The following is a 141559-nucleotide window of genomic DNA, read 5'->3' as shown; positions in this document are numbered from 1 at the left end:
CTAACAAATGAAAACAGATACTGTGGTGGCTATATATTATATATATATATATATATATATATATATATATATATATATAGTTCCACGTAGAGTATGACTAAGCTATACTTTTTCTAGTGAAAAATTATTTCTTCTGATTAGCAGTAGCTACTATTAATAGAAAATCTACCATAAGCCAGGCACTTTAAGTACATTATCCATTTTAGCCCTTAAAATAACACTTTAAAGTCGATATCAGATCCCTTCATTACAGGTGAAGAAACAAAAACCCAGAAAGGTTAAACATCTTGTATAAGGCTCAAAACAACTTTACAGAGGAGCTGGAATTTAAACCCCACCTTCACTCCAAAACCCAGGCTTTTTCTACAGCAACCACACTACTTTTCCTGAATATGTACTTCCTACTGCTGGCCTTTATTTCCCAGTGCAAAAGCCAAGAACTAAAACAGGTGACCAGGGAATTCCATCCACCATTGTGAGGGACCTGAGGGAAGAGGTAGGTAACTCAGACACACACTTCTTGTTCAGGCACAGTCTTTGAGTAAGGAATAAAGAGTCTCTGGCTTTGATTCCCAAGGTCCTCCCCAGGAACCCAATATGTCCCATTTGGTGTGTGTTGGGAAGGAGACTGGGAGATGTGGGGTCAGACAGCTTAGAATAAAATCAGTCCAGCTCTGCTAACTAGAAAAGTTAAGCTTTGGGTAAGGGAAAATGAAAAATTTTAAGAGAATTTTGCAAAAATTATTTTTAGTCTGGAGAAAACAAGCATTAAGGAAGACCCAAGTTGCTCTGACACATCCATGAGGAAGAATCATCAGGTTTGCTTTTGACATTCTGGAGGACATAACTGGGACCAGTGGAAATATGGTATAGAGAGGCAGATTTTGGCTCTGACAATAAGAGCTGCCTATTCCAAGATAGATGGAACTGCCAGGAAAGTGCTAAGTTCCCTATCATTGGAGATGCTCAAACAGAAGCAGGGATGTTGGTGGTAGAGGCCAAGCATCAGAGAAAGCTTGGATGGCCTTTCAGGCCATGTCAGGCCTGAGATACCTGAAAGAACCACTAAAGAAAATGGCTAGGGTAAGGTTTCACAGATTAAGGCCTAAATGAATTATAAATATTATGTAATGGGAAGATTGGCATGTTCCTTCATTCACAATTTGGCATGAAGTTCATTCATTCATTCAGTCAGTCACCCACTCAGGGAGTACTTTCAGAGGTTTTACTGTGGATAAATACCCATATTCAGTTGTTTGGAGGGTTAAAATATATGCTCCTTGAACTTGTGATGCATACAGTCTACTTGGAAAGAAATCCAATTTTCACGCATCATCCAGACAACAAAGCCCTAAAAGTTAGAACAGAGAACAGGGTAATATAGAAAGCAAATGCCAGTGAGGTAAATGTTATCAAATTCTACTCATCCTTTACTGTTCAAAAGGTCCCTCTTCCTGAAGGTGCCTCTTATTGGGCAATAGGTTTTAGAAGTAAGTTTCCCAATCTGGTAGGTGAGGACTGCAATTAACATCTAGCACAGAGCAGTACTCATTGAGGGCCCAAGTGTCCTTTCTTGTCCTGACCTTTGTTTCATTCACTGTGGGTCCTGAATGACCTTCAAAGCCAAGTTTATTTTGGGAACTCCAGACCCTGTTCATCTTCTGAAGGAATGAGGAAGGAGAGGGTGGAGCTGGAAAATAACACAGCCAGATTAACTACTGGTGATGTGTGTGGAATCATGGAAAGAAGGGTGGCCCTCAGCCTATTGACAAATAGCATCTACCCCTTATCCTGTCCCTCCCAAAATGGGGTTGAACAATACCCCATTCTTCCAATTCTTATCTCTGAGGGGAGGGTTATCAATGAGAATATTTGTAGGTACTGAAAGCTGCAAGGTATGATTGGAAAAAATGCCGAACTAGGAGCCCTAGTGTCAGATAACTCTACCTCTAATTAGCTTCCCTCTGTCCTCAGTTTCCTCATCTGTCAAATGAAGGGGTTGAAGTGTTCAATACACAAAGCCTGTAGCTCCCTATAAATCAGAAACTAAAGGTTCCTGTGATTATATGTTGGAATTATTCCCCAGTCGTGAGTCATCTGTCAATCTCTGACCTTGCAAATACAAATTCTTCCCCAGTGATAGAAGTTAAAACACTTAATTCTTTTACGGGAAGGTTGTTCACATTGAATGTTTGTGTGCAGAACTGTCTGGGAAGTCGAGGCAAAGGAAATGGCTCCTAAATTTCTCCTGGGATTGAAATGGAAAACAAGATAGACTATGACATCAGCTCCCATTTCTTCTGTGATCAGACTAAATAATACAAATATCAATATTAAATTATGCATGCATACTTTTTATTTTTGCCTTTCATGAGAAGTCACAGGGAATCCTTTGCTTTTAGTCTTTAGTGCAAAGTTACAGAGAACTGGAAAGATGAACACATACTTTCAGCATTTTAGAGCTGCAATTGATTTTAAAGATTAGACCCAACCCCTCTTCGTCCCAATAAGGAAAAAAGTAAGGGGTCCAAGATATGAAACAGCTCACTTCAGTGTTAACTTCCTGAAGTATGTTCTCTCAATTTGCCTCACTTAAATCAATGGTAATTGGACAATACCACAACCGATATGAAAAAAAAAAAAGACAAAGAAAGGAGCCTAACTTCTTTTAATGAGTTTCCTCTATTACAATTGTTGGAGCCATGCAAGCGTTCATCAGGATAAACATTTCTGAGATGGAAACAGTTCACTTTCCTAGACTATACCCAGAATCAAGTCCTCACTCAAGACACAGCTGCTCTATATTTCCATCCACTATCTTCCTGTCTCTCCACTGGTACTCAGGCAAGCACCAGAACTTTCTATGAGAACAATGTTGCCCTTTAATAGGCCAGCCATTTGCCACCACATCACCTATCAACTAAACAGGTGCTGCTTAGGATTGAATAACATTCAAATGCTAAAAACCTGTCCTTTTCACCAAGAAACATGATTTTTTTGCTAATTTCTCCCCTCTTTCATTCTCAGTGAATCCGAGGAAGTTACTCAAAAGCATCTTAGTAAAGAAAAAAAAAATGGTAGTTCTATATGAGAATTATTTATCTAAACTTGGTCAGGTTTAGGGATCTAAGTTACTGGAATCACATAAGAACTCATTCCTTGCCAATCCATTTTGCCTCACTGTTCAGCTGGATGTTACATTCTTCCTACCATGGAAAACACACACACTGGCTGTTTTGATAACTGACCACATTTGATAATATTTTGATTATCTGTACGCCAGACCAGAATGTCCTAGAATTCAAAATGCATACATGGTTAGAACTGAAAGGGACTTTTAAGAGCATTTAATCACATCTCCCTCCTTTACAACGAAAGAAACAAAGTTGCAGTGAAACAGACTTGTCCCTCTTCACGTGGCTAGATAGTGGCAGTGCCGGATCTAGAGGCCATGTCTCCAGGCTTCCTGTCCCGGTTCTTTCCAGGGCCCCTGATGCTTTCCAGCATTGGTGCAGGCTTTCTAAACACTCCGAAGGGCTGGGTGGAGGCTCTTCCTTGGTAGCCAGCCCCTCCCACTCCAGAGCTGCCTCTGCTATTCCACTGCATGAATTATAGATGCAAGAGGTTACTAAAGCTTGAATAGGCAGATGTGTTCCCTTTCTTGCCCCAATGTCTTACATTCTGTCAATGAGGAAGGTGGGTGGTAATTCTTAGAGTTATCAGTTGCTCCCATAGTAAATTACCATTCTAATTTTTCCGAAATCCATTGTTGCTATGCAATGTGCAGTCAAGAAGGAACATTCTATTCTGGTTTTGAATTATGTGAGCAATTCAGTCGTCTGGTTCATGTCTAAGAATTACACATGGCTAGTTGGCATGCATAATTGGGGGCAGCACTGTTCTGATGATTCTGTGACAGGAAGTTTGGTTGCATTAAAATCCTACTTTCTGACCAGTGATGCCTATCCAGGCACTACCTGTTAAAGGCTAAGAGAGGAGTAGTAGGGTGCAGGGGAAAGAGATTTCAGCTTGACATTATAATTATCTGCATTAGAACCGTGCCTCTGATCATCACTAGCAGAATGACTTTAAGCGGTGCTCTTGGTTTCTTTTTTAAAAAATATATTTTTATTGATTTCAGAGAGGAAGGGAGAGGGAGAGAGAGATAGAAACATCAATGATGAGAGAGAATCATTGATTGGCTGCCTCCTGCACACCCTCTACTGGGGATCTAGTCCACAACCCTGGCATGTGCCCTTGACCAGAATCAAACCCGGGATCCTTCAGTCTGCAGGCCGACGCTCTATCCACTGAATAGATATCTTTTCAGTGGATATCTTTTGTTAAAAAAGACATTTATAACTAACATCACTATTCCTATGTGAACAGCGCAGTGCTTCTGAAACGTTTAAGAATAACTTGGGAGAGAAACCAGGATGGCAGCATAGGTAAACACCTAAACTGCTGCCTCACACAACAATTTCAAAACTACAACTAAAAGACAAAACGGACATCATCCAGAACCACAGGAAGGCTGGCTGAGGGGAAATTCTACAACTAGAAGGAAAGAGAAAAGCACACTGAGACTCAGAGGAGCTTCAGAAGACAGAGGTACTGAGACGCACGGGTGAGGAGAGGACTGGCAACTGAGTGCCCGGCTGGCTTTCTCAAGCAGGAGGGAGACAAAAGCTCCCGATTGTGCTGAACTCCAGTTCCGGGTGAGCCTCTGGGGATCCAGACTCATATGGGGTGAAACTGGACTGTCAGGAAAGAGAAAAGCACACTGAGACTCAGAGGAACTGCAAAAGGCAGAGGTACCGAGGTGCGCATGCGAAGAGGGCAGGCAACTGAGTACGTGGCTGGCTTTCTCAAGCGGGAGGGAGACAAAAGCTCCCAACTGCACTGAACTCCAGTTCCGGGCAAGACTCTGGGGACCCAGACTCATTCGGGGAAGAACTGGACTGTCTGGCAGTGGGCGGAACTTGAGGGCAGCTTTCTCTCAGAGGTGCTTGCAGCGATTATTATAGGACACTGAGACACAGAGGCCTATTAGGGTAGGGCTGACAGGAAACCAATGCTGTCTGCTTTGCCCTGAGACTCCACCCCATTCAAGCTGAGCTAAGAGACTTTTGCAAGTCTTCTCCCATAAGGGTGTCTCCAGCACAGAAGTTCTCCCAGCATAGACACAGCTGATCCTCACAGCGAATTGGCCTGGAGGTCAATTCCTTCCAGCGATACCAAAAACAATCAAGGCTTAACTATAACAAGACTGTGCACACAGCCCTAACTGGTTTGGCTCAGTGGATAGAGGGTCAGCCTACGAACTGAAAGGTCCCAGGTTCGATTCCGGTCAAGGGCATGTACCTTGGTTGCGGGCACATCCCCAGTAGGGGGTGTGCAGAAGGCAGCTGATCGATGTTTCTCTCTCATCGATGTTTCTAACTCTCTATCCCTTTCCCTTCTTCTCTGTAAAAAATAAAAAATAAAAATAAAAAAGACTGTACACACAGCCCACAAAGGGGTGCACCAAGAGTGTCTACCTCAGGTAACTGGGGAGGCTGAGCCACTGGGCCCTATAGGACACCTAGCACACAAAGCCACTCTATCAACTCAGGGAAGCAGCCAAAATGTGGAGACAAAGAAACAGATCACAAATGAAAGAAATGGAGGAAAGCAAACGACTGGATATAGAGTTCAAAACCACAGTTATAAGGTTTTTCAAGAATTTTCTAGAAAAGGCCGATAAATTTAGCGAGACCCTCGAGGATATGAAAAAGGACCAACTAGAAATTAAGCATACACTGACTGAAATAAAAAATATTATACAGAGATCTAACAGCAGACTAGAGGATCGCAAGAATCAAGTCAAAGATTTGAAATACAAAGAAGCAAAAAACACGCAACTGGAAAAGCAAAAAGAAAAAAGAATCCAAAAATATGAAGATAGTGTAAGGAGCCTCTGGGACAACTTCAAGCATACCAACATCCGAATTATGGGGTACCAGAAGAAGAGATAGAGCAAGATACTGAAAACCTATTTGAAGAAATAATGACTGAAAACTTCCCCCACCTGGTGAAAGAAATAGACTTACAAGTCCAGGAAGCGCACAGAACCCCAAACAAAAGGAATCCAAAGAGGACCACACCAAGACACATCATAATTAAAATGCCAAGAGCAAAAGACAAAGAGAGAATATTAAAAGCAGCAAGAGAAAAACAGTTACTTACAAGGGAGCACCCATATGATTGTCAGCTGAATTCTCAACAGAAACTATGCAGGCCAGACGGGAATGGCAAGAAATATTCAAAGTGATGAATAGCAAGAACCTACAACCAAGATTACTCTACCCAGCAAAGCTATCATTCAGAATTGAAGGTCAGATAAAGAGCTTCACAGATAAGAAAAAGCTAAAGGAGTTCATCACTGCCAAACCAGTATTATATGAAATGCTGAAAGGTATTCTTTAAGAAGAGGAAGAGGAAGAAAAAGGTAAAGATAAAAATTATGAACAACAAATACATATCTATCAACAAGTGAACCTAAAAGTCAAGTGAATTAAAAATCTGAGGAACAGAATAAACTGGTGAATATAATAGAATCAGGGGCATAGAAAGGGAGTGGACTGACAATTCTCGGGGGGAAAGGGGTGTGGAGGGTGTGGGAAAAAACTGGACAAAAATCATACACCTATGGATGAGGACAGTGGGGCGGGGGGTAAGGGCAGAGGGTTGGGTGTGAACTGGGTGGAGGGGAGCTATGGGGGGAAAAAGAGGAGCAATTGTAATAATCTGAACAATAAAGATTTATTAAATTTAAAAAAAAGAAATGAGGCTACAGCAACAATATGGAAACAATATGGAAAATGTTAAAACACACACACACACACACACACACACACAGAACCTCTTGCCTTTGGGGTTCCAAAGGCCTAACTAGGTATAAAGCCCTGCTCTGCATTTACTAGTTGGTTAATCTTGAGCAATTTCCATCCTTTGCTTTTTTGTTTTAACTTTTCATGAAAAATTTCAAACACACTCAAAATAGAAAGAAAAAATAATTTAAATTATGTACTAATAGCCAGCTTAAGCAATTATCAATATTTTGCTAATATCATTTCATCTCTCTTCCTCAAACTTTCCCCCCCACGAGGTATTTTAAAGCACATTTGGGCAAATTGTTGTTTTAAACATTTCTGTGCTTCAATGTTCTCATTTAGGAAATGAAGATTAGAAAATCTAATTTATTGGGTAGAACTGTACTGAGTACTCAATAAATGTTAGCAATTATCACTATTTATGGCGGCACCAATGTGCTCCGGGACGTAAAAGCACTTCACAGCGCAGCGCTCCCAGCTCAACACAGAAGTTATTAAATAAACAGCCTGGAGGAGCCCACTCCTTCGTTGCTAAGATTGCGGCCGCCCCCTTCCGGCAGCCCTCTTGAGAACCTCTAGGTTAGGACGAGGATTGTCCCTCGCAGGCTCCCGTTGCCGCGCTCGAAAATAAGGGGCAGGAACCGGAAATATGGTTGAGCTTATTTCCGAGCGCGAGGCTACGGCTGAGAAGAGCACAGCGCGGCTGGTGGAAGCCGGTGAGGCAGAGCCGCGATGTTCCGTATCGAGGGCCTCGCGCCGAAGCTGGACCCCGAGGAGATGAAACGGAAGATGCGCGAGGATGTGATCTCTTCCATACGGAACTTCCTCATCTATGTAGCCCTGCTGCGAGTCAGTAAGTCACCTTCCAGGCTGTAGTAGTGAGACCGCCCAGCCCTGGTTCTATGAACCTTTGGGGGCCCTTGGACTGAGTTCAGCGACCGCAGGGAGCAAGGGACAGGACTGTCCAGGGCCGCGGGCGCATGCGCGACTTGGAGTCTGCAGCTCAGAGTCGGGGTACTGAACTGCACGCGGTGGCCCGGACTGCGTGGTTAATCGTCCAGCCTCGCCCTGCTTTAAAAGCATTTGAATTAGCTTCAAGGGTTAGCAACTCCCTCGTTTTGCAGACAGAAACTGAGATCTGCAGTAGAGGAATGTCTGGTTCAAGGTCATTCAGCAATTCAGTGAGTGATCTTGACCTGGAATCCAGACCTCTTAACTCAGTATCAGGATTCCTTACTTCATTGCTGACCTTGTTATCCAAAAAGTTTTGCTTATTAGTACGTAAAGGTTGTTTTTTGGGGGAAAGAGTGAGAAGAAAAGGGTATGAGTCTATAGGATTTAATGATAATAGCTGAGGGTTTATTTGATTTGATAGTTGGCAGAAACTTGTTTGCATTGTCTGGTCTTGACTTATCCCCTTTGAGGGAGGCGGGGCCTGAGATTCTGTGTACCCCATTTATTAATTTGAACTTGACTTTGGGGGGGGCTTATGCAAAATATATTCAGTTGCAGGGGCACTGAATATTAGAGCTAGAGTTGAGGTCTCTGGTTTTAGATATGAATCTCAGAAGTGACTTGCCCCCATCTCGTTCTTGGTTCAGTACTCGTCATTGCTCCTTGTATATTCTGTCAGGTCTGAATGGAGAAGCAGGGACGATTCAGGTAAACGAAGGCCATACCAAGGTCATCCAGTAGAAACTCATATCGGGCCTGGCCCAGAGCTCACTGACGCCAGGTGTCCCTTTCACTGTGGGTGGTATTATTCTGTTTCCGGGGAGAGGGAGCCCTGGTGAACAGAAACTCCCAACTAATGTAAATTACCTGCTTCTTCAACAGCTTTTTGCGGCTCCCAACTTACTTCCTCCGCTTAACCATTTTTTGTTGATTTAGCTGCCAGTAAATATTTGCTTCTTCTCAATGACCTTTGTATTAGACATGAGACCGTTTTTTTAAAAAATATATTTTATTGGTTTATTACAGAGAGGAAGGGAGAGGGATAGAGAGTTAGAAACATCGATGAGAGAGAAACATCGATCAGCTGCCTCCTGCACACCCGCTACTGGGGATGTGCCCGCAACCAAGGTACATGCCCTTGACTGGAATCGAACCTGGGACCCTTCAGTCCGCAGGCCGATGCTCTATCCACTGAGCCAAACCGGTCAGGGCGACATGAGACCGTTTTAAAACAACATACAGAATACCGTTCTGTATTATCACTTTTTAAATTGAAATACAATTAGCATATTATACCATTAACCCATTTTAAATTGTACAATTTAGTGGTTTCTTAGTGTAGTCAGAGTTGTACAACCATCGCCACAATCTATTTTAGAACATTTTCTTTCCCTTTAAAAGAAAATCCATGCCCTTAGCTATCATTCCTCATTTAAGCGCTCCCTTAGCCCTTGGCAACCGCTAATCTACACAATACATGATCTTTTGTATCGGGCTTATTTCACTTTGCATAATGTTTTGGAGGTTCGTCCATATTGTAGCATGTATTATTTCCTTCCACGTATTGTTATTTCCTTCCTATTCATTGCTGAATAAGATTCCACTGTATGGATATACCACATTTTGTTTATCCATTCACTTGATGAATTTTTTTTTTCTGATAAGAATTAGTAGAAAAGATGACAGACAGCTGCCAGTTTCTGACCGATCTCACTGTCTTCAGATTGATAATAATAAAATGCTTTATTATTTTAGTATGAGTACTGAGAAAAGATTCTGGCAGCTTTTTTCATCACAGCTCTTTTTCCCCAAATTTTTAAAGATGGTAAAAGGCACATAAAATAAAATTTACCATCTTAACTATTTTTTAAATGTACAGTGTAGTGGTATTAAATACATTCATAATATTGTGCAACCATCATCATCCATCTCCAGAACTCTGTTAATCCTCAACTGAGGATATATTTTCCATTGATTTTTAGAGAGGGGGAAGGGTGGGAGGGAGGGAGAAAGAGAGAAATGTCAATGTGAAAGAGAGACACCTCAGGCCAAGCTGGTGTGGCTCAGTGGTTGAGTGTTGACCTGTGAGCCAGGAGGTCACAGTTAGATTCCTGGTTAGGGCACATGCTGGGGTTGAGGGCTAGATCCCCAGTAGGGGGTGTGCAGGAGGCAGCCGATCATGGTTCTCTCTCATCATGGATGTTTCTCTCTCCCTTCCTCTCTCAAGTCAATAAAAAAAATATTTTTAAAGAAAGAAAAGAAAGAGACACATATATTGGTTGCCTCCTGCACATGCCCCCACCAGGGCCGGGGATGGAACCTGCAATTCAGGTACGTGCCCTTGACCAAGAATCAAACCCACAACCCTTCATGTATGGGTCCGATGTTCTAACCACTGAGCACGCGGCCAGGGCAATCTCCAGAACTCTTTAAGTATCCCATATAAGTAGAATCAGACAGTACTTACTTTTTTTGTAACCAGCTTATTCCACTTAGTTTGATGTCCTAAGGTCAATCTATGTTGTAGCATATGTTCATAATTTCCTTTTTGAAGCTGAATGATACTCCATTGTATACCATATTTTGCTTACCTCTGTTTTTAATTTTTGAGGAACCACCATTGTGTTCCACAGCATACATTCCCACCAACAGTGACCACAAAGGTCCCAATTTTTCCACATCCTTGCCACCAGTTTGTTTTTTTATAGTAGCCATCGTAATAGATGTGAGGTGGTATCTCCTTATAGTTTTTTTTTTTTTTAAATATATTTTATTTTTATTTTTTTATTTTTTTTAAATATGTTTTATTGATATTTCACAGAGAGGAAGGGAGAGGGATAGAGAGCTAGAAACATTGATGAGAGAGAAACATCGATCAGCTGCCTCCTGCACACCTCCCACTGAGGATGTGCCCGCAACCAAGGCCCATGCCCTTGACCGGAATCTAACCCGGGACCCTTGAGTCCTCAGGCCGACGCTCTATCCATTTTTTTACAGAGAGGAAGAGAGAGGGATAGAGAGCTAGAAACATCGATGAGAGAGAAACATCGATCAGCTGCCTCCTGCACGCCCCCTACTGGGGATGTGCCCGCAACCCAGGTACATGCCCTTGACCGGAATCGAACCTGGGACCCCTGAGTCCGCAGGCCGACGCTCTATCCACTGAGCCAAACCAGCTAGGGCTCTCCTTATAGTTTTATTTTATTTTGGTTTTTTTTTAAATATATTTTATTGATTTCTTACAGAGAGGAAGGGAGAAGGATAGAGAATTAGAAACATCGATAAGAGAGAAACATCAGTGAGCTGCCTCCTGAACACCTCCTACTGGGGATGTGCCCACAACCAAGATACATGCCCTTGACTGGAATCGAACCTGGGACCCTTCAGTCCGCAAGCTGTTGCTCTATCCACTGAGCCAAACCGGTTAGGGCTCTCCTTGTAGTTTTAATTTGCATTGCCATGATGATTAGTTTTGTTGAGCATCTTTTCATGTGCTTATTTTGGCCATAGCACTTTTACACAGAACAGTAATATTCTTTAGAGCCTTATGACAACACTTAATAGTTTTCTAGACATTTCTACCTACACTATCCTAATAGGCCCTTATAATTGAAGTAGGGCTGTGTCATATGTGGTCTGGCATAGCTAATTGGTAGGGGAATCAAAATGTGTGGCTGGCCCTGGCTGGTGTGCTCAGTGGTTAGAGCAGGGGTGGGCAAACTTTTTGACTCGAGGGCCACAATGGGTTCTTAAACTGGACCGGAGGGCCGGAACAAAAGCATGGATGGAGTGTTTGTGTGAACTAATATAAATTCAAAGTAAAGGAATGGAGGGGAGAGCAAGAGAACCGGATAGAACAGCCGGATCCGGCCAGCGGGCTGTAGTTTGCCCAAGGCTGGGTTAGAGTGTTGGCCCCATCACCAAAGGGTCTCAGGTTCAATTTTGGTCAAGGGCACATATCTGAGTTGCAAGTTCAATCCCCAGCCCTGGTGGGGGCACATGCAGGAGGCAACCAATCGATGTGTGTGTGTGTGTGTCCCCATCTTTCTGCCTCCCTCCCTTCCTTCCACTCTCTAAAAAAAACCAGCGAAGAAAATATCAGGTGAGGATTAACAACAAAAAAAACTGGGTGATTGGCTTTTCTGGTTGTCCTAGTTCAGTGGTCGGCAAACTGCGGCTCGCGAGTTTGCCAACCACTGGCATAGGGGCTTAATCACAAGGAACAACAACAGCCTGTAATTATTGGAATCGAGAGTCTAGGTCAGTGGTCGGCAAACTCGCGAGCCGCAGTTTGCCGACCACTGTCCTAGTTCATTGTGTTTTCACCCTCACCCACTGCCTTCTTTCAAATACATTTTTAAAGTTAAAATAAATGCCAATTTGTTTCTTCTAGAGTTTTGTGCCTTTGACAGTGAAATCACAAGAGTAAAGGATTGTCATTTGAAAGAAGTTTGGGTTTACTCTAGTCAGTCATAGCTGGATGACGCTAGAATGGGCCATCTTGAAAGACAGTGAGTCCCTTTTGATGGGTTGTGCAGACAGAGGCTTGGCCATCACTTGCAGTTTTAAAAAATGTATTGATCTAAACCTGTAGATTTGTTCCCTGTCTTATAATTTCATAATGTCACTTGGGCTAATGAAAACAAATTCTCAGTTTGTTTATTTTTCTTTCAGCTCCTTTTATCTTAAAGAAATTGGACAGCATATAAAGATTGGACGTTACATGTGATTGCATGATATGAAGAACCTGGTTACAGTTTCTACTCTGCAAATGAATAGGCCCAGAAAGATGTAAGAGACTCTGGTTGAATGGACATAAAATTTCTACTTGATAAGAACAAGTTTGGTTGTGGTAACTGACCTTCATAGCTAAAACAGAAAACTACTTGGGAAACATGAAAACACGTTTCTTATGCCTGTGATACTCCGCCTCCATGGATGTTGGTATAATTGTAAATAATGTCAAACTCCATTTTCTAGCAATTATTAATTATATAGGGAATTATGTCTGCAGTGGCCCTGTCTTGTCAGTCATTTCTAGTGACCTTTTTACTTCTGTCAGGAGTATATTGAAGAGCTCTTTATGATTAGTTATGTTTTATGGAAGCCAGCACACATCCACAACAACATTTAAGCACAGGACCATTAGTCTATATTTTTAATAAATGTACCAATTAAGAAAAATTGTGTTTTGTTTTTTTCTTCTAAACCTGCTTTTTGCTGCAAATCAATCACTGATGAGACTACTGTAATATTGTGATTATTACAACTGCGTGAAATTGAGTTCCTCTTGTTTTAGAATGGAGAATTTGCTAATCCTGATGAAGCGACATTGTTTCATTAAGCAACCTTTGTGAAAGGCATCATTCCTACTTGGTGCTGAAGATAGGTAATACCACCAAAGGAAAAAAACGTGTATTTTTAAAGTCAGATAGTTCTCCAAGTTTGTTGGAGAAGGGGACAGTCTTTAATCTTCCTCCTGGAGGCAATGCAAGCACATTCACCTCTTCTTAGTTAATTATATTGGTATTTGCCTCATGTCTCTAAATAACATGATTGTATTGATTTTTCTGTTTTAGACTTACTGACTTCTCCATGTCTGTAAGGATTTAGGTCTCTTACCTCCCTTACTCATACATCTGATTTTTTCTTCCTTTCAGTGTACTTAGTATGATTTTCATTAGATCAATTTCATTACCATTCCAGGTGCTGTTCGTTGTTTTCGTTTCCTGCACATCTTTTTGTTTTTCCTAGGCTTAGTTTTCTATGAATTTACCACTAAACCAACAAAACTTTTTGCCGTTGCTCCCAGTGTTCAGTTTCATTAGATACGCTGTTTCATCTTGCTGAAATTCTCCTGGAGCTTTCTGACCTGCCTTAGTCTAGACTCAGTTTTCTGTATATGATGTGTGACTGTACTCTGGGATCTCCCTTCACCATCATCCTGGGAATTCCTTTTCCTCTCCTCCCATGTTGGATCTCTTGTTTTCTGTATCTCATGTCCAGTGTGCATTTTTTCACTGGATCTTTGTATTGAGTGCAGTACCCTGTCCATAACTGCCTAGCATCCCCAAATCCAGAAAATCTGCTATTTTACCCTTTTCAGAAGATGAACTTCTAATTTGGTGAGGAGCCTGCTTAGCGATGTAGAGTTGCACAGAGCATCTGCCTACTTAAACCTTCAACCAATTCTTATGTTCGTTTCTACCCCTTCACCTCCTACTTCCACAAGCATATGAAGCCACCAGTTCCTGAGCCTTTTAGGGATCTATGATGCAAATTGGGTTGTTTTGCTGTTCTTACTGTTAACTCAGGATTCCGTTTTCTTGGGTCTGCCATGTTATTTACTGCTTGTCCAACTGCTTTCCAACTTCTAACTTCGTTGCTGTTGTCTTTTTTCTTCCCTCCTTTTAGGTTTATACCCTAAAACAAATAAAAATCTTTGCTGTCATTTAATAGAATTTCAGGAGGGAGTGGGAGTCAATGTATGTTCTCAATCCACCGTTTTTACCCAGAGAATGTGTATTTTTAACCCCCTTTTGCTGTGTTCCATGTTGGTGATTTATGTCCATTCCCAACTTAAAGTGGTGCATGATATAGTACCATGGTCACAGACACTGGCTCTAAAGACAGGCAGACTTGATTTTGAGTTCTGGCTCCAACACTTATGAGTTGCAGGACTTGTAGCAAATGAACCTTTACATCTCATTTTCTTCATGTGTAACATTAGCATATAGAGACATCTCTATTTCAAAGTGTTATAAGGGTGGAGTGAGAGAATGCAAGTAGAGCAGGTAGCACAGTGCCTGACACTTGGTAAATGCTAGTTATAATGGTTAGTCTTTGGTATAAGGTGCTCAGAAGTGATCTGTGCTGGCATTCATTGCATTTGTTCGCGTTTCCAGGTGCTATGAGATAGCATACTTATCTTCTAATTGTATACAGACTTAAAAATTACTAAATATTTAAATTCATCACCTAAAGCAGCCTTAACCATCGATGTTAATGCCATTTTACAGATAGGGAGTTTGAGACTCTAGAAGTTTCAGTGGCTAATAAATAGTAGCTGGCCAAAGCTTGGGAATTTTAATGTTTATTTAGTGTATCCTATCCTCAAGTGCCTTTCTCCAGTACTGATAATTTAGTCCCACCTGGCACCATAGTCTATTCACTCTACCACCTAGTTGCTGTTCTTCACCTGCCTCGTGTCTCAGCTTAGACTCCATTAGCCATGATTAACATACACCTTCAACCCTCTTTCCCTCTCTCTAGCTTCATTGTACTTCCCCGGTAAAACTCAACCCTCTTAAATCCAACTCTGTGCCTGCCCTGTGCAGTTGAAAGTGGCTGGGGAAAAACATGCTGACAGAATCCACTTGGAAAATGATGCCTCTTCATTTGGGTCCTGCAGGACCACTACATTTTCCACAGGTTATTCTTTCTCCTCTACACATTTCATATCTTCTCTTGCCTCAGAATTCCCATATCTCCTCTAATCTTTAAGCTCAGCTGATGATGTTGCTTCATATTTCCCTGAGAACATAGAAGCATCCAGAAGAAAGCTTTCATAAACTTACCCCATGATACCTACCCACACACCAGCATTTGTACCCTCCCTCCTGTTTGAAATGTCTGCTCCTATTTAAGGTCAATCCCATCTTGGGTGCACTCAATTCCTCCACCCCATTAACTACCCATGGATCTTGCCTGCAATTTTCCCTTTGTCAAATTTTCTTTTTGTTGTTGGATCCGTTTCCAGTAGCATACAAAGGGCTGTGATTTCTTCTCTCTTAAAAAAGAATTTTGTTAAAAAGCCCTGTTGCCAGTTTGTTCCCTGGAGAAGATGCCGAGATTTTGTGCAGGGGGTGTTGGGGGAGTATTTTGGGGGAAAACACAGAGCAAGTGAAACAGTCTGGTCAGGAGGAGAAGTTGAACTGTCATGCAGCTGCAACTAGGGTGACCAACCATCCAGACTGTCCCAGTTTTAGCCCTGAAACACCTGTGTTCCGGGAAACCTCTCAGTCCCGGGTAAACCAGGATGGTTGGTCACCCTAGTTGCAATAGCAGCTTTAGTCAATTCCAAAAGTATCTTTGATGCTAGGGTGGCCTTTCAGAGAAATCCTGAATCAAGGCATTAGATAGCCATTGGGTATCGGTTAAAATCAATATTTTAAAAAAAAAGAATCAAAATTAAAATGAAAGAATTTTAGGTTGTATTAATAAAATTACATTAGCTCAGCTGATGTGGTTCAGTGGTTGAGCCTCAGCCTGTGAACCAGGAGGTTGCTGGTTGGATTCCTAGACAGGGTACATGCCCATGTTGCAGGCTGGATCCCCAGTAGGTGGCGGGGGGGCGGGGTGCAGCCAATCAATTATCCTCTCATCAATGTTTCTATCCCTCTCTCCCTCTGAAATCAATAAAAAAATATTTATAAAAAATAAATTACATTAAGGTCTGACATGCTTTAAGAGTAGCCAGCCTGCTCTGGCTCATGTGGCTCAGTTTATTAGAGCCTTGTCCCCTACACCAGTGGTCTGCAAACTCATTAGTCAACAGAGCAGCAAACCGTGGCTCATGAGCCACAGTTTGCCGACCACTGCCCTACACCATAGGGTCACAGGTTCAATTCCTGGTCAGGGCACATATCCAGGTTGCAGGCTCAATCCCTGGTTTGAGCATGTACGGGAGGCAATCGATGTTTCTCTCTCACATTGTTTCTCTTCCTCTCTAGAATAAACTTAAAATATCTTCAGGTCAGGATTGAAAGAAAAAAAAAGGTAACCAACCTGTCAGTTTGATAGTTATGTGTCTGGAAACTGAAAGTGTCTGGAAACCACGCTTCTAGGAAATAATTTTTAAAAATTAAAGGTGCTTAGCCCTAGCCAGTTGGGCCCAGTGGATAGAGTGTCGGCCTGTAGACTGGAGGATCCCGGGTTCTATTCTGGTCAAGGGCACATGCCCGGGTTTCAGGCTTGACCTCCAGAAGGGGGCATGCAGGAAGTAGCCGATGAATGATTCTCTCTCATCATTGATGTTTCTACCTCTCTGAAATCAATAGAATTAAAAAAAATAAATAAATAAAGGTGCTTAGCCTTGAGAAGACCTATAGTAGGAGTCTGAGAGCTGTTTGTAATAAATAAAGGGTGGTTGTGTCAAAGGAAGAATAATTGCCCCAGAAGGCAGATAGGATTAGTGTTTGGAAAGCTCAACTACTGTGACCAACGTGGACTGGCTTGTGGAAGGGGCTCTTCACTGGAAGAGGTTTGCAACAGAATCTGAACATGGATATTCTGTAGTAGGGCTTGCCACTAGGGGGGAAAGTTGTCATTTTTTTCCCCTGTTACTGAAAACTACTTGAAGTACTATCTCACACATTTTTCTGTTCCACATAATATCCTTACAAAGAAGGGGCTAAATACATTGACTGCTGAGTTGAAGATGAAAAAATGCTAACTTTTCAGATACTACCTGTCATTCTAGACCTCAGAAAAATATTCCCAACCTATCTGATAGAGGTGTTCACTTTCACAAACATTCATTGCCTACACAGGGCCAGGTACTGTGGTAGGTGAGGGATACAGCAGAGCAGAATTCATTCATGGTACCTATCTTTAAGAGGCTTACTTACAATCTAGCAAGGGAGTCAGAATTACTTAATTTCATCACTAATCTTCATTATATATATAAAAGCCCAAGCAACCAAAAGACTGGTTGACAGGTTGCTATGATGTGCACTGACCACCAGGGGGCAGATGCTCAACGCAGGACCTGCCCCCTGGTTGTCAGTGCTCTCCCACAGTGGGAGTGCCGGTCAACTGACAGGCGCCAGATGCAGGGCTCAGGGCTGGCAAGCGCAGCTGCAGCACCGCGAGCCTCTCCGGGGGACACTCCCCTTGTGTGCCCGAGTGTGGCGGCAGGCGCATTGGGGCTGGGATGAGTGGGAGCGGCATGGCACCAGGCCCCACTACTACATCCCCTGAGGGGTCCGGGATTGTGAGAGGGAGAGGGCAGGCTGAGGGACCCCACTGGTGCACAAATTCATGCACCGGGTCTCTAGTATTATATAAATTGATAGGAGAGTGAAGTACAGGTAACTGAGAATAAAGCATAGGGGAGCCCTTCACCCATTGGGTTGGGGAGGAAGCAGGGAGAGCTCCCTGTGAAAGTCATATTAAAGTAAGATTTGGATGACTAGGAATTTGCCCGATAAAAGAGTGAGGAACCTTTGAAAAAGTGTTAAAGTAGACGTGTTTAAGGAATAAAGGCCAGTGTGACTGGAGTGTGTTGAGCACAGAAGAGAAAAAACCTTCAGTTCTTCCAGAAATTCCTGTTGTATTTCAAACTTTAAAGAAGATCCCATTCTGACATCTGCTGGTTAGTGTATATACTGCAATTCTAAATTTCATTACACAAGAGCAATCTTCATAACCTATTTTTTTGAAGGCTACAGTGATAAATTGGAAATAAAACACCAGGTCTTTTCCTTACTCTATATGTCTATCACATAGGAGACTGTGAACAGTTGTTATTTACATGCTATTTGCATGCACGCAGCATTACAGATGCATACCTGTGGTGCCAATTGCCTACTTTTGTGCAAGTTCAGAAAAGCTTATATAGAAATCACATCTATAAAAGTTGAACAGACTTGTTACTGAGATGTAAAACATTACAAAATCACTTACTCTGTGTTTTAAATAATATCTGATGAAATGTTTTCAGTTATGAAATGCTCTTAAATTGTTCCTTCATAAATAAAACAGCTGGCTTTAGTCCAAAAGCATTGTACTAATGTGAAAAATCTGCTTTAAAGCATGTCTGATAATTTTCCTCTTTCTCAGTCACATTAGTATTTTCATATTCCACTTAATGTCTATAAAAGACATGCAAAAAATTAACATTACATAAACAGCCATAGACAATAATACTGCTGCATTTGAAACAATGTTCCACTGGCAACTGCCTCACCATGCAGTTACTTGAAATATTCATTAATCAGCTGACATTAAAAATATAAGTTTGGTGAATAAAAGGTGATTTAGAGATATATGTAATATGAAAACTGGGTTGTTAGAATCTATATGTTAGGAAGGAGCACTAGAATTAGTAGTTCAAAGTCCTGGGTTACAGCTTCAGCTCTGCTACTATGTGACTAAACGAGTCAGATTTTTTACTTGCCAACACCAAAATCTAGCCTTGGTAGATTTAAGGAGAAAAGTAATTTATTCAAAAAATTATAGGTAGTTTAGCATCATCAGGGGGCTTAGAGAATCGGGCGTGGAGACTAGGCAACTGGAACGTTACCTATTGTCACATGGTCACTCCACACAACCTGGTGCAGTGAAGACAACATCTCTGCTGAGGATTAGATGCCACCATTTGCTACCAAGGCCACAGGCACGGAACCCTGGACTATTATGGCAGCCAGTGTTGGTCTGAGAACTTCATCTTGCTGCATTTGCATGGTCACCAAATAATTATTCCTTGACTCTACTTTGCTGTGTCTTTGGCTCCCAATTCAAAGTCCAGAGAACGTTTAATTTGTAGTGTCACATGAAGAAGCGGAGAAAATATCTGGATTTCAGCATCTATAGTGGAAGCATGCCCTGATCCCCAACAAGCTTATAAGATGGCGAATTTCCATAGGTAGGAAGAGAGTTTAGATCCTTGGCAGACAAAAAAGGATGATGGAAGTCTATTATGTTTACCCTGAACAAATCACTGTAAGTCTCATTTTTCTATAAAGCAAAGTAAATGAAGTTCACATGTGGAAAATTATGTATGTTTACTCTCATCTATAATAATAAAAGGGTAATATGCTAATTAGACCAGACGTCCTTCCGGACGAAGCTGGGGCTGGAGCAAAGCCACCCAGGTCCCAGATGCTGGCCAGTGGCCGGAGGGAAGCAGCCTGGGTCCCAGGTGCCGGAGGGAAGCTGGTGCTGGCAGCCGGGGGAAGGAAGGCCTACTCTTGCACAAATTTTTGTGCATCGGGTTTCTAGTTTCACAATAAATATCAACTATGTGCCAGGATGCAAAGTTGAGCAAGTTGGCTTTTGTTTAATGGCAGAGAAAAATCCACAGCAAGTGGCAGAATAGAGGCATGCACAGGAGAGATGAGGGTAGAAAGAAGAGAGGGCTCAACTGCAGTTTGCAAATGATGTTTTTATGTCCAAGTACTGATAGGTAAAATCACATTTTCCATTCAACAAGTGATGCTTGCACCACTAAGAAAGATAGCATACTCGTTTTTTAAAATATATTTTTTATTTTCAGAGAGGAAGGAAGAGGGAGAGAGAGATAGAAACATCAATGATGAGAGAGAATCATTGATTAGTTGCCTCCTGCACGCTTCTCACTGGGGATGGGGCCCACAACCTGGGCATGTGCCCTTGACCGGAATCGAACCTGGGACCATTTAGTCCGTAGGTCGATGCTTTATCCACTGAGCCAAACCAGCTAGGGCAGACAGCATACTCTTGTAGAAACCTGCTGTTGCACTCCTTTAAAGGCTTACTGGCCATAGCCAGTTTAACTCAGTGGATAGAGTGTCCTCAGACTGAAGTGTCCTGGGTTCGATTCTGGTCAAGGGCATGTACCTCAGTTGCAGGCTCATCTCTGACCCTGGTCGGGGCGTGTGCAGGAGGCAACCAATTGATATTTCTCTGTCTTTCCCTCTCCTTTCAACTCTCTCTCTCTCAAAATCAATGGAAAAATATCCTCAGGTGAGGATTAAAAAACAATCCTATCTAATAAAAGAGCAATATGCAAATTAACCATCACTCCGCCACACCCACAAGCCACCCCCCACCAGCCAATCAGGAGCGAGTATGCAAATTAACCCAACCAAGATGGCTGCAGCCACGGAGTGAGCAGGAGGCTTGGGTTTCCCCCGTAATGGAGGAAGCTAAGCTTTCCGCACACCCTGGTGGGCCCAAGGCTACAAAGTTTCAATTATAGAAGATAAATAAATCCCAATAAAAATGGCGGCAGCCACAGAGTGAGCAGGAGGCTTGGGTTTCCCCGGCAATGGAGAAAGCCAAGCTTTCTGCACATCCTGGCCGGCCTAGGCCTCCACTCAAGGCTACAAAGTTTTCAATTATAGAAGATAAATAAATCCCAACAAAAATGGCTGCGGCCACGGAGCAAGCAGGAGGCTTGGCTCCGCTGAAGGCTACAAAGTTTCAATTATAGAAGATAAATAAATCCCAACAAAAATGGCTGTGGCCACGGAGCAAGCAGGAGGCTTGGCTCCGCTGAAGGCTACAAAGTTTCAATTATAGAAGATAAATAAATCCCAACAAAAATGGCTGTGGCCATGGAGCAAGTAGGAGGCTTGGCTCCGCTGGAGGCTACAAAGTTTCAATTATAGAAGATAAATAAATCTCAGATACCAGGGCCTCTGCTTGGGTTGCCAGGGGGCATGGCCAGCCTGCAAACTACCACAGGCCCCTTGCCCAGGCCGCCCCATGCCCCAAGGGAACCCCCATCCTGATCCGGGACACTCTTCAGGGCAAACCAGTTGGCCCCCACCTGTGCACTAGGCCTCTATCCTATCTAATAAAAGAGTAATATGCAAATTGACCATCACTCCAACAAACAAGATGGCTGTCCCCATGTGGTCAAAGATGGCTGCCTCCATGTGGACACAAGATGGCCGCCACAAGATGGCCAGCAGGGGAGGGCAGTTGGGAGGAACCAGGCCTGCAAGGGAGGGCAGTTGGGGGCGATCAAGCCTGCAGGGGAGGGCAGTTAGGGGTGACAGGCCAGCAGAGGAGGGAAGTTGGGGGTGACCGGGCCTGCAGGGAAGGGCAGTTGGGGGGACCCAGGCCTGCAGGGGAGAGCAGTTGGGGGGACCAGGTCTGTAGGGGAGGGCAGTTAGGGGTGACCAGGCCTGCAGGGGAGGGCAGTTAGAGGTGACCAGGCCTGCAGGGGAGGGCAGTTAGGGGCAAACAGGCTGGCAGGGGAGCAGTTAGGCATCAATCAGGCTGGCAGGAGAGTGGTTAGGGGGTGATCAGGCTGGCAGGCAGAAGCGGTTATGGGCTATCAGGAAGGCAGGCAGGTGAGCAGTTGGGAGCCAGCAGTCCTGGATTATGAGAGGGATGTCCGACTGCCCGTTTAGGCCCAATGCTACCTGGATCAGGCCTAAAGGGGCAGTCGGACATCCCTCGAGGAGTCCCAGATTGGAGAGGGTGCAGGCTGGGCTGAGGGACACCCACTCCTCCGTGCACGAATTTCGTGCACCGGGCCTCTAGTCCTATATAATAAAAGGCTAATATGCAAATAGACCAAACAGCAGAACAACCAAACAACCGGTCGTTATGACATGCGCTGATCACCAGGGGGCATGTGCGGAACATGGCGGGCGTCAGCAGTAGGCGGCAGAGCACAGAACATGACGGGCATTGGCCACAGCAGGATGGTGGAGCAGGTGAGCAGGGGCACCAGACCAAGGTGGGGCACTGGTTGCTGTCATTGGGGTGAACCTATGGTGGTTACTGAAAATTCTTTGCTCTCAGGCACCGCGGTCCCGCCGGCGCTCGCACCCACTGCTGGCGCCCAGTGCGAGCCCCAATCACTCAGTGCCATCAGCGGGTGTGAGCGGTGGCTCCTGAGGGGCAATCGGAGCAACAGCCACTGCTTGCACCTGCTGCTGGCTCCGGCCCCAATTGCTCCACGCTGTCAGCGGATGCAAGTGGGGCTGGCACTGTCAGCATGTGGGAGCAGCGGCGGCAGGAGCAAGGCTGCCAGCAGACGGGGGACCAGGGGCTGCAGCGGGAGGGACAGGGCAGGGGCACGGAGGATGGGCCGAGACCTTCCCCTGTGCCCACTGCAGCCTCGGGGCCCACAGTTCCTTTCAAGGTGCACAAATTCGTGCACTGGGCCCCTAGTAATAATAATAAATAAATAAAAATAAAAGGCTTAGCTATTTTATAGAAATGCCAAAAGGATAAGTTTGGCTGGCACAAATCCAGAAACTCAGGCTTTTGATTACTGACAGACATCTAGACTGCCAGTTTCACACAATGGGGTACTTTTTAAAGAATTAGATGTCATAGCTTTTCTAGTCATCAGTAAATCATCAAACTCGTTGTAGTATAAATCATAACCTATTCTGATCTGACCTGACCTAAGTCAGAGGGGTGTTTCTACTACAGTATATCTAGCTACTGTGTGTATAGCTTTGTGTCTGCTTAAAATACACTGTTGGCTTTAGGCTTAGAGTGGTTCCTCCCCCACTAATGTATAAAAAGAGAGCAGCTGCATGGTAATTTGGACTTCACTCAGAATAATAATAGATGGAATTCATTTTTATAGAACACATTCTATAGAACCAAGGACTGACAGGGCAATGGGACCACCGGGATCAGCTATTACAAACCTCTGACCGGTGTGATAATTTCTTTTTTACAGCAACCTCAAGTTAGATTTCTGTAGCTGACATTCTCTCCTAAAATCTAGAAGTCTATATCCAACTGGCTTTTTTATTGCTTCATTTGGATGACACAGAAGCATCTTTTTTAAAAAAATATATATTTTATTGATTTTTTACAGAGAGGAAGGGAGAGGGACAGAGAGTTAGAAACATTGATGAGGGAGAAACATCGATCAGCTGCCTCTTGCACACCCCCCACTGGGGATATGCCCGCAACCAAGGTACATGCCCTTGACTGGAATCGAACCTGGGACCCTTCAGTCCACAGGCCGACGCTCTATCCACTGAGCCAAACCAGTCAGGGCCAGAAGCATCTTAAATGCAGGTGCAAAATTGTGCTCTTGATCTCCCTCCACCTCCAAATATGTTCCCCTACAAGAGTTACCATTTCAATAAACAGCACTTTCATGGGCCCAGTCAGTAGGTTAAGCTAGAATTCTGGGAATCCCCCTAATTTGACTCTACTCCCCAAAATATGTCTCTAATCCATTTCCATCTTCACCACCATTATTCCAGTCCAAGTCTTAACCAATGTCTCTGCTTCCACTCTTAGCTTTGTTTATTCTCCATATAGTAGCTGGCATACTATTTTTTTAAAAGTTATCAACTCATCTACATTCTCTACACCTTCAGTGGCTTCCTTTCACATAAAATTTTTAAATCCTTATCATGGCCTACTAAGTGCAGCGTAGTCTGGCTCCTACCTCTCTAACTTCATTTATACTGTTCTCTCCTTAACCTCACAAGCTCTGACAAACTGGCCATCTTCCATTTACCCAAAGAGCAATCTTCTTTCCTCTGCCCTGCTCCATCCCACCTGAGTCCTCACACTGGCTTTCCCTCCTGACATCTGGTTAGCTCCTTACCTTTCTCTGAGAGGTCGCTGACCACCTTCCCTTGCCCCCTAATTTTAAATCAGAGTTCCTTCAGTGCACTTACTATAATTTAAAATACATACTTAAATATATCTGGTTAACAACTACCTTCTCCACTTGAGAATTAACTTCGAGAACAGGAACCTTATCTGCTTTGATCACTTTTATGCCCACAATAATAGATGCCCTGCACAGGCCAGGCCCCAGGTGGACCTATAATACTTATATATATACACGCCGCATAGCCAGTGGTCCGTCTGTTGAATGAATGAACACCAGGCCCTATGAGCACACCTACAAGTTGCTTACCACCATCTGCAACAGCCTAACTATAGAGAATTCTGGTGATTAAAAGAATCTTCTCTATACTGACCCCAGCATGCCTGCCTGCGATTTCCACCCACCGATTCTATTTCTGCCCCTTTTGGGGCCACGCAGTACAAGCTTTCATTATCTTCCCACAAGCTCCACTCGCAGAACTGAAGCCCCATGCGTCTCCTCTCCTCTTCCCTCCCAGCCCCTCCCCGCAGAGACGCCTCCAGGTTCCTTTTCCGCTGCGGTGGTCTAGGAGCCGGCCCCCGCCGCCGGTCCGCCGCTCCCAGCATCCCCGGCCTCGCGCGTCACGTGACGGCGCCCGCCCCGCACCGGCCCAGTCGCTGTCCGCCCCCGGGCGGGGCTCCCGGCGCATCGGGCCGCCCCACGCCTCGCGGCTCCGCTGCAGCTCCAGCGCCCGCAGCCCCGACTGCGCGGGCGAGAGCCCGCGGGAGCTCTCGGCGAGGTAAGAGGCGGGCGGCCCGCGGAGGCTGCGGGCAGACTTATTCCACCCGCATCCCCGGGAAGCTCCAGGCCCGGGGGCCGCCCGAGCAGGGGCTTGGGCGCCTGAAGGCTGCTCCCGGGGACCTGGGCGCTTGGGAGGCGGCCAGCTTAGGAGGCGCCGCTGGGTCCCGGCAGAGGCTGAGCATCTGTGCCTGGCGGGACCAGGGTGGGTGCCCTTGCTCCTGCACTCCGCAGGCATCTGAACGCTCAGCCGCGCGGAGGTAGAGCTGTGCCTTGGTTTCCCCTCCTGTAAAGCGACCGCGCCGGGAAGGTATCCGGATCTCCGCGGTTGCCTTCAGCCCTCAGGTTTTGCGAGTCTGTAAGTGAAGTGGAAGAGGGTGAAGCAGACTCTTAGGATGGGAAGAGCCCACACCTGGGAATGCAGGAGCGAGTGTCTGGGCCCAGCACCTTATTCAGTGACTCCTGTATTTTGTGCAAATCGCAAGCCTCTTTGAGACTCGGTTTCTCCACCTTTAAAGCAAAGGTGATGATCTCTGCTCGGCCTTCCTCATAGGACTGCAGTGAAGAAGGAAAAACCATTGGAAGAGTCAGAACTCTGGAGGTAGTTAGACCCGGGTTCAAGTTCTAGTTCTGCCACTTACTAGCTGTGTGACCTTGAGCCATAGAGAACCCTCATTTGTTCAAAGCAGATAATTATAATAATACTTCGTTTAAAGGTTGCTATACGGATTAAGTTTAAAAGAGCTTAGCGAAGTGTCAGGCACAGAAAGTGCTCAAAGAAAGTGCTATTAATACAAGTTTTTTAAGTAACTAAGCTTCACGTGAGGGGTGTTTAGAATACTCAGGTGTCAGTTTCTATATGTTTAATTCTTGAAAGAGTATCTTTTTGTTTTCCTGTCTCTCCCTCTCCTTTCAACTCTCTCAAAATCAATGGAAAAGGTTAGATCCTTTCCCCTTTTCTCTTTCTGGGCCCCTTTGGTTCTCATTTACGATTGGCATGTGAACCTGTTGTTCCTATCAGATGAGTCAGGCAGGATGGGAACATTAATTGCTGGAGCAGATGGGTATCATATTCCCTCTGAGGGGGGAGAAAAGTGCAAGGCCTGTGCTACCACCAAAAAAAGCACACAGTACAGTGATTGACTGTCAGAGCTGGAAGGTGCCTAGGAAACCATCTAATCCAGCTGTCCCCTTTTGCAAATGGAGAGGCCGGACCCAGAAAGAGAATGGGACTTGGATTTTCTCAGGAACCGACAGAATGTTGGCACTGCATGGTGGAAAGAACATACACTGTTTACCAGACACGGTGCTTTCCCTGAGTTCTAACCTAATTTTTCATGTATTCAGTAAGTATTTTTGGAGCACCTGCTGTGTGCTTGTACACCTAGGAGCAGGAGAATATATGTTATTTCTCTGCTGGTCCTCAGTACATTTTATAATAACAGTAAGTTTCAGCTCCCACTGAGCTTGCCTCATAGCAGCTGGCCCCAAGGGACAGAAGCACAGAGAGAGGCCTAAATTATTTCATGATCAGTCCCAGCAGCCTCAGAACCCTTGTTGAAGCCTGGTGAGATGTTAGACACTGGAGGAAATGCTGCTTTTTCAGGGCTTTTAGGGAAGGATTTATTTCTGGCTTGGAGTAGTTGGATTTCTTTGTCTTTCTGGTTTCAGGCCTCTAATGGTTTTTAGACTTCTGAAAGTGCCACACTCAACATAGTGCCTTCATTTTGGTTTCCATGGTTATTGGATGAATTGTATTTTAACAGCGCAAGTAGCTGTTAACCAATAACGTGGTCAAGCAGTCCCCAGTTCACTGAGTTTCTGTTTTCTGGTGGTAGACCTGTATTTTTATTTTCAGTTGCAAAACAAACTATCCCACCCTCCTCCCTTCTTTAACATGCATGGGTGGCAGAATCACGAGGAGTGGGAATAAGTACAAATAAAGATAAAAATAATATGTAGACCCACCCTGGCTGGTATAGCAGTTGGTTGGAATGTGGTCCCATACACTGAAATGTCGGGTTCAATTCTCCATCAGGGCACATACCTAGGGTGTGGGTTCGATCCTCAGTCCCGGTCGGGGCAAATGTAGGAGGCAACCGATCCATGGTACTCTCTCACATCGATGTTTCTCTCTCCTTCCCCTCTCTAAAAATCAATGAACATGTCCTGGGGTGAAGATTCAAAGTATATCTATATATCCTGGCTTAGGAACCTCAGAGCCTTTGGGGAAAGTACAAGGGGCAAATCAGTGGGACTCTGATAGGTGTCGCAGGCGTCCTCAAACTACGGCCCGCCGGCCACATGCAGCCCGCCGAGGACATTTATCCGGCCCTCCGGGTGCTGCTGCCTGTCCTGCTTAGCAGCTGACTCGTCCCGGGCCCGCAGTGCGCATAGGAATTTGTTCATAGTTTTTTTTTTTTAAACTATAGTCCGGCCCTCCAACGGTCTGAGGGACAGTGAACTGGCCCCCTGTTTAAAAAGTTTGAGGACCCCTGGTAGAGGATAGTGTCCTGGGCAACAAAAAGACATCACATACTGAGCCGCTTTTTAAGAAAGACGTAAAATAAACAAGTTCCTTTTCCTTGTCTCAGTTGCATAGTGATAATAGACGGTACTACAAGAAGCATTTTGTTCTTTCACTTTGCCTTAATGAATGAACCTTCTCTTAAGTCATCTATCACAGGCTTTGTTTGAAAAGACTGCTAATTTCTCTCATTACCTGTGTGCCCCACTTCACCAATTGTGTTCTAATGCAGTCACTGGGTCTCTTTATTTTTCCACTTAATCTTCCAAGTCCTATAATGCCCTTATTAGTAATTACATTGTCTCCCATTTCCAAGCCCCCTGGGGGCCTAAGCAGTCCAAAGAAGTCAATCTTACCTCCATTCTGCAAAGGAGGAGGACTGCAGAGTTTTGAGCAGTCCACCCACCTTGTTATTTCTGACACAGCTACATGGTATCACTCTTGAAGAGCTGTCCTGCACGGTCCAGGGATGTGTGGTCACTGCTGCTCAACACCCTTGTTGGACCAGGTTCCTGCCAGCTTGATCCCAGTCTTGGATTCCAAGGTTAGAGCTTTTCCAGCTTATGCTCATGTGCTTAGCCATTCTCCCCAAAGCACTGCACTCTGGGCTGTGTGTTGAGCCTGTCACCAGGCTGGGCTCCCAGTCTCCTGGTGAGTTCTCTTTGGAGGCATATAGGGCCCTCAGGGTCACACCATTTTCAAAAATTTCAGGGTTTGGAGGCTTAATCCTTCTTCTTCCTAACCCTAATCCAAGACATTGTTTGGCAAGTTGGTTCTATTTCCTCTCCTGAATTCTGCCTACGAAGGATTCTCAGGAATGGCAGGCAGCCTTCAACAAGGTAACTCCCCTAGGACTTTGGGTGCCTGCTCACCCTGCTTTTCACATGTAAGAAGGGTCCTCTTATGACTTGGCAAAGCATAGGTCTGTTCCCAGGACACTGTGTCTCTACCTGTAGTCCTAAGAGAAGTAGGCAGTATTGAAAATTTACTTGCTTTGTTTGCACATACTCTGTGAGATATTTGGGGGACAAGTTTTAACTTAAAAATGAAGGATTTTCAGTTCCCTCAACTTTTGTATTAGTATGTTTATTTCATTGTCTTTGTTTTAAACTTTTAAAAATGTGGTGTGGCTCAGTGGTTGAGCGTCCACCTACGAACCAGGAGGTCACGGTTCGATTCTCAGTCAGGGCACATGCCCAGGTTACGGGCTTGATCCCCAGTGTGGGGTGTGCAGGAGACAGCTGATCAATGATTCTTTTTCATCATTGATGTTTCCTCTCTGAAATCAATAAAAATATTTTTAAAAAATAAAAATAAGAGATATAACAAGAATGCCTGCAGGAAAAACCCCACAAATGTATAGTTTAACAATTCTCAGGAAAATATACATGTAACCACCGCCTATGTCAAGAAATGGAATACTGCCAATATTCAGTAGCACTCCCTTCTAAGTCATAACCTCCTCTCTAGAAGAAACAACTGTCTTGACTTTTCTTTGTATTTTTGTCACCTATATTTACATCCCTAAGCAATGTAGTTTATTTTCACTACTTTTTAAAGTTTATACACATAGAATCATATTGTGCGCATTTTGGGTTTGCTTCTTTTGCTCAGCTTGTTTGTGAGTTGCATCCATGTGGTGACCACATTTATTTTTATTGCCAACAGTGTTTCATGATATGAATATGTCACAATGTATCCTGTAGTTGGTGGACACCTGTGTTGCTTCTGACTACCAAGAACAGTGCCGCCAACAACATCCTTGTTTTGTATAATTGTAATCCTTTGAAATTTCCGTTAGGGCTTAGTTTATGGTCAGTTTTTTTTTTTTTTTTTAAATATATTTTTATTGATTTCAGAGAGGAAGGAAGAGAGAGAGAGAAACATCAATGATGAGAGAGAATCATTGAACGGCTGCCTCCTGTAGACCCCTACTGGGGATCGAGCTCACAACCTGGGCATGTGCCCTTGGCCAGAATCGAACCTGGGACCCTTCAGTCCGCAGGCCGATGCTCTATCCACTGAGCCAAACCGGCTAGGGCTCTGTATCTATGTTTTAGACATGTCTATTATAAACAGCATAAATTTGATTTTGTTTTTTTATAGCCTGTTGTTGTCTCTTAACTGGTCCCTATTTAGTTAATATAACCACTGATGTATTTAGGTTTAAATGCCTTCATATTTTATGCTTTCAATGTATTTATCCTGCCAGTTCTTCATTTCATTTTAGCTTTCTTTCCTTTTGGGGGGTTATTTTTAATTATTCAGGTGTTTTCCCTTTTACTAGTTTGGGTGTTATACTCTATCTGTTCCTTAATGGTTGTCCCTGAAATTTTATTTTAACCAAAGTTGATACAGTTAGAAGTGATAAATAACCCTACTCTTCTTTTGGACTGTACAGGGACCGCAGACCGCTTGAGTTCCATTTGTCCCCTTCCCACGCAGTGGTAGACTAGTTGTAATGCACTGCATCAGCTTTGATTAGAGTCATTTAAGGACCAACAGATGGAACAAATGTGATGAGGGAGGAAAAAGTCAGAGAGCAAAGAATTTACTTGAGAAAACTATGTACATTTGTCAGGACTCTTGGTTGCAAGTAATGAGCTTAGACTCTTAATTTTAAAAAGAAAACCTGTTGGCTTATTGAACTGCAGAGCTAAATCCAGGGGCTCAAAAACTATTTTTAGGGCTGTGTGTGTGTGTGTGTGTGTGTGTGTCTCCATCTCTCCCAGTTGCCCAACCTTGCTTGTCTTAACTTGGCTTCCTTTCTCAAATGAGCTCTTCTGAGTTGCTCCCATCCTGGCAAAGAGAATGGGATGTTCTGATTGTCTACTTTGAGTCAAGTATCCATCCTGTGTGCTAGAGGACTGAGGCCCTATGAATGACAGTCCCACCAGGACTAAATGGAATGGGGGCGGAGTTCCTCTAAGGAACCAGAAGAGGGAAGTTGTGCTGGGCAGACAAAAGTTACAGCTAACACAGTCCACCACAGTAATGATTGGAAGAGCGATGCAAAGAAAGGAGAGGGCTAGAGAGGTTGTAATTGGGATGAACTTGGTTAATCTGGTACAAGAAAAACCAAGGAGGACATCACATGTTCATGAGCCACTGAAAGGGAAGGAAGGGTCAGGGCAAGCAGTTCCTTTGCCCACCAACCACTGGGCACTTTGGCTTTGTTGGCCGAGGACATGGAGGTGGTTCACAGCAGCAGAGGTGAGGGAGCTAGTGGAGGGGCTGTCTCTCTAGCATGTGGAGGGGCTGTCTCTCTAGCATGTGGAGGGGCTCTCTCTCTAGCATGTGGAGGGGCTCTCGTGTGGAGGGGCCTCTCGCATGTGGAGGGGCCTCTAGCATGTGGAAGGGCTGTCTAGCATGTGGAGGGGCCTCTAACATGTGGAGGTTTATTCAGCATAACAGCCATGGTGCTTGCTAGTCCCATAGTCCTTTTTAAGAGAAACTTCTACATCCATAACTCCTGTTCATGCCGGGGAAAGCCCCAGATGATCATGTTTTCTACCATGAAATCTTGCTCTATCTCTACCCGCTAGTAGTCAGAACTTACTGTACCAGAAATGGACATCCATCAGACCCAACAGTAGCCAATTCCTAGGCTCTTCAGGGACCTGTGCAGGGGCTGTGGACTCACTCTGGGCTAGGAACCTCAGCTGTGCTGCTTGCTAACTGAACAAAATATGGGAGGAACTGTTTACTCCCGGAGTTGGGGATAAGACTACGACTTCTGGGGTTGTCGTTTATGTGCTCATTGAGATGACATAAAAAGCAACTGGTATTTAATAAGTCCACATCACACATTCACTGCCCCCTCGAGGGGCAGCGTTAAATCAGGACGAAATCCCAGGTCTTGAGAGTCCCAGCCCAGCGTGCTCTCCTGGGTGAACCACAGTGAACGAGCAGTGCATTGAAGGAGGGGGAGAGAGAGGCCTTCATGGCTCCAGTCACACTCAGAAAACACCATAGGTACAATGGTGTTCTGGTCTATGTCTTCAAGTTTCAAAGCTGAAAATAAGAAACATTTGAAGAGAGCTAAGGCTTGACGAAATGATGAAAAGCCCAGCTGAGATTTTAGTCATCTTCAAAGTTTTAAGTTGTCTCATTCCCAACAGTGTGTGTATGTGTGTAGGTATGTATGTATACAGGGCTCTTTCGTGGTTCACCGTCTTATTTTTTTTTTTTTAATATATTTTATTGATTTTTTACAGAGAGGAAGGGAGAGGGATAGAGAGTTAGAAACATCGCTGGGAGAGAAACATCGATCAGCTGCCTCTTGCACACCTCCTACTGGGGATGTGCCCGCAACCAAGGTACGTGCCCTTGACCGGAATCGAACCTGGGACCCTTCAGTCTGCAGGCTGACGCTCTATCCACTGAGCCACACCGGTTAGGGCGTGGTTCAGTCTTTTACTCTGTGTATTTTGAAGCGAAGATGCACAAAACTTTAGGGAGATTTATTTTGATTTGAAGAAAGATCTAAAATCATTAACCCATTACAGCTGCTCAGTTAGCACAGTTTGTAGTTGTTTGCACAGGAGCTTTGTATGCCCAGTGATGTGGGGAGAAATATCTTTTTATCCCTTTGTCGGGAAGAAGTAGAGTTCTGAGCTGCCCTGGATACTTTTTATCCCTTGCTTACTTTTTTTATTAAAAGCAAAATTCCTGCCACTTTGACACTGATACGGCCTCCCTCAGTAGGAAGTAAGTGCATTTTCGTCATTATGCAAACATGGGATATGAAAACAGAATTAAGTCTCCTGCCCTCAAGATTGCCCATGAGGGAGAGGCAGAGCCCAGACCAGAAGCCTGTTGGGTCCCTTTGTCTGAGTCATTTCAGCATGGGGTAGGGCTTTCTGTGCAGCTCCCCGTGCCCCCCAAATTAATGAAAACTCTGTGAACTGATCCAGCTGGCCTTTCTCCCTGACCCTGTCAGACTCTGGGCGCTGCAGCCAGACGGAGTCTCTTACTATGTCCTAAACCCCGGCTGGATGTTTCCTACCTCAGGGCTTTTGCTGGCACTCGTTCTTCTGTCTGCCTTCCCCTGTCCTCCCGTCTCTGGCCCCATTCTCACCCATACCTCAGGGTCTACCTCAGACGCCAGCTCTTCTCGAAGCTTGGCTAAAACCCCCAGTGGTTAAAAACCCGGTCTTTAGGGTCAGGCCTGACTTCAAGAGGGGGCTCTGCTGCTCTCTAGTGGAGTGGTTTGGGGTAAATCATTTGTCACGTAAGTTCCCTCAGGCTTAGTTTCTTCATCTGTAACATGAAGACAATAATATTTCGAATCAGTGCTTCTCTAACGTACAGCACACAGGAGTTCCCTGGTCATCTTGTTGAAATGCCAATGCTGATCCAGTGGGTACCCAAGAGTTGGCATTTCTAAGCAACTCTTAGGTCCTGGGAACAGCATTCTGAGTTGCAGGGCTTGGGAGAATGAAGTGAAATAAGGCAGGAAAGTGCTTACTATTTGTGCCCTTCCAATAGTCTTGCCTAGCGAATGACAGCTGCGGCTGTTTTTGTTGCCTGTTATTATTATTGGCTCATTTCTACAGATGGAGGTCACATCTTTATTCTTTAAACAAGGGCTTTCCCTCTTTTATGGCACTAAGACTTCCCCCCTTATACTATGGGTTGGGATTTGTTTGTTTGTTTGTTTGTTTTTTATTTAGGGGAGCTTTTTTTGATAAAGATATCTTTGTCTCCTACCAGACTTGAGGGTGGAGTCTTTATCTGATTTCTGATGCCCTAACAGTGCTTACATGGCCGTGTACATAGCAAGTGTTGACTACATACTTGGGTTTTATTTTCTTCTTTTTTTTTTATTCCATGGAGATCTGTGAAACAGTAGGGATTCTATAGCTAATGGTTTGAATAGTCTCAGCTCTGCTAATGCCCCAGATAATGATGATGGTGATTATTTATTCATGCAGTAAATGTTTATCGAGCACCTGCTGCGGGCCAGGCATAGTTCTAGGCATAATACAAAGCATGACACAAAGTTTCTGCCATTAGGAGCTTACATTATACTTAGGGGAGACAGATAATAAAGAAAGCAAATCTATATATATATAAAAGGTTAAGTGACCAACCGTACATCTTGTCTGACCGTCCAACCAACCAACTGGCCAGTACGTATGCTGCACACTGGCAGTATAAAAATGAACGCTGGCCCTGGTTGGTTTGGCTCAATGGATAGAGCCTCGGCCTGCAGCCTGAAGTGTCCCGGGTTTGATTCCGGCCAAGGGCACATGCCTGGGTTGCGGGCTCGATCCCCAGTAGGGGGCGTGCAGGAGACAGCCAATCAATGATTCTCATCATTGATGTTTCTATCTCTCTTCCTCTCCCTTCCTCTCTAAAATCAATAAAATATATATTTTTAAAAATAAATAAAAATAAACGCTGACTCACACATGTGCAATATATATAAAGATCTCGCTGGCACCAATCTCATGTGTGTGTTTCTATCTGTTATTGTCAATCATGGTTGTTCTGGTTTGAAGAATTGATTTGTCCCCATCTGATACTGGCCTCCCATTTAAATCAGTTCGAAGACAGTTTCCCGTAATGCCAGCACTTGCAATGACTATTAATAAATCACAAGGACGAACTCTAGACAGAGTAGGAATATTCCTACCTGAACCCGTTTTCGGACATGGTCAGTTATATATTGCTTTCTCTCGAGTTCGAAGAGCGTATGCTGTTAGTTAAAGTTGTAAATACTTCATCACAAGGGAAATTAGTCAAGCACTCTGAAAGTGTTTTTACTCTTAATGTGGTATACAGGAAGATATTAGAATAAGTTTAATCAATTTATTAGTCATTGTATCAGTGTTGTTTTTATATCATGTCTTTGTTGTTATATCATGTTATTGTTTATTAATCAATGTATATATTATTTTCGTATACTTTTACTAATATTCTTTCATCTCTGACACTTCCATTATAGAGAAAGGGCGAATAACGATATTAAAATATTTTTTCTAATTAATTTCCTTTCGATGTGCATGAATACATGCACCGGGCCACTAGTTATATATAAAATGATAAGCTCCTTGAGAGCAGAGGATGTGTCTGACTCATCATAGTGTTTCCTCATGTTGGTGTCCAGGCACAGTGTCACCTGGCCACTCTGCACCTGTGTATGCTGTCTCACTTTTCACATGGACAGTCCCTATGGTGTGACATGGTACTTCCTCGTGTCTCCTTCACTAACCCACAAATCCACTCAAACGAAAGTATTGGTGAGCTAGATAGAGGTCACTAGAGATCTTATTCCTGACTTGCCTACCCATCATGATGCTCAGCAAACTAAATGGCCCATAGAACCCACCTTCTCAGAGGCAGTGGCAGTCTAGAGACAAAACAAAGCTTTACTTCCAACGCCCTCGTTTATGTTGACTAGACTTCGGTACTGAGGGTATTCACTCCCAGTTTCTTCTGAGCAAGTCCTTCTCAATTCATGCCTTTCATACGGCATGCTGGCGAGGACTTGGTCAGCAGACTTCTCTCTCTCCACTCTCTCCAGTGATCTCAACCCATTCCAAGGCTTTAAGTGTCATTCAGGTCTCTGTTTAAATGTCACTTCCTGAGAGACCTTCCTTAACAACCCCATCTAAAATAGCACACGTGTGCATGCACACAGACGCACACCCAGTCTGCTTTATTTCTCTTTATAGCTATGTTATTTTTAAAAGTTATTGTCTGTCTCTGAAGGTAGGGACTTAGTCCTGTTTATTGCTTGTTAGTACTTGGAACAGTGCCTAGCATAACAGTTGACAATCAACAAATATTTGTTGAATAAATGATTTTTTTCCTTTGGAAATTCTCAGAACCCTCATGAGGTGTAGCAGGACAGCCGTCATTAGCCTGTTTACAGATGAGGACATTGGCTCAGAGGGGTTAAAGGCTTTGCCTGAAGTCACAGGGCTGGGATGCAGTAGAGCCTGCTCGTTGAGAGCCAAGTCTTGTGGGACTCACCTCCCAAGAGGGTGGCCTCTGCCTCGCCTACTGAGGCTGGGGACACTAGGTGACCTGGAAGCATGTGGATACCTCCAGTGGGCTGTTAGGAGGTGCCACACAGAAACCCTGAGTTCTCACACTCTTGGGAACATGTAAATGATAAAGGGACTGCGTAAGGCCTACCTCAGGACATGCTTTCTCCCATCTCATACAAGGCACTGTTGTTTCTCCAGTCCTTTGCAGGTCTCGCACTCCAGGTGCACAGGCCCTGGGGGACATTCGTTACTTTTAATTCCATAGCTCAGAGGCCCCAATGGCAAAAAGGAAGGACAAAGCTTGAACACATTTTTAAAAAAGTGTTACTTGGTTATAGAAATCCCTATAGCCGCCTGGATCCCCATGGATTAGTGTAAAGCTGTAGTAAATAAAGCTAAATGGAACAAGAGGGGATGTGACATTTGCATAAAAGGAAATCCTCCTCAGCTCAGAGAGGGTCTGAACTCTATTTTTCTTATGCCAATACCACACTGTCTTGTGGTTGACTTGTTGAGGGAGTCTAGAATATGTTGTCTTTTTTTTTTCTTTTTAAGAGTATTAAGTTTTATTCTAGCAGGCAGTTAAGATACTAGTGGGTCCCATCAGACTTGCTTTTATTCTTCCAATTTGAATTTATTCTTAACGGCATATCCTTCTGCGTCTCATCATGAGCGGTCATATCCTGGGCTGGAATTCCATTGTCTCCCAGTTCTGTGTGACCTTTGGTATCACTGTTTACCCCATAGCAGGCAATCCCTACAAGGCCTGATGATGTCTTGCCCTGTGCAAGTGCAGTCCAGCTTTCAGCCAAGAAACTGCCCACCACTCCATGCTGCTCGCTCCATTCTGGCACCCTGCCTCAGAGATTCCAGCCATGTCGGCAGCGCAGAACTCAGGTCTGCTGCTCAGTGAGAAGACCACTCTGCCTGGGCTCCATTGCCCTCCCCACAGTAAGCAGGTTCCTCAGGACTCCAGGTGGGGCGGTCATGCCCTCACCCCCCATGTTTCCCTTCTCTCAAAGATCATAGTCCGGTGCAGCTGGCTGTTCAAAGCCTGAAAGCATATTTTGTTCAGCTTTATACTTGTTCATGGCAGAAGAATGAATCCACTTCCAGTTTTTCTGTCAAGGCCTTATGTGGAAGTGCAAGTGGAGGTTCAGTTTGGGATACGCTGCTGAGGTGTTAGTATCTACATGGGAGTAGAATTGCCCAACAGGCAACTGGGTGTTCATGTATGGAGACAGTCGGGACTGGAGATTTCAGATTCTGTAGTCACAAATTCGGTGGGAGTTAAAGCCAAGAGAATGAATGTGCTCACTTAACTACAGAATGATTAGAGAAGGAGAAGAACCTTTTTCTCTTTAAAAAACCTGAGCAGACATAGCTAGAGAAGTAGGTGAGGAACAGGAGCCATCACTGTCACAGAAACCGCCTTAAATAAATGGGATTCACCTGGGGGGAGACTGCCAGGAGCCTATTTTCTCTGTATCTTTGATGCTTACCAACCCAGAGACCAGCTCTCCTCCAGTGCTCCTGAGACTTCGTAAAGTTTCACCAGGTGATCATTAGAGAAAAACCCACATACGTAGGCTCCAATACTAACCTTGAGCATGAAAGCCACATCTGTCGTGAGGAAGCTCAGAATTTCTTCCAGACATAATCATACATTTGTGCTTCTGGCCTTCCTGGGGCTTAAATAGCTGGCAGGTATGATCATCGTTTTCAGAAAGGTGAGAGGCGGCCCTGGAGAGGTTAATAAAGAGATTAAAGTCAGTTGTGGAGTCTGCCCTGTTTCTTAGTTTCAGTTTCGAGTTGTCTAGAGACTTTATAGGGTTTCAGACTTGGAAGTTGCGCTAACACAATCCCTTGTTTTCCGGTGGAGAAACGGACACTCATAAATGAGAGGGCTTGAAGTAGATACAAACAACAAAAATTCAATGAAGCCAGCTTAAGCAAAAAGGAACATTTATTATAAGAGTTCAAAGATAGCTGATGGAATTCAAAAGGCAGGGACAAAGCTGCGCTTTGAGAATGGCCTGGAGCCGTGACTAGGATGCCCTTTGTTTCCACCCTCGCTCTGCTTTTTCTCTCTCTGATTTGTTCTCCTCTCATTTTAGACCAGCTTCTTGTGCACCATCCCCTCCCCCTCCCATCAAAAAAATGTTCACCAGCAACTGTTCCTGAGTTTATAGCTTAGGAAAGAAGCCACCCATTCCCCTTCACTCAGGAAGTCAACCTGGTTCTCTAGAATCACAACTCGTGTTCCTTTGGGGAAGGTCTCGGTGGACAAATTGGAGTCATCCAGAGTCCAGTCCATTGCAGCCAGGGGACTGGGCAGCATAGTTGTACACACACCGCTGCAGGAGCCCTACCTCTGTGTCTATGGATATGAATTGCTGGAGGAAGGAAGAATATTTTCCAGAAAAAAGTAAGGGGGCCGATGGCTGTGCAGCCGGCCTAGTAGATGTTTAGGACACTAGGGTTCCATCAATACATTACCAGTGGCAGAGCCAGGACCAAGACCCACAGCCTCTGATCCAGCCGCAGCCTTTCCTGAGGCTGCCTCACATGGGGAGCCGTGGTAAGGTTATGAGGAGGGACAGTCACATGGATGCTCACTGCCTCAGTTCTCATTCCTGTCGGTGTGAAGAAATAGAGGGCCCTGCCCTGGGCGTGTGGGGATCCTGAGCTCTGGAGCCATCACAGCCAAAGGCAGGTTCCCTCCGTATTAGTCGCCCATCTCAGAAACCCAGATCAAACCAGCCTAAGCACAAGGTGCATTGGAAGGCTACTGAGGTCCTCACAAGACTGACGGGAGAACAGAAGATTCCAGGGTACCTGCAGGAGTCTGGAATCCGTACCTCCAGGACGTACACGTGTGCTCACTTTTTTTCTTTCCCTTTTGCAATTTGTATCGTTCATCTCTGATTTCTGCTTGGCTCTGGTACCGAGAGGTTTCCTCTGCACTGTGGGGCGTGTGGCTGCCAGCGGTCCCGGGGTCATACCCATACCCCTGTCGGACTGGAGAGAAGAGTCTTCAGGTAGAAAAATCCGAGAGAAGTATTCTGGTTGAGGGGGTGGAGTCCTGTGATTGGCTGGGCCTTGCTCCCTTGCTCATCCCTAGGGTCAGGAGAAGGCAGGGGATATTTTAAGAAGGGAGACCTCCCCACTCCCTCCCACTCTCTCTGAGGAATCAATGGAAAAATAGCCTCACTCCTCAGGTGAGGATTTAAAAAAAAAAAAAGGAAGGGGACTTCAAGCAGGGCCAGCAAAAGCCTCTTGTTCTGTGTTTGTCTCCCCAGGTGACCATGGAGACTGGCGGGCTCCCCCTGGAGCTGTGGCGCATGATCTTAGCCTACCTGCACCTCCCCGACCTGGGCCGCTGCAGCCTGGTGTGCAGGGCCTGGTATGAACTGGTCCTCAGTCTCGACAGCACCCGCTGGCGGCAGCTGTGTCTGGGCTGCACCGAGTGCCGCCACCCAAACTGGCCCAACCAGCCTGACGTGGAGCCTGAGTCTTGGAGGGAGGCCTTCAAGCAGCATTACCTTGCCTCCAAGACGTGGACCAAGAATGCCCTGGACTTGGAGTCCTCTGTCTGCTTTTCTCTCTTTCGCCGGAGGAGGGAACGCCGTACCCTGAGTGTCGGGCCAGGCCATGAGTTTGACAGCCTGGGCAGTGCCTTGGCCATGGCCAGCCTGTATGACCGCATTGTGCTGTTCCCTGGTGTGTACGAAGAGCAAGGTGAAATCATCCTGAAGGTGCCCGTGGAGATTGTAGGCCACGGGAAGCTGGGGGAGGTGGCCCTGCTCGCCAGCATTGATCAGCACTGCTCAACCACACGCCTGTGCAACCTTGTCTTCATGCCAGCCTGGTTCTCGCCCTTCATGTTCAAGGTGGGTACCCACATCAGTTGATGGCCTCTTCAGCCCTGACCCCGAGCTTGGCCTCTTCTCAGTGGGCTTGTAACCCCTTTTTTCGTTGGAATTGAGAGTTTAATTGTTATTGCTCTAACACACTCCTCTGAGTTCTGCTCCAGTTGAGAAGTAGGCACAGGATCAATAGAGATTAACCTTCTGCTTTGTTCCTGGCAAAGCTGTATTAAAAATGAGCCTTGGACTTGAGTTTGAAATTGTTTTGTACTTCTTCCCTTCCAAACTGGGTCAGCTGAAGCCATAGGTGGAGCAACTAGGTAGGAAATCCAGGTTCCTGGAGTGTGCCACATGGTGACAGAAAGCAGAGAACACCTTGTGGCAGCATGCCCAGAGGGAGGCAGAGAGGGGAGGCCAGCGACCTTCAGTGCATGAGCCCCACACTGTGGAGGGTCAAGAAAGACCGGGTTTTTACTGAGGATGACTGGAGAGAGGGTCAGGAAATATCAGTCCCAAAACATTCCTCCCAGGGACACAGAGCAGAAGTTGTGTTCACAGCAAAGCATGTACGGAGGTGCTGGTAGCTCCTGGCAGAGAGTCTGCAGTTTTTCCATTGCCTAGAAACTAATTGCAATCCCTGGATTATGTACCTAGTCAATAAAAATTATATTGCCACTTTACTACCAATGATCGCTAAATTGTCTCTCAGGTTTGTAATGATCATCATACCAACAATCATTTGTGATGCACTCGCTGTGTGCTGGGCATATGTTTTTTAGCCATTATTAAGGTGGGTTGTGTTATCTGGTTTATAGATGAGCAAACAGAGGCTCAACAAGATTAAGTGACATACCCAGGTCTCAGATTTATTAAGGGACAGAGATAGGATCCAGAGTCTATGTTCATAATCTAGGTGAACTCTTCTGCTATTTTCCGTTTCCACTCTTGTCCCCGTCCCTTTGGGATCGGATGGAGGGAAGGGCAGGCAATTCCAAATTAATCTGTCTTCCCTCTGATGCAGAGCAGCTCCCATGTCCCTCTTGGCATCAGCTGGCACATGCCCTCGTGGGGAAGGGGGCATGGTCAGCAGGGCAAATGGCTCTCCATGCTCCACCCTCCTTTACGAGCAGCTAGAGTACTGACTAGCTAAACAGATCTTACCCCTGTTGTCTTCACTTTCTCTTTTTCATTCCCCAGACAACATCAGGTCATGTCCAGTTTGACAACTGCAACTTTGAAAATGGGCACATCCAGGTCCATGGCCCAGGCACCTGCCAAGTGAAGTTTTGCACCTTCAAAAACACCCATGTCTTCCTGCACAATGTGCCCCTGTGTGTCCTGGAAAACTGTGAATTTGTGGGCAGCGAAAACAACTCTGTGACAGTTGAGGGCCACCCGTCTGCAGACAAGAACTGGGCCTACAAGTATCTACTGGGGCTCATTAAGTCCTCTCCCAGTGTGTTCCCCACAGAGGACTCTGACTTTTTAATGTCCCTGGACCTGGAGAGCAGGGACCAGGCCTGGAGCCCAAGGACCTGTGACATTGTCATTGAGGGTAGCCAGAGCCCTACCAGCCCAGTCTCTAGCTCCCCAAAGCCAGGCTCCAAGGCTAGCTCACAGGAGGCAGAGGTGGGCAGCGATGGGGAAAGGCTGGCCCAGACCCCAGACAGCAGCGACGGAGGTTTGAGTCCCAGCGGTGAGGATGAGGATGAGGACCAGCTCACGTACAGACTATCCTACCAAGTGCAGGGCCCACGCCCTGTCCTGGGGGGCTCCTTCCTGGGCCCACCTCTGCCAGGAGCATCCATTCAGCTGCCCAGCTGCCTCGTGCTGAACTCACTGCAGCAGGAGCTGCAGAAGGACAAGGAGGCCATGGCACTGGCCAGCTCCGTGCAGGGCTGCCTCATCCGCAAGTGCCTCTTCCGGGACGGCAAGGGAGGCGTCTTTGTTTGCTCCTATGGCCGAGCCAAGATGGAAGGAAACATCTTCCGGAACCTGACTTACGCAGTGCGGTGTATACACAATAGCAAGGTGCTGTCATACGGCTTACTCCACAATGCCATGCGGCCTCACTGAGTCACCAGGACGTGATAGATTGATGAGAAGTCTCTTATGGCGATATGCAGGGGAAGGCTTTGATGGGGCTATTTTGTTGTTTGTTTGTTTTTTAAATCATCTTTTTCTTAAACTTATAACACTTGCCTTCTCTCCATCATCTGATTTGGGGAAGGCAGTAGCTATTTTTCCCATTTTACACCATTATAGAGCCCTAGTTGTAGCCCTGCGGAACTGTGGCCTCAGGACTTTTTGCAGGAATTGTGCAGCCATTGAATCTATTATGCAGCTAGTGAGTCTCTGGACAGGAACCTGAAAAATGGATAGAGTTTTTGACTAAAAAAAATACATATATATATATCCATGGTGTATCTTGAGCATAATTATATGCTAAGTGGCATTAATTTAAGCAGGGGGAGCTGGTCCCTGTGCCCAGGAGTGAGGCCTGATCCAGAGAAGAACCATACTCAGCTTTCTCAGGCAGGGGGATGTGTGCGAAGGCGGGTAGGAAGTGGTAGATCTGGAACTTGATTCCATTCGTAGCTGTGCCCTGGGACCCCTGGGGGAATCTTTGTGTAACCCCAGTGCACATTGAGTGTGAGGACCACTGAATCCCATCTTCTTTAAGGGTCTTTGTCATCCCATCATCCAGTTACTCTGCTCAAACGTGACTGTGGAGCCCAGGGCCAAGCTCTGATGAGGTTTCATTAAAGAACCGGTGTGAGGCTGGAGCAGGGGCAGCCAGGAGGGGCATGGAGATGGCGCTGCCCTGCGCACACAGTTGGAGAGTGGCCGTGCTGACCTCGAGGTGCTCCTCTCGCCTGCAGGTTGCACAGCACAGGCCAGACTCTAAGGAAGAGACTTGGTGTCCCTGAGTGATTTTTTCTTTTTTAACCCTTTGTGACGGGAAAACAAATGACTTTCTCTTCCCTGCTTAGATCGTCATGCTCAGAAACGACATTCACCGCTGCAAAGCGTCAGGCATCTTCCTTCGCTTGGAGGGTGGAGGCTTGATCGCCGGCAACAACATTTACCACAACGCGGAGGCTGGCGTGGACATCCGGAAGAAGTCCAACCCGCTCATTCTGGTACTTCTCTCTGTCTTCACGCCTTTTCAAGGTGGCTCTTGCTTCTCAGAAACTTTCTGGGGATATTTACATCAGTGTTGCCATCTTAAAAACAGTGCTTTCTGTGCACTAGGGTTCCCTGTCCTTTTCCCTGCCGTCTCCCCATCAGTAAGAAAGAGGTCCCGTCACAGGGAAAAGTCACAGGGCCCTGATAGGCTCTCATTGGTTTTTCACTTTGGTAAGAATTAAAGATGACAATGTCTGCCCTAAAAATCACGTGGATCAGAAATAAAACACCAAGTTAGTTCATTCTTTGCTATAAAAAGGATATTTAGTTCTGAAGGTTGTTTCATGGATATTTTGAGTTTGGTTTTGCACCATTGTGAAAGCCACTTAAAATCCTAGCCCATGAGACCAGCCCCTTTTCTGCCCTGGCCTTCCCGAGAGACAGGCTTCCGAGAAATTGGGAAATGTGACGGACTTTTTATGGACTGGGAAAATAAAACCCACCCTCTGTTAGTGCTTATTATATGCCAGATTATCCTAAGAACTTTGTATATAATTATGGTTTAATTCTTACACAACCCTGTGGGGTAGAATTATTATCCCCATTTTATAGATGAGACATTGGGACACAAAGAGGCTGAGGATCTTTCCCCAAACCACACAACCAGTGATGGAGCTGGGGTTTGAATCCAGGCAGGCTGATTCAGGGTTGCTGTTCTCAACCCATTATATCTAAGTTGCCCTGGAAATGCAGAGAAAGGAAAGTCCTAACTGTAGTTGAAGAGACATGCCTAGCCTTGTCTTCTTTCAAACTCTTCCTCTCACTGTTTTTGCCATTCAGCTGGTGTTTGACGCATGACCATGGCTTAGAAATTATTGCCGCTGTTGCCAGAGAGAGGAGTTTGCCTTTCCAGTTAGCAGGTGGAAGTGGGAAGGGGGTGTTGCATGTCAGTCCTGGCTTTGTGAAAGGGCGTGGATGGAAATGTCATTGCATACACCTCTCTCTCAGAGCTTTCCACCCTGGGGGACTTCTGTTAGGCCGTAGTTGCCCTGGTGTGTCGGCCCAACCTGTCAGGAGAAAGCCTGAAAAGTGAGTAAGAATAGGAGAGCTTGCAGCATGGAACACTGTAAGGCAAACTAGAACATTCTGTGAAAGAGAAATAGCTAACTTCCTGGTTTAAGTATGGGATTGTGTTTGGGGCTGTAAATTAACAATTAGAGTGAAACAATTGTATTATAATTTATTATAATCTAAAAATTTTGTCACTGGGCAAAAGCAACTAACTGACTGGGAAACAGAAAAAACTAGATTTCAAATCTGGCTCTACCACAAACATATGACCTTGGGCCTGTTGCCCTTTTGTATGAGGAATTACAATGATGTCTCCGAGGTTCCTTGTAGCTCACACACCTATGACCTCACGCCCCATGAGATAACTAAGCTCCCCAGAGCCGTACCTTCCCCCAGCCCTCCCTCCCCTGAACAAGAACTGTGGACTAGAAGCCACATGGCTCTCACCCTTCCCCGGATGTGGCCCCCTCGGGTTGGCCAGCATTCTCGGGTACTGGGGTGCTGCCCGTTCCTGAAGGTAGGCTTCCCCCGACCCTGGGAAGTGTGGTGTGGCCAGGTGATAGTGTGTGGGAGCTCAGAAAGTTCCAGTAGCGTGCCTGCTGATGAAGAGCAAGAGCCCCCAGCAGTAGGGCCAGCATCACGGCGCCTCATAGGCGAGGGAGCTAAGACTCCTGTCTTCAGGGTCGGCTGATCGGGTCCAGGTGTGCACCTGTGCAGGGCAGCAGGGCTTGTGCACTTCGTCGTGTGCGAGGGCTCCTCCAGGGACCGCGCTTTCTCCACTGTGTTCGTCTGGCCTGCTGTGGGGTGGCGAGCGCTCTCCTTCTGGCTGGCCTATCTGATCTGTCCTTGGTGGCGTCTCATGTTACTTACAGTGTAACCAGATCCACCACGGCCTTCGCTCAGGCATTGTCGTCCTTGGCAATGGGAAAGGCGTCATCCGGAACAATCAAATCTTTTCAAATAAGGAGGCTGGCATTTACATCCTGTACCACGGAAATCCAGTGGTGAGGTATGCGCTGCTGTCCCCAGACTGTCCTGCCCACCATGGTCCCTTCTTTCTTTCCTTTCTCATCTCTGTTTCCCTTCTCCCATCTTTCCCCCATTTGAAAATATTTTTGTTTCCTAAAGCAACTGTACAGACGCGAGCACAGAAGAGACTGCGCCCAGAATCTCACAATAACACAGCCACTTTTGTGTTTCTGTGCTCCCTTCCAGTTAACCCTGTAGCCATTCTATTCAGCAAGTATTACTGAGCACTTCTACGTAATAATGATAACAGGTATCAAGGGCCAGATCAGGAGCTTACTCTCGTCTGGGAGACATATGTGCCCGGAAGAGATTTTAACTGGGGTCAGTTGATAGTGGCCACCAGGGGCGCTGTGTTAAGATTCGGAGGCTACATCTGACCTCAGCATGAAAGCACATCGAGATCAGTCAGGGTGTGAGCTGTAGGTGGAAGGGGCAGTGGCACTGCTGGGACCATGGATCTGCCCTCCCAGCTATCATACGGGACAGACTGGGATAAATACTATCACAGTATCAAGAGAGGGCGTGAGCCATTCTGCTGTTTGTGCCATAGCAACAAGTATATAAATGCACAGCTCCCGGAGAGGGGATGTGTGGGAAGGCCTTATTAAAAAGGTGGCATTGGGCCCCGGCCGGTGTGGCTCAGTAGTTGAGCATTGGCCCATAAACCAGGAGGTCACAGTTCAATTCCCAGTCAGAGCACATGCCCGGGTTGCAGGCTCATTTCCCAGTAGGGGGCGTGCATGAGGCAGCCAATTAATGATTCTCTCTCATCATTGATGTTTCTCTCTCTCTCTCTCCCTCTCCCTCTCTGAAATCAATAAAAATATATTTAGAAAAAAATAAAATGTTGTATGTGAATGCCAGTCAAGAGAGGCCACAGAGCCTTGTGCTTCTATGGCATAGCTATAGGTTTAGTTTTTAGTCGGTGATAACTGAAGATTGCTAAATGCCGGGCTTCTAGGACTTCAGGAAGCGCTTTATGCTGCTGTGGACTTGAGCCATCTGGGGAAGCCCACTAAAGAAGGCAGTCACCTTGAGTCGGCATTGTCTTTGATGTGTGACATTGGTCTGGTCTCACCTGTCTTGTTCTCCTTACATTTTAGTGGGAACCACATTTTCAAGGGCCGTGCAGCCGGCATAGCCGTGAATGAGAATGGCAAAGGCCTCATCACAGGTAGGTGGGGATGCTGGAGCCTGGCCAGTCAGGTAGTGGGCTCTGCCTCACCGCCCCCCACACCAGGTCCTTCACCTGGACAGACTGGCCTCCTTCTAGTAGTGGCTAACTCGCGGATGCTGGCCCAGTGCTCACAGGATCTCACTGGGTGGCTGGCATCATGCCGTCGGGGACATTTATGCCACACAAAATGTCTGAACTTATCTTGGCTTTTGTACGGGCTCCTGCCTGCTCCGGAAACCCATCCCCATGTCCCCTCTGCCTGGCCAACTCCTGCTCACCCTGCAGGTCTCAGCCTGGGTGTCACTTCCTCAGGGAAGCCTGCCCAGACCTCCCCTATACACACACTAGTATATACTGGCTATACCCAGGAGCCCTGCTCTCCAGGACCAGGAGTCAGGGACACAGCAGTGAACAACACAGACACCATCCCCGTTCCAGGAACTGACATTTTAGGAGGGGGAAGCAAATAAACAAATAAAAGCATACCTATGCAAGCAGGAGAAGTCCTATTTGAGGATGATTCGTGCTCTACAGATAGTTAGAATAAGGAGCTAGAGGGACTTTGTGGTATTTAGATTGTGTGGTCAGGGCAGCCCTTTCTGAGAAGGTGGCTTATAAACCAGAACCTGGATGATGAGAAGGACCCTGGGAAAAGGACTGGATTCCATGCAGGGCCACCTGTGGGAACAGACCTGGCGTGGCTGAGGAGCCGGGAGATCACGTGTGTGACTGGAGTGTGGTGAACAAGGGGTGAGGGTTTGAGATGGGGTCACAGAGGCAGGAAGGGGTCAGTCACACAGGGTCTCGTGAGCCATTGCACTCTAGTCCCAGCAGGCTGAGCGCCTGGCCTGCCTCAGTGCTGGTGCAGATGGTCCAGGACCACCCTTCTGGCTGGGACTCTCCAGCCCACTCCTGGGCAGGCGAAGGGGCGGGAGAGCCCGGCTGCAGTCAGTCAGAGCGGAGGCTGAGGACAAGCTAGCGCCTCCTCTGGCTGGTGGGGGAATGGCTGGGTTCTGCCTCAGCCCTTCTGGAAACAGCCCCTCCCACCCTCCCCACCCCCCACCCCCGAGGCAGACATCCCCTGCTTGGCCTGGCTCAGGGGCTCCAATGCCCATTATTCTTAGTACTAAGTTCCCAAGGCCACTGGGTACAGTGGGTACTGGGAATATAGGAGAGCACAGACAGACACAGAGCTTGCCTTGGGGAAAGCAGATAGCAAACAAGTCCCTGAAATGCCAGAGAAGGTTTGGGGTGCTGACTGGGTAAGCCCCGAGCTTCCTGGTCCAGATTGTCCTTCCTCTCAGCTGCCCAAGTCCTCGCTGCTAGCGTTGCAGGTGGCCCTTGGTCTTGACCCTCTTGTTTGCCTCTCCCTAGAAAACGTCATCCGTGAGAACCAGTGGGGAGGTGTGGATATCCGCCGCGGAGGGGTCCCCGTCCTCAGGAGCAACCTCATCTGCTTTGGCTATTCAGATGGCGTGGTCGTGGGAGATGAAGGCAAAGGGCTGATAGAAGGAAACACCATCTACGGTGAGGAGCACCTTCCAGGGGAGGGGCCTGGGGTCCAGTCCTGCCTGGGAGGCAGGAAGCCCAGGACCCTCCTTTGTGGGTCCGAGAAAGTTGTAGCCTTTCCCTGGGCTTCAGAGACCGCGTCTGAATGATAGCACTGATCTCAGTCCACAGTTACACAGCCCCTCTCAGAATTCAGGAGCCTCTGGCAAATCACCATGTAATCAGAGCGATCCCGTGGGGTCAGCAAAGCAGGAAGCTTTGTCTCCATTTAAAACAGCAGAAGGCAGGAGTCAGGTGTTGGGTAAGGACAGGGCCTCTTAAGCTTGGATACATGAGCATCATTTCTTGTGACCCAGAGAACTGAGAATAATAGGGGAGAAATAGGATAATCATAGAAAGCAAGCTGTTCTCCCTTACTCTGACTTTGGGATAAGGCCTTAGTCTTTCTGAACTGTATATTTGATGATGGTGATCATGATAGCAGCTAGCTTGTTCAGACCCAACTCTGCAAAGCCCTTTCTATGCATTATTGCATTTAATCCTCATGTCTGCCTTCTGAGATAGATAGTTAACCCCATTTTAAAGGTGAGGAAACTGAGGCATGGAGAGGTTCCATTAACTACTCAAAGTCATATAGCTAGGAAGTGGTAGGGCTGGGGTTCAAACTGAAGCCACCTCTGTCTCTTCAGGGAGGGGTGAGGCTAGATGAACTCTGTGACTCCTTTGGCCCTGTCACTATGGGCTTCTGTGCTTCTGATCTGGAGTGTGACCTTGACATTTCTCAGAACACTTTTCCGCCCGACAGAATGATCCTAGTTGAAAGATCTTCCTGACTGTTACTTTCCCTCGCGTATGAAGGAGGAGCCTGCAGCCAGAGCCATACAGTGACTTGTCCCAGGCCGTTAGCAAATCAGGGACTCTGTGGCCCGGGCCAGTGCCTTTTTTGTTTTCCCTCGGGGGGAGACGCTGGAGGCTGTGTCACCCTTTGCTCAGTGTCGGTGACCAGCTGCTTTCACTGTCCCAGCTAATAAGGGCTGTGGTGTGTGGATGATGTCGTCCAGCCTGCCCCACGTCACCAGCAACCACGTCAGCTACAATGGCCTGTACGGAGTGGCGGTGTTTAGCCAGAAGGAGGGCTCCAGAGAGCTCCCTGGAGGCCATGGGGCCCAGGAGAACTTCAGCGAGGATGGGGATGCCATCCTCTGGGAGCCCGAGCTGGAGAAGGACGACGACCCGCTGCGCCAGCCCGTCACTATAGCGCTTGTGGAGTCTAACAGTATTAATCACAACGGAGGTGAGTCCCCTCGCCCGCCGCCCCTGCTCCAGAGCCGTCGAGGTCTCACCGCCTTAATGGCCCTTCCAGCCCTCCGGCCTCACTGGCCACTTCTTTTGTCCACTCACCCGATACCCCAGTCCCCAGACTTGAATCCATCCTTTCTTGTCCCCCAGCCCCGACTTTGCTCATGCTGCTTCTCTTGCTTGAAATTCCCTTCCTCCCGTTCACACAGCCCAGACAACGTGAACCTCAGAGCCACTGGGGATGCACCAGCATCCTTTCCTCCTTTGCACCCCAGTGGCACGTGTTAGGGGCTGGTTTCTGCTGTTTCATCAACTCTGATAGGTTGTGAACTTGAGGCAAAGACGGAATCCCACCCACGTTGGTGCCCTCTCCCCTGCAGTGCCAAACCCACACCTGGCAGGCACGTTGCTAACCAATTCTGAGACACATTTTTCACATTTTAACATCTTTGATGAGATGTGTCTTGCAATTGATGGCATATCATGGTTTAATTGGCAATGATTTTTGTTAGCTGTATAGAAAAATAAGTTTTAAATCTATGTTATCTCTCATTTAACAAAAAATGATGATAGTAGGTATTTCATGTTTATTGAATTAAAACAAACAAAACAAAAACAAAACTTATTGTGGAGTTATCTAACTCCAGGACTCCTAACTGGGCTGATTATCAGAATCACTGTTGAATGGCTAATGGAGGAAGGCTCGTTAAAAAGAGGTTAATACATAGAAGCATCGAACAGACCATCCAACCTCAGAAGGCAGCCAGGAGAGGGGAGGTGGTAAGAGAGCAACTAAAGGACTTGTATGCCTGCATGTAAGCATAACCCATGGACAATAGGGGAGTGAGGGCATGTGCTAGGGGGTGGGAACGGTTGGGGAGAGGTCAGTGGGGGAAAAAGGGGACATATGTAATACTTTAAACAATAAAGAATTAAAAAAAAAAAAGAGGTTACCAGGCCTGGTAAGCTCATTCCCCTGGGGGTGGCAGAGGTCAGGGAAATCTGTGGCCACCTGTGCAGGACAGGAAAAGCTGCATATATCCACAAATTCTTCATTTGTATTTGCTGTTCTCAACCAAGCAGGAGAAGCAACAGGCAGGTACCACCAAGAGATTTGAACTCGCAGCTCAAATTGCTCCCATGTGACCCCATCGTCAGCCTCCCCACACTCCTCCCGCACCGCCCCGTACCGCTTGCTCTAGTGGTGGCTGGATGTCCCTGGGGGTCCTCCTCCTCACCGGTCCGTCTGCCGTGCTGTCTCTTCCCGACCACATCGGCCGCTCTGAGCCCCCTCATTTTGTGCTTTTTTCTACAAATACCCCAAATAGCATTTTCTTTCCAAAATTTCTAACACATTTTAGACACATAGTAGTTTAGTAAATTTTTTTTAACTCAAAAATTATAGAATTTCCCATATAAACAAATTTCTCCAAACAGTGGGGAGGCAGACTCCAGGTCAGTATGGGAAAGAAAACAAAACAACTTTCCAGCAGGTAGGTCTGTCTGGAGTTGGAATGGTGGCCAGGGCGCCATCACAGGAGGTGCACGTGGCGCTACAACTATGATGTAGGTGGCGTTCAGTACAGGACGGCCTGGGCCAGATGACTAGCTGAGCCTGCGGAATCTTGCACCCTGTTCCCCTGGCATCTTTCATGAGGACTCATTTCAGGAGGAACAGCATTTTCTTGATGTTCCCAGGTTTCCTTCTGCTGCAACTCCCAAGGGCTGTCTGAGTGTTGCCATCTCCTCCTCCCTGCCTCTCTCCTGGGGGGCACAGCTCCAGGAAGGCTTTTCCGACTGGTGCTGTCAGGGCTGGCCCTGGGACCACCCTGTGCTTTCTCTGCTCCCCACCCCTCCACCTGCAGCCTCAGGACTCTACATCCAGAGCAGTGAGGCGCTGCACGTCATCACCAACGTGATCCACGCTAATGGGGACAGAGGCATCACCGTAGCCCAGAGCAGCCAGCTCACCCGTGTGGCTAACAACAGCATCTCCTGCAACCGCCAGAGTGGGGTCAAGGTCGAGGCCCAGTGCAAGGTAGAGCTCCGGGGCAATGGTATCTATGACAACAGAGGCCACGGCATCATCACCAAGGGTGACAGCACCGTCGTCATCGAAAATGACATCATTGGCAATCGGGGCAGCGGGCTGCAGCTGCTGCCCAGGTCTGACACGAAGGTGAGTGTGTGTGTGTGCCCCCTGTGGGGCCAACACAGGGCACAGCCCTGGGAGAGCTCTCTTGCCTTCTCAGCCTGAAAGACAAAGATGGGACTTCACACAAGAGGGGACATATAACTAAAGGATGAATCAGAGTTACCAGCAGGAAGCTAGGGTGGGGGTGCCACCTGGGGTATCTTGTGGGTCTCCAGGTCAAGGTCAGGGCTGTTCTGGATTTCTGCTAACAGAATAATCTCACACGGGACCCAGAATGTGGTATGGTAGGTGTTTAATGAGGAAAGAAGTCTTGCCTCGGGGCCTTTGCACACACTGTTTCCTGTGGACCCAGGACACTTCCCCCTCTTTTTCTATCTCAGTCCTACAGCTTGGCTATGGCTTTTTTCAGGAAGCCCTCCCTGCGCCCCGAGGCTATTGAGGTGCCCCTTTTTTGGACTCGAAGGTGCTTATGCCCACCCACACCTCAGCACTTCCCATGGTGCTTTGTAAATGTTCCTTTGCTTTTCTATCTCCCAATGGGACAGTGAGCTCTGAGCTTACTTTTTATGCAAAGCACTGTGCTGGGTGCTAGGCTTTCAAAGTTGAGCCAGTCCCTGCCCGTGTGAATTATGATCCCAAGGCCTCTTCAGCTGTATGGCTTCATGATTAGTGATTTAGGCAAGCAGTAAAGAAGTCCTTGGCTTTGAGTCTAGGCTGTGGAAGCTGTTGCCTCAGTTGGGTTTCCGTGGGCCTTGGCCTCTGGCACCACTTCCCCTCTCTGCCAGGCCAGTGCACATTTTTTCTTCTTCCTAGAACATCCCTGCCTTGCTCTGTACCTGATAAACTCCTACAGCTTACCCATCACCTCTTCCAGGAAGCCTTCCCTGCTCCCCCTTTACCCCACCCTGTTTGCCTCGATATCCCTTCCCTGAGCTCCCATGGTCACTGCTCACCGACCTAGCATGCTCTTACCTCCGTTTTATAACTGGTGAAACACTTACCTGGCTCCCCTACCAGTGTGACAAGCTGTCTGCCTCTTCCAGGTAATAAAGAACCGGATCCATTCATTTCGGGCTTACGGCATCGCAGTGCGGGGCCGCACCAAGGCTCTGGTGCAGGAGAACATCTTCTTCCAGGGAAAGACCAACAAGACCATCTTTCAGCAGATCTCAAACAATCGAGAATGCATCATGCAAAACAACAAGTTTTTGGTCTTCAAGAAAAAGTAAGTGCCTAAACCAATTTTCTAGAACCTCTGAGGTCACTAGAGAAGCCAGGCCCAGTGATTCTGGCTGCCCTTGCTCCCTGCAGTCCTGCCAGCTTTCGGCTCTGGCCAGATCAAGGCCTGGGCTGAGGAGCTGCACTTGACTCCCTGGGAGGAAACAAGCTTACATAGCAAGGGGTATGTGATTTCAAATCTCAGCTATGCTGGTTACTGGCTATGTAACCTTGGGCAAGTTACTCAGTATCACTGAGCCTTAGTAAAATCTAGTTAGCCCTGACCAGGTGGCTCAGTTGGTTGGAGCATCGTCCTGTACACCAAAAAAAAAAAAAAAGGTTGCGGGTTTGGTTCTCAGTCAGGGCATATACCCAGGTTGCAGGTTCGATCCCCGGTTGGGGCGTGTACAGGAGGTAACGGTGGATGTTTCTTTCTCACATCAATGTTTTCTCTCTCTCTCCCCCACTTCCTCTGTAAAAATCATTAAAAACATATCTTTTGATGAGGATTTAAAACATAGACATAGATATATAGATACAGATATCATACAGAATGTAGTCTTTTGAGTCTCCTCAGCCGAATGTCCTGAGATTTGCCCATGGTGTCGCCTCTGTCGTTCCTTCTTTTTCTTGCTGAGTTGTGATCTATTGTATGGGTATAACACATACTGGTTTCCCATTCATCAGCTGTAGTTTTTAGTTTGTGGTGATTGTAAATAAAGATTCTGTCAATTTTCATGGTTATCCAGCTGGGGTGGGGAGAAGGGAAAATGAAAGAGAAAAAAAGAAAGCCACTGATCTTCTCCAGATCCTTATAAAGAGGGGAGATTGGGGCTGCTAAAGGGAACTTGTCCAAGATCACATGCAGAATTGAAGGCACACCTGGAACTAGAATGCAGGACTTCTGCCCTTTAGCTTCACAGCTTGGGAGACAAAAACTACACCTAGATTTAAACACCTGCATCCAGTGAGCTTGAGCCAAAGGTAAGATTTCAGGCATTCAGACAAGCTGTACACTCTTGTCTGTTATCATTTTGCATCTCCAGGTCTGATACATGGCGGCTCATGAACCCACCAGCACGCCCTCACCTTGAAAACTCTCTCCGAGGCCCTTCTGCAGCCCACAGTGGGCAGAAGGTGACCGCCATGGCGACCAGGATCACGGCCCGTGTGGAAGGTGGGTACCACAGCAACCGCAGCATCTTCTGCTCTATCCTGTGAGGATGTAGCCACAGGGCGGGGCAACTAGAGCGCTGTCCAGAGACTCTGGGAGCAACAACCACACACCGTTCTCGGGCTCAGGCCGACAGTGCCAGCTGAGCTAAGAGGCGAGACCTTCGTGGTGGCAGAGGCGTCGAGTCTGAGAAGGCTCCAGATCCTTTCACCACGCCCCTGGGAAACAGGCTCCTAGGCCTCCTGGAGACTAAGGACAAGGTACCTCCAAAACCCTTCAGCTCCACCGCCCTCAGTAGGAAGGCACTTGAGTGTTTCTCAAAGAAAAAAGGAACAGACTTTGGGTTTCCAGTCCCTCCAGCTCCTGTAGATTATGAGGAGTTGAGAATCAGTGCTGAAACTGCGGTCAGGTTTCCTGTTTGAGTTACAGGGAGCAAACTGAGTCTCACACACACCAAGCAAGCTCTCGGGGAAGAGATCCACTCCTGAGCGAGGGAAGTAATTCTAGTGAGGTGGAGACAGCTGCCCCAGGATGTCCCCTTCCTGACTCCCTCTGTCCCTCCAGGACACCACACACCCTCCCAGCTGCCTGCAGGGGCTGGAGTAGTTGAGTTTGGTTTCCTTGAGGATGTTGTTTTATACTTAAACATGGCCTATGATGGAGGAGGGGCTTAGGACAGGGAGCCCCTCTTAGGCTGACCTGGGGAAGACAAGGGACATGTCGAGAACAAGAGGGGCTTCCTTGCAGTGGCTCGGTGCCAGGCTGGGTAGTGCAGGGACACACAACTCCCCTCTACCCTCCAGGAGCTCCCAAGCTCGGGAGGACGTTAGCTTGGTGCCTGCTGCACAAGGATTCACATCCCACAAGCACAGCCACACCAGCTGCCCCCTCCTGGGCACCAGACTGGTGGAGGTGCAGGTGCCTAGGGCCCCTCGTCTGTGTCCATGTTCTCATGGACAACCACCTGCCTTTGCTGACCCTTATGTGCCTTGGCTCATGCTCTCCCCTTCCTGGCATGCTCTCCTCTCCCTCTGTCCAGGTCCCACCCATACATGTGTAGCTCAGACACTGCCATCTCCACAGCGCTCCTCCCTCCAGGTGATGGTGCTCTTCCTGCTGAGACATCCGTCCTTTCCCGGCCCCCTCAGGTACGGAGCACTTTCCGCCTGGTGTCATCCAGGTCCATCCCTGTCCCACTCACCTGCATAGGGCCCCATTTCACTGTCTTTATTCCCAGTACCCAGCCTAGGTCTGGGGTAGGGTCTGTAGCCTGAGTGGGCAGAGGAAGGCCAGTTGCCAAAGGGCTTCACTGAGCTGTACTGTGAGTGTCAAGGTTCTAGGTGGGCTCAGACCCTGCCCTGGCTGCTTGAGGAAGGCGGTTGGATGCAGGAGCCCCTGTACCTGAACAGTCCCCTCCCACTTGGCCTTTCATGCCAGGCCTTCACCAGCCTGTTGGGGTCGCTGTCGTGCACCTCACCAATGGCTTCCCAGGCTACTTTTGCCAGGCCCTCGGTGCTGCTCTCCCAGGTCCCAGGTGGGGTGGGAGGGGGCTGGAGGGAGCCAGCACTGGCTTGAGGACTTTAGGCACAAGAGCGCTGGCCCCTCCCATCCCTACTGTCCTTTGCACTTCTCTGGTGGCCCCAATGTGAGTCGCTGTACAAAATGCTGCCTTTATTATTTTGTAAGAAATGACTTTTCTGTGAACCAAGCGCTTATGAAAATCTCAGCAACTAAAATAAAGTTCTATATTTTGAGAGGCAATTTTGGGGGACTTTCCTTGGTTGGGTATATGCTGGAGTTCCCAGGCACTGGATGCAGACCTGTGCTGCTCGCCTTCCCGAGGCTTCCTCTGAAGATGGGATGGAATCCCAGGCCCACCCTGTCCTTTCAGCTTGTTCCCACCGCAGTTCCAGTCTCCAAGGTCTGTTTCTTGGAGCATCCGTCAGGGGGCGTGTTGTGGCCCTGCCTCCTGGCTGTGGGCTTTGTGGAGATCAACAGTAGCAGTCCCTGGTGTGGGCACATGACAGTCTGCAGACTCCGCGTGCCTGCCTCCGGAGTCCCCCAGTCCCATCTGCCCCCCAGGGCTGGCCCGAGGTGCAGGCAAGCCTCGGATGGCAGCTGCCCAGCCACCCAGGGCCGCCCGAGGCTCAGGTAACCAGGGCTGGGGGAAGCTTGCGCTGCCTGCAATGGCAGCTGCAGAGATGTGATGGGGCATCGCCTTCCCTTGATCACCAGGTCGCCTCCCGCCCCTGAGGGCTCCCGGACTGTGAGAGGGGGCAGGCCGGGCAGAGGGAACCCCCCTCCAGTGCATGAATTTTCATTCACCGGGCCTCTAGTAAAAAAATAAATACGATTCCATTATGCAAGTGTTTACCTCTGAATAGCCCTGCCAAGGAAAGAGGTGCAATTTCATGTACTATGACTCATTCAGCATACACTACCTGCATCAGGCACTGTGCTAGCTGCTTTCAGGAGACTAGTTCAAGTTGAACAAGGACCCTCTTGAGCCTTTTAACCCACAAGCCCCTTATGTACAGAAACGTGCTTTTCAACCTCTGGGAATGCACCGCCTACATTTAGTGAGGTACACCTGTTGTCACCCAGGACGAGGACCTGCCATCCTAGACTCTTCCCTATCAGTACCACTGCTCTGGGTGAGTGACTGAAGACAGGCTGCTTCCTCTGGGACAAAGGTTGTTCAGAGGCCTGGTCACATGCTGTGACCCAATCATTCCTGGAAATTCCAAGTGACCGCCCCTCAGAATCTATGAAACATTCATGAAAACACATTCTACCCTATAAGCGCATTAGTTCTTTTCCCAGAGACAGATCAGGAATGCAGAGTCACATACTTGATTTTCACAACAGGTTAGATCAGGAAACACAAGAGGCATTTAGGTTTCCTGCTCACACCTCTGCAGGAGACAACGGATGCTACAAATGCCCACTACCTAGGATCAGGCACGAATGAGACAAACTGGAGAAGAGCATGAAAAATACACACAGTAGGCATGGCCTCACTCCAGAAGTGGCTCTCATAACAGCATCCCAGAGCTCGAAGAAATACAAGGACCACCTGTCAAGTGAATCATCTAAGACTCACTTCCACCATCTTCCCTGATGGATGGCCCAGCTGCTGCATAGACTTCTTCCTTTCTCATTTTCAGAGATGAATTCTGTCTTCCTTCTTTCACTGCTCCTCACTCCCCAGCACTGAGCACCACAAACCTCAGCTGCTCCCAGAAAAGCCTTGAAGATCTGAGTCTGCATGTTAGCCACGTACCCAAGTCTCCATATCACATTCCCATTCCTCATAGCACCCCTCGGGACACTGACTTCTCCATCTCCCCCGGCGCAGACAGGCTGTTGGCAGTCAGAATCCATTCCCATCTCCTTCAGGTATGCCTTCCTGTAACTAGAAGCTGGAGAGCTGAAACCTATTTCCAAGACTCCCTTGCTGCTAGGATTCTAGATGCAAATTAGGTTCCTACATAAGCACCCACAGAAGGAAGCAACATGGAAACCAGCTTCTTGATTTTTTGGTTACTTGTGCTGACAAGCAAGGGGGTGGAAAGGTGGCTGAACTCAGTGTCCAGTCACAGCTTCGTGAATTCAAGCAGTTGTGGGGCAGAGTGGTTTCTTGCTGCCTGGATGGCAACCCAGCAGTTTGTTCTGCACTGAGCAGTTCTGATGGCAACCTCCTGATTCCCATCCTGCACCCCTTTAACAACCTCACAGCTTACCCATGTATTAAACTCCTTTCTTCTTAAGATCATGTGGTACAATTAGTTTTCTCTGAGATCTTTTGGCTCTGGCTTCCCAAGCCCCACCTCCCACATCACCACATGTGAACCGACACGAGAACCATCTGCCATTTATAATCACAGCAACACCGAAGGAGGGAGACAAAGTCCAATGTGGTGGTCACTTTATGTTTTTGCTTAAGACAAGCATGACTGAGAGGCTGGCTTGTGGCTTCACACCCATGCCAGAGCAAGGCTTCTTTCCCCCCGCTTTTTGAAAACAAAGATGGAAATGAACAGAGGAAGTGGCTATTATGTGGTCAAGCTTCTGTCTGGAAAGCACACCTCTACGTGATTCTCCTCCGCTTTGACTGGAGGTCCAAGGTCTGGGCTGGAGGCAGCGGGACGCACAGAGTACCCAGTCTGTGCTCCTCCTCCCTGCCGGCTGCCAGAGACACCTTTCTCTTAGAGATCTTCAGCCTCATGGCTTTTGCAATCTCGAGCATCCTGAGGAACACACACACACAACAAATGGAGAGTCTCCTCAATGTCACTGCTCAGGGAGGGTGGCAGAAGGGAGCGGCGTACTGGTGCTCCAGGCTATGAAGACAGAATCCCCAAAGTGACCCCCAGGAGAGGCAGATGAGATCCACCGAGAGCCTTCAAACAGGCAATTTCATCTTCATGTGTGGCCATTAGAAAATATCCTTACAGGTGATTACAACCCAGGTTCTCTATCTAGATCCTGTTAACAAACTTGGTTTACTTCCTACAACCAGGATTGAACAGTTGCTAGAAGAGTGCTGAAACAGCCTCTAAGTATCTTCTGATTTTCACCATCACTGCCTGTGAGAATGCAACACTGGTGGACAGCCCTCGGAATAAACCCTCTATGGACTGCTAGGTCCAGACAGGTGTTTACAGGCTCTTGAACATCAGGGTCCTTGGGTGTCAGATGCCCCTATAGGATCCATCATTCGGAATCCTGGGAATTCTGCTCCTACTCAGCTTGAATCCCCTCTGAAAGGTCATCTCTGCCAATTCTCCCAGTCCAGGAAGAGCAGCCCCAGTGTGACATCCCTGCCAAAGAGCGGCCCCACCATCTGGCAGCCCCTTCCATCTGACTCTGAGAAAGGTCTTTTTGCTAAGATGGAATTGGGTTCTTGTAACTTCCACCCCTGGGTTCCACCCCTCAGGACCGTACAGAATCTCCCAGAGAAAGGTATTTGGAGGCCGGAGGCTGCCTGGTTACACAGGACAGAATGCTATGGGAAGGCTCAGGTGTGAAGCCCAATAATTCCCCCCTGGGTTGTGTGACCTCATCTACTACAATCATTCACGCACTGACAACTGTCCTCTAGTCCCAAGTCTTTTCCCTACTAAATATCCCCAGTTCTCCTGATGGAGCCCCGTGCTTTCCAGCAGTACTAGGAAGACAGCAAGGCACCCTAAAGAGCTTTCTATTCTGTGTGCTCACCTTTTCTCACTGAGCTTCAGGTCCCTCTGTAACACTGTCAGGTCGATCTGGAAGTCGTTTATATGCAAGGCGAGTATGATCACATACGCAATGATCTTTGCCTTCATAGAATCGGAAATTAAGTTGCGTAAACTGCAAAATCAGTGACAATAAGAGACCAAAAATTAAACTCGAAGATGATTTCTTCAAGAGCAAAATAAAAACATCCAAATCTGTTCCCATAGGTACTTAATGTCTTCCCCACCTTGGGGAGAAGAAATGAATTCAAGCGACTCCTTGTCCTTCAAGGTGCCCAAGCCATCATACAGAGAACAGTGAGCCAATCCCAGTGCTCCCTCCAAGGGGGACAGAGAAGGCCACACCTACCGCCCCAAGCACAGTGAGAGCCCCACGACTGGTGAGACCCTCACGCCTGCCTGCCTGCTCAGCAGAGCTGCCAGGAAAGCAGTCACCCATGCTCAGTTGCTGATGATTCTTCCAAGCACACTAAGAGCAGGAAACACATTCCAAGCAAACTGCCGGAAGGAAACGCAGGTGCATTGCTTGGAGATCCTTCCCACCACATAGGCCTATCTTCTCCTGCAACACTGCCTTTCCACAGAACACCAGTTCTGTGGGACATTAAGAAGGGCTCCTTGAAAGGAGTGTGTCAAGTGAAGTTAGTCTTCGTTGCTGGACATCCCCCGGGGAAGTGAACTTCTCTGAGGGGAGGAGAGCACGTACTGTATAGTGTTTCCTAAACCTACTTGACCCAGGGCCACTCCAAATGGCAGTGCTCTCCTCAGCACAGTAGCTCTGTGAATGTGGCCTTCAGCCAAGCTCCTACTCCCCTCTCTCCCCACCCTCCCCAATCTGCTCTCTCCTTTACAGGCAGAGCCAAATAGGTCACCCCCCTGACCTGCCATTGTTGTAGGTCACGCAGGTAAAGTGCTTCAGCAGTTTGGTGGTGATGATGTGTGGAATTCCAGGTCCCAGGGCACCTACAACACAAAGGAATTGGGTCATTTTCTGTCGGAGCCTTCAGGCCACGTGTCCTCCATGAGCTGGGAGGAGAAGCCAACAATTCGCCAGTGTTACTAACAAAGCCATGTGGCAAGAGAAGCAGGGCCCTGCAAACAAAATGGCTGCTTTCCAATGAAAATATGTTCCTGTCAAATGAAACTGCCCGAGAGACATTTGTGAAGGGGCGACAAGAAAGAAAAATGAGGCCTAAAGACACAGAATTCATAAAATGTAAAAAAGTAAAGTAGATTGTAGGGAAAACCCAGGGAGAGGGAAAGCAGGGGAGATTGGAATGTGAAAATAAGAATTAATTTTAACCAAGTACCGAGAAACAGACTCTCCGATGCCCAATCACGGTAATAAAACTGCACACACCTTGTACCTAAAACCCCAGGTGCCTCCCGCTGCCTTTCCGACTCTGGATGGATGGATGTGGCAGCCATGGCTCCAGCTGGAGGGGACACTGGGGTTACCGGTAGAAACTGGCTCTCTCCTCTCCCAGTCAGAAATAAGCTGACACAACACAAACCAGTCATGAGCCTTCATGAGCAAGGCCAACTTTTTACCCTCTTTGATGTTTGTCTAACAGTCCCTTATAATTTCACTTGATACTGTATTTTGCCTCGTGCAGAACAGAAGTGAATGTCAGTTCTGAACAATCACATAACCTATCCTGTCCCCATGTGCAGATGAGAAAGAGCCTGGAGAGTCCTCTCGGCATGTCAGTCATACCAATAGGAATCTCACTGTGACACCGTTAAAAATAAACACCCCACCCACATTCCCATTTTCTTCTGGTCTAAGAATTACAGGCAAATAACGAATTGGAAATAGCTAAAGTCAAATGTCTAACGTGGACTCACTTTTCCGCTTAATAACTTTCTGTGCTCGAAACTTGATGAGAGTGTCCAGAAACCATATGCATCGGGCCTGGTGGTCTCGGCTCTCCTCATTTGATGGCAAAGACTTCAAAGCTTCTATGACAAAGGAGCAGTGGCTAAAACAAGGGAAGGAAAGGGGAGAATGTGTGCTGTAAGACCGGCTCTGTTAGGAGCCATTCACCCCTCACAATCAGAACAGCAGGCACCCCTCACACATACTCTCAGGCCAAAACTTGGGCTCCCGGAGACCATCAGTGCCAAGCATAACATTGGGGGATACAGCCCATCTCGAGCTCCCAGCCCAACTATAAGCCTTTGCCACCCTCTGCCCAGCCACAGGTTCCATGCACTCAGAAGCCAACTCTCTCCCTTGAATGCCATGCACAGCCTTGGGACAATAGGTCTAGAAGCCCAAACATTTATGAAAACCCTGGCTCATTCATGTTCATATGCTGAACAGACAGTGATCCTCAATGACTGATACCCAAAGGTCTGCTTTATGTCTGACTACTGCTGTGTCCCAACATTACTCCCTCAGACACTCCATCCGCCCAAGTCGGTGTACCTGTTCTCTTCAGTCATCTTCAGTATTTCTTCTGATGTGACATTCCTGAAAGCTTCAGATGGGCTCCGAAGAGCTTCATACTCCGCAGGGGAAAGCACCAGTTACTGGTCAAGAGCACAATCTGACCAAGATGGAAACATCTAACTCGCTAGATCATCTTCTAGGGGCCTCATTTTAGAGATGGGAAAGCTAAGGCTCAGAGAGGGGAAGATCACACAGCATTTGGGGCAGAGCTCAGGGAGTCAGCTCTCCAGACTCCCAGCCCAGACCTCATTCCCTGTCTGGGCTTTTCTGCCTTCTCATCACAAAGCCACTGTAGGCATTTTCCATCTCATTGGACTCACAAGTAGGGAATTTTACATTTCAACCCTTCCTTTTACAAAATCGGTCTGCCCTAGACTTTGGGCATTGGCTGAATTAAAGTTATATTTGGACCATTCAGAGAGTGATCCCCACAGGGCTGAGCTGTGGATGTTTGGCATTTTGCTGAGGAATGGGTCTGAATCCCAGGGGCTGAGAAGTTGGTTTGGAGCAGGACCCTCAGCTAGTCAGGAAGCATAGCTGACTTCCCAGCAACAGCATTGGGCAACTGCGAAGGTCAGGATGTAGTTTCTCTGAGTGACATGGGACCAGACCCCTCAGAAAGCCTGGCTGTGCCATCATGTGCACACATTCTAACTTGTGAAATAAGGTAGCATTTCCACCAGAAGAAGGATACGGTCTTCAAATTTATACACGTCTTCAGGCTTGGCTGCATCCGCGTGGCAGGGAGGAAGGCAGAGGGAGTCATCTTGCAAGTTATCGTGGAGGGCATCATTGACCAGAGCTTTTCAATAAAGGAAGAGTCAGTGTGAGTATCACCCTGTTAAGCATCAGATTCCCCAACACGCTCTGCAACCTGTGCACACAGGATCATAACCAGCCCAGAAACCTCTAATCTGAATGCTCCCGCCAATGAGGCCAGATCTCCCATTAGGATGACAGCTCCAGCACCAAGATGTCCACTCATGACACAAACCGAACTGGGCCCTAGAGAAGGTGCATCCTAGTGGTATCCCCTCAAGTAACTTGCGGTACAGTCAGGAGAGAGGTGAGCTAATAAATATTTACAATACAACATGAGAAACTAAAAGTGAGGGATAGTAAAAAAAAAAAATAGCCTTTAATGGCTTAACTGCCAGAAAATTTCTCTATATACTATGAAAAAAAATCAAATTCTAAAACTGTAACTACCACACAGAAATAACCATGTAAAAATTAAGTATGCATATAGACAAAGATAGAGAGGAAAACAGAAAAATTGTAACAGTTGTTCTGGTAGAATGATGAGAAAATAGGTGAATTATTTTTCTTTTTAAATGTCCTTAAATAGCTGAAAGTAAACTGAACAAAAATATTCCAAAATTTACTTAGACATTAAAATATGTCTTTGAATGAACAGAGAGACATATTTCTATCTTCCTGGATGAGAAAATATAATATTGTAAAGATGTTGATTCTCCCCATATTAATCCCAACTGTATTTTGAAGGAACTTGACAAAAGAATTTTTAAGATTACCTGGAAGAAAAAGCATGCTCCAGCAACTAAGACATTTGTGAAAAATAAGGTGGGGGGAGGATGAATCTGCCCTGTCAGAAAATAAACTGGACGAGGAGGCCACTATAATCGAGAGCCTGCTGGAATGCTGGGACAAAACACAACTCAGAATGTGGCAAATGGTAAACATGACTTTTAAAATTCTCTTTTACAAAGGATGGAGTTGGGGACTAGCTAATCATTTGGAAAACATAAAATTAGGTCGGTACCGTATGCCAAAAACATTATTATTCATTAAGCTTTAGATGCAAAAATAAAATTATGAAAGTCTGAACAAAAACATAGAAAATATGGAAAGATTTTCTAAAAATTACTAAAATTCCATTTTAATAGAAAAACTGCTCTTATGTAAACTTTCTCTTATGTTCTTATAAAGCATTTGAACAATAAATATATTTTTTAAATAATACAATTAAATATTCAAGCTTCTAAGGAATGTAGAAGAAAAATCCCACTGTCCCCAAAGTAAAACAGTGTCTCCAGAGGCTCAGGTCATCATCACACCAGCCTTGCTGACCAATACAGACTTGAAACCCTCTCTCTCCTCTGTGCTCTGCAGGCTGTAACCCCGGCACCAAGGAATAGTGTGCACATACCCATTCCCTGGCCTGTCTCCTCTCCATGACTGTGAGCTCACTGAGAGCAGGCCACGTCAGATGTTTCTTAGTACTTCCTGAGTTGGTTCCCGCGATGGCCCTCAGCAAGAGACAGGAAGAAATCCAGCCCTAACTCCCATCACTCCCATCTATTGGGGTGGGTAAAAGATCTCAAGAGAAGAGAAAACTGTCTCTGTGAGCAGATTCTTACCCCAGGTTCCAGATGCTTACCAGTCACACCCTTTGTATCAATAATACTCTCTGCGGCTTTAGCTACTGCACGATTTAAAGATTCATTGCCAACTCTGTTCATTCTCCTGGAGTTCAGAGCCCGCTTCTGTTTGGTGGTACCAAAGGCTTCAATGCAAGAGTCCATCTGGGCAAGAGACAAATTTGATTACTGGGGTCAGGCTAGGCACTGCTACTCCTAGCTACGTGACTATGGGGAAACTGTCAGCCTCTCTGAGCCTATAAAGTGGGCTGAATTATAGCTGTCTACCACATAGGCTTGTTGTAAGAATCAAATGATATCAACAGATCTGAAGAACTTGCTTTGTAAATAGGAATGGGCCATATACAAATCAACAGCCTTCATCTGTAAATGTAAAGACTTGCCCTGGCCAGTGTGGCTCAGTTGGTTGAGCACCGCCCCATGCACCATGCACTGAAAGGTCACTGGTTTGATGCCCAGTCAGGGCACATATTCAGGTTGTAGGTTCTATTCCTGGTTGGGCTTTGTACTGAAGGCAGCCAATCGATAATTCTCTTTCACATCAATGTTTCTCTCTTTTTTACTCTCTAAAATTTAAAAAATATATATATACACATATATATACATACACACACACTCACACACTCACACACATGTAAAGACTTGACTAGAATTAGGATTGATAAATCTTTGGCACGCAGTTTAATATTTTCCAATCCTACACCCATAATAGCTATTGCTAACAGAGCACTCACTCTTTCCCTCTGAGCTGGAAGATAGCCTCACACCCCTTCTCAATACAGTGCTCCAGGCAGCACTGAAGATGCAATCAATTTGACATCTTGGGGTGAGATGAGCTTTGTAGGAACATTCTACATTGAAAATCCTAAAGTTTACTTTGTTTTCATATGAAAATATCCAGGCTACAACCAATATTCTCTGAAACTTGTATTAAATCTTAAAAAAACGTGTTATGCTACACCTCTATCAGCCCAGAGAACCAGTTCAAAACATTGGTACAGAGCCGTGTAGAGCTGCCCCATATAGGTGGACCGCTTCCTATGGGGCTGATGAGGCTTGTGCAGGTATGAAACTGTCCAGACAACACCAGAATGAATGAGCTGGGAGCAGCGAGGGAACGCTGTGTTCAGCCAGCTCATTTTACTGATGGAGAAATCCTTACCCAAGGCCTAGAAGGAACTTGCTTAACGTCCCACGTCTTAGTTCCATCACACTTACCTTATCTCTAAAAGTTTTGTTCTCACTCTCTCGTGTCAATTCACTCTCAACTGATTCATCTATCAAAACACAAAACAAACAAAAACGGGGGAAAGCAAACTGTAAGGCCCACAGATAGCAATAGTGTTTGGTATTCATTTGTTTAACAGTTAATCTAAGAAAAACAGATTTCTTTACTCCAGGACTTCCCAAACTTCACTTAACATGAGTGTATACTGAACAGTTAGTATATGGCTTTAGTATACACTTAGAAAATTTGGAGAATTAAGGAGTCAAATGAAGGAGCTATTTGGTCCAGCCTCTTCAATAAGGAAAAACAAGGCCTCCAAATTAAATGGCTTGCCCCAGGTCAATATGCTGGATATAATAAACCAATATTTACAAATTTCTTCCGTATAAAATAAAGATTTGTTTAATCAACGAGTTAATGAATAACTTTCTTTGCGTCCTTAAAAGAAGAGCATTTGGATATTTTAAATATAGTTACATTTGTTTGCAAAGCAAGGAATTCTTAACCTAGAGACTATGGTCTCCTAGGAAACTCACAGATGGGCTTTGGAACTCAAGAGCATCATCCAAAAAGTTGCCGGCTCAATTCCGGCACATACCTAGATTGCAGGTTCAATCCCAATTGGGGCATGTGTGGGAGGCAACCAATCAATGTATCTCTCTCACATCAATGTCTCTCTCCCTTCCCCTTACTCCCTCCCCTCCTTCCCTTCCACTCTCCCTTCCCCTTGCTCCCTCCTCTCCTTCCCTTCCACTCTCTCTAAAAATCAATGGAAAAAATATCCTCCAATGAGGATAATCACAAGCTTGTTCAAATAAAAAACAAAACAGAAAGGCATCCTTTTAAAAATAACTATAAAATGTTTTTTAAAATAAAAAAAACTCATACCAACGCATCCAGCAAACCTAAAGCATGCAGCATTTCTTTGAGCCTTGATTAGGACCTACCTGGAAACAGTGGCTGCATGTTGAATAATTCAGCATCATATACTTCCATTTGGCCAGAGGTCTTGTTCAAAATTCCCACAAAGTGTCTGAGTAAAGAAGGAATAATACCAGTGACAATGGGTTATTCAAATGGTATTGTTTATACAACTTCCCTTTCCCTGCTTAAAAGTTCTCAACATTCTTTCTGCCCCAGTACACCTGAGGAATACACCACTTGCTCAGAAGAAACAATAATCCTCACCCTCCCCAAGCAGCCATTCTCTGCATGGTGAGGGTTCATGATGTGGTTCTGTGGGGGGAAAAGCTACAGGTGATTCTGGTAGCTGATCACATTTGGGCTCACTGCTGCAGTGGAAAGCCCTTTTGGGATGTAAGAATGCAGAATTACACTAGAATTTACAGCACACATAAATTTTATGAAGGCAAAGACAAGTAAAGCCTTGGTGATTATGGGGAGCGGACCAGTCTGAACTAGAGAATCTTTGTAAAGGGATGATGCAGTGTTAATAGTTTTAAGCAAATACTCATTAATCTGACTTCTACCAGGGTGGTCAGTGGGGCTCTGAAAGGGCCTTATTTGTGATTACTGCTGTGTACCGTCACAGGGACACTGTCTGCATTATGTCAGCCCCAGCCAGTTATAGACTGTTCAGGCTGGGCAATCTTCATTGTAGGGGAGTCTGGGGCATGGGGCAGGGAGAGATTTGGAATCAATGAAGGGCAAAGTTGCCCCAAATCAGCCAATCAGCAGCAGGTAGCGCTGGACAGAAACCACAGAGCCTTTGACACTACCAAATCCTTTTCCTATAGTTAGTCCTAAAGCAAATTTTTGGCAAGCTTTGGAATAATCATTATACATTCCATATTAGGTAAGACAGCTGCCTTTTGGAAACAAGATTATAAATACGTCCTGGAGAAGTAATGCACAGTATGGTGACTGTAGTTAATACTGTATTGTATATTTGAAAGTTAAGAGAATAAATCTTAAAAGTTCTCATCACAAGAAAAAAAATTTGTTAACTATGTATGGTGATGGATGTTAACTAGACTTATTTAAGTGACCATTTTATTATATATAGATCTAATCATTATGTTGTATTCCTGAAACTAACACAACGTCATATGTCAATTATATCATAATTTTTTAAATAATTTAAAAATACTACAATTGAATGAGGTTTTTAGGAAATTCAACAAAAGCAAGTCAACTTTCTTTTCAAGAATGTCTACATAAAAAAAAAACCACCCAAAAAAGAATGTCTACATGCTGGTGCGAGGGCCCCTGGATCCAGGAACACAGAAACTTGGTAAACCTCTCTAGATCTCCCCACTGCCCTTAAAGGCTGAGAACAGCAGTGCCAGGGCCACTACCACTCCCCTCCCCTTCCAGCTGTCCCTTTCCCTGTCCCTACCTGCACAGAGTGTTGCATTTGAGTGCTCCAGTCCCAAAATTGGTTCCCACATAGGAAAGTCTGTCTGTTTCAGCTGCCTAAAATGCAGAGAAAAGCTCCATTACAACCAATGTTGAAAGGTATTAAGCATCTTACCTCTCTTTCTCACATTTGCCAAAAGCTTTAGAATCCAAACACAGTGGATTGGAACTAGAGACTCTCTGGGAGACGATCTAGCCCCACCATCGCTCAGTAAATCTGGGGTGCCCGTGCGGGGAAGACAAGAGGACTTTAGAAAAGGAAGCCCCAGACAGTGCTGGTTTCTAGTTGGTCTGAAAAGTTCTTGGGGAATCTGCACCACAGGACTTGGGAGAGAGGCCTTGGGCTCTCCTCGCTTGTAGACATGCAATCAAGTGATCCTGCAGGCAACCTCCAGGGTTGGAAGTTCAAACCCTTCTTAAACCTATTTGCCCACCTCTCCTATGATTGCTCCTTACAAACTCTTAGGAAATGGCTGATTCATTCCTCAAATACAGCCAAGCATTGCTGTTTCTCTATGTTCGTCCTTGTTATCCTCTTCACCTGGAATACTGAGCCTCAGCTGTCAAACCCTCCTCCATCCTTTAGAGCTCAGCTCCATGTACCCTCCCCAGGAAGACATTCTGGCAAGCAGAGACTTAGACTCTGCCTTGTACTTTCCCTCCCTCAGGCCCTGAGCTTTGTCTACGTGTATGAGTGTTCCTCACATCCAGTTCTCACCTCTCTAGAGTTCTCTATACCATTCGTGGTAAAATCTCAAAGAACTCTCTAGAGCAGTGGTTCTCAACCCCTTCCAGGGGTTGTTTGACATTCAGGTTGTCACAACCAGGAGGTGCTATTGACATATAGTGGGTAGAGGCCAGGGAAGTTACTAAACATCCTGTGATGCTCAGGGCTGCCCCCACGACAAAGAATTATCTGAGTCAAAATGTCAATATCACCAAGGTTGAGAAACCCACAGAGTGGGGCCAGGTCTGATTTAGCTGTTTCCCTAGCAGCTTATGGCACAGAACCATAGAAGGTGCTCAATAAATGCTTGTTGAATGAAATTATGAATGAAAGGCCATCAGTTCACCAAAAGCACGAAACTGAATGGAGCCTGTCCCCACACCCCAACCTGCTGAGGCTCAGAAGAGTTCTTTAAAGGCACCTTTGCTATCTCCCCCATCTCTCCTCTCACTCACTCCCACATCCACCACACCCAAGAGGTCAAAAGAGGCCTGCAGAGTGGAGGCAGTTGGCCACTGCAGCACTTACCAGGATCCGCTGACTCTTCTTCCTGGGATTCGTGGAGTCCTTGTTCTTGTACAAGCTAAAGCGCATGTTATCTGGATTCTGCAGCTTCCCATTGGAGAACTGAACTGTAAGGTCACAGCCCAAGAATGAGATGCGATCAGAAAGAATCACGTTGTAGAATAGGGAGGAACTGGACTGTGACTGGGAAGGAGTGATTGGAAGGATGAGGATGGCAAGGTCCTGACCTGAAGTGGGACTGAAGGAACTCCTGGTCCACTGGGAGGAGGGGATGGGGAGGTGAGGGGAGTGTGGAGGGTCTGCGACATGAGGGAATAACCAGGGGAAGGGGGCCGACCGAGGCGGCCTCGTCCAGACCTAGAGAAACAGGGGGTATCCCTGCCCAGTGGATATGAGGAAATAGAGCAGTTCTAAGACCTGGTGAATGAGAGCATGACAAAATCCTGAGTAAATCCCTTGGGGAGGGGGTTGACTGGGATGTCCTCATCCAGGTATAAGGTGGTAACAGAAAGATGGTGGGATGATGGAAGAGCTCTGGCCGAGACCAAAGTAGCGGTGGACACTAAGGTGGGTGATGGGAGGCAGGGGGAAGTCTTGGCCCAGCTGGGAAAGGGGCCGGCGGGAGGACTCTAAAGGTACCGCGACGGAAGGGGGAGCCACAGCGGGTTCTGCTCCAGCTCCGCAGTTTTTACCCAGGACAGCTCTCTGGCTTTCGTCGGGCTCTCCACAGTACAGCCACTTCGCACTCGGCAACACCTCCGCCGCCATGTCCCCTCTCTGGTCGCTAAGCCCGGGAATTAAAGTCTCAGCCACTAACGCGTTTGTCACACGCCGAGGCAGCGCGGTGGGCCGGAAGAGGAGGGGCGTCGCCGGCCGCGTGGCCCCGCCCCCACAAGACACCGCCCCCTCCGCACTCTTGCTCTGAACGGGGCGGGGCGCCACTTCCGCTCCGCCCCTCAGCGCGAAGACGCGTGGTGTCCACTTAGTGCATCGCCCTATCCTTGGCCTGCCTCTCCGAGGCGCTGCACCTGCTTGACCCAACACTCCGCCTGCGCCTTTAAGAGTTGTAGGGGTCAAGGGTCCGACACTCCTAAAAGTCTTGCAGTTTCTACGCAATAGTCACGTGGGGTTTCTTTTTGCTCCGCACAGACTAGCTAGGGTATGATCTACCTCTCCTATGGTGACAAGTATATCTTACCAAAACCTGAAAGGCCAAGTTCAAATTTCGAATTCTCTGACAGGCACACCTTGAGCCCCAACTAAATGTGGCAGCTGTCAGACAGCAGTTGCTCTCTAGGGCCTCCACGCACACCTGTGGACATCCGTCCTTAAGTCCAAGCTTCGTCCACAATGCTGCAAACAGCTCCCAGTCATGGTCATTCCTCAGGCCTAGGCATGCATACATTTGTGGCCCAATCAGCCCTTCAAGGATGGACCCTGGGAGAGGCCTAGCAGGCTCAAAGTTTTTAGAGAGAGTGGAAGAGAGAGGGAAAGACAGAGAGAAATATCAATGTGAGGGAAATATTGTGCCCTTGACAGGAATCAAAGCTAGGATCCTTTGGTCCGCAGGCCAATGCTCTATCCACTGAGCCAAACTGGCTAGGGCCATAATTTCCTTTTGAGATGGTTCATTTTAAACATATAGAAATGCAACTGATTTCTGTGTGCTGACTTTGTAGCCTGGTACTTGCTGAATTTTATTAGTTCTAACAGATTTTTGTAAAATCTTCAGTGTTTTCTATATATAAGATCGTATCATGTGCAAACAGATATTGCTTCTTCCTTTCCAATTCGGATGCCTTTTATTCTCTTTCTTGACCAACTGCTCTAGCTAGAAATTCTATTAAATATAAGTTGTGAAACTGGGCATTCTTTTTAAAAATATATATAATTTTATTGATTTCAGAGAGGAAGGGAGAGAGAGAGAAACATCAATGTTGAGAATCATTGATCAGCTGCCTTCTGCACACCCCCTACTAGGGATGGAGCCCACAACCTGGGCATGTGCCCTTGACCGGAATCAAACCTGAGACCCTTCAGTCCACAGGCCGATGCTTTATTCACTGAGCCAAACCAGCCAGGGCCGAAAGTGGGCATCCTTGTCTTATTTCTGATTTTAATGGAAAGGCTTCAAGTCTTTCTCTATTGAATATGATATTTCCTGTGGATTTTCATATATAGTTTTTATTAGGTAGAGATAGCTTCCTTCTATTCCTTGTTTGTTGAGTGTGTGTGTGTGTTTTTTTAATATATTTTATTGATATTTTACAGAGAGGAAGAAAGAGGGATAGAGAGTTAGAAACATCGATGAAAGAGAAACTTCGATCAGCTGCCTCCTGCACACCTCCTACTGGGGATGTGCCCGCAACCAAGGTACATGCCCTTGACCAGAATCGAACCTGGGACCTTACAGTCCGTAGGCCAACGCTCTATCCACTGAGCCAAACCAGTTTCAGCGAGTGCGTGGGTTTTTTTAAAGGGTTGTGAATTTTGTCAAATACTGTCTGCATTAATTGAGATGACCATAGGTTTTCCCCCCTTCATTCTTTTAACGTGGTATATTATATCGATCAATTTTTTAAAAATGTTTTTATTGCCCTAACCGGTTTGGCTTAGTGAATAGAGCATCGGCTGCGGACTGAAGGGTCCCAGGTTCGATTCTGGTCAAGGGCATGTACCTTGGTTGCAGGCACATCCCCAGTAGGGGGTGTGCAAGAGGCAGCTGATCAATGTTTCTCTCTCATTGATGTTTCTAACTCTCTATCCCTCTCCCTTCCTCTCTGTAAAAAATCAATAAAAAATATTTTTTAAAAATGGTTTTATTGATAGCAGAGAAGGAGAGGGAGAGATAGAAATATCAATGATGAGAGAAAATCATTGATCAGCTGCCTTCTGCACACCACCACTGGGGATTGAGCCTGCAACCCAGGAATCAAACAATGACCTCTTGGTTCATAGGTCAATGCTCAACCACTGAACCACACTGCTGGGCTCGATCTATTTTTATATATTGAACTATTCTTGCATTCCAGGGATAAATCCTACTTTGTCATTAGTAACGAAGGAGCCATAAAATGCATAGATCATTTTTTTTGTAATCCTCTGTAGATGCACATTCAGCTTTTTCTTTTTTTTTCTTCTATTAACAATGCTGTGATCAGCAACCTCCTATATATTTTCCCACATTTGTGTATTTCACCTAGGTTAATTTGTGCAATTCAGAATACATTTCTAGAAAGTTATTCCAGTTAGGAGAGAATGAATTCATATTTAAAATGTTGACAGATACTATCAAGTTATCTTCAAAGGCAGTGTCATTGGTACATCCATAAACAATGTAGGAGAGGGCCTATAGTACTCCTAAGTACTGAATATACAAATCTTTGCTAGGTTGTAAATTTGAGATAATGTCTAGCTCACAGCATTTTTGTAAGGGTCACATGTGAAAAGACCTCTCACACCACCTGGCTTATTGTCAGCATTCTTTTATCTTTTTCTTTTACTGCCCAATGTGGCAATAAAATATCTGTAAGGGCTATACAACAGGGAATCTTAAAGAACAGAATATACCATCAGACTTCATTGAAGCTTTAAAGAAAGAAACCCCAAATCGCAATATTTCCAACCTATAACGTCTGTACAGATGCATCAGCTCTAATAATATTTTAGTGTTAAGTTCTGAGGCAGTGAGATATTTAAAAGTGTACACCTCCCCTTCCTCTCCCCCAAAAGAGACCCGAGGTGTCCCCCAGCCTGCTTTTGTCTTTGGATCCACGCCGAGCACCCGGACAGGCTATGATGGCTAGTCTCCCTTCAGGTTTCGGACTCTCCATCCGAGGGTGCACCTGGGATCTCGGGAGCCGCCCCAGAGCTTGCTCTTTTCTGACAGCGTCCCACAAAAGTAGGCGACCATTCTACATGTCTAATTTTGTTTTTTTTGGAGGAAGTTGGTTTTGGAGATTATAGGCTTCTGCGACTTAAGGCACGAAATGTGAAGCATGTGTGAGTAGGAAGCCAAAACCCGTGAGTCCTTCTCAGGCGCCAGAGCTGCAAAAAGCTCCCCCCGGCTCGCGCCCCCCCTCCCCCCGCCCCCCCCCCTCCGCCTCACACTGGACTTGGGGCGCTGTCGGGCCAAACTGCTATAGCGTTGGTTCAACGTTTGCAGCCTGGATTTCGGCTAATTCAACCTAAACACCTTCTTGGAATTTTATTTTTCCCGAAGTCTACGACGTGAGAAATCAACTTCTAACCGGTGTGTGTGTGGCTCCTGCGAAGCGCACTCTCATCCAACAGGGAGTCGGTCGGTCTTGGAAGGGCCGGCGATGCGGGAGTGGGAAAATCCTTCAGGTCCCACGAAAGGTGGAACCTTTGGCAGTCGTGATTGTGATTGGTGGAGTGACACAGAAAACCCTCTCGCCTCAACCACAATGGGTCTTGATTGGTTGCGACACATTAGCTTTTCTATAGCCAAACCTAACGCCGCTTAGTGATGAATCCCGCCTTAAAGGCGTTTGATATCAGTTTTACGTGTTGTAAGGAAAACGGTGATTGGTCACAGCGCTCGCGGATTCGGTCGGTAGTAAACACAGCGAGACTCCTGGGACCAGGGATTGGCCAATGTTCCGGAGCCTAGGAAATTCTTCCGGATTCCGCGTGTTGGTTGGTTGTTCTCCTGCCCCGCCCCCGCCCCTCTCTTGCTGATTGGTTACAGTTCGGCCCGAGGGGAGGAGGAGGAGTAGGTGCTATCGCATTGCGTCACTTCCGTTTACTGTCGGCCGCCGCCGCGGTGTTCTCAGAGTAAGGTGGCCAACGGGCTGTAGGAGCTGGGGAACGAGAGGCGGGGTGGGCGGGGAGGGTGGGCGGAAGGGGTAGGAAATCCCATCACGGAGACGCCAGCCTGGACGTTCCCGCCTCCTCCGACACTGTCGAGTCGGGTCGGAGAAGGGTCATTGCTTTCTCCAGCGAGGAGGGGGGCGGAGCCCGGCTCAGGTGAGGAGACCCTGTCAGTGCGAGTGGTGGTAGCGCGCGCGGGCGCGCTCAGGTGGAGACGGTTGAGCACCAGGGGCGCTGGGCTGGCGGCCTAAGCTGGGTCGCGACAAGGCTTCTGGGGAGCGCGCAGACGCGTCCGGATGCCCCCCGCCTACCCTGCCTGTCTTTCTGAGGGGGTATTGTTACCCTTCCTAGCGGAGGGATCGGGAGGATGGGAGGCGGGTTCTGCGCAGGCGTCCCCGTGTCCTGACGCCAGGCTGTCTGTCTGCGGGATTGGGCGGAGGCTCTTGCCCCTGCGGGCGAAGAGGTTGGTTACCGGGTTGGGGTGGGATAGGTCTCCGGACCGACAGCCTGGGATCTGCTGCCTTCATCCTGGGTCTCCTTGAGCGACAATGTTTCGTTTCACCGCCGCAAGGCCAGCGCGGTCTGGAATCGGGAACTGGCGGCTGACCCTGGAGGGGTGGAGCCAGTGTTTTGGAATGGCCCAAGTTGTTACCAGAGGACTCCAGTGCTTATAGGCATTTATGGAATGCCCACTACTTCCAGGCTGTGTAAGAACAGCCGTTCCACCTTCTCCCCTCGCAGATTTGCACGTAAATACATAAGACAGGGAATTAAGGGGGAATTGAAGATCAGGTTTTTTTCCGTCCAAAAAAAGGTCTTTTGTTAGTAAGTCAGTCTGCATTCTGTCATAGTGGAAGGTACTGTAGAAACGAACTTCTGAAAGGAACACAAATTCTAATTAGGAGGAACATTTCTAGGTAAAGGCAAAGAAAAGTCTTGATTACTAAGTAGTATGCTCAAGTTCTGGCTAATTTGAATGAATAGAGAAGAAACCCTTCACATTCAAGAATTAAAAATCTTTCCAAAATAGGTTTACAATTGTGAGTAACGCGAAATAGAGTTTTTTTTCTGTATTTATTAATTAGAGGCCCGGTGCACGAATTGGCGCACAGGTAGGGCCCCTAGGCCTGGCCCCATGGGGCGTCTTGCCCAGTCCTGATGGGGGTGGGGGGTGGGGGGGCGAGCGCACTGACCACCAGGGAGCAGCTCCTGCATTGAGCCTCTTCCCCCTGGTGGTCAGTGCACGTCATAACTACCAGCCAGTTGTCCCTTCCTCAGGTCTTAAAAGGTAGCTTAGGCTTTTATATACATAGATATTGTATTATTTTTCCATACTAACAACTGTAAACCTACGTTTGCTCCAACCTGTACTTTTCAGTTGTAGTAAATAGAAGATGTTACATACATTGGGATCTTCCTTTAGAGGTTGAAGAGAATGCTGTGCCTTCCTCATCATTGATGATTTGTTACCTTTTGGATGGACTTTTGTGCTTAGATAATTTTAAAACGGTGGCCTGGGTGCTTCTGTTTTCTGGAGAACTTGCTTTTCGTATGCTGAAGTCGTAGGATTTCTGTGGTGAGGGTGGTTGGCCATAAGCTAAAATTGTAGGAGTGGGGGGGAGAGAGAAGATGGGGAGGGAAGAAAAAGAATTTCAGATAAAATTCCCTAACCCAAGTGAAGGCCTCCTATTATTGCTTTAACCCCCTCTGGAAATCCCAGCAAACTTGGGAAGACTGGCCTGGCCACTGCAGCCAGCTTGATGAGCTGCCAGGTAATACTAATTGGTTGGAGACTTGTTCTGGGCCCTTGGGTTTTACATAATAAATGAGCCAGGACTTACTAAAAAGTCCTGTAATCAACTTGTTTTCTGATCTGCTTTTATTCTCCTAAAAGTTGTATCAAAACATACTGTAGTTAGCTGGAGGTACTGTCAAGCTGTTTTCTGGTTCATTGAGGTGCCTCTAGAAAAATTCTGAAAGTGGTAAAATTTGAAAGGAAAGCATCTTCTAATGGAGTGTTTTCCTAAATTTATGGGTCAGTGCTCTCAAAAGAACCTTTGTTGCAAGACTATCATGAGAAGTTGAAGTACTTTTAAAAAATCACTTGGATACAAAATGCATGTAAATGTTTTAGTATTTAAGTACTTAGCATGAATTTTATTGAGTTCTTTAGTATGGGTAGGATTTAATATCTGTGTACAGTCAGATATGGCAGAGCTTGCTATAGTGCAGAGTCTTCAATCTGCCTCAACTTCTTGGAAGGGAAGAGAAAAAAAAGTAAATTTATTGTAAACAAATACTTTCTGTCACTTTTAAGCATATGATTTTTACTGTACTTAACATTTCTCAAATATGGATGTTGTCTAGGAGATCCAGTTTTTGTTAGTGTAGCAAGCAGGTGGGATGGAATGTAACACTACACTGCAACTTTTGTCTAAGTATGCAGTGAACTTCTCATGCTAAAAGACCAGCTGTTTCTGCGTGAACTATTGCTCTTTACAGTTGTTTTCATCAGTTTTATCACTGAATAGTGGCTTTTAATCTCAAGACTAATTTGGAGGGGGGATGACTTTTATTTGATTAATTACACATAATTTTGCTAAAAGCTTTGATTTATCTTTCTGCCATTTCAAACAGATTATGAATTGTGTTGGAGCACTAACTTTATTGTAATTATAACCAATTTTCCAAATTTGTACTCTGAAAAAAGTTTGTTATTGAAGGAATCCTAATGGAAGTGGTTCTTTTTTCTTATATAAATGGAAATGAGCAAAGTGTTTTGTTTCTTTTACTAACTTAAAGGATGTTTGAGTGGAATCTGCTTTTAGAAATTAGACTCTGTATTCTGTTACTTTGTGTACTTGATAACAAGTTTACAAATGCTTTATTTCCAACTTCTTAAATTTAATATGGTTAGGGTGAATTGCTCCCCCTTTTCTTCTTAACATGATATTGTTAATTGGTATAATTGATTTTTCACTACATCTGAATTAGTTGATTATAATTTAAAATCCACTCTAAAAATGCAAGACCTTCAGTTCCTTAGTCCTTCTGTTTTAGTCTCTACAGCAGAGAGGATTTGAGGAAGGATAGGGAGAACAAAACGCACTGTTTTGGGATTCAGTTGTGAGAGGAACCCACAGTGCAAAAATCTAAACACATTTAATAACATACATTGTAGTCTTTATTTTGAGTAGAACGTCAAAAGCAACTTAGCAGGTAAAGTATCAGTCACTTGCTAAATGCTATTGATAAATGATTCAGAAGTGAAGGAATATACTACTTTGAAAGTAAACTAGGTATGAAAATAAATTAAATCTATTTTTTTCTTTTTTCTACTGCAAAGGTACCATCAACAATAGTGTCGTTAAAGCTTTGGCCTGGCTCTTTTCTTGATAAAGTAGTGTCGTTCATTAAGAATATACTTCTTACCTGACCGGTGTGACCAGAGGTCATGGTTCGATTCTGGGTAAGGGCCGATGCCTGGGTTTCAGGCCCTATTCTCAGAGTGGGGTCTCCAGGAAGCAGCTGATCAATGATTCTCTATCATTATTGATGTTTCTATCGCTTTCTCCTCTCTCTTCCTCTCTGAAATCAATAAAAAGTATATTTTAAAAAAAGAATATGCATCTTGATCTACCAGGGATAAAAGACAGTGAAAGAAAGCTCTTTTTTTAAATTGCTGAGAAGTTTGGGTGTGTATGGGGGGGGTAACAGGGATGGCAGGCAACATTTTATAAGTAATAGAGGGAAAATACACTTAGACTTTTAAAACAGATGTTAAAATAGATATAGTTTCAGATTTTTAAGTAGCTAAAAGAAGCCATTTATGCGTTTTTTAAATACCTTTATGAAGTTTGTATGATCTTTAGAGCTTTAATTGGCTACAGATGTTCTTTTATCTAGATAATCAGCTAACTGATTATTCTTTTTAAACTAGAGGCCCGGTGCACCAAATTCGTGCACAGGGGTGTGTGTCCCTCAGCCCAGCCTGCACCCTCTCCAGTCTAGGACCTCTTGAGGGATGTCCGACTGCCCGTTTAGGCTCGATCCTGGTAGGATCGGGCCTAAACGGGCAGTCGGACATCCCTCTCACAATCCAGGACTGCTGGCTCCCAACTGCTTGCCTGCCTGCCTTCCTGATTGCCCCTAACTGCTTCTGCCTGCCAGCCTGATCACCCCCTAACCACTCCCCTGCCAGCCTGATTGATGCCTAACTGCTCCCCTGCCAGCCTGTTTTCCCCTAACTGCCCTCCCCTGCAGGCCTGATCACCTCTAACTGCCCTCCCCTGCAGGCCTAGTCACCCCTAACTGCCCTCCCCTGCAGGCCTGGTCCCCCCCAACTGCTCTCCCCTACAGGCCTGGGTCTCCCCCAACTGCCCTTCCCTGCAGGCCTGGTCACCTCCAACTTCCCTCCTCTGCTGGCCTGGTCCCCCCCAACTGCCTTCTCCTGCAGGCTTGATCGCCCCCAATTGCCCTCCCTTGCAGGCCTGGTCCCTCCCAACTGCCCTCCCCTGCTGGCCATCTTGTGTCCACATGGGGGCAGCCATCTTTGACCACATGGGGGCAGCCATCTTGTGTATTGGAGTGATGGTCAATTTGCATTACTCTTTTATTAGATAGGATTTTAGGAAAATGTAGTACCCAAGAAAGGGAAATTTCTTAGCCAGTTTAAATTCTAAACAGGATAAAGCAGTGAAATTTGTCATAAATTATTTTAAGTTTAAATGTATTGTTTTCAGTCGGTCATGTATGTAACTTGCTGTCTTGGGCATGCCCATCTTTCAGACAGTACTCTCTGCTGGTGGGCCAACACCCTGACAGACCACCTTCCTGACAGGGTTTGGGCAGGCTAAGGTTTTCCCCATATGACAGGTGAGCCTATTACCAGGAATATATTTTGTTCCCCTCCCCTTTCCCCCAAAGCTCTGATCCCTGATTATTGTTCTGCACCAGTCTCATGGAATGCAGCATTGGGAAGGAGGCAGTGGGAGGAGAAAGCATAGCTCATCCTGCATTCTCATCTTCCCAAACTAGGGTCTGTTGGCCATGGTGAAAGCTTGGCAATGTGACCGTTGGTGGTGGCATTTGGCATTGGTATCAAGGGAAGATTTGAATAAGAGAAGAGGAGAAGAAAAGACCCTCCTGCCACCTCTTCCACAACCCTTGCTCTAATTTTCAATCCCTTAGCTGTTATTTTACACACCTATCTTTTCACTCTAAAACACCCCTCCCCATTTCTTGACTTTGACCCTGCTTTTCAGCTTCATCCCCTTACTCTCTCGATCCTCATAATCTTTATTCCTAGCCTTTGCTCACACTCGTAACTACATACTGTTCTCTCCTGAGTATTCTATCATCATCCACCTGGCCCATGTCTTACTGGGGGCTTGCTCCCATTACACAAAAGTGAAGTTTTATAGTTGAACCTGGGTTCATAACTTCTCCTTCACTTACTGTACTAGTTGGATGATGTTGGCCCTAGTCATGGGGATGATAGTAACTGCTTGACAATCATCCATAAGAAATAAAAGATGTAAAGTACCTACAGAACCTGGCTCTTAGCAGGCATTTAACTCTTTCATCCTATATAACTAACTCACTACCACCCAACTTATTTTGTAGACTGTCCAATTGGGATTTGTGTGATGTTTTTCTCATGATTAGAGTGGGGTTATGGAGTTTTGTGGGGAAGACCACAGGGAGAAAGTGCCATTTTCATCACATCAACAATGACACCTATAACATGCATACTATGAACATGACTTATTACCATTGATGTTGCCCTTGATCACTTGCCTGAGATAGTGTTTGTCAGATTTCTCTATTGTAAAGTTACTCTTTTTTCCCCTCCCTTTCTGTATTGCATTCTGGAAGGAAGTCACTATTGCTCAGCCCACGCTTAAAAAATGGGGAGTGGGGAGAATGCTCCATCTCATTGAGGGCAGAGTAGCTACATAAATTACTTGGGATTCTGCACAGGAGATTTGTCTCTTCTCTCCCATTTATTTATCTAATCAACCGTTTATATCAGGATGGACCTATGGATATTTATTTTACACTTTGGGTTATAATAAAATGCTATTTTATCTATCTTTTTGCTCAAATTGTTCTAGCATTGGCCTTGAGAGTGCTTTCTCCTGTTGGGCCCTGTGTCACTTTCACATATTACCATTATTATATTTGTTTGTTTCTTTTAAACACTTGCTGACTTTCTGGCACTACAAGATTTTTCAGGCTTATCTTGTATATTTCCTGCCTCAGTCCTAGAATCAGACATTTCTCCAAGGAGCCCTGGTTCCTTTTATTAGCGAATGGTATTTGAAACCAACATCTGTGCACTGGGAATGCTCAGAGTGGCATTGTTTTATATTTTTTGCAAATCTCTTTAATGTCTAATTTAATGGAAGGACAATTTAGTTGCAATATAGAATCTGAAACTATATCAATGAACTTTTCATACTGTTACATTAAAATAGATTAATTTATATCTTGCACTTTGAATGTATATATTTTTTACCCATACCTTATTTTGTGACATAACATCATGGTTACAACATTAGTCATTTGGAAAACGTTGATTCACTGAGTTATGCAGATCTTTCAAATGTTGACACATTTATTATATAATATTTTTAAAAATCACATTTCATTAATATCTCTAATGATTTGAAGGATTTGAACATTGGGAAATAGTCAAGCTCACGGTGACAGACACAGATTTTCCAGAATTCTAAATTTTCACCTGAAAGCTCAGATTTTATCATAGGCAAGAAATACTGTTAGGTGTTTTCCTTGAAATGACAAGCTCATTTTCTTCATTTCCAAGAAAATGCCTGACAAATACTCAAGTCTGAATAACCATAGTTTGTCACTCATTCTTCCAAGTAAAAATGGTGTTCCATGAAAAAAAGCAACGAGTGCTGATTTTCCTTGAGACAACATCTTATTTCAGTATGCAGCACAATGACTTCAAGTGTACTTCCTGTTTCATCTCACATAATATCAAAAAGGCATGAATGTATTCAAGAATCACGACTAAATAACAATAGTGAAGACAAAGTGAGATTAAATCTCCTGTAGAGTCAGCATTCTTATAGTAGTGGCTGTGTAGGGATTGTTCTTACTGCCTAGTTCAAGCTCAGGTGTCCAGCCTTCTCATCAGTTCTGTGAACACACCAATGACCTTTCAGCAAGTTGTTTTTTAGTTAAGTTAGCTAGAATCACTTTCTTTTGCTGCAAACAAGAACCCTGACTGATACGGTGCTTAAACTTTAAAATGCTTTTTACAAAAGTTATCTGAAAAGTGATAGTCTTTACTTCAAAATTATATGCGAACTTGCTGTAATTATTAACATCAGTTGTGGGAGAAACCAAGATGGCGGCATAGGTAAACTCCTAAACTGCTGCCTTGCACAACAATTTCAAAACTACAACTAAGAGACAAAACGTCTATCACCCAGAACCACGGGAAAGCTGGCTGAGTGGAAGTTCTACAACTAGAAGGAAAGAGAAAAGAGCATTGAGACGTGCACAAGCGCTGAAAAGCTGAAGTACGGAGGTGCGTGAATTGGGCTGGTGGCGGGCGAATGGGTGCACTGCTTTTTTCAACCCAAAGGGAGACAAGCTCCCGATTACTCTGAACTCCAGTTTCTGGGGAGATGCTGGGGACCCAAACTCCTACGGGGAGAAGCTGGACTGTCTGCCATCAGGTCAGAAAGTGAGGTGACTTTCTTGCAGAGGTGCACCCAGCAATCATTGTTTACTGCGCTGGGGCGCGGGACGCGGGGACTTGGAAACGCGGAAACGCAGAGACGGCTGACTGGCAGCCATCGCTGTTTGCCACGCCCTAGCCTAGTGACTCCCTGAGACCCCGCCCTGCACAATCTACAAACCCACCCAAGCTCCACACAGCAGCTTTTGCATATAAATGGCCTGCCCTATCGCAGCTTAACCTAACAAATTGCAGCTCTGGTCAGACAGCTCCAAAACCTCCAAACCCCAAGCAAAGAGAAAACTAGTTCTCGCTGTAGCTCCTGCTGGGTGGCCTCAGACAGTAGCTGACCTGCACCCCATTGGAAATCCAGAAGCTAGCGTATCTAGTCGTCAGTGTGAGACAACACCAGATTTCAACTACTCACATCCATAAGTGACACATTCAAGAGGCAGATTCAGTGAGCACCAAAGCCCCACCGAAACAAGTCCTGCCCCATAAGCGTGTCTCCAGCACAGCAGTTCTTCCATTATAGACACAGCGGGTCCTCACAGCCAATTGGCCTGGAGGTCAATTCCTCCCAGCGACACCAACAACAATTAAGACTTAACTACAACAAGGCTGTACACACAGTCCACAAAGAGGTGCACCAAGAGTGTCCACTTCAGGTAACTGGGGAGGCTGACCAACTGGGCCATATAGGACACCTAGCACACAAAGCCACCCTACCAACTCAGGGAAGCAGCCAAAATGCGGAGACAAAGAAAGAGGTCACAAACGAAAGAAATGGAGGAAAACAAACGACTGGATATAGAGTTCAAAACCACGGTTATAAGGTTTTTCAAGAATTTCCTAGAAAAGGCCGATAAATTTAGTGAGACCCTCGAGGATATGAAAAAGGACCAACTAGAAATTAAACATACATTGACTGAAATAAAAAATATTATACAGAGATCCAACAGCAGACTAGAGGAACGCAAGAATCAAGTCAAAGATTTGAAATACAAAGAAGCAAAAAACACTCAACTGGGAAAGAAAAAATAATCCAAAAATTTGAAGATAGTGTAAGAAGCCTCTGGGAAAACTTCAAGCGTACCAACATCAGAATTATGGGGGTGCCAGAAGAAGAGAGCAAGATACTGAAAACCTATTTGAAGAAATAATGACAGAAAACTTCCCCCACCTGGTGAAAGAAATAGACTTATAAGTCCAGGAAGCGCAGAGAACCCCAAACAAAAGGAATCCAAAGAGGACCACACCAAGACACATCATAATTAAAATGCCAAGAACAAAAGACAAAGAATATTAAAAGCAGCAAGAGAAAAACAGTTAGTTACCTACAAGGGAATACCCATACGACTATCAGCAGATTTTTCATCAGAAACTATGCAGGCCAAATGGGAGTGGCAAGAAATATTCAAAGTGAGGAATAGCAAGAACCTACAACCAAGATTACTCTACCCAGCAAAGCTATCATTCAGAATTGAAGGGCAGGTAAAGAGCTTCACAGATAAGAAAAAGCTAAAGGAGCCGAAACCGGTTTGGCTCAGTGGATAGAGCGTCGGCCTGCGGACTGAAAGGTCCCGGGTTCGATTCCGGTCAAGGGCACGTACCTTGGTTGCGGGCACATCCTCAGTGGGAGGTGTGCAGGAGGCAGCTGATTGATGTTTCTCTCTCATCGATGTTTCTAGCTCTCTATCCCTCTCCTTTCCTCTCTGTGAAATATCAATAAAATATTTTAAAAAAAAAGAAAAAAAAAAAAAAGAAAAAGCTAAAGGAGTTCATCACTGCCAAACCAGTATTATATGAAATGCTGAAAGGTATTCTTTAAGAAGAGGAGGAAGAAGAAAAAGGTAAAGATAAAAATAATGAAAGACAAATACATAGCTATCAATAAGTGAATCTAAAAGTCAAGTGAATAAAAAAATCTGATGAACAGAATAAACTGATGAATATAATAGAATCAGGGTCATAGAAAGGGAGTGGACTGACAATTCTCAGGGGGAAAGGGGTGTGGTGGGTGCGGGAAGAGACTGGACAAAAATCGTACACCTATGGTGAGGACAGTGGGGAGGGGTAAGGACAGAGGGTGGGGTGGGAACCGGGTGGAGGGGAGCTATGGGGGAAAAAAGAGGAACAATTGTAATAATCTAAACAATAAAGATTTATTTTTTTAAAAAAGGAAAGTAAATCCATTGAGAAAATAGTCAATTCTTGATTATCCATGTTAATGTAATGAGCAGTGGTATAAATATATTTTCTTAATTATATTTAGTTTGGAAATTGCTAAAAATAGCAATTTTAGCAGATAACAAATATTGTACTAGTAAATATTGTGTTGTATACTTGCTTTGGGTCAGACACAGTTACAATTGATAGTTGCTGTTTCTCCTCCAGCTATATAGACTCATAGAGTCACATTTTGAAATTGTTAAAGAGACCTGAAACTTTTTAATTTGATTTGAAGGCTTCAGACAGGCTTCTTTAGGTAAAGCACTTACCTTTTCAGCATGAGCTATTTTATAGCTTTTAGGCTGGACCTCTGAGTTTGCTAGAGTTGCTTTGAGAGTTTTTTTTTATCTAGATTTATAGTTACTTTCCATCAGAGCAGACTAACAAATTTTGTGTCTCCCCAACTAAATTTTTAAAATAACTCTTCTAGATATGAAAGGTTTCAAGATAGCTGTGTTACTTAGGTTTTTCTGAGATTGTGCTTCGAGCCTGACAGTGTGACAGAGATCCACCATAAACCAGGTTAAGGTAAAAGGGAAATTCATTGACTTGTGAAATAGGAAGTCCTAGGGTGAAGTCCTACAGTCATGGCTGAATGCCAGGATGTTGATGATGTCAGGACATTGTCTTTGACACTGCTTTGGCCACCATCAGTGCTAGACTTACATCTCCCTCATAGATTGTGATCTGGGTGAAGATAGTACCACCAGAAGTCTTGAGGGCAAACTCTAATTGGCATGGCTTGGGTCCTGTACCCATTTCTGAAACAATCTCTGTAATCAAGGCCTTTCTGTATCATCTGTCCATCTATGGAACTCAGAAATTTGGAGCAATCTGATCTGTTAGAACCACATGGACTAAGAATGGGTGAAAAGTGATTTCCCCCCCAAAGGTTTAGTAGACAAAAAAATGTGTTCCTTGGAGATAGTATTTGAACGTTGCTTTGTGGAAAGATGTTAGGTTCACATTGTTGCAGTTATTTGTTGTTGTGTAACAAACCACTTTAAAACTTAATAGTTTAAAACAACAAAATCATTTTATTATTCTCTAACAGTTCCAGAGGTTGACTGGACGTGGCTAGGTGATTCTCTCTTGGGATCTGTCATGTGGTTGTAGTCGGATTGTGACTGGGGCTGAAGTCATCTTGAAGGGAAACCTCATGCCTGGTGTTGACTGCCAGACTTCAACTGGGCTTTCTTGTGGCATGATGTTTGGGTTCCAAGAGAGAGCTCACAAGTCATATAGTGTAACTTTAAAAAATATATACACATATATATTTTTTTTATTGATTTCAGAGAGATAGAGAAACATCGATGATGAGAGAGAACCATTGATTGGCTGCCTCCTGCACACACCCCACTGGGGATTGAGCCCACAACCCGGGCATGTGCCTTGACTGGGAATCGAACTGTGACCTCCTAGTTCATAGGTCAACGCTCAACCACTGAGCCACACCTGGTTGGGCTACATAATGTAACTTTTGTCATAGTCTTAAACTTGTCTGTTTCAAGGGGAGTGAACATAGATCCCATTTCTTGTGAGAGGAGTGTAAATATCACATTGTAAGACAGCATGCAGGATGGGAGATCTTAATGTGGCCAGCCACCTTGGAAAATACAATCTGCTATACACATTGCCTTATTTCCTGACTTATTTTTATACAGAACATGGAATATAATTTAGGCCGTGGCAGTTCTTAGGTTGTCCTTATCACTTTGTTGCCTAATGTATTGTAGTATTTCTAAAAAACTTTCAGGCTCTTTTCCCTTCCTGATAGCATTCTGATTTCCTATTTGTGAATTATCTTGACACTCCTGCCCCTTTTATGTGTAATCTTGTTAGGTGGATAAATCAGCAACCAGCCTTCCACTACATAAGTAAAAAACAAAGACCCTTCCTCTTTGTTTTCCCAGCACAATCAGGGGTGGGGTTGGGTCCCTAAGCTCAGTATATAGGAGCTCTCCCTGGAACTTTGAATCTTGAGCATGTGATGTCCATTCTGAAGGAACTGGTGGAGGCCTTTTATTGCAGAAGCAGTAACTAAAGGAGACTCTTCCTACTCTACCAGTGTGACTGGATTTTGCTTCCTAACCCTTCAAAGTTCCTTTGACAGCTGTCTGGTTCTTCACCCTCCCTGGTCTTTGTTTTCTCGGATATTTTTTGCTCAAGTAAGCCAGAGTTGCGTTCTGTGGGTTCTAAGTACAAAGCCTTAACTGACAGACCATTATAATAACAACTAGTTTTATTTTATGCCCAAATTAATTAGATTTCTTTAATTATGCCAGGAAGCTCAATTGAAAATTATGTTGTGGTATATTATTTTGTTTATGACTTGTTAAAACAGTGTTTACTAATGTTTACTATAGTGGGACCTCTTAATGTAAAGTGGCATTTTAGAATGAAAGAACTGAATTTAGATTCCTCATTGACTTAATAATTTTGGGATAGCACTGGGGGATTGGGAATAAAACATATTAAGTATATATACAAAAATGTCCTTTCCTAACAGACAGAGGACCTGTTTGTCTGTATGGTTGCACGTCACTTATTCTTTAGTATAATGTGAGTAGCAGATACTCTCTGGGCTCTAACCAGATCCCCATGATCTTTTTTATCGGTTCTGTGCACGTGCCATGCAGCTTCTGTATGCTTTTGCTGCTAATGGCTTGCATTTGTGACTCTTTTGAGGACTAGGTCTTCGGGTGACAGGCATCACTTTGTGCATGGGCCCAGAGAGCTGGAAGTGCCTGGCAGGTTCTGTTTCCCTGGAGAGGCTCTTAGCTGTTGACTGACTAATGCAGGGCTACAAAAGACCAGTTCCTTTGCCTTGAGGTGGCTTAAACTCATTTATACTCCAGAGCTCTCCTGCTATACCAGGCTAAGGCTGGAATTTTGCCCCAAATTGCACCCTTGCTTGGCTGCTGCTGTTTCCTCTCATGCTTCCCACCCCCAGTTTCTCCTGGGAGCACTTCATTGATAAATCACTTGCACTTGAATCCTTCTCTCACTGTCTGCTTCTGGGAAAACTTACCTAAGATGCTATAAATCTAAGCCTTTTTCATATTCATGGTCTTTGGAATCACTTTTGGGCATCATAGTAATGCCCTGCTATTTCCAATTCATTCTTGGTATGGCATTTTGGGGTGGCGAAAACATACGTTTAAAAATGCTAGTGCATCAGCTGCATTTCTCATTTGGTTTAACTCACGGCTGCACTTTTACCTTAATGAGTTATGCATGTGTTACTGGATATTAAATAGCTTCTCTTAAAAGTCTGTTAGAGCACTCACAGCAACAGATTGCCCTTCTCTAACTCATCCTTATATTCAGAAATATTGGTCAGTATATACTACATTTAATTGCATTGCCTGACGTGATATAGTAACTATTTCTTTGCATATTGGATCATTGGAAGCTTCCTGTCCTAAAATGGTTTAAATAACATAGGAATTATCTTTTCCATAGCATTTAATAGATATTTCCTACAAAACTATTTGGTACTGATGCCTTTTCAGTAGAGGGGGAGTAATTCTTTGGTAACCTTTTCTAATTTTGTGTATGTGTGTGGTTACGGTCTGTTCGGCTCTCTTCTTTTTAGTTGTTTTTTTTTTTAATTTCTTTATTGATTAAGGTTTTACATATGTGTCCTCATTCCTCCATTAACCCCCCAACTTGCCCCCCCCACTTATGCCCTCACCCCCCTGGTGTTCATGTCCATTGGTTAGGCTTATATTCACGCATACAAGTCCTTTGGTTGATCTCTCCTCCTTACCCCCACCCTCCCCTACCTTCTTTCTGAGGTTTGACAGTCTGATCGATGCTTCCCTGTCTCTGGATCTGTCCCTGTTCATCAGTTTATGTTGTTCATTATATTCCATAAATGAGTGAGTATCTTTCTCTGACAGGCTTATTTCACTTAAAACAAATTATGTCAAAAGTATATGTAGTTTGCTAAGTACAGATCACTTAAAGAATCAAAGAGTTCTACAAGATTTGTTAAGAAAACCACCAGGCCCTAGCCTCTCTGCTTTCCATTTTCTCTTCCCCAAGGCTTTTAGCTAATTCGTTTTTTCCCACATATGTTTTTATTGATTTCGGAGAGAGCGAGAGATATATATTAATGGTGAGAGAGAATCATCGATTGGCTGCCTCCTGCATGCTCCCTACTGGGGCTCGAGCCCACAACCCAGGCATGTGCCCTGACTGGGAATCAAACCAGTGACCTCTTGGTTCATGGTGGCTTAAACTCATTTATACTCCAGAGCTCTCCTGCTAGTCCAGGATAAGGCTGGAATTTTGCCCCAAACCACTGAGCCACACCGACTGGATGTAATTCTTTTGATATTTGTATGCATATACTAAATTATATACTTAGAGCTACTTAATTTTTTAGACATTATCTATTGACTTCCCCTTGGTTAGAGATAAGATTTTTTTTATGAATTTGTTAATTTCTCCTTATAATTCTACTAGTTTTGGTCTATGCATTTCTTTTTTTTTTTTTAATCTATATTGTTCAGATTATTACAGTTGTTCCTCTTTTTTTGCCACCATAGCTCCCCTCCACCCGGTTCCCACTGCATCCTCTGCCACTGTCCTCATCCATAGGTGTACGATTTTTGTCCAGTCTCTTCCTGCACCCTCCACATCCCTTTCCCCCCAAGAATTGTCAGTCCACTCCCTTTGCCCCTGATTCTATTATTTTCACCAGTTTATTCTGTTCATCAGAGTTTTTATTCACTTGATTTTTAGATTCACTTGTTGGTAGATATGTATTTGTTGTTCATAATTTTTCTCTTTACCTTTTTCTTCTTTTTCCTCTTCTTAAAGAATACCTTTCAGCATTTCATATAATACTGGTTTGGCGGTGATGAACTCCTTTAGTTTTTTCTTATCTGTGAAGCTCTTTATCTGCCCTTCAATTCTGAATGATAGCTTTACTGGGTAGAGTAATCTTGGTTGTAGGTTCTTGCTATTCCTCACTTTGAATATTTCTTGCCACTCCCATTTTGCCTGCATAGTTTCTGTTGAGAAATCAGCTCTTGGCATTTTAATTATGATGTGTCGTGGTGTGGTCCTCTTTGGATTCCTTTTGTTTGGGGTTCTCTGCGCTTCCTGGACTTATAAGTCTATTTCTTTCACCAGGTGGGGGAAGTTTTCTGTCATTATTTCTTCAAATAGGTTTTCAGTATCTTGCTCTCTCTCTTCTTCTGGCACCCCCATAATTCTGATGTTGGTACTCTTGAAGTTGTCCCAGAGGCTCCTTACACTATCTTCATATTTTTGGATTCTTTTTCCTTTTTGCTTTTCCAGTTGGGTGTTTTTTGCTTCTTTGTATTTCAAATCTTTGACTTGATTCTTGTGATCCTCTAGTCTGCTGTTGGATCTCTGTATATTATTTTTTATTTCAGTCAGTGTATGCTTAATTTCTAGTTGGTCCTTTTTCATATCCTCGAGGGTCTCACTAAATTTATCGGCCTTTCCTAGGAAATTCTTGAAAAACCTTATAACCATGGTTTTGAACTCTATATCCAGTCATTTGCTTTCCTCCATTTCTTGCATTTGTGACCTCTTTCTTTGTCTCCGCATTTTGGCTGCTTCCCTGAGTTGATAGAGTGGCTTTGTGTGCTAGGTGTCCTATATGGCCCAGTGGCTCAGCCTCCCCAGTTACCTGAGGTGGACACTCTTGGTGCACCCCTTTGTGGGCTGTGTGCACATTCTTGTAGTTAAGCCTTGATTGTTGTTGGTATCACTGGGAGGAATTGACCTCCAGGCCAATTGGCTGTGAGGACCAGCTGTGTCTACTCTGGGAGAACTTCTGTGCTGGAGACACCCTTATGAGACAAGATTTGTAAAAGCCTCTGTGCTCAGCTTGGATGGGGCAGAGTCTCAGGTCAGTGCAGACAGCAATGGCTTTCTGTCAGCTCTGCCCTAAGAGGCCTCTGGAATTCAGTGTCCCGTGGTAATCGCTGCAAGCACCTCTGAGAGAAAGCCGCCCTCGTGTTTCGCCCTCTGCCAGACAGTCCAGTTTCTCCCCGTATGAGTCTGGGTCCCCAGAGTCTCGCCTGGAACTGGAGTTCAGAGCAGTCGGGAGCTTTTGTCTCCCTCCCGCTTGAGAAAGCCAGCTGCGTACTCAGTTGCCAGCCCTCTATGCACGCGCACACGCCTCCGTACCCCTGCCTTCCGCAGTTCCTCTTAGTCTCAGTGTGCTTTTCTCTTTCCTGACAGTCCAGTTTCTTCCCGTATGAGTCTGGGTCCCCAGACGCCCAGTACCAGAGTTCAGAGCAGTTGTGAGCTTTTGTCTCCCTCCTGATTGAGAAAGCCAGCTGCGTACTCAGTTGCCAGCCCTCTCCGCGTGCACGCTTCCGTACCTCTGCCTTCTGCAGCTCCTGTGAGTCTCAGTGTGCTTTTCTCTTTCCTTCTAGTTGTAGAATTTCCCCTCAGCCAGACTTCCTGTGGTTCTGGATGATGTCCGTTTTGGATTTTAGTTGTAGTTTTGAAATTGTTGTGCGAGGTAGCAGTTTAGGTGTTTACCTATGCCGCCATCTTGGTTTCTCTAAAATACAGCATCTGGTCTATGCATTTCAATGCACACTCCCTGCCTTCATCCTTCCAGTGTAGTTAGAATTTTGGTTTGATTAGCAGTTCTCAACGTACAGTCCAAGGGCTAGGGGCCCCTCACACGTTTTCAAGGGATCTGTGAGGTCAAATAATACAAAGACTTATTTGCTTTTTTCACTCTCATTTTCCCATGAATGTACAGTGTTTTCCAGAGGCCATGTGATATGTAATATTGCAAAAGCCTGAATGCACAAGAAAATAGGAGAATCCAGATGTCTTCTGTTAATGCAAAAATGTAAAACAGTGCCATTCTTCTCATTATTCTGAGGGGAAAATATATTTTATATAGAAGTGGTTTACCATGTCATTATTATTATTTTGAAGGAAATTAACAAATATATATTTTACAATATTTTCAGTTTTAAATTCTCCAGAACTTTTAAAATTTTACCCTAGTTTCTTATCATAGCCCGTGGAAGAGGAGTCAGGGTTTAATGAATGCTAGTTGAAGATGTCTGCAGTGCCTGCACACGTGTATTGTAACACTGGATATTCTGGCCTTCTGTTTTGGTTCATTCTTTCACTTCTAGGTGATCACCTATTACCGAGTACAACTATGCATTTCCAAAGTCATCTATACATTACATGCCTGTAGAGGGGCTCTAATTGTCAGTGGGACATTGTAGTGGACATTTGTCATTTGCAGCTGCCAAGAATCTTTTGAAGACCCCTTCCCTTACATTTGGGGAGCCTTTAAATTGTCATCCCACTTTCCCAAGGTAGAATCATGGTTATAGTGCAGATATAAGAGCTAAGGTTCCCTTGGTCATATGTACTTGAGTGGGTTTAGATGAAGATGTGAGCAATATGGAACAATATTGAGCATTTAGAACTGCTCTTCAATATGGTAGCCACTTATTTTTAAAAATATATTCTTACTGATTTCAGAGAGGAAGGGAGAGAGAGAGAGAAACATCAATGATGAGAGAGAATCATTGATCAGCTGCCTCCTGCACACCCCACACTGGGGATCGAGCCTGAAACCTGGGTATGTGCCCTTGGCCGTAATCGAACCTGGGACCCTTTAGTCTGCAGACTGACACTCTATCCACTAAGCCAAACCAGCTAGGGCAGTGGTCGGCAAACCACGGCTCGCGAGCCACATGCGGCTTGCGAGCCGTGGTTTGCCGCTCTGTTGACTATAATGAGTTTGCCGACCACTGGGCTAGGGCAGGCCATTTACTAGTAAGTTAATTAAAATTAAATAAAATGAGCCGAAACCGGTTTGGCTCAGTGGATAGAGCGTCGGCCTGCGGACTGAAGAGTCCCGGGTTCGATTCCGGTCAAGGACATGTACCTTGGTTGCGGGCACATCCCCAGTGGGAGGTGTGCAGGAGGCAGCTGATCGATGTTTCTCTCTCATCGATGTTTCTAGCTCTCTATCCCTCTCCCTTCCTCTCTGTAAAATATCAATAAGATATATTTTAAAAAAAATTAAATAAAATGAAAAGTTTAGTTCCTCAGTTACACTAGCCATATGTCAAGTGCTCGTAGCCATATATGACTAGCAGACAGCATAGAAACAATGCTGATGATTTCCATCATTGTAAAACGTTCTATTGGACAGTGCTGGTCTCGAAGGTGCAATGTCAACTACTCTTTCTGAGCCACTAATCCAGAGCAAGATCTGTGCAAAGCTGCAGGTGGTAGAGATGGCAGTGGCAGTAATGAACTTTCTGGAACGGTTCCACAATGTGGTGCGCACTCTGGGGCATTCGAGTATTGCTCTCCCATCCTCCTGGAGATTTTGTGAGCTTCCCTTCCCAACATCCTGTAATCATAAATCTCAGTGGAGTGGACTTTACTGTATTCATTTAAGAACTCTGACTTATACTGAAGTGCTTTCTGATACTCTCGATATTGGAAAGATCAGTTGAGTAATCCAATTAGCCAGCTTTATGGCTAAGATTAGCTTTGATCTGGTGGATTGGATTTCCATTGCTAAATTAAAAGATCATAAATTGACTGATTAAATGATATTGAGATATCGCTAAATGGATAATTGCACACTGTTACTAACTTAGAGAATAGGTGTTTCTCTCAGGGGTCCTCAAACTTTTTAAATAGGGGGCCAGTTCACTGTCCCTCAGACCGTTGGAGGGCTGGAATATAGTTTAAAAAAAGCAACTATGAACACATTCCTATGCGCACTGCGGGCCCGGGACGAGTCGGCTGCTAAGCAGGACAGGCAGCGGCACCCGGCAGGCCGGATAAATGTCCTCGGCGGGCTGCATGTGGCCCGCGGGCCATAGTTTGAGGACCCCTGCCATCTCTAATATTACCATGTTAGTTTCATAACTTCCAGAGCCCCTTAAGAGAAAGGAAGCCTTGCCCCAGCAGGTTGGCTCACTTAGTTAGAGCGTTGTCCCATATACCAAAAGGTTGTGGGTTCGATTCCCAGTCAGGGAAAATACTAGGTTGCAGGTTCGATTCCCGGTCAGGGTGTGTACAGGAGGCAACCCATCTATGTCTCCCTCTCACATCAATCTCTCCCCCCTCCTCTCTCTCTCTCTCTCTCTCTCTCTCTCTCTCTCTCTCTCTCTCAAAAAATAATATATCCTCAAGTGAGGATTTTAAAAAGAGAGAGAAAAGGAAACCTTAGCCTTTGCACTGCCTTGAAGATGGCCCTACAAGGCATAGCAGGACATTCCAGTCATCCCTAAAGTGTTTTGAGAAGAACTTGAGTTGATCTCCAGGGCTGTGTTAGGGCATCTAGCATAGGGCTGATGATCTTTAGGTGAAAGGGGAGGTAAATGATTGTATAGATGTTTACCTATCTTCCAATATTATTTCAACTATGCCTTTGTTGAGGCAGTGCTTTGCTATCTCAGGAGTCTCTTCTCTAAGGTCTCTAGGGTCCGAGAATTTCCTCAAAATGGTGCTTCTGAGACCACAATATCTTTGCTACTTATGTTTTTTTCCATAGAAAGTGGGATTGAAGGTTAAGAGGTGGCATTCCAGTGAATGACCTTTTGTGGAAAAGAGTTGTAGTTTCTTCTTATATTCAAGGTGACATTTCAAAAAAGAAGGAGGCTATTTTTCCTCATATAATCATATTTCTGCTGCTTGTTGACCAGGATGTCACTATTCTTTTAAATTAGTATGCTAGGTTGAAATGTCAGTTATTTGATAAGTTATTCTTTTATTACCCCCCCCCCCAATCTGGATCTTGTTCATCTCTTGTTTTTCCCCTTCCCCATTATTTTTTTTATTGTGGTATAATTTTTTTTATTGTTTGAAGTATTACAAATAGTAGTACATATGTCTCCTTTTTTTTCCCCCATTTACCTCCCCCCGGCCTCCCCTACCCCCCAGTACATGCCTTTACCTGCCCAATGTCTTGTATCCATTGGTTATGCTTATATGCATGCATACAAGTCCTTCGGTTGATCTCTTACAGCCTGCCCCCCCACAACCTCCCCTGCCTTCCCGCTGTAGTTTGACAGTCTATTCAATGCTTCTTTGCCTCTGTATCTATTTTTCCCCCATTTCTTTCCTTTAAAAAATCTTGCCTCTGCAGACTAGAAATAAACATATAATAACAAAAAATGTTTGAGTCCCAATTTCAATGTCCAACAGTTCTGAGTCCCCGTTTCAATGTCGAACAGTTCCTTATGTGTACATGTCAGCAATGAAATCTGGATGGTGGGCACATGGTGGCAGTGCAAGTCCGACCCTCTCTGGTTTGGTCCTAGGCAACCTGCTGCATCGCACAGCTTCTGACTGCTAGCGTGGCAAGGCGTCGTCAGCGTCTCCCATCTCTGGACTGTTTCTCCTCTTGTCTTCGTGGTTGGAGCAGACCTGTCAATTCCTCTCTGTTGCAGGAATCCACATGGTCTTGGAGTTGTTTTCTGAAAATATACAAACATATTCTCGACCAAAAGTTAATAAAGGAATCTTTTCTATATAATTGATTTGGGATCCTTTTTATTTTTGCCCAAACGATTTTCCTTTGTCTTATTTAGATACCATGTGTGTTTTTCATAGGTGTCTTGCTGTTAGCATTACAAATAGAAATTAATTTTGTAAAGTAAAAATTTTCTAGATGTAATTTACTTATAGGATATTTTTCCTTACATGATATTACCATACTGTCCCCCCTTTTTTGATTAATGGAGGCTTTTGTAAATTTTATAATGTAGTCTTGATAACTTTAAATTTTAACTTTTTGCACAAAAATATGACTGCTTTAGTTTCATTGCATGTTCAGGAATTTTACCATGAGATGAACTACCAATAGAAATTTTAGTTAACACTTTAGGAACAGCTTTTTGTCCAGTACAATTAAATTTTCTTGAATATTCACTTATTTGAATTAGCCTATTTAAATTAATCTGAAAACTTGATTATTATTTTACTGTCAAATTTAATACTCTACCAACGATCTTAGTTTACCCTGTAAATATTAGTGGAAAGGATTATTTGCATTCTTGAGTAGGCCCTGAGCATTCCTGGTGCTAGGCTGGATTTAGATATAGGGCAGCTGCTGTCGGCCAAGTCTCTGTCTGTTACCTGGGTCCCAATCTGAGCTGGGCGTGGGGAGCAAAGCAGCCATGGGGGCAGGAGACCTCCCTCAGACGGGGTGAGGGTTCAGGCCCCTGCAAGGTTGGGGGGGGTGAGGGTCTGTGCCCCACCTCTGTTGACCCCCAAGTTCTCTCCTGATGGTCCCTCTGCGACTGTGCCTGTCTTAGGTTGTTCCTTCCCTGAGGAATCTTACCCGACTCTGGCTAACCAGTCATCCTCCGGGGCCAAGCAGGGTGATGTGAGGTTCAGTTCTGTCTCCTTGGTAGCCTATGCCCCCGTGGCCTCCACGCCCAGCACCTGCCTTGGGGTCCCCTGGCCTGCTGGCGGGGCCCCAGCACTGATCACATATCTCAGGGAACTCAGGTTTCTTCTCCAGGGAGGGCCCAGCTCACACGATTGGGCGAGAGACAGATCCATGGTACCAGCCACCACGAGGCTTCAAGCTCAGCATGAACAGAAAGCTCAGGCAACAGCTGAGGGCAATTGGATTGTGAGAAGAGGGTCCCTCGTGGCACAAAAGGCAAGAGGGGCCAATATAGAAAGCTCAGGTGCCTTCCCAGTGCCTTAATTCCTTCTGAAAGGATTAAATCCTTTCATGTCCTTTTTTTTTTAATTGCTAAACATTCAAAGAATTAGTTTGTAAGTTTGTTTGGAATAATTGTACAATATGCTGTTGTAAAATATCTAAAATTATAATGACATTGTAGAATAATATCATGTAAGGATATTCTTTGCTCCAATTCAATTTCAAACTGGCTGTCAATTTCTTTTTGTAACTTTATATAAACTTTGTCAGAGAGGCAAAAACACAAATTACTTACTTTAGTTCAAGAGGCCAAATATATTGACTTTCAGTTACAATCCTTACGACTTTTGAAGGAAACTTCTCTTTGTTTCCTTCCAAAATAATTTTTGGGCTACAGAGAGTTTCATTTAAAAATCTTTGTCACATGAATTTCTCTTAAGGTTATGGTGACCACTAGTATGGATTAGATTTAATATTTTATTTTATTATTATTTTTTATAATTAAAAAATTCTTTTTAATTTTTATTTTTTACATATGTGTCCTTATTCCCCCATAACCCCCTACCCCCCACTTATGCCCCACCCCCTTGTTGTCTGTGTCCATTGATTAGGCTCATATGCATGCACACAAGTCCCTTGGTTTATCTCTCCACCTTACCCCGACCCTCCCCTACCTTCCCTGAGGTATGACGTGCTGTTTGACGTTTCTCAGTCTCTGGATCTGTTCTTGTTCATCTGTCTGTGCCGTTCATTATATTTCACAAATGAGTGAGATAATGTGATATTTATCTTTCTCTGCATGGCTTATTTCACTTAACATAATACTCTCCATCTCCATCCATGTTGTTGCAAATGGTAGGAACTCCTTTTTTACCGCAGTGTAGTATTCCATTGTGTAGATATACCACAGTTTTTATCCACTCATCTGCTGTTGGGCATTTAGGCTATTTCCAAATCTTAGCTATGGTGAATTGTGCTGCTATGAACATAGGGGTGCTTATATCCTTTCTGATTCATATTTCTAGTTTCTTGGGATATATTCCTAGAAGTGGGATCACTGGGTCAAATGGGAGTTCCATGTGGTATAATTTATTGGTCTACATTGAAGCATAATGTACATACCATAAAATTCCTTGTTTTAGGTGTATAATTCAAATATTTTTAGGAAATTATGAGTTGTGCAATAATCAACACAATCTAATTTTATTTTTTTAATATATTTTTATTGATTTCAAATAGGAAAGGAGAGGGGGAGAGAGAGAGAAACATCAGTGATGATAGAGAATCACTGATTGGCTGCCTCCTGCACACCCCCTACTGGGGATCAAGCCCACAACCCGGGCATGTGCCCTTGACAGGATTTGAACCTGGGACCCTTCAGTCCACAAGCGGAGGCTCTATCCACTGAGCCAAACCAGCTGGTTACCACAATCTTAGTTTAGAACATTTCCATCATCTCCCCAAAATTCCCTCTTCCCATTTGCAGTCCTACCATGATCCTATCCCCAGCCCCCAATAACTCTCTGTTTCTATAGATTTACCTTTCTTGTACCACAGGCACAGAGCTTCCATTGGATTATTTTTTATTGAATAGATTTCCATCCAGTCCTCCTGTCTGAGTATCACCTCCATTCCACTTCCCCTGGCACCTCGGCAATCAGTTCCTGAGCCTTTGGGTGGGTGGGGATAAGTCAGGGTGTTTTATCTACTGCCAATTGAGGATTTTAGCTTTCTGGGTATGCTAAGTCAGTTAGCAATCATTCATTTACCTGTTCACCAGCTTCCAAAATGCTATTGATACTTATTTCCAGGTCTTTTTTTCCTTCTGGGTTTATACCTTTAAAATAACAAAACCACCCTGGCTGGTGTGGGTCAGTGGTAAAGCATCTTGGGTTTGATTCCTGGTTGTGTGGGAGGTAACCTATTGATGTGTCTCTTTCATATTGATCTCTCCCCCTCCCTTCCACTCTCTCTAAAAATGAATGGGGAAAAAAATATCCCCAGGTGAGGATTAAATAAATAAATGCCAAAAAACTTGAGTATATTTTTAATGAGGTCTCAGGAATGAGTGTGTCGGGGGCGGGAGAGTAGTGAAAAGCACATGTGTACAATCTGCTACTATCTTTAACCAGAAGTCTTCCCCACTAATATTGATTTACCCCTTCCACTTAAGTTACTGAAAGACTCTGGAATTTATTCATTGTCCTTAGGGAATGCAGAACTCGAATTAACTTCTGTGGGGTAGATATTCTATTATTCACATGTTGGCCTTTTCTAACATGGGCCCTAAGTGTTAAATGTTAAAAGTGGGTCATATGAAGAGTGAAGGGAGCCTGTAAGCAGCCATAGCTGATCCCACATGTGTGCATGCTTCCAGAGCTGTATCTGAATCAGCATTTGCCCCTTGTTTGACGGGTTTTTAGTCTGTGCCCATTATAAAAAACATCACAAGGTTTTAAAGATCCAAGCTTGGCCGTCCATGCCTCTCTTTTTCATCACACCCTCTGTGCTCTGGCTTTGTCTTAAGATTTTCTAAATCTTAACACTTTCTTTGTTTTCCCATAGGATCATGGATTTTCCTGGACACTTTGAACAGATCTTCCAACAACTGAACTACCAAAGACTTCATGGCCAGCTCTGTGATTGTGTCATTGTAGTAGGAAATAGGCATTTTAAAGCCCACCGCTCTGTACTTGCAGCCTGCAGCACACATTTCCGAGCCCTGTTCTCAGTGGCAGAGGGAGATCAGACCATGAACATGATCCAGCTGGATAGCGAGGTAGTGACAGCGGAGGCCTTTGCCGCACTGATTGACATGATGTATACCTCTACCCTCATGTTGGGGGAGAGCAATGTTATGGATGTCTTATTGGCAGCCTCTCACCTGCATTTGAACTCTGTTGTTAAGGCATGTAAACATTACTTAACGACAAGGACACTGCCCATGTCTCCCCCAAGTGAGCGTGTTCAGGAACAGAGCGCCCGCATGCAGCGCTTCTTTATGCTGCAGCAGCTGGGACTAAGCATAGTGAGCTCAGCCCTCAATTCCAACCAGAGTGGCGAGGAGCAGCCAGCCCCCATGAGCTCCTCAATGCGCAATAACCTAGACCAGCGCACGCCCTTCCCCATGAGACGCCTTCATAAGCGTAAGCAGTCTGCAGAGGAAAGGGCCAGGCAGCGCCTCCGACCTGCCATGGATGAGTCTGCCATTTCCAATGTTACGCCAGAGAATGGGTCTTCAGGGGTTCATTCTCGAGAAGAATTCTTCTTGCCAGATTCTCTGAAAATTGTGGATAACTCTAAGGCCAATGGAATGACCGACAACCAGGAAGACAGTGCCATCATGTTCGACCAGTCTTTCGGTGCTCAAGAAGATGCCCAGGTGCCCAGCCAGTCTGACAACAGTGCTGGCAACATGGCACAGCTGTCCATGGCCTCTCGTGCAACTCAGGTTGAGACTAGTTTTGAGCAGGAAGCTGCAACTGAGAAAGGTGGTTTTCAGTGTGAAAATCCTGAGGTTGGCCTTGGTGAGAAGGAGCACATGAGAGTGGTGGTTAAATCTGAGCCCTTGAGCTCTCCTGAGCCTCAGGATGAAGTGAGCGACGTGACCTCACAAGCAGAAGGTAGCGAATCTGTGGAAGTGGAAGGAGTTGTGGTCAATGCTGAGAAGATAGACCTCAGCCCTGAAAGCAGTGATCGGAGTTTTTCAGATCCACAGTCTAGCACTGACAGGGTAGGTGACATCCATATTTTAGAAGTCACAAATAACTTAGATCATAAGTCCACTTTTAGCATTTCAAATTTTCTTAACAAGAGCAGAGGAAGTAACTTTAGTGCAAATCAGAACAATGATGATAATATCCCAAACACCACTAGTGACTGCAGGCTGGAGTGTGAGGGCCCTTATTTGTTGAGTCCAGAGACTGGGCCTGTGGGCGGGCCCTCTTCGGCCACTGGCTCCCATGTGGAAAACCCATTCAGTGAGCCTGCAGACTCTCATTTTGCTAGGCCTATGCAGGAAGCCATGGGCCTGCCCTGTGTGCAGAGTTCCGGCTATCAAGGAGAACAGTTTGGAATGGATTTTTCCAGGTCTGGTTTGGGCCTCCACTCCTCCTTCTCCAGGGTAATGATGGGCTCCTCAAGAGGAAAGGCCAGTAACTTTCCATACTACCGCCGTATCGCTCCCAAAATGCCAATTGTAACTTCTGTCAGGAGCTCACAGATCCCAGAAAACTCTGCCAGCTCCCAGCTAATGATGAATGGGGCCACATCCTCATTTGAAAATGGGCACCCTTCCCAGCCTGGCCCGCCACAGCTGACCAGGGCCTCTGCTGATGTCCTGTCCAAATGCAAGAAGGCCTTATCAGAGCACAATGTCTTGGTTGTAGAGGGCGCTCGCAAGTATGCCTGCAAAATCTGCTGCAAGACTTTTCTGACCTTGACAGATTGTAAGAAGCACATCCGTGTTCACACAGGTGAAAAACCCTATGCCTGCCTGAAGTGCGGCAAGAGGTTCAGTCAGTCCAGCCACCTGTATAAACATTCTAAGACTACCTGCCTGCGCTGGCAGACCAGCAGTCTTCCCAGCACTTTGCTCTAACCCTGACCTCTTGAGATAATGTCGATGTCAGTTGTAGGAAACTAAAATCTCTTGGTTGAGAGCTAATACCATTGGGTTTGAGGCTTCAGGCTGCCCAATGGCTCTTACCAGTTTCAGTGGCTCAGAGGAGAACTAATATGTGTAGCACTAGTGCTGCTGCATTTCTGAGTGAAATGCACGCTTTCAGAGAGGGACGCAGCCCTCAAACCAAGTTCTTCCTTAGGGTTGAGAAATATAATCAGAAAGTAGTTTCTAATTGATGTTGTTAAACATGGCACATGTAAAAATTAAAAATTGAAGTGCAAAAAAAATTTTTTAGCAATTTTTGTAAAACTCTTGTGAAGCATTTAATTAAATTTCCTATACCCTCTGATGGGAATATTATATTCCTGAACAGTGATGCAAAACTCACTTACGTGTAACCAGTGGCGACTTTGTGCCCGTCTAAAAGGCCCTTGAGGACGACATACCTGTTGGACACAAATGCTGTAGAGCCTATTTTGAGCTAGTCCTAGGCCTCAGAAAGTACTGTATTTTTTATTTTTGTCTGACTTGCAGTCACAGACACTGCACTTTGATGGTGCTGACACTGGGTCCAGAGCGAGCATTCTCTGGGCTGTTGGGTGTATATACTTTTGAAAACATCACTGTTGGATAGATGTTTTAACAATTTTTCCTGATTTTAAAAACAAGGTTGTAAATGGAGTATGTACTTGTAGGGAGTGACCAGTAAGGTACTGTTTCTGTGTGTGCTGTTATAGCAGTATTTTAACCAACTTGTATACATGTTACAGTTCCACGTTTGGAAGTCAGAAGAGAGCTAGTGTTTGTCTTTGTTCTGATGATGTGGAGTCCTGTTCTGTGGGATCTTTCACGGCGCATTTACGCTTTGCTCCATCCAGACTTCAGGGCCAGTCCAGCCTGACACACCTTACCCATGACACGCCACACCTGTTCTCCGCTTCGCTTTCTCATTCTCACCCTATATGGCTTCGTTCCCAGGGCCTAGATTGCTGTTTTCAGTTACAACCAAAAACCATGGGATTTATTACTGTTATATACTATAGTTTTTTATAGAATGTGAACTTTTGTTGTTGCCCCAGGTCAATACTACATGTTTGAAATCCAAGCATAGCAGTGTTCACCAATATTTTCCAGACTTTATGAGGGTTGGAGAGCCCAGAACATAGAAGTCACCAAGTAGCATCTGAGACTGTTAAAAGAAACATTTGGGTCTTTGGGTCCCATTGCCTCACTTCCCCAGCCAGCTTTGTGGTCTCCTGACCCTGTGCGATCAGGGCTGCTGGTGGCACCTGTGTCAGGCTGAGCCCTGGCTTGTGTGCTTCCAGGGAAACAGCACACGTTAATGTGTCTCTGTAGAGCTCATGAAGTTAGTTTAATTCATGTATGGACATGAGTTCATTCTTTATACAGCTTTCTTAGACACCAATCATTGTGTAGAATTGAGAGAAATCCTTCCATTTTTGTGTTTAGAAAGCTAAATATGTGTAGCCTAAAACAAAAATCAGCGTGTTTTTTCCTCTTAATCTAGTGTGTGCAGTTACACACCTGTCTGGATAAACTCAGAATGTTCAGAGTTGGGCTTGGCATCTCCTGTGAACAGATTCCCAGGGAGGAAAGGAAGACTCAGATTTCTCTCCTTTCCACTAGATGTGGGAAAGAGACCACTGGAGGACACGGGGTCACCTGTGAAATTCAGTGTGTGTGTGGCTAATTGCTAGTTGTGTTCTGACTTGATGAGAGGAGGCTCCACATCCACCCTTCTACACAGTGTGGGGACAAGTGTCTTATGAGATTAACCTTGGCAGGAAGCATGGACAAGAGACCCTGCCTGGGCCTGGGGAGAAGAACCAGTGACACGGGAAGACCAGTGGCAGCCCTCCTTCCCTTCCTTCTTGAGGTGGTGGTGCCAGAAGGCTGCCCCCTCACCTCATCTCAGACTTACATGGACTTGGCTCTGGGCCTATCTCCAGTACAGTGGCTGGAGCCCTATCTTTCCTCTGCTAGGTGGAATCTAGAATTGCATCTACCTCTTTGTCAGTTTCTATGTGAGAAGCAAGCTTGCAGGCCAGTGTCCTCATACAAGCTTTAGTGCTTATAGGCTAATTCAGAGGTTCCCTGGAAAACCAGTCCCGGGGGTCCTGTGATCGTTGCTACCTGAATTAACCTGGATTTTGATTGGTTAGCCTTAATTATAGCCTGGCATAATAATTTCTGGTGATCAAATCATAAAGTTCTTTGAAGGCACCCATGTCAGTGGTGCTACGCTAGTCAAAATTTGAGATTTTGAAATAAAAATTTTGTCACATTCATGTCTCTAACTAAATGTGTTCTTTTTCTGTGCTTAGGTTAAGATTAAAACAAAAAGGGAAGCAGTATTGCTTTCTCTGCTAATGCTGCTTTGACCAATCCTTTTTTTTTAAACCAAGTCTTCTAGAAAGTAATCTAATGCTCTCAATAACAATTAGTAATTCCCTTCAATTTAGTCCCTTCTGCCTTGCCTACTCTCTGTCTTTGAGCTGTGGGCATGTGTGAGATTTTGTTCTCAGCCCACCCAGTTTTATTGCTTACTCTTACGCTTCCACTGCTCCCTTATCTGCCTCCCAGATTGAAAACTGGCTAGTTTGGCTTGGCTATGGGGAAGGGCTGGAGTGGGGCTTTTGGGAGGAGAGAGGTGGAGATTAGAAAAAGGGCACCCATCCACCTGGGGGGAGTAGGGATGAGGACAAGAGAGACTAAGGGAGCCAAGTGTGATGGTGCTAAAACTAATTTTAAAATTAAGAGATGCAGAGGCCCCGGAGCCAGCGAAGACTGAGCCAGCCATGCCACCACCACTGTGACGTCATGGTGGTAACCAAAGACATCCATGAGGACCATGATACCTCCACCGAGAATGCAGACAAGTCCAACCACGAGCCTCAGTTTGAGCCTATAGTTTCTCTTCCTGAGCAAGAAATTAAAATGCTGGAAGACGAAGAGGAGCTTTTCAAAATGCAGGCAAAGCTGTTTTGATTCTCTTCAGAGAATGATCTCCCAGAATGGAAGGAACAAGGCACCGGTTACGTCAAGCTCCTGAAGCAGAAGGAAAAGGGACCGTCTGCCTCCTCATGAGGGGGGACAAGGCCTTGAAATTATTCGCCAACCACTATATCATGCCAATGATGGAGCTGAAGCCAAGCGCAGGCAATGACCGTGCATGGCTCTGGTACACCCTACCACCTTTGCTGATGGGTGCCCCAAGCTGAAGCAGCTGGCCACCCGCTTCCCCAATGCTGAAAATGCACAGAAATTCAAGACAAAGTTTGAAGAATGCAGGAAAGAGATTGAAGAGAGAGAAAAGAAAGGAAGACTGGGCAAAAGTGGTAATGCCGAGAAAGTGGCTGAAAAAGCTAGAAGCTTTCGGTGGAAGATAACCAGGAGTCCGAAGACAAGACCAAGGAGAAAGCTGAGGGGAAGCAATAAGTGCTCTTGCCTTTTTTTTCCTGTTACTTCCTTTCTCCTTTTTAAATATTTGCCCTGCCCCTTCTTTTTGGTTTGTTTTTATTCTGTCTTGTTTTTACAGGGGACATTATATAAAGAACTGAATTCCAACAACAACAACAACAAAACAAAAAAAGAAAGAAACTCACTTACTTCCAGTTATTCTTCCCTGGTTCTCTTTGCTGAGTATATTTAATTTGTCCCAATGGTCTAGGTCAGTGGTCGGCAAACTCACTAGTCAACACAGCCAAATATCAACAGTACAACGATTGAAATTTCTTTTGAGAGCCAAATTTTTTAAACAAACTTCTTCTAACGCCACTTCTTCAAAATAGACTCGCCCAGGCCGTGGTATTTTGTGGAAGAGCCACACTCAAGTGGCTCACAAGCCGTGGTTTGCAGCTCTGTTGACTAATTAGTTTGCCGACCACTGGTCTAGGACGTAGGTCACCCATGGGCTCTGGTTGTCCGTTCTCAGTGAGGGACCCATGAAGGAATCTGAGCAGAGGACGAGGGGTAAGGTGGTTTGGACAGGTTCTAGGGGTAAGGACTGAGGTGGAAGCTGAACTCGCAGGTCACTAGCTCCTCCCAGTTACAGCCCAACAAAGTCTCTCAGAGAATTATTTAATGCAATTACACGCTTTTGGCGCAGATGTTTCCAACCACAAAAGTAGCAAGCACATCTCCCAGCACCAGTCTTCCCTCTGCAGCATCAGCACAGATCGGACTTTCCCATGGCTCCCGTCCTGTGGGTCCAAATCAAGCCTGGCACAGCCGACAGCATCCCGGGCATGTCTGCCTGGCCCTTGGTGCTTCCTGTCTGGCTACAGCTTGAGTTCACTGGGCATTGGCTCCCCTCTCAGGCCCGCCAGCAAGTTGTTGGCTGCCAACAAGGACATGGTGTTTCGGGTTCCATGGGTGGCACTGCCAATGTGGGGCAGGATCACTGGAAAGGAGAGGAAGACGGAGTTAAGGGTGGTTCAAGAGCCTTACAGCAGGCCCTACTTTCAGGGTCATGGCTTGCCAGTAAGAATAAAGAGCTGCCTCCTATTCCTTGATTTGCCTTCCCTCCTGTCACTCAGCACTCCACTCCCCTGAGGCTGAGGGTCAGAGTAAGAATAACGGGAATCCAAGTTACAGACACCCAGACGCAAGGCTGATGAGGGGTGTGTGTCCTAAACATAACACCGGCCTAACGGGGTCTTGGAGCTTATGTAGAACCCAGCCCTTCAATTACCAAATAGTGATGGATGCCAATTTAACTGCTCATCCATACCCTGTGCCCATGAAAGTGATGCCACAGGGCTGATCTACAGAAATGAAGATGAGGTGAAATGCTGGACAGCACAGCAGAGCAAGTGAGGTCACTTGTTCCCAAAGAGCGCCTTTTGAAAGTAGTTCTCAAAGTGTGAGCACTGAGCTGAATGCCCAGGCCTTGGGGGATGGGGACAGTTTTCCCAGCTGTGGGTACAGGCCAATGCTCCTTTCTGGCTGGCGTGGGGGTAGGAACAGTAAAGGTTCCAAGGGCTACAATAATGGGAGCATTCATTGTGGGGAAGGCAGCTAAGGACCTTCTCTTTGGGTTTCCATTCCAGAATATAAACAAAGGGCGGGGACTGGCCAGACAACCTAAGACCCTTACCATTCACGGTTATAGTGGAAACAGAAACCACACCAGAACAGAGAGAATTTAATATAAAGTACTGTTAACTCGGTATAAAGTTAACAGGAGGCTAAAAAGAGAACACTAAGGCAGTAGTTCTCAAAGTGTCCCAGGCCCAGCAGCATTGGCAAGGAGCATGCTAGACCCATTGAAGCAGAAACCCTTGGGGGTCCAGCCCCTCTGTTTGATTGGTCCCCCCAGGTGACTGAGGAACCTAACAGCTTGAGGTTCCCTTAGGCATCACAGAGACTGAGCTGGAAGCATCTGCCTCCCTAGTACGAGGGGGACGGAGGGGAAGGGTGGGGATGTTAACAGAAAACTGAAGGAAGGGCGCCTGTGGAGCTGCAACTCGGACCTCTGTGGCCAGGGCGCTGACTGGCTGTGGCTTGTCTGAGGGGGAGAACTGCACATTGGGGACACTGCAAACCAGATGCCTCCACCACTACAGGAGGAACTGCTGCTGCTAGTGAAGACGTGTAACTGCAGGCCACTTAGCCAGGAAGGCAGGAGGGAGCCAAGGCCTGCTTTCCAGCCTGCCAGGCTGCCTGCAGCGTCCACACTACACCTCAAAGCACACTGCACCCAAGGGCTTAATCACTGGCACAGGTTACAGATACTGGTATTGTAATTTTACTTGTGACTTATACTTAAACGGATAACAGCAATTTATAGCAACAGGTTTTACCCACAACTAGCTATGGATAAAAGACACCCAGTCAAATCCACTCTCCCTACCTCCATTCATTCCTTTAGGGACACAGACAGGTGAGCATGCTCAGGAGGCCCCTCCCCTATGTTATTAGGGACCAGTGCCACTCCTGGCATAATTTATGGTCCCTGGGTGTGTCCCTTTGTGTTCGTACAGCGCAGGCAGCTCACACCCAGCACCTCCAGACCCTCTAGCCACTGTGGTCCTGCGAGGCGGTGGGTGACTGCACCGGAAGATGCAGTTCTTACCACAGTTCTTCAGGGTCAGCAGAGGGTGGTTCGTAGGCAGTGGTTCCGGGGTCGTCACATCCAGTCCAGCAGCTGCAATCTGGCCACTGGCCAAGGCCTGGTACAGGTCGTCCTGGTTCACCACGTCTCCCCTGGAACACAGTGGTGATGTGAGTGCCCCACAGTTCCCTGCACCAAGGCTGCCTTTACGGCAGAACCACCCGTGGATGGAATTTTCCCACCGACCTGGCACCTGGCGTTGACTTCTGAAGCAGGAAGTCTTACATCCTTACTTACAGTATGCCTGTATAGTAGTGATACAGGTCTTATCATCAGAGAAACCCAGCTCTGCCACTTTCTAGCTGTGTGACCTTGGGCAAGTGTCTCAAATTCTCTGTGTCTCCAGTTCCTCCTCTATAATATAGGGGAACCTTACCCTAGGAGTGCTGGAGGGCTACAGCTCACTGACATCACTACTGCATGAACAGGGCACCGCCCAGGTGTTCTGATCTGGTTGCTCCCCCGACCACCCACTGTGGTCTGCCATCAGACACCTGACTAACCAAGGGCAGAGACTGGATCCACCTAAGCACACCCATCCCAGTGAGCAACCTTCCTTCCTGCGATTGAACCACGAAGTGAGGAACTAATATGCCAGAGACTTCACACTGTGCACTAAGTAACACTTGTGCAGTAACAACAGCAGCCTGCACAGTCCTGGGTCCATGTGGGGGCTCAGCAGATGGGAGCCATGAGACTCGGCCATCAGCGTGAGCCCTGTGTTCACTTCACCTCCAGATCACCACCTTTGTTAGCTAAACATTAGCCCTGGGGGTGACCTCATCCAACCCCTTCCCTCACCTTTGTTTGCTTCCAGACTGACTGAAGCAGGTTCAAAGGGCACCAACTAGGAAGGGTTTGGAGAGGCAGAGAGGGAAGGTCTGCCCCTATTCCATGTCCAGTGGCCTGAAAGCACCTGGGGACATTTTGAGGAACCAAGACAACTTGAGTTTAGGGTCTGTCTCCCCAGAAGCATGACGTTTCAAGGTGTCACTGACTCACACAGACCCAGGCTCAGTGCAATGGGAGGTCGGCCTCCGAAGGGCTGTTCAATCAGTAAGTCCAGCCCTCTGTGCTTCAGGGGAACAGGGGCTGCCCAAGGATACTTGGGAACTGGATACCATGATGTCTTCACTCCCTAAACCAACGCTGCGATGTGCCTGGCCCTGAGCAAGGCGGGGGCACTGCTGGGAACCAGCCAGGCCCTGCTCTCGTGGACCTTCCTCTTGGATTGGGTACTCACTTGTGGCCTTGACTGTATTTTTGAGTTGGCTGCTTGGTTTATGGAGAGTGGCAAGCTCAGCCTGAGGTCTCCTCAACAACCCACGGGGAGAGAAACCTCAGCTCACAGCAGCAGGGAGCCCCTCTCTAGGCTTGCCCATGACCCAGCATGCCAATGGCCTGGGATACCTGCTGATGTTGACAAGCACAGCTGTTTTCTTCATCTGCTGGAAGAAGTCCTTGTTGCAGAGACCCTTGGTTGCAGGCGTTAAGGAGCAGGTCACAACGATGAAATCAGACTCAGCAGCCAGCTGGGAGGTGGGTACTGGGGAGGGCAGAGCTCCATCAGAGGTGAGTCCCAGTTATGGAGAGCAAGATGGTAGGAGGCCAGGTCCTACCCGTGGGGCCCCCCCTCCCGCCCCCCCCCGCGCCCCCCACCCCCCCCCCGCCCCCGCATAATGGAAACTCCCAAGATGCTTCCTGAAGGCCCTGCCTCTACCTGCACGACTCCTAACTGTACAGTCAACAGCCACTCGTGGGACCCTGGGGCAGGCGTCCTCAAACTACGGCCCGCGCGGGTCACATGCGGCCCGCCGAGGACATTTATCCGGCCTGCCGGGTGCCGCTGCCTGTCCTGCTTAGCAGCCGACTTGTCCCGGGCCCACAGTGCACATAGGAATTTGTTCATAGGTTGTTTTTTTTAAACTACAGTCCGGCCCTCCAACGGTCTGAGGGACAGTGAACTGGCCCCCTGTTTAAAAAGTTTGAGAACCCCTGCCCTGGGGTCTTACATCATTCATCCAGCTCCCTGGTCCAACAGATGGGGACACTGAGGTCAGAGAGGGGCAGAAGCTTGTCCAGGGTAACCCAGTGGGATCTGGGCCACTTTGTCTTTCACCGACAGCAGGGTCCTATGTGCCTCGGGGGTAAAAAGTGGCTGAAATTCAGCCTGCTCTCTGCACCCCATTCTGTGCACCCTGTGGACACAGGCTGGGTTGGGGTCAGTAATGCTCAGCAGTGTAAGGAGACTGAGTGAAAGCTCCCAGCAGCTCCTTGCCTCTGCCATCACCCCTGCTGCTCTGCCATGTGCAGTGTGACCAGGGACTCTGAGGACAGACCTGGGGAGCTCTCCCGGCCCTGAGAGAGCTCACTGCTGGCCTGGACAAGTCTCTGTGCTCCCTGAGTGGGCTGCATCCAGAGGCAGGTAGGTAAGGTAACCCGAGGGACTGCAGGCCCTGGACACACCTGGAGGTCCTGTGTTCTGCCTGCCAGTGCTGCCGTTACAGAACAGGGAAACCCTCTCACTGAGCACAGACGGGCTCCTGTGCAAATCAATGCTTGACTCACCAAACTCTGCTTGGAATTCTGCTGCTTCCTGGGGCTTGGGCTGGCGCCCTGAGTACAGAAATCTCTGGACACCAAATGGCTTCAGTCGCCGAGCAATGGCCTGGCCTGAGACAAGGAGTCAGAATCATGGCTTGTCGCCAACCGCTCCACACCGCGCCCCCCACCCCCACCCCACAAGGGCAGGGGCAGCACCCAGCAGCTCCAGGGACAGGAAGCCCATGGGGGCGGGGGCAGATCCTTTCATTAGCACAGTCCCCACGTTAACTGGTCCTGCCTCAGTGTAACCAGCCCCAGCCAGCCCACAGTGCCCTGAGGGGTCCGTGTGATAGCCCTTCAGATCTGGAGGTAGCACCTCAGCTCCTCTGTGACTTATGCTGTCCTCACCTGAACGTCCATCCGCTAACCTTCCCTGAGAAGTGGACCTGGCACCCCCTCATCCTTCTGGACCCTCTGCTTCTGTGAATGAAGCCCAGACCTCAGCTGACTCTGCGGTGGCACTGCCAGCCTGCCAGCCTGCCCCAAACTGGCAGACCTTTCACAGACGCTGCTCCTGAGACAGTGGATGTTCAGACTCAGCATGTGCCCCAAGCTGGTGGGTTCCTCCAAGCAACTCTAGCGTAAGAGGCAGGGCTGCCAGCAGGCCAGATTATCCACACTTTCCCTCTCTCATCTCTGTACCAAGTTGGGTGCCAGAGAACCACTGGCAGCTGCCTGGCTAAACTTAAGCCTTCCTGCCAGGCTTCTCCAAAGGGGGCCAATGGAGGAAAGAGCTCTGCCCAGCTGCAGAATCACAGGGCTTTATGAGTCAGAACTCAGGCCTTGGGGAGCACGGGCTCCCCCACAGGAAACCCCTCTTACAGCCCCAACCCAGCCAGGATCTCTCATCTGTTCTGTGCGGAGCTGAAGAACCCTGGCCCCTACAGCCTGCTTCTATCGCCGAGCAAGTTCTTAAGGAAGTCCTGTTTCTTTTGAGTTTGTTTTTGCCTGTGTTTTATGAAGCTGTGCCTTCGCATAAGAGCTATCCCCACTGCATGCAAAGCGCACGAATGTCACGCAGCGAAGGCAACCCTTTCCAAAGGAGGGCTGTCAGCAGCCAGAGCCCTGGTGCCGGAGACTCAAACTAAACCATGCGAGCCGGGTGGGCCGGGGGCAGGCAGGGGCCTCACCTATGCGCCCCAGCCCGATGATGCCGACGGTGCTCTTCGTGAGGCCGTAGCCACACATCCACAGGGGCTTCCACGCGGTCCAGCCACCACTGCGGGAGGGAGGCGGGGAGGGTGAGGGGCCCTGGCCTCGGGCAAAGACAAGGCCACTGCAAACTCAGACCCAGCAGCCCTGGGCAGGGGCTGGGCTCCAAGGCATCGGCCCTGCCCTCCAGGTCAGAGGACTGAAGTGGCATGAGCCGTACCCACAGCCTCTCAGCGCTGGACAAGCAGCAGGAATGACTCTTCCGAGGGCTGAAAGGGGCCTTAGAAGTTCCCATCCAATTTAGCAGATGGAGAAACTAAGACCAGTAAAGGGTGACCTGCCTGAGGTCACGCAGCCAGGGCAGAGTTGGGAGCAGCAGGTTGCAAACTCAGCATCTGGGACTCCAAAAACGGTATTCTCAGCACCCCAGGGAACCAATCAAACATAAAGCCACAGGCCCACCCCACTGCCCTGGGTGGACAGGGGTACGGTGCCTGTCTTGGGTCATCTCCGTTGTAGACACGGACTCCCCAGACAGAAGGGCGAGTGGGATTTTCAGCACTGCGCCTAATCAGCCCCAGGGTGCTGTCCAGCTCTGCCCCATCACATCCCCGCCCAGAGCCACGCTGCTGGTCCATTCTCCGAGGGCCTGCATTTGCTCAGGCCGGTCCCTGCGCCTGGATGCCTTCCCCTCGGGATTTATAGACCCAAACCCCTGATCTGAAACCCTCAGGCCAGATTTCAGAATGTTCCAGGTTTCAGCAAGGTAGCCTGGTGCATATGCTATGTTTTACATGCCCACCTCAGGGGGCAGCACACTGTCTATCTGCAGCAAAACATGCACATTCACAATGACTAGGAGGAATTAAAGCCTAGCAGCCTCCGTTAGTTCCAGTCAAGTGTTGCCGCCTAAAGACTTACGAGACAACCCTCAGTTTTCAGAGCTTTTGCATTTCTGACTGTGAGCGAGGTGTGGCGGACCTGCTCTCTGTACTTGCTACTTCCTCCGAGAAGCCTTCCCTGATCCACACTCCTCCCCTCCCCTCCTCACCTCCCTGATCCGCTTCTCTCACAATTTACCTTCATGCCCTGTTTATTTCAGCTCTGGCTGGTACTTCAGTATTCTGGGTTAGTCTACCCCCTTCACTAGATGGGGCACATCTGGGGACAGGGATCACATCTGGGCCAGGGTGTCCCTGGGTGCTTAGGAGCCAGCCACTGAGCAGAGCCAACTTTCCCACCAGGTGACGCCAGGTGTCCACTCACTTCTTCACTTCCTCAATGGCCTCCGGCAGCCGGCGACAGGTGGTGAGTAGCAGGGAGACAGCGAGTTCCGCGGTGGCATCTGTCAGGACATCTGGGGTGTAGCCCACACGGATCCCACTACAAATCAAGCATCTGGTGGTAACACTGGCCTCCAGCACCCTCGCCAGTTCCTATGACCGGGACATTTCCTTGCTGCTGCTCTGTTCTCTTTGCGCTGCCTGTCGGGGAGCTCAGAGCTGCAGATGAGCACGCAGGAATGGTCAACATCCCATCATTCCATTTTAATTCTCTCCCACTGTGGGAAGGATATGAAGATGGGAGATCAGGGTCCAAAGTCTGGGCAAGTAACTACTTAACCTTTCTGAATTTCCTCATCTAAACAGAGAAATAACACTTAACCTTTCTACATCAAGGAGTTACTGCGGGGGGGGGGGGGGGGTCAAAAAAGATAATGAATGTAAAAGGGTGCTACTTGGTCAGATATTTACCCCCCGTTTCTGACTTCTTGGGCTTATTTTAACTGGCCTGTGCTCATACAGACAGATTTCGTCATCAGCACCTCGTAGTCTCACTGGGTGGTTAGGAACATGAAATAAGAACACTCAGCTCCTCTTCCTCCCTGTCTGGTAGTCAGCCTTCACCTCCCAGGCCCCTTCCAGAACCCAAGCTGCACTTACCGCTTCTTGATTTCATCCAAAGCCAAGTGGTCGACGCCCACAGACATTGTGCTGATGACTTTGAGACTGGCTCCTACTGGGCAGAAAAAGCATCGTTTTTATCTTTCCTCATAGGATTCAAACCCTCCTGCATGTTCCTGCCTTGGAATGCTCCCCCACAGCCTGATGCCTCCACACATGACCTGCCTTCCTCAGGTCTCCCTCCAGGGATTCACAGGCAGGAGGAGCAATGTGTGTGCCTGAGGAAGCTGCACACAACCGCTCCCTCCGGCCAGCTACTGAGCCAGCGTCCCAGAACGCAGAGGCCACTGCACACCTGCCTGGGGAACCAGCAGCAGCAGCCGACGGGCCAAGACAGCCTCGGGGCCCCCCCAGCCCTGCCCAGGGCACACACCTGCGGCGTCCAGGAGCTTTTTGTCCACCTTCTCCGTGAGGAGGCACAGCAGGCCGTGTGCCCCGGCCACGCCTCGCTCCAGCTCCTTCCTGGGGATGGGCTCATCTGAATCCCACTGCTCCACCTCACAGCTGAGGGCAAAGGAGAGAACACTCAGAAGCAGGGGAGCCCCGCAGATACTCCTGGGCCCCAAAGTCCCCCCGGCCACATCTGCAGTCCCCTGAGTAGCAAACAGTGCCTTCTGCTTACTCTGGCCTCAGACTGCCTGAAACTGGCTGAGGGAATTTGAGGTCATGTATGGGCGACTTTAGAACTGTCCTGAGAGGGTGGCTGAAGGGTGAGGGTCTGTCACAGAGCAGAGAGGGCTGACAAGAACCTAACCTGAAAGAAGGAAGTCATGGGGCCTGGCTGGTGTGGCTCAGTGGTTGAGCACTGATCTATGAAACAGGAGGTCACAGTTCAACTCCTAGTCAGGACACATGCCCAGTTTGCAGGCTTAAAACTCAGTAGGGGGCGTGCAGGAGGCAGATGATCAATGATTCTCTCTCATCACTGATGTTTCTATCTTTCTCTCTCTCTCCCTTCCTCTCTGAAGTCAAGAAAGATATTTAAAAAGAAAAAGTCATAGGGACAGCTCTCAGCTAAACACAAGGAAGAGCTTTTTCACCCTCAGAGGAGGCCTCACAGGTAGAGCTCCCTGGCCCCAGGTGGCCAGTGCTGGCAAGGCCAGTGTGAGTATGTGTGTGTGTGTATGGGGGTGGGGGGGGAGGGGAGGTTCCTGCATCAAGTGGGATTGGAGTCCCATGTCGGGGTACATGTCCTGTCCTGTGAGTCCATGATATGGGAAACGCATACCTGGACGTTGCCCAGAAGGACACGACCAAAGCAGTGCAACATGGATGGTGCACGTATGGGCTCTGGGCATGTTTCCCAGGGTGCTGCCCAGCCCCTCAGCCCTGGCCGTTTAATTCACTGCAGCCATATGCATGGGGCATCTACGTGTGCCAGACACAGGACGGCCGCTGGCACCTCCCAGAACACCTTGCTGCAGCACCTGGCTGGCTGAGCCCAGCCACAGGCCACTTTCACCCTCCTCTCCACCAGCATGGCGTGGTGCTGCAGCATGCGAGCCACGGCCGTCATGGCTGCTGCTCCTGCCTTTCCGTCCTCCTCAGCGGGCACATGACAGGTGAGCCTCACTTGCTGCACTGAACAAACATGGACTAATCTCATGTCCCGGCACTGGTTTCTGAGGCTCGGTCCACCTTCCCCTGCTTGGGGCGGGCAGTGCAGGCCTGTATCATGCAGTGTTTCCACTGAGTCAGACAGAGCGGAGTTCAAACCCCAGCCCTGCCACATGCAAGGTACTTAACCTCTCCCAGTCTCAGTTTTCTCATCTGTAAAGTGGGAATTACCACCTCAAAGTGTTACAAGGATTAAAAGAGTTTATGTATACGAAGCGCTTGGCAAGGTTGGCATGCAGGGTTCAATTTAAGAAGTGTCACCAAAGGCTGACTGTCCGAAGGACCGGCTCAGTGACTGCCAAGGTTCCTGACTTTGCCAAGTGACCTTGGAAGGTAAAGGATTAACAGCCTGGTCCTTGCATCATGTGCGATTTTCCTGCTCCACAGGCCCATCGCTGGGAACGGCTCCAGCCAGCCCTCTCCCCTCACCCCACTGCAGGAGCGGGAGGTGCAGGTCCAGGCGCCACCACTACGGCCCGGAGAAAGCTGGGCCCCAGAGAACTTGCCTTAAGCCTCCCCAAAACTCCAAGACCGTCCCGGCCGCGCGCAGGTTGGAAAGCCCGGCTCTCCGGGGCCCCTAGGACCGCCCGGTTCTCCCCGCAAAATAACGAGGGCCTCTGGAGGCCGCCCCCAGCCCGCCCAGGCGCAGCCCCGGGCGCCCCCAAAGTAGCTCCTGGAGACGTGAGTCACCCAGCGTGCGGGGGTGCCTGAGGCCACGGGGGGAGCCCGGGGTGCCGCAGCCCCTTCCCGGCCCCGCGCCCGGGGGAGGGGGGCTGGGGGGCCCGAGAGCTCGGCGCGCGGGGCCGGCTCTTACTCTGCGGCCCCGGCGAGCACTGCCCGGCCCTCGGGGGGGATCCTGCGCGTGACGAACACCTTCATGAGTCGCGCTGGCCTCATCCACCCGCTGTCGCTGGACACTGACCGGGACGCCGCCGGCCGGAAGCGGGACGCGGCGTGGGGGCGTGGCCTCGGGATGGGCGGTGTGGGGCTGAGGGGGCGGGGCGTGGGCGGGCCCGCATGGGGGCGTGCGGGGCTGTGACTGCGTGTTTAGGCACAGACAGTGCCTTTGTGTGGGGCACCGAGTGTGCGCCCTGAGCAGCTGTGGGTATGTGATGGAGCCTTCATGGAACTGGGCTGGTTCCCGGTGATGCGGCCAGGCTAGTGCCCCCATGGCCTCCCTGTGACCACCCCCTGCCCTAGGGGCGGAGGGGGGTCTGGAGGCTGAGCTGGGTAAAGGGACCCAGAGTCCTGTGTGTGTGTGTGTGTGTGTGGAGGGGGGTGGATGTCTGTCAGGCACCATCCCCATTCCCAGGGCCCCAGGGCCCTGACCATCCTCGCTAGGTCTGTTCCATCACGGTCACACTGTTCCAGGCAGGGGCCTTTGGTCGCACGGACTGGGCTGTGAGCCTGGCCTGTTCTGTAAACACAGGAGGCGGGCCCAGGGCATTCTGAGTCCAGGAATGGCCTCTTTAATACTTGGTTCACTTCCCCATATGAAGCCCACAGTTGTGGAGGGCAGTGAATTGGTCATGGGCCTCCCAGCTTGTCTGCCACCTGCTGACTGGCAGGTCATGTATAGGGCAAGGGTCAAGGTGATGGATGGGGCCTTGTGGGATAATGGGCAGACCAAGAGTTTGCAGCCAAATGGAACTGGGTCTGAATCCCAGTCCATTTACAAGTGTGGTCCTGGTCAGTTCACATCATCTTCCTAAGCCTCAGTTTCTTCAGCTACAAAATGGGGTTATGAGCACTTAATTTTGCGAGATACTGTGATTAAACAAGCAACATTTGTATGGGTCCTGGACTATGTTGGGTGTTCATCAAACACAGAAGCCGTGGAGGAGAGAGGTAAGGTCAGGCTCTGGACCCAGACTGCCTGGATTGAAATCCCCGCTCTGCCGTGTACCCGCACCAAGTCACTAACCGTCTGTGTGGCTCAGTTTCCTCATCTGTAAAATGGGTAGTGCCTGCCTGTCTCGGGGCTTGTTGAGAGGATGAACTCTGTATCGTGTTTCCGACAGCATGTAACACACCTAGTGGGTGCTTAACAACTAGAAACACATCCCAGGAACCCCACACACTGGTGCCCCAGGGCCGGGCATTGGTCAGGGATGCAGAGTCTGAAGCCAGTCCCACGACAAGGAAGAGGCCCCAGACCTGCCCCTCAGCTCTGTTGCCTTACCTCTGCCAGAGGCTGTTCGTGTACAAGCACGGGCTGGGAGCACCCAGAGGGCAAGAGCCCTGCCTGTGGTCTCTTCTGCTCATTTTATCTGAACCCATTCTGCCCCTTCCAGGCCCAGCTAGGCAACAGTGACAGGCACAGCGGTCACCTCTCCAGCTGAGGGCCACATAGCAAGTCTCAGGAGAGGCCAGAGCGGGCGCCCCAGGCCTGGATCCCTGGCCAGGGCACACCCTGCCATCTCCCTCTCTTAAGTAACACATTAATGGGTATCTTAGCCACAAACCGTTATCTGCACTGCCAGGCCCCCTCAGGGACACTTTTTGAAATACCTCAAACATTGACACAACGAGATGTTTTTCTGTCCCCAAGCCAGGACCTCAGGGGGACAGCATAGTCCTGTGGCTCTAACCTCTGCTAATCAGGGGTGACACATGAGCCCAGCTCCTCCCACCCAGGACAGGCGAGGACACTGGGCAAGCTTGTCCATCAGGGGCAGAGAGGGCACCCAGGGCAGATCAACGGGTCTCCTCCCCCAGGGCAGCTTTGTGCTGCTGGGTGATGAGTGCGGAGCCAGCTGAGGACCCGGAGGAGAGATGGGTGAAGTGATTGGAGAGAAAGGATCTGCTTGGAGATCTGACCTGGGTTTCACTGGGTAAACTGATCGTCTAAACAGGGGCCCTCAAACTACGGCCTGCGGGCCACATGCAGCCAGCCGAGGACATTTATCCAGCCTGCCGGGTGCCGCTGCCTGTCCTGCTTAGCAGCCGACTCGTCCCGGGCCCGCAGTGCGCATAGGAATTTGTTCATAGTTTTTTGTTTTTTTTTTAACTATAGTCCGGCCCTCCAACGGTCTGAGGGACAGTGAACTGGCCCCGTTTAAAAAGTTTGAGGACCCCTGGTCTAATACATAGCTAAGATTTGTGGCGCTCTTAGCAAGTTCCAGGCACTGTGCTAAGAACTATGCATAATAACTCACTACAATTTAAAGTCTCAGCACCCTGTAAGGCACATACCTTTCCACTTCACAGGTGAGGAAGCCGAGGACAAGAAAGGTGAAATCATGTGCTTAATTAAAGTCACACAGCTGGTAAGAGGCAGAGTTTGGATTCAAGCCTGGCACCCTGACCCCAGACCCAAGTTTTTTTGTGTGTTTTTTTCCAATCCTCAGTCAAGGATATTTTTTCCATTGATTTTTTTCGAGAGTAAAAGGGAGGGGGGGGCGAGAAAAAAAATTTTTAATTGATTTTTAGAGAGAGAGAAAGGGAGAGGGAGAGAGAGAAACATCGGTGCCTCCTGTATGCCCCCTACCGGGACCAAGCCCACACCCGCAACCTGAGCATGTGCCCTGATTGCGAGTGGAACCAGCAACCTTTCGGTGCACGGACCGCTCAGCCAACCAGGTCACACCTGCCAGGGCCGGGTTTAGTTTTTTTTTTTTTTTAAATATATTTTATTGATATTTTACAGAGAGGAAGGGAGAGGGATAGAGAGTCAGAAACATCGATGAGAGAGAAACATCGATCAGCTGCCTCCTGCACACTCCCCACTGGGGCTGTGCCTGCAACCAAGGTACATGCCCCTGACCGGAATCGAACCTGGGACCCCTCAGTCCCCAGGCCGACACTCTATCCACTGAGCCAAACCAGTCAGGGCCCGGGTTTAGTTTTTAAAAATATATATATCTCGTGCTTTCTAGGCTTGGTACTTGTATGGTTTATATTTTTACTGAGATTTTGATCTCCCTCTCTCTTCCCAGCGCCACCCCCCCCCCCCCCCCCCGCCAGTAGCCAGCAAGTTGTTCAATACCTTTCATGAAATAATCCATCTTTCCCGCACTGATTTGAAATTCTACTACCATCATATACTAAATTTGGGTCTACTGAACTTTGTACTCTGTTCTGCTCTATTGCGCATTCTCCCTAGTCACGTGTGAGACAGGAAAGGGCGTTGCTTTAGGCCACTGCGTTTGGGGTCACTGTTAGCAGCCGTCGTGCACTCACACAGCGAGGACACCATGTGTGAAGCAGAAAGGTGGGAGCTGTGGCTTGGGTCACATCCGAGGCTCTGCGAGAACAAGCCTGGCTCAGAAGCTCCGCTTTAGCCACAAACGGCCCGGCGCCATCAGGCGGAGCGCCTCTTCTGTCCCACCCTTGGTTTCCGACGACAGGATGGGGACAAGCTGTGGGGTCTGCTGGTTGGTGTGCGCTGATTGCAGGCTGGCCTCAGGGTGCCTAGGGAACAGTAACCACCTCACTCCTTTGGCCACAGGAAGAAAGTGAGCCCAAACCATGTCCCTGTGGGCACTGCCGCCGCCCCATCCTCACTGCCCGCCGCCCCATCCTCACTGCCCGCCTCCCCATCCTCACTGCCCATGGCCCCATCCTCACTGCCCACCTCCCCATCCTCAGTGCCCGCCGCCCCATCCTCACTGCCCACCTCCCCATCCTCAGTGCCCGCCGCCCCATCCTCACTGCCCGCCTCCCCATCCTCAGTGCCCGCCGCCCCATCCTCACTGCCCGCCTCCCCATCCTCACTGCCCGCCGCCCCATCCTCACTGCCCGCCTCCCCATCCTCACTGCCCATGGCCCCATCCTCACTGCCCACCTCCGCATCCTCAGTGCCCGCCGCCCCATCCTCACTGCCCGCCGCCCCATCCTCACTGCCCATGGCCCCATCCTCACTGCCCGCCGCCCCATCCTCACTGCCCGCCGCCCCATCCTCACTGCCCGCCGCCCCATCCTCACTGCCCGCCTCCCCATCCTCACTGCCCATGGCCCCATCCTCACTGCCCGCCTCCCCATCCTCACTGCCCATGGCCCCATCCTCACTGCCCGCCTCCCCATCCTCACTGCCCATGGCCCCATCCTCACTGCCCGCCTCCCCATCCTCACTGCCAGCCTCCCCATCCTCACTGCCCGCCGCCCCATCCTCACTGCCCATGGCCCCATCCTCACTGCCGGCCGCCCCATCCTCACTGCCCATGGCCCCATCCTCACTGCCCGCCTCCCCATCCTCACTGCCCGCCTCCTCATCCTCACTGCCCGCCTCCCCATCCTCACTGCCCGCCTCCCCATCCTCACTGCCCGCCTCCCCATCCTCACTGCCCGCCGCCCCATCCTCACTGCCCATGGCCCCATCCTCACTGCCCGCCGCCCCATCCTCACTGCCCGCCTCCTCATCCTCACTGCCCACCTCCGCATCCTCACTGCCCGCCTCCCCATCCTCACTGCCCGCCTCCTCATCCTCACTGCCCGCCTCCACATCCTCACTGCCCATGGCCCCATCCTCACTGCCCGCCTCCCCATCCTCACTGCCCATGGCCCCATCCTCACTGCCCGCCTCCCCATCCTCACTGCCCGCCGCCCCATCCTCACTGCCCATGGCCCCATCCTCACTGCCCATGGCCCCATCCTCACTGCCCGCCTCCACATCCTCACTGCCCATGGCCCCATCCTCACTGCCCATGGCCCCATCCTCACTCCCGCCTCCCCATCCTCACTGCCCATGGCCCCATCCTCACTGCCCGCCTCCACATCCTCACTGCCCGCCGCCCCATCCTCACTGCCCATGGCCCCATCCTCACTGCCCATGGCCCCATCCTCACTGCCCGCCTCCACATCCTCACTGCCCATGGCCCCATCCTCACTGCCCATGGCCCCATCCTCACTCCCGCCTCCCCATCCTCACTGCCCATGGCCCCATCCTCACTGCCCATGGCCCCATCCTCACTGCCCGCCGCCCCATCCTCACTGCCCATGGCCCCATCCTCACTGCCCGCCGCCCCATCCTCACTGCCCGCCTCCCCATCCTCACTGCCCGCCTCCCCATCCTCACTGCCCGCCTCCCCATCCTCACTGCCCGCCTCCCCATCCTCACTGCCCATGGCCCCATCCTCACTGCCCGCCTCCACATCCTCACTGCCCGCCTCCCCTCCTCACTGCCCATGGCCCCATCCTCACTGCCCGCCTCCCCATCCTCACTGCCCATGGCCCCATCCTCACTGCCCGCATCCCCATCCTCACTGCCCGCCTCCCCATCCTCACTGCCCGCCTCCCCATCCTCACTGCCCATGGCCCCATCCTCACTGCCCGCCTCCCCATCCTCACTGCCCATGGCCCCATCCTCACTGCCCGCCTCCCCATCCTCACTGCCCGCCTCCCCATCCTCACTGCCCATGGCCCCATCCTCACTGCCCGCCTCCACATCCTCACTGCCCATGGCCCCATCCTCACTGCCCGCCTCCCCATCCTCACTGCCCATGGCCCCATCCTCACTGCCCGCCTCCCCATCCTCACTGCCCGCCTCCCCATCCTCACTGCCCATGGCCCCATCCTCACTGCCCGCCTCCACATCCTCACTGCCCATGGCCCCATCCTCACTGCCCGCCTCCCCATCCTCACTGCCCATGGCCCCATCCTCACTGCCCGCCTCCCCATCCTCACTGTCCATGGCCCCATCCTCACTGCCCGCCTCCCCATCCTCACTGCCCATGGCCCCATCCTCACTGCCCGCCTCCACATCCTCACTGCCCATGGCCCCATCCTCACTGCCCGCCTCCCCATCCTCACTGCCCGCCTCCCCATCCTCACTGCCCGCCTCCCCATCCTCACTGCCCATGGCCCCATCCTCACTGCCCGCCTCCCCATCCTCACTGCCCATGGCCCCATCCTCACTGCCCGCCTCCCCATCCTCACTGCCCATGGCCCCATCCTCACTGCCCGCCTCCCCATCCTCACTGCCCGCCTCCCCATCCTCACTGCCCATGGCCCCATCCTCACTGCCCGCCTCCACATCCTCACTGCCCATGGCCCCATCCTCACTGCCCGCCTCCCCATCCTCACTGCCCATGGCCCCATCCTCACTGCCCGCCTCCCCATCCTCACTGCCCATGGCCCCATCCTCACTGCCCGCCTCCCCATCCTCACTGCCCATGGCCCCATCCTCACTGCCCGCCTCCACATCCTCACTGCCCGCCTCCCCATCCTCACTGCCCGCCTCCCCATCCTCACTGCCCATGGCCCCATCCTCACTGCCCATGGCCCCATCCTCACTGCCCGCCTCCCCATCCTCACTGCCCGCCTCCCCATCCTCACTGCCCGCCTCCCCATCCTCACTGCCCATGGCCCCATCCTCACTGCCCATGGCCCCATCCTCACTGCCCGCCTCCCCATCCTCACTGCCCGCCTCCCCATCCTCACTGCCCATGGCCCCATCCTCACTGCCCGCCTCCCCATCCTCACTGCCCATGGCCCCATCCTCACTGCCCGCCTCCCCATCCTCACTGCCCGCCTCCCCATCCTCACTGCCCATGGCCCCATCCTCACTGCCCGCCTCCACATCCTCACTGCCCATGGCCCCATCCTCACTGCCCGCCTCCCCATCCTCACTGCCCATGGCCCCATCCTCACTGCCCGCCTCCCCATCCTCACTGCCCATGGCCCCATCCTCACTGCCCGCCTCCCCATCCTCACTGCCCATGGCCCCATCCTCACTGCCCGCCTCCCCATCCTCACTGCCCATGGCCCCATCCTCACTGCCCGCCTCCCCATCCTCACTGCCCGCCTCCCCATCCTCACTGCCCATGGCCCCATCCTCACTGCCCGCCTCCACATCCTCACTGCCCGCCTCCACATCCTCACTGCCCGCCTCCCCATCCTCACTGCCCATGGCCCCATCCTCACTGCCCGCCTCCCCATCCTCACTGCCCGCCTCCCCATCCTCACTGCCCATGGCCCCATCCTCACTGCCCGCCTCCACATCCTCACTGCCCATGGCCCCATCCTCACTGCCCGCCTCCCCATCCTCACTGCCCATGGCCCCATCCTCACTGCCCGCCTCCCCATCCTCACTGCCCGCCTCCCCATCCTCACTGCCCATGGCCCCATCCTCACTGCCCGCCTCCACATCCTCACTGCCCATGGCCCCATCCTCACTGCCCGCCTCCCCATCCTCACTGCCCATGGCCCCATCCTCACTGCCCGCCTCCCCATCCTCACTGTCCATGGCCCCATCCTCACTGCCCGCCTCCCCATCCTCACTGCCCATGGCCCCATCCTCACTGCCCGCCTCCACATCCTCACTGCCCATGGCCCCATCCTCACTGCCCGCCTCCCCATCCTCACTGCCCGCCTCCCCATCCTCACTGCCCGCCTCCCCATCCTCACTGCCCATGGCCCCATCCTCACTGCCCGCCTCCCCATCCTCACTGCCCATGGCCCCATCCTCACTGCCCGCCTCCCCATCCTCACTGCCCATGGCCCCATCCTCACTGCCCGCCTCCCCATCCTCACTGCCCGCCTCCCCATCCTCACTGCCCATGGCCCCATCCTCACTGCCCGCCTCCACATCCTCACTGCCCATGGCCCCATCCTCACTGCCCGCCTCCCCATCCTCACTGCCCATGGCCCCATCCTCACTGCCCGCCTCCCCATCCTCACTGCCCATGGCCCCATCCTCACTGCCCGCCTCCCCATCCTCACTGCCCATGGCCCCATCCTCACTGCCCGCCTCCACATCCTCACTGCCCATGGCCCCATCCTCACTGCCCGCCTCCCCATCCTCACTGCCCGCCTCCCCATCCTCACTGCCCGCCTCCCCATCCTCACTGCCCATGGCCCCATCCTCACTGCCCATGGCCCCATCCTCACTGCCCGCCTCCCCATCCTCACTGCCCGCCTCCACATCCTCACTGCCCATGGCCCCATCCTCACTGCCCGCCTCCCCATCCTCACTGCCCGCCTCCTCATCCTCACTGCCCGCCTCCACATCCTCACTGCCCATGGCCCCATCCTCACTGCCTGCCGCCCCATTCTCACTGCCTGCCGCCCCATCCTCACTGTCCGCCTCCACATCCTCACTGCCCATGGCCCCATCCTCACTGCCCGCCTCCCCATCCTCACTGCCCGCCTCCCTATCCTCACTGCCCACCTCCGCATCCTCACTGCCCGCCTCCCCATCCTCACTGCCCGCCTCCACATCCTCACTGCCAGCCTCCCCATCCTCACTGCCCGCCTCCCCGCCTCCCCATCCTCACTGCCCACCTCCGCATCCTCACTGCCCGCCTCCCCATCCTCACTGCCCGCCTCCCCGCCTCCCCATCCTCACTGCCCGCCTCCCCATCCTCACTGCCCGCCTCCCCATCCTCACTGCCCGCCTCCCCATCCTCACTGCCCGCCTCCCCATCCTCACTGCCGCCTCCCCATCCTCACTGCCCATGGCCCCATCCTCACTGCCCGCCTCCCCATCCTCACTGTCCATGGCCCCATCCTCACTGCCCGCCTCCCCATCCTCACTGTCCATGGCCCCATCCTCACTGCCCGCCTCCCCATCCTCACTGCCCATGGCCCCATCCTCACTGCCCGCCTCCACATCCTCACTGCCCATGGCCCCATCCTCACTGCCCGCCTCCCCATCCTCACTGCCCGCCTCCCCATCCTCACTGCCCGCCTCCCCATCCTCACTGCCCATGGCCCCATCCTCACTGCCCGCCTCCCCATCCTCACTGCCCATGGCCCCATCCTCACTGCCCGCCTCCCCATCCTCACTGCCCATGGCCCCATCCTCACTGCCCGCCTCCCCATCCTCACTGCCCGCCTCCCCATCCTCACTGCCCATGGCCCCATCCTCACTGCCCGCCTCCACATCCTCACTGCCCATGGCCCCATCCTCACTGCCCGCCTCCCCATCCTCACTGCCCATGGCCCCATCCTCACTGCCCGCCTCCCCATCCTCACTGCCCATGGCCCCATCCTCACTGCCCGCCTCCCCATCCTCACTGCCCATGGCCCCATCCTCACTGCCCGCCTCCACATCCTCACTGCCCGCCTCCCCATCCTCACTGCCCGCCTCCCCATCCTCACTGCCCATGGCCCCATCCTCACTGCCCATGGCCCCATCCTCACTGCCCGCCTCCCCATCCTCACTGCCCGCCTCCCCATCCTCACTGCCCGCCTCCCCATCCTCACTGCCCATGGCCCCATCCTCACTGCCCATGGCCCCATCCTCACTGCCCGCCTCCCCATCCTCACTGCCCGCCTCCCCATCCTCACTGCCCATGGCCCCATCCTCACTGCCCGCCTCCCCATCCTCACTGCCCATGGCCCCATCCTCACTGCCCGCCTCCCCATCCTCACTGCCCGCCTCCCCATCCTCACTGCCCATGGCCCCATCCTCACTGCCCGCCTCCACATCCTCACTGCCCATGGCCCCATCCTCACTGCCCGCCTCCCCATCCTCACTGCCCATGGCCCCATCCTCACTGCCCGCCTCCCCATCCTCACTGCCCATGGCCCCATCCTCACTGCCCGCCTCCCCATCCTCACTGCCCATGGCCCCATCCTCACTGCCCGCCTCCCCATCCTCACTGCCCATGGCCCCATCCTCACTGCCCGCCTCCCCATCCTCACTGCCCGCCTCCCCATCCTCACTGCCCATGGCCCCATCCTCACTGCCCGCCTCCACATCCTCACTGCCCGCCTCCACATCCTCACTGCCCGCCTCCCCATCCTCACTGCCCATGGCCCCATCCTCACTGCCCGCCTCCCCATCCTCACTGCCCGCCTCCCCATCCTCACTGCCCATGGCCCCATCCTCACTGCCCGCCTCCACATCCTCACTGCCCATGGCCCCATCCTCACTGCCCGCCTCCCCATCCTCACTGCCCATGGCCCCATCCTCACTGCCCGCCTCCCCATCCTCACTGCCCGCCTCCCCATCCTCACTGCCCATGGCCCCATCCTCACTGCCCGCCTCCACATCCTCACTGCCCATGGCCCCATCCTCACTGCCCGCCTCCCCATCCTCACTGCCCATGGCCCCATCCTCACTGCCCGCCTCCCCATCCTCACTGTCCATGGCCCCATCCTCACTGCCCGCCTCCCCATCCTCACTGCCCATGGCCCCATCCTCACTGCCCGCCTCCACATCCTCACTGCCCATGGCCCCATCCTCACTGCCCGCCTCCCCATCCTCACTGCCCGCCTCCCCATCCTCACTGCCCGCCTCCCCATCCTCACTGCCCATGGCCCCATCCTCACTGCCCGCCTCCCCATCCTCACTGCCCATGGCCCCATCCTCACTGCCCGCCTCCCCATCCTCACTGCCCATGGCCCCATCCTCACTGCCCGCCTCCCCATCCTCACTGCCCGCCTCCCCATCCTCACTGCCCATGGCCCCATCCTCACTGCCCGCCTCCACATCCTCACTGCCCATGGCCCCATCCTCACTGCCCGCCTCCCCATCCTCACTGCCCATGGCCCCATCCTCACTGCCCGCCTCCCCATCCTCACTGCCCATGGCCCCATCCTCACTGCCCGCCTCCCCATCCTCACTGCCCATGGCCCCATCCTCACTGCCCGCCTCCACATCCTCACTGCCCATGGCCCCATCCTCACTGCCCGCCTCCCCATCCTCACTGCCCGCCTCCCCATCCTCACTGCCCGCCTCCCCATCCTCACTGCCCATGGCCCCATCCTCACTGCCCATGGCCCCATCCTCACTGCCCGCCTCCCCATCCTCACTGCCCGCCTCCACATCCTCACTGCCCATGGCCCCATCCTCACTGCCCGCCTCCCCATCCTCACTGCCCGCCTCCTCATCCTCACTGCCCGCCTCCACATCCTCACTGCCCATGGCCCCATCCTCACTGCCTGCCGCCCCATTCTCACTGCCTGCCGCCCCATCCTCACTGTCCGCCTCCACATCCTCACTGCCCATGGCCCCATCCTCACTGCCCGCCTCCCCATCCTCACTGCCCGCCTCCCTATCCTCACTGCCCACCTCCGCATCCTCACTGCCCGCCTCCCCATCCTCACTGCCCGCCTCCACATCCTCACTGCCAGCCTCCCCATCCTCACTGCCCGCCTCCCCGCCTCCCCATCCTCACTGCCCACCTCCGCATCCTCACTGCCCGCCTCCCCATCCTCACTGCCCGCCTCCCCGCCTCCCCATCCTCACTGCCCGCCTCCCCATCCTCACTGCCCGCCTCCCCATCCTCACTGCCCGCCTCCCCATCCTCACTGCCCGCCTCCCCATCCTCACTGCCGCCTCCCCATCCTCACTGCCCGCCTCCCCATCCTCACTGCCTGCCTCCCCACACTGTGGTACTTGCTCCCTGAACCCCCTCAACCTCCCCCCGCTCCAGGCCCCAGCCCCCTCCTGCCCTTGGTCAGGGGTCTTGACCTAGGGCAGCCTGATGGAGGGGCCTGCTTGGCCCTTAGGCATCTGGCCTGATCCCCACCCACCCACCTTCTGGAACGTGGAACCTGGAGCACCTGAGCCAGCCCAGTGACCTTTCTGAGCCCAGTCAGCTGTCCCAGAGACCTGCCGCACTCTCTTCCCCACTGCTCCCCAGCCCTGGCTGGAGTCCCACCACAGCACCCCGGGGCTGACCTTGTAACCTAGCCCCTCACCACACCTACTCCGGCCGAGGCCCAGAGACACCTAAAGGCCCACCAGCCGGAGGCAGCTGCAGGGTGGGAGTGTGGCCGCCTCCGGCCACGGAAGAGGTGCAGGAGGCAACATACAGCCAAGTCCCGGCCGGTGCTGGGCCCAGGGCAGGTGCCCCCAGTTCTGAGTCAGCCTTTACCTGATGCTGACGCTCTGGTCCGCGGACCGCACTCTGAGATTCTTCCGGTTATGCTTCAATTATCGATCCTGCTGTTCACTGGAGAAATGCCCACTCAAAGGTCTGGATGCAAGCAGGCCCCAGCATCTTCTTCCAGACTTTACTTCTGTCTCATGGTTTTCTTGCTTTATTTATTTCCTTATTTTGTGTCTGCCCCTCCCTTGCCCTCTTCCCCACTAGAACATAAGCTCCTTGAGACCCGGGACCTCCTTTGTGCTAAAGTCTGGCATGGGGCAGGGGCTCAGTAAACATCTGTTGAAGAAATGAATGAATGAGGCAGGGGGTTGGCGGCCCTTATTGCTCATCCCCACGGGGAATATGTCACTTTATCACCACCTAGTGGGCACTTTTATGTACTGCAGCGTGGGGGAGAAAAATGCTCTACTTGTTTTGAGTCTGATGGTAGAGGAGGCCACTGTGGGTGGAGAGCGGCCCCTGGTGGTGCCCCTGTTCTCTGTGTTCTTCTCTAGGGCCCAGAGCTCCTTGGAGAAGAGCTTCCTGGAGGAGGTGACGTTGAGCTGAACAATGCAGGCAGTGAGATTTGGAAAGGGGGAAATGGGAGAGGGAGAAAAGGCATTTCTGGCAGGACGAGCAGCATAAGCAAAGGTCTGGAGGCTGGTAAGCATGGGCATGTGCCAAAAGGGAAGGGAAGTAGAAGCAGCTGAGATGGGCAGTGGAAAACGAGGCCAGATGACACAGGAGGAAGGGAAGAGGCCCAGGAAAGGGAGTGAGTGTTTGATCTCAGAAAGTGTTTGATCCGTGCCAGCACTTCACACACACAGGAATTCACCTTGTTCCTACAAAGCCCAGTGAGGTAGAGTTTAGGGCCACTGTCTTATTTTATATTTATTTATTTATTTATTTATTTATTTATTTATTTATTTATTTATTTATTTTTTAAATATATTTTATTGATTTTTTACAGAGAGGAAGGGAGAGGAATAGAGAGTTAGAAACATCGATGAGAGAGAAACATCGATCAGCTGCCTCTTGCACACCCCCTACTGGGGATGCGCCCGCAACCAAGGTACATGCCCTTGACCGGAATCGAACCTGCGACCTTTCAGTCCACAGGCTGACGCTCTATCCACTGAGCCAAACCGGTTTTGGCTTATTTTATATTTTTAGTTTTTATTTTTTTGCCAATCCTCATCTGAGGATATTTTTTTCCATTGATTTTTAGAGATGAGGAGGGGAGAGAGAGAGAAACATTGACGTGAGAGAGATACATCGATTGGTTGCCTCTGGCATGTGTTGACTGAGCCCAAGATCCAACCTACAACCTAGGTACATACCGTTGACCAGGAATCGAACCCGAAACCTTTTGGTCCAAGGACTGGCACTCTAACCACTAAGACACACTGGCCAGGGCTAGGGCCCCCATTTTACAGATGAGGAAACTGACCCACAGATGAGTAAAGTGACTTGCCCAAGGTCACACAGCTGATAAGGGTAGAAGTACATTTGATCTGGATTATCTGGCTGTTTCTCTACTCCTTGATCGGAGTGGCCGGCCCTGGTTTGTGCTTGGAGGGGAGGCGTGTTGGTGGAGCATATGCAGGAAGCTAGGAGCTGCACCCCATGGCCCTGAGTTCTTGACTCCTCCTCACTGTCTCAGGCCTGACAGCGCGTACTCAGGGTCCTCCCTCTGCTCACCCTAATGGTCATAGAGCCCCAGCCGGGGTAGCAGATGCCTGGGCTCCCTTCACTTTTCTGGGCCACAGAACACAATGGCTACAAAGACTGATAAAGGGACCTCAGAGATCTGTTACTCGCCCATTATACGGACATGAAACTGAGGCCCTGAGAGGGGAAAGAACTATGCTGGTGATGTACACAAAGCTACATCCTGGCCCTTGCCTGGGCTCCCAGCTGGAAGCTGTTGCTACCATACAAGGGGCCTGAGCCCTGGCCACAAGGATTAGCAGAGGGCCATTGGGACCCCACTGGCCAGCCAGGCCCCTGGGAAATGTGTTTGAGTTTTGGCTCCCAGTGAGGTGTGTCCCCGGGGGTGGGAGGTGTGGACTCAGGCTGAGGGGCCAAGGCCTCCATGAGGAAGGAAGACAGGCTTAGCTGGATCTGTCCACAGGCTTTCTGGAGGCCAGACTCACCAGGGCAGAGGGATGGGCGGGTCTGGACCGTGCTGACACTGCCAGCCCTGCACCCAGCCCAGGAGGCCTGCTCTTCTGGGGGCTCGGGGGCACAGGGAGCCACCTCTACCAGACCGAGCGCAGCTGTGTGTCAGGCTTCACTCTGTGACCTTCACCACCACACAGCCCCAGAGTGGGCACTGTTATGATTCCCACCTTCAAAGAGGAAAGATGGATGCTCAGAGAAGGACTTGCCAAGGTCACCAAGTTTGAGCTGGGCCTCAAAGTTAGGTCAAAGTGCCCCGAAGCTCTTGACCACAAACCACAGCCACATCTGTAGCTGGTGGTTCATTCACGGCCTCTGATGTTGGGCAGCTCCTGGAGCGTTTGCTGCTGCCCTGACCCCTGGGGTGCTGGCTGCAAGCCTCTAGCTTTGTGCTCACGTGGTCCCCACCACACACCCCATCTCTCCTCTGACCCTCACCACTCCCCTTCCCTGTCCATCTTGCCCATGAACCAGCAACCACACCGGGGCAAAGACAAGGAGGGTCCAAGCCTTTTCTGAGGCCCCAGCACCCGCCAGGGTGCACACACAGCACACATCTTCCCTGCGAGTGAACTCCTGCAAAGGCAGATACCACCCCATTTTCCAAGTGGGAAAACTGAAGGTCAGGGGGGACACTGACCGGCCTGAGTCACCAGCAGCTCCAGGCAGCGCAGGGTCCCACCAGGCCTCCTGCTGTCGGGGCTCGGGCTCCCTCCGCGGGGCAGTGGCCTCACCACCCTCCCCGGCAGCTGTGCAGCTCAAGTCCTGAACGTGCACCCGAAGGTGGGACCTTTGGTTGTTTTTTGCCAGCCGGGTGCGCCCGGATGTGGGCTGGCCCAGCTGGCGTGCAAACCCCGGACCTGAGGGCCAGGAGGAGATCACCGTGGTCAGGTTTCTAGTGCGTTATTTCTGGTGGGGATTTTACCAGAGCCGTTTCCTTAAAGCTGCTCAGGGCACGGCTGAGATTTCGTGATGAGCTGTAACAGCCGGAGTATTGGGTCTGTGAGCAGGGAGCAACTGTTCGTTCTTAAACGAGCCAGCTCCTCTTTTCTCAGATATTTCCGGGGGAGCAGGGGGCCGGGATCCAGGACTGAAACAGCAGTGCTCACACCAGCCGAGCCCAGCACCCGTTATGCAGAGGGACCCACAGACCCACGGGGGCAGCACCATTCCACAGGCAGGAAGGCCTGTGGGTGCAGCAGGGCAGAGCCAAGGGGAGGTGCCGCCTCCCAGAGACCCGGCTGGCCATCAGGAACCAGGGCAGGTCAGGGTGGGGCCTTTCCCACCGGATGCAGGAGGAGAGGGTGTGTGGGGCCTGGCGGGCATCACGCTAGGTTGTAATGGGGCTGCTGAGGAGGCTGGTGTAAGACAAGGACACAGCAGGAGGAGAGCCTGGGAGCTCTGTCCTGGGCCCGTTCCCCGGCAACAGGCTCAGATTCCCATGCAAGCGCCTTACTCAGGAGGTGCTCCCAGAACCAGCCAGAAAAGGAGCAGAAGCAGGAGAGGGGCGGGGAGGACAGGTGACCCCATTTCTGGCTGAGTCCTGCTGAGGGTGGCTTTGGTCTGATTCTGTGGGGGTCTCTGAAGTGAAGGGTTGTTGAAACCCCAGGCAGCGGAGCTGGGCTTCCATACTCCCAGAAGCCCATTCGTCAGGGCCATGCAGGGAGGTCTGGGCCGCTTCCTGGAGAAGGAGGCCTATCCTCACCGAGTGCTGTGTGGTGACTGAGCATGCAGGCCCCAGGGGGGGAGCTCAGGCGCCTGGTGGAAGGACACACTGGTGTTTCCTACCTGGAAAAGGACCGAGGCCCAGGCCTGATTTAGGACAGGCCCAGGAGGAGCATGAGCCCTGTAGGCTGCAGGTGAAGTTCACTCAGCTATTTCAGCAAAAGTCCCATAAACCACCTCCGGAAACCCTTTCTCATGTGCCGCTGTTTGGGGCCAAAACCCTAAACTGTGACGAGGAGGGACAAATAGCTCAGGTGCTAATAGAACATCTATTTCAGCTAAAACCGGTCAGAAATGAGTCACTGGCCTGATCTGGGCCCCCAGAGGCTGCACTAACAGAAGCTCATCTGGTCCTGTCCCTTCCCTGCCTGCCAGCTTCCACGGCTCCCCTTGCCTGCAAGCAAAGGCCCTGAACCCCAGTGTTCCCCAAGTCCTCCTGGATGAGCCCACAGCGACTGAGAGCAGCAAACCTTAGGCAGAAACCGCAGCACCAGCAGCTCCCAGGCCCTGCAGCCCCGCTGCCAGGAACCGCCAGCCTCCTCTCGGCTTTGCCTCATGCAGCGAAGGCGTCTAAATGCGAGTCCAAGGTTGCCTAGGACCAAACCAGAGAGGGTTGGACCTGCATTGCCACCATGTGCCCACCATCCAGATATCATTGCTGACGTGTACACATAAGGAACTGTTTGACATTGAAACGGGGGCTCAGAACTGTTGGACATTGAAATTGGGACTCAAACATTTTTTGTTATTATATGTTTATTTCTAGTCTGCAGAGGCAAGATTTTTTAAAGGAAAGAAATGGGGAAAAATAGATACAGAGGCAAAGAAGCATTGAACAGACTGTCAAACTACAGCGGGAAGGCAGGGGAGGTTGCGGGGGGGCAGGGGGAGGAGGGCTATAAGAGATCAACCGAAGGACTTGTACGCATGCATATGAGCATAACCAATGGATACAAGACACTGCGGGGGGGAGGGGGCAGTTAAAGGGGTAGGGGAGGCTGGGGGGAGGTCAATGGGGAAAAAAAAGGAGACATATGTACTACTATTTGTAATACTTCAAACAATAAAAATAAAATAAAATAAAATAAAATAAAATAAAATAAAATAAAATAAAATAAAATAAATAAATGCAAGTCCACACAGTTCTGCAAACCTCCCCGAATCCCTGCCTCCATCCCACCCAAGGGGACGCGCCCCTGGGGTGGAGCTTTCCTTACAATGATTACACGTGGTTTTATTTCAGGAAAAAAAAAAAAGCACATAAGGCCTTATTCCCAATCGCCGGTGGGTTGAGGAGACTCCCAGGTAGTCTCGGTGAGGTCAGGGAACCTTGCACCCGGCAACCTTGGAGGCTGGGGCGGGAGGGGACAGACTGTAGTGCATCAAAAAGTCTTTTGGGCTCTGCCTTCAAGCACCCGGAACCCGAACCCTCCCACCACCGCCTCCGCTCAGGTCTCAGCTGCTGTCCCCTCTGCAGCGGCTTCCTGGCATCTCCCTGTGTCCGCCTGGCCCTGCTCCATCAGCCTCTTCTCCCAGCGGCCAGGGCCCTACACAGCTCTCCTCTGAGGAGCTCTCCGTGGGCTCCCATCACCCTCAGGGTGAGCAGGTGTCCTACCTCGGCCCATCACGCCCACAAGATGCCCTCTGACCTCTCTCCCTGCCCCTCCTGCTTCCCCAGGTCCTTGCTGTGCACACTCTTCCCCAGGTCCTTGCTGTGTATACTCTGACAGGAGAGCATGCAAGGCTCCTGCACTTGCTGTTCCCTCTGCCTGGAACAAGCCTCCCTTCATTTTCTCACATCCCTTCGCAGACTTCCCTGGCTGCACCACCCCATCCCCACCTGCATTCTCTCCTCCCCTCACCCTGCCTTATTCATCCCCCCAGCACTCACACCAGCCTGATACAGCCTTATCTTTATTTACTTATTAGGTAGTTCAGTGTCTAGTTTTCCTCTAGAAGGTGAGCTCTAAGAGACTAAGATTTGTTTTGTTTGCTGACATCTTCAGTATGGACAGCAATGCCTGGCTCAAGAAACACTTATCGAATGAATGAATGAATGAATGAATGAAGCGCACCTGTCATTTGATGGAGAAGGTGGGCAGAACTCCCCAAGAGGTTCTGGGATGTTCCCAGCCCCACGTTTCCTCCTGCATGAAATCTGCTGTCCAGGTTCTAAATGGATGTCCCGGCGCAGGTGGCAGCTCTGATCACTCAGTGGGGCTGGTTTTCCTTTGGTGCAAACACCACCTCTTCCTGGGAGCCCTCCCAGAGCCTTTCCCAGCCGAGAGGGAAAGTCCGTCCTACCCCTCCTTGCCTGACACAGTCCCCCGGAGATCTGCACTGGGTGTCCGTGAGCTCCCCTGCGGCCCTGAGTCATGCCCAGATGACACCTGGAGACCTGCCTCGGCTCCTGTGGTCTCAGCCACGCCCCTTTCCTTATTTAAGCCTCACAACAACCCTCTGAGGGAGTCATTACTATCCCCATTTTACAGATGAGAAAACTGCGGTCAGAGGCGCAGAAGTGACTTACCCAGGTCCCACGGCTGGCGGCACAAGGTGGCCTCCCGGGCCTCAGGACAGCACAGCTGTGTTCACAGTTGGCGCTCAGGTTTTTGGCGAATGAATGAAAGGGCATACCCGAGTCCTGCGGAGGGAGCCATGGAGACGCTGTAATCAGAGCGTGTGCCAGTCGCTGCGGGTGATCAGTGTGGCCATCCATGCTCAGCTGCCCCGGAGAGAGAGATCGCGGCTTTGCTGGTGTCTGTGCGGAGAAAGAAAAGGCAGTCTTCCTTCCAGAGTCCCAGGGACCCACCTGTGGGATGTGAGGAAGTCACATGACCATGCTCATCCCTGGCCCTCAGCCTCTCACTGGGGTAAAGGCAAGGCCCAGAAGGGTTGAACTATGAGCCAGAAATTAGGAACAGAGCTGCGACCAGGGCCCCCTGCCTCTTGACACCAGCCCTATCTTTGTTCGCTACCTACTACATTCATAATGGCTCTATCCCTAGGACCTGTCTCAGCTACCTCATCTGTAAAGTGGGGGTAATTGTGCCTGTCAAAAAGAATCAAAGATTAAATGAGATAGTACAAGAAAAGTGCCTGGCAGAATGGAAATTCTTACTAAGTGAAGCATATAATTATTAACTGGGTCCAGGAAAGGCATATATATATATATATATATATCTCAACTGATTCTATTATGTTTTGAAAATGAAATGTAGTTTAATTAAACACTGCCTTTATAATTATATATATATATGAACACCCTATATCTATTTTATATTTATATATGACATTGCTTCCTCCTTCCCTGTCCTACAAATGCATCTCCCAGGCCTGGAATGCAAACTTGGTCATTAGAAGAAGACCTGTTTGTGTAGGGAAAAAAGCAATAATAATAGTGCGCAGGGGAGGAGATGGTGTGGCAAAACCAGCACAGTGTGGCAGCATTTTGTGGGCATTTTAAACATGCCAGGTAAATACGTTATCAAATGTTAAATATTAATAAAGTCTCATTTTATCTGAGTTCTCCTAACTTTTAAAATGTATGTCAAAAAACAAATAATTTCAAAGCTGTCCAGTTAAGTGAACTACAAACCAGATTTACAATATTGCTAAATAGGGTGTTTTAAAAATTGCCAAACAAATATTAGTATCTCCTCCTGCCTTTTTTCAGGATTAGTCTTTTTTTGTTATTGTTACTCCTCGCCCGAGGATATTTTTTCCATTGATTTTTAAAGAGAGAGTGAAAGGGATGGAGAGAGAGGTGGAGGGGGGAAAGGGGAGGGGGAGGGGGAGGAGGGGGAGGAGGAGAGAAACATCGATGTGAGAGAGACACATCCATTGGTTGTGTCCCACATGCGCCCCAGGGTGGGGATCAAACCTGCAGCCAGGTACCTGCCCTTGACAGGGAATTGAACCCAAGACCCTTCAGCATATGGGCTGATGCTCTAACCCAGTGGTCGGCAAACTCATTAGTCAACGGAGTGGCAAACCGCAGCTCACGAACCGCAGTTTGCCAACCACTGCTCTAACCACTTAGTCACATGGCCAGAGCAGGATTGATCTTGAACTCCATCAGGATATTGGTGCTCAGGTCTTTGGAAAGTGAATGAAAGGGCATATCCGAGTTTAGCAATATTCCTGGTGGGAGGCGCAATATCCTGACACACCTGCATGTCACGAGGGCCAACTCCTTGGTAGACAGCGAGGTGACAGAACATACCAAGAGCCATAGAAACCATCTGTATACTTTGACCAGTTGTTTCCTGAAATTTGTCCTAGTGAAAAAAAGCAAGCAAAAATGGAAGCCCATAGGATGCTAAAGGCAGTGCTGGTCACAGTGGAGGAGAAGGGCGAGCACGCTCAGTCGTAACAATGGGGACCATGGAGTAAGTGATGCTTGCATCCTTGGCTCGTCAGCCAGCAAAAAATGACCACTTTGGGGAGACAACGTGGATGATACTTATGTTCAAAGGTTTCCTGTCAAAAGGGAGATGCACTGAGACTGCAGGCTCCGCTCTCGGGCCGTTTTCTTTCCTCCCTGTTGGATGCTCACAGCAGCCCTTTGACGTAGTCACAGCAGGGTCATGGTTCAGTCGCCCACGATCCAGGGGAGGAAACCAGGCTGAGCAGTGAGAAGCCAGAGGGACTCAGACTGGGAACTGGGACAGCTCCCGGGTCTCCTGACGCAGAGCCGGGCGCTGCCTCAGAGCAGTGAGGAGCCTGACCCTGACATGGGGACCCAGCAGCCAGCCCCAGAGCCGGGAGATGGGAAGAGAGTCCCTCTTTGCTGGGCAGCCCCAGCTCCCAGATAAGGACAAAGCCCTGCTCTCCCCCAGCCTCCCTGTCTCATCCAGTGGAGGTGCTGCCTGGGCTGGCCTATCCTCTCTCAGGCTGGGGTTCCCCCCTCCCGCCCCCGGGAGATTTGGAAGACGCCCAGTTCCTGGCCCCACCTTGTTCTGAGCTGGGCTTCTAGGAAGCCCCTTCTACACACTTGACCCATGACATCATGTGGAAAAACCCTTAGACACCCTAACACCTGATGCAGATGCTTGTTGTTCCTATTATGAAAAAACTAAGTTGTAATGTGAAAATTTTCCATCATGCAAAAACTGGTAATAATATAACAAACACTCACCTCCATTGCCAGCTTAGGAAAGAAAAACATACAGGGAACTGAAGGCTCCTGGGTGTCCCTTCCCAATCCCCCTCCCCACCTCTGTCACAGAGGTGACCCAAGCCAGAATGAGGTGTTTGTCCATAAATGTTCAGTAGGGTTGTTTTGCATGCTTTTAAACTTTCAGTGGATTCATACTGTCTTATATTTATTCCACAAATTCACTCAACAAATATTTATTGAGCACCTACTATATGTGAGGCACCCTTCTAAGCTCTGAGAATATTGGTGAACAACACAGACAAGGTCACTGTGTTTGTGGTGTGTACATTCCTGTGGGTGAGCCAAATGATAAGCAAAATGTATGGATTATAGATAAATCATCCTATATAATAAAGGGCTAATATGCAAATTGTCCCTGCAGGAGTTTGACCGACTGGGAGTTCAACTGCTTGCTATGACATGCGCTGACCACCAGGGGGTGGTGCAGAATGAAGGAAGGCCCAGCCGGCAGCTGGAAGAAAGGCCCCAGCCAGCAGCCAGAAGGTCCTGATCAGCCCTGATCGCTGGCCAGGCCTAGGGACCCCACCAGTGCACAGATTTCATGCACTGGGCCTCTAGCATAATATATTAGAATGTGAGATGCAAAGGGAAAAAATAAAGTCAGAGATGTGGAGGTGGGATGTTGCAATTTTAAGTACCACCATATCCTTCTATATCTTGCTTATTTACTCACTATTATATTTTTCTATTTTGTGAAAGTACCATCTCATTCCCTTATCAATAAATATTTTAAGATTTTTTGATCATAGACAATATTGCCATAAGCATTCTTGTAAATGTCTCTTTGCACATACCCAGGAGAGATTTTCTGGGGCATGTACCCTGGTATAGATTTGCTGGGTCCAGGGCATCCTGGACCTCACTTAGCTGGATGGTACCAATGGCACCCCCAGGCGGTTGTACCAATGACACTCCCACAAGCACATGAGCTTACTCCATCTCTTCTCCAACACTTGGTGGTGTCGGATTTTTAAAAACACTTGCTGATCTGACGAGTGTAAAATGCTGTATCTTTGTTTATACCTGAACTTCCCAGATAACTACAAAAGTTGAGCATTTTTTTGCAAAAGTTTGTTACCATTTGTGTTTCTTCTTTAATGAGCAGAAATTTCATTGACTTTGGTCTATTGATTTCATATCTGCTAATCTTGCTAATAATTGGCCTGTAGATTTCTTTGGGTTTTCTAAATAAATGATAATAAATAAATTATCTGCAAATAATGACACTTCATTTCTTTCTTTTCAAATGTATGCCATTAATTTATTTTCTTTATTTTATTACTTTATGTAAAAACTTCTGCCATTATATGTATTGATTTTAATATTTAAGAAAAATAAATTCAAAAGTACAATGTTGAATAAAAAAGGTAACAGTGGGCATCCTTATTTTTTCCTGATTTTAAAGAAAGTATTTCTATTGTTTACATATCAAGTAATGTTTTGTATATATTTTTTAATAAATAACTTTTATCACATTAGGGAAATTCCCTTCTATTTCCAATCTGTTTAGAGTTTGATCATCAGTTAGTGCATACTTTTGTCAAATACTTTTTCTGCATCTACTTTCCTTATTCTTTAATCTATTAATGTGGTAAATTACCTTTATAGATTTTTCTAACATTAAGTCAGCTTTGTATTGCTGGGATAAACTCAACTTGGTTATGATACATTATCTTTTTTACACACAGTTGCATTATTTTAATAACTAGCAGCCCAGTGCACGAAATTTGTGCACAGGGAGGGGGTCCCTCAGCCCGGTCTGCACCCTCTCCAATCTGGGACCCTTCGGGGGATGTCCAACTGCCGGTCTAAACTGGCATTCAGACATCCCTCTCACAATCTGGGACTGCTGGCTCCCAACTGCTCACCTGCCTGCCTGCCTGATCACCTCTAACCACTCTGCCTGTTGGCCTGTTCACCCCCAACTGCCCCCCCCCGCCAGCCTGCTTGCCCCCAACTGCCCGCTGCTGGCCTGCTCCCCCCAACTGCCCTCCACTGCCAGCCTGCTCACTTCCAACTGGCCCCCCCACCCCCTGCTGGCCTGATTGCCCCCAACTGCCCCTCCCCTCCTGGCCTGATCGCCCCTAACCGCCTCTACCTCAGCCCCACCACCATGGCTTTGTCCAGAAGGTCTCCTGGTTTAATTAGCATAATACCCTTTTATTAGTAAAGATATGTTATTTAGGATTCTTACCTCTATGCTCTTTCATGAAATGGGCCTGTAATTTTTCATTCTCATGCTTTCATTGTCTAATTTTGCTAGGAAGGTTATACTGGCTTCAAGAATAAATTTGGGAGTATTCCTTATTTTTTTTTTTATTCCCTGGGATAATTTATATAAGATTGGGATTATCCATTCCTTGAAATGTTAGTAGAATTTACCTATAAAACCATCTTGGCCTTGACTTCCCTTTGTGGGAATGTTTTCAGTTATTGTTTCAATTTCTTTAATAGTTTTAGGACTATTCAGAATATCTATTGTTTTCCACTTTAGGTAGAAATTTATTTTTACTAAGACTTAAAATTTGTTCGCATAGAGGTTTTGATGGCATTCTCTTGCTATTTTTTTCTCAGTAATCTTTTATTTGCAAATGTAGCCACATGAGAAGATAAAATCTCCAGATAGTTGGCTGTCTTTGTGTTATCATCTTTTAAATCTGTTTTAACTATAGTTATGTTATTCTTTTTATGTATGATGTCATTTACTTGTATCTTTTTTTCCCTTGATTGATCTTCCCAGAGATTTGCCTTTTTTTTTTCTTCAAATAATTAACTCTAGATTTTGTTGGTCTTTTTTTATTGCATTTTTGTTTTCTATTTCATTGAATTCCATTTTGTTTATCATCTCTTTGTTTATATTTGGGGGGGTATTATATTTTTTTAAAAAGTCTTAAATTGGAACACTTAGGTCATTAATTTGTCCTGAGGGTATTTGCCTCCCATTTGAACTGAACTGAACAGCAGCTGTTTTGAGTGAATGTGGGGCTGACGGGGATGGAGGTGGAGGCCCAGAACCCAATGCGGGGATGGGGAGTCTAATCGGAGACCCTTTACACTAAGCAGGACTCCAAAGGCCTAACCTTGGGGCAATGTTGCTTTCTCTCTAAACTATAGTAAACAAGAACAAAACCCATAAGGAAGAAGAGAATACTACAGGAGTCATCAGCATTTTGTAAGTTGAAATGTAGATGGATTTCATAGGCCCAGGAAAGCCAAATCCCAAACTTGGAAAAGAAGCCTGAACCTTGGAGAGACCCAGAACCAAGCATGCCAAGTATCTCAGGCTGGGTAACTGGGTGGAAGAGAAAAGATCCTTCAAGTTTGTAGAGGAAGAGTAGATTGCAGACAAAAGATTATGGCTCAGAATGACCTTGGATTTTTTAATAGCACCAGTGGAAGCCAGAACACAGTGCAGTGATGTGTTCTGAAAGAGAGTTTATAGTTAAACTGGTGATAAAAATGAGCAAACAAAGCCAATGACAGGAACAAGTCAATTATTAACTCCAAGGAAAATGAAATGTACAGGAAAACAGCATGGCAGTAGCCTATACAGCTCATTTGCTGGTAGATTTACAGTAAAAAAAAAAAAAAAAGGCCAATAATGACTATTGATCTAATCAGAATGACAAATATCTACACTGGGAGGGTGATGAATAGTGGTTACATATGGGAAGGGAGAGTGGGGAGGGTGGAGTATTCATATGTGTTTTGTGAGGCTGTGTTGGGGGCGTGTTGATGAGAAAGTTCATCCTCTCTTTCCATGATGAGAAATCATTAGAGACTGCCCAAATCTCAAAAATGAAGAAGTAGCATTATAAGCATGTTATTTAGAGAAAATACAGTAAATACCAGAAGGACTGAAAGCAGTTTCTCTGGGATTGAGAAAGAGGAGAGGTTGGGGGAGGAGGAGCCTCAGGGAATTGCTGATTTTCATAACAAACCATGTAGAATTTTCCAACTTAATTTTTTAAAAAATTATGGGGCATATGTATAACTTTGGTTAAAAAAATCACACAAACTAAATATACAAAAACCCCTGTGATTCATAGATACAGAAAACAAACTGATGGTTTCAGATGGGAGGGGGCTGGGAGGGCTGTGTAAAAAGGGGAAGGAACAGCCCTGCCAGCATGGCTCAGTGGTTGAGTGTTGACCTGTGAACCAGGAGGACACGGTTCGATTCCCGGTCAGGGCACGTGCCCGGGTTGCAGGCTCCATCTCCTGTGTGGAGCATGCGGAAGGCAGCGGATCAATGATTCTCTCTCATCATTGATATTTCTATCTCTCTCTCCCTTTCCCTTCCTCTCTGAAATCATTAAAAATTTATTTACCAAAAAAAGGGGGGCGGGTAAGGGATTAAGACCTACAAATTGGTAGTTATAGCAACGGGGATGTAAGTTACAGCATAGGGAATCTAGTCAATAGTATTGAAATAACTATGTATGGTGCCAGGTGGGTGTCCCACTTTGTAAGTTATATAAATGTCTAATCACTACGCTGTACACCTGAAACTCACATAATACTGAATGTCAACTGTAACTGAAAAAGGAAAACAGAAACAAAACCCTGTGATTAGCAGCCTCATCTGTATATCTTTAAGATTTTAAAACTTGTTTTCTTAGAAGAAATTCCAGAGGTGGGATTGCTGGGTCATTGGGCAATCTTGAAGCTCCCCCTGCCGAAGTCCTGACGAGTGCACCCATCTCACCCACAGACGGGAAATGCCAGTCCTGGCAAACACCGTGATCCATTCTCAGATCTCTGCCAGTTGGATGATTTTAAAAAAGGTATCATTTTGTGGTTTTCATTTCTTTGACTACCAAATAGTTTTACATAGTTAGTATATTTAACCATCTTTAGTTCTTCTTTGATGAATTTCCTGTTACAGTTCTTTGTCCATTTTTATCTTGGTGTGTTCATCTTTTTCACTGTTGATTTGTAAGACCTCTTAAAATAGTAAGCCTACTAATTCTTTGTCTATCATACGTGTTACAAATATTTCCCCCTCAATGGGTCCTTCTGCTTTTAATTTTTTTTTTTGATGTGAAGGAGTTTTCATTTTTATGTAGCAAAGTCTATCTTTTATGCTTTCTGGCTGGAAAGCCCTTGCTCATCCACAGGCTTTTACAAATACAGCCTTTCTGATGACTTTGTCTAGTATTCACAGACAGTATTTCAGTTATTCCAGGTGTTTCACATTTTAAGCTCTGAAATTGTAATGAGCTTATAGTCGCTGGTGCTCAGTGGGTCGGCATTGTCTGCCTTCCACACATAAAAATGTGCAGAAAGTGTTGGCGACTTGTAAAAACATCCAGGAGGCAATAGTGGGCACTCATTAAGAAATGCTGCATAGCCGAAACTGGTTTGGTTCAGTGGATAGAGCGTCAGCCTGTGGACTGAAAGGTCCCAGGTTCGATTCTGGTCAGGGGCATGTACCTTGGTTGCGGGCACATCCCTAGTAGGGGGTGTGCAGGAGGCAGCTGATTGATGTTTCTCTCTCATTGATGTTTTTAACTCTCTATCCCTCTCCCTTCCTCTCTGTAAAAAATCAATAAAATATATTAAAAAAAAAAGAAAAGAAATGCTGCATAATCACCTGTTTCTTTTTCCTCTTGGGCACAAAGCTAGACTACACTTCCCAGCCCCCCTTGCAGTTAGGTGTGGCCGTGTGACTGAGGTCCAGCTATTGGACTGTGTGTGGAAGGGATGCATGGCCCACAGAACCTCCCATTCCACCCTCGCCTCTCTTCCGGCTGCTGTCAGAGGGTCTAGCAGACATCATAGGCGCTGGCAGAGCCAAAGGCAGAAGGAGTCTGTGTCCCTGAAAGGCCACATGGGTAGTACTTTATCTTTTTTTTTAAATATCAAGTCTTGGTATTAGAGTTGTTCTAAGTGTGTAAAATTAATTGGAAACATTTTAACTTTTCCCTAAACTCTGGAAAGGTTAAACAGCACAGGCATTAACTATCACGTGAAACTTTGACAAGATTCATCCTGAGAACTGCCTTTTGCAAGAGCAGTGCTTGAACAAGCCTTCCTTTTTTTTCTTTTTAAAATTAATTTTTAAGTGTTTATATTTTTAGAGCACTTTTAGGTTTACAACAAAATTGAGAAGAAGAAGGTATAGAGTTTTCCCATATAGCTCCTGCCTGCTCCCCCACAGCCTCCCCTATTATCAACATCCCCACCAGCATGCGCATCTTTAACCAAGGATGAACCTGCACTGACACATCATTATCACCCAAAGTCCACAGTTTACATTAGGGTTCACTCTTGGTGTTATACACTGAGTGGCCAGATTATTATGATCTCTGAACGCATAATAATCTGGCCACTCAGGGGGAGGGGACATGGGCAGTTGGCTGGCCTGCCTGCTGGTTGAACTCCTAGTTGAGGGGACAATTTGCATATTAGCCTTTTATTATATAGGATATACACTGAGTGGCCGGATTATTATGCGTTCAGAGATCATAATAATCTGGCCACTCAGTGTATATTCTAAGGGTTTGGACAAATGTATAATGACATATACCTACTATTACAGTATCATACAAAGTATTTTCACAGCTCTAAAACCCTCTGCCCTCCACATACTCATCTCTCCACACCTCCTCTTGCCCTTCCTTGGTAGTGATGTTTTTTTTAACTTATTTTTAAATATATTTTATTGATTTTAGAGAGGAAGGGAGAGGGAGAGAAAGAGAGAAACATCAATGATGAGAGAGAATCATTGATGGGCTGCCTCCTGCATGCCCCACACTGGAGATCAAGCCCGTGACCTGGGCATGTGCCCTTGACCAGAATCGAACCCAGGACCCTTCAGTCTGCAGGCCGATGCTCTTATCTACTGAGCCAAACCAGCTAGGGCTGTCCGCGATATTTTTACTGACTCTATAGTTTGCCTTTTCCAGAATGTCATACAGTTGGGATCATACAGTATGCAGTCTTGTCAGATTGGCTTCTTTCACTTAATAATATGCATTTAAGTTTCTTCCATGTCTTTTTATGGCTTGACAGCTCACTTCTTTCTCAGTGCTGAATAATATTCCATTGTCTTGGACTACTACCGTCTATTTACCCATTAGCCTACTGAAGGACATCCTGGTTACTTCCAAGTTTGGGCCATCATGAATAA

The 141559-nt window shown here is 48.1% G+C and overlaps 5 protein-coding genes and 1 pseudogene across 9 annotated transcripts; 4 read left to right on the top strand and 2 right to left on the bottom strand.

Moving 5' to 3' along the window:
- Positions 1–7514: 7514 nt before the first annotated feature.
- TOMM5 (translocase of outer mitochondrial membrane 5) lies at positions 7515–12999 on the top strand. The gene is made up of 2 exons (XM_080669488.1): positions 7515–7728; positions 12504–12999. Exons 1-2 carry the CDS (start codon positions 7608–7610, stop codon positions 12536–12538), a joined length of 156 nt encoding a protein of 51 aa, XP_080525614.1. The 5' UTR covers positions 7515–7607; the 3' UTR covers positions 12539–12999.
- An 11808-nt stretch (positions 13000–24807) lies between these two features.
- On the top strand, positions 24808–54834 carry FBXO10 (F-box protein 10). Of its 3 annotated transcripts, none has more exons than XR_013960714.1 (13): positions 24870–24919; positions 27871–27989; positions 38748–39338; positions 40512–41345; positions 42308–42457; positions 44387–44523; positions 45647–45717; positions 47095–47247; positions 48254–48523; positions 50394–50707; positions 51727–51908; positions 52948–53335; positions 54115–54834. XR_013960714.1 is itself a non-coding variant. In XM_080670712.1 (13 exons), exons 2-13 carry the CDS (start codon positions 27915–27917, stop codon positions 54282–54284), a joined length of 3078 nt encoding a protein of 1025 aa, XP_080526838.1. In that variant the 5' UTR covers positions 24870–24919; positions 27871–27914; the 3' UTR covers positions 54285–54834. The 3 variants fall into 3 exon arrangements, 2 of the variants coding, with proteins under 2 accessions (XP_080526839.1, XP_080526838.1); XM_080670712.1 differs by having other exon boundaries at positions 52948–53078; XM_080670713.1 differs by lacking the exon at positions 27871–27989 and having other exon boundaries at positions 24808–24919; positions 52948–53078.
- Positions 54835–56986: 2152 nt separating this feature from the next.
- Positions 56987–68867, bottom strand: POLR1E (RNA polymerase I subunit E). The gene is made up of 12 exons (XM_080670714.1): positions 68721–68867; positions 68032–68135; positions 66757–66833; positions 65345–65430; positions 64388–64446; positions 63169–63313; positions 61462–61569; positions 60744–60840; positions 60161–60294; positions 59194–59275; positions 58296–58427; positions 56987–57325 (listed from the first exon to the last, which is right to left on the bottom strand). Exons 1-12 carry the CDS (start codon positions 68794–68796, stop codon positions 57166–57168), a joined length of 1260 nt encoding a protein of 419 aa, XP_080526840.1. The 5' UTR covers positions 68797–68867; the 3' UTR covers positions 56987–57165.
- Positions 68868–72784: 3917 nt separating this feature from the next.
- ZBTB5 (zinc finger and BTB domain containing 5) lies at positions 72785–99448 on the top strand. 2 transcript variants are annotated; one of them, XM_080670028.1, is made up of 2 exons: positions 72785–73017; positions 97044–99448. In XM_080670028.1, exon 2 carries the CDS (start codon positions 97048–97050, stop codon positions 99076–99078), a length of 2031 nt encoding a protein of 676 aa, XP_080526154.1. In that variant the 5' UTR covers positions 72785–73017; positions 97044–97047; the 3' UTR covers positions 99079–99448. The 2 variants fall into 2 exon arrangements, with proteins under 2 accessions (XP_080526154.1, XP_080526153.1); XM_080670027.1 differs by having other exon boundaries at positions 72787–72825.
- A 2305-nt stretch (positions 99449–101753) lies between these two features.
- LOC308249169 (ran-specific GTPase-activating protein-like) lies at positions 101754–102905 on the top strand (annotated as a pseudogene). The gene has a single exon. The product of its transcript is annotated as a ran-specific GTPase-activating protein-like (transcript).
- A 281-nt stretch (positions 102906–103186) lies between these two features.
- Positions 103187–113553, bottom strand: GRHPR (glyoxylate and hydroxypyruvate reductase). The gene is made up of 9 exons (XM_080670029.1): positions 113390–113553; positions 111332–111462; positions 110938–111010; positions 110261–110377; positions 108973–109061; positions 107807–107911; positions 106649–106784; positions 105200–105330; positions 103187–103525 (listed from the first exon to the last, which is right to left on the bottom strand). Exons 1-9 carry the CDS (start codon positions 113470–113472, stop codon positions 103404–103406), a joined length of 987 nt encoding a protein of 328 aa, XP_080526155.1. The 5' UTR covers positions 113473–113553; the 3' UTR covers positions 103187–103403.
- Positions 113554–141559: the final 28006 nt, after the last annotated feature.

This window comes from Plecotus auritus (assembly GCF_963455305.1).
Source record: "Plecotus auritus genome assembly, chromosome: 5".
NCBI classification, from domain to species: Eukaryota; Metazoa; Chordata; class Mammalia; order Chiroptera; family Vespertilionidae; genus Plecotus; species Plecotus auritus.
The sequence above is the reverse complement of the archived record's forward strand: the minus strand, read 5'-3'. Positions and strand labels throughout refer to the sequence as shown.

What these genes read in the sequence shown, in the direction of transcription:
- FBXO10 (XM_080670712.1), top strand. Translation starts at nt 27,915, where the DNA reads ATGTGTGGTCACTGCTGCTCAACACCCTTGTTGGACCAGGTTCCTGCC. An exon ending in AGTCCAACCCGCTCATTCTG is followed by an intron (nt 42,458 to 44,386) that starts GTACTTCTCTCT and finishes TGTTACTTACAG; the next exon opens with TGTAACCAGATCCACCACGG. An exon ending in AGAAGGAAACACCATCTACG is followed by an intron (nt 47,248 to 48,253) that starts GTGAGGAGCACC and finishes TCACTGTCCCAG; the next exon opens with CTAATAAGGGCTGTGGTGTG.
- ZBTB5 (XM_080670028.1), top strand. Translation starts at nt 97,048, where the DNA reads ATGGATTTTCCTGGACACTTTGAACAGATCTTCCAACAACTGAACTAC.
- GRHPR (XM_080670029.1), bottom strand. Translation starts at nt 113,472, where the DNA reads ATGAGGCCAGCGCGACTCATGAAGGTGTTCGTCACGCGCAGGATCCCC. An exon ending in CATCGGGCTGGGGCGCATAG is followed by an intron (nt 107,912 to 108,972) that starts GTGAGGCCCCTG and finishes TCCTTGTCTCAG; the next exon opens with GCCAGGCCATTGCTCGGCGA. An exon ending in GCTGACCCTGAAGAACTGTG is followed by an intron (nt 103,526 to 105,199) that starts GTAAGAACTGCA and finishes TCTCCTTTCCAG; the next exon opens with TGATCCTGCCCCACATTGGC.
- TOMM5 (XM_080669488.1), top strand. Translation starts at nt 7,608, where the DNA reads ATGTTCCGTATCGAGGGCCTCGCGCCGAAGCTGGACCCCGAGGAGATG. An exon ending in TGTAGCCCTGCTGCGAGTCA is followed by an intron (nt 7,729 to 12,503) that starts GTAAGTCACCTT and finishes TTTTTCTTTCAG; the next exon opens with CTCCTTTTATCTTAAAGAAA.
- POLR1E (XM_080670714.1), bottom strand. Translation starts at nt 68,796, where the DNA reads ATGGCGGCGGAGGTGTTGCCGAGTGCGAAGTGGCTGTACTGTGGAGAG. An exon ending in CATGCAGCCACTGTTTCCAG is followed by an intron (nt 64,447 to 65,344) that starts GTAGGTCCTAAT and finishes GTGTTTTGATAG; the next exon opens with ATGAATCAGTTGAGAGTGAA. An exon ending in GAAAGTTATTAAGCGGAAAA is followed by an intron (nt 59,276 to 60,160) that starts GTGAGTCCACGT and finishes TTTGTGTTGTAG; the next exon opens with GTGCCCTGGGACCTGGAATT.